The following is a 144,179-nucleotide window of genomic DNA, read 5'->3' on the forward strand; positions in this document are numbered from 1 at the left end:
TGCGGGACTCGAACTCATGAACTATGAGATCATGACCTGAGCCAAAGTCGGACGCTCAACCCACTGAGCCACCCAGGCGCCCCAACAACTCATTTTAAAGATGAAGAAACAGATGCAGGTAAAGTAACTTGCCCAGGGTTGCTCAGCTAACAAAGGGCAGGCCTTGGATTTAAACCCAACAACTTGGTTCTAGGGTACAGCTCTTTCCCTGTGCCCTACACAGTAATAATGCTCTTAGCAAATGTGTGTTAAGTCACAATGTGGGCTATTCTGAAGCATTTCTGAGGAGTGAAATGCACAATTTTCATCCTTAACAGTCCCCTCTACAACACCAGTAATTTCAATTAAGTTCTACCTTTATAACATGTATGATCTGCTGACAGTTTCAAATTAACCCCAGTGTTTATAGGTAAAAACGAGGACCGAAGGAAAAGACTCTTGGGCAATAATCCACAGCCACACATCCATCTCGTGGGGCCCGCGCGTTTCCAGAGAAACTTCTGACCTACGGCGCCGAGGCATCCACCCCCGCCAGGCAGACGGAGTTGGGCAACTGAACAGGAGACTGGTTTCGCCGTGCGCGGCCCAAGGCCCCCCAGCCCCCGGCCCCCGCCAGTCGGCCCCTGCGATGCTGGTGGTGCTCACCCCCAGGGGCGGAGAAGGGGTTGGGACTCACCTGTCCGCTCCGTTGAAGACACAGTCGGTCCCGGGTCTCTGGCTCCGTCCTTCCTCCCTCCCCCCCACCCCGCGAAGGTTTCCCTTGGTGGGCCGTCTTCCCCAGGCCTGGGAACAGGATCAAGGTCCCGAGACCAGGGTCCCAAGAAGCCGGCGAATTTCCCTCAGGAGTGCCACCCAGGCCACCAGCCCCTCTACCCACAGCCAATCACGAAGCAGGAGACCTGAGAGGCCCCCCCCCCGCCAGACGTGAGCTCGCAGACGTATGTCCCCGGAGTCCCAACGCAACCAATCAGGGCGCAGGACACAGGTTACGTGACCCTACGCAAAGCGGGGCTGCGCGGAGGAGGCCTGCCAGCGTGGGAATCAGCTTTCCAGGGAACAGAGCCAGGAGCCAGCAATTACTGCGGCTGTTTTCACACCCTTTCCTTACCAGCATTTAGGAAACGGGAGTTCCGGTCGTTTTGTCCCTTGAGGAATGTCACCAGCCCATAAGAAAAAATGTAGAATTCAGAAGCCGCTGTGTCTTTAAGCAATAGCCATTTAGAATTCCCAAAATAATTCCATAGGAAAGAACTAATTTATAAAAGAAATGTAGTCAAAACAAAACAACCCCCAAACCTCTTTGGAACATATCTAGTCTCCCTGCTACCCCCCTCCCACCCTCCCCCAGTAGTCAGCGACTGTCTGATTCGTCTTTAAAAGCCTCTCTCCTGCTGCTTTCACCTGAACACTTGTTTTTTCCGACAAACTGTCCAGTTCCATTCTAATTATTACCTGTGATGCTCACCTTATAAACTAATTTCTCCTTAAAGCCAGTCTCAGTGTCCATCCCATTTATTCTCACATTTATCTATCAATCAACAAATATTTATGGTATGCCTATTAAGTGCCAAGCATGTGAAACCGCAATGAGAAGACACCGGTGGACAAGACAAAGGGGGTTTTAAAAGTACATTCCCTGTCCTGATGGGAGTTTACATGTAGGACAGTGGAAGACAAAGACATTAACAACCGATAACATGATTAATCCCAAGTACAGTTAAATGTTTCCAAAGACAGGGTGCCCCCACCCTGCCTAGTTGTCCTATGCTCCTGTGTAGAGCTGGAGTCAGGAAAGCTGTGATTTTCCCAGGCTGGAGGTCTGTGCACACCGTGCACAGTTTTAACAGCCTGAACTCACACCACTGTAATTCTTCCAGACTGCCCTCTCGCCTCGTGAACTCCTTGTGGATACTTAAGAATTTATTTTCCTATGAACAATATTTGGCACATGATAGGAACTCAGAAAATGCTAATTTGAGTCTACCCTTAATATTCACTTTGTGCTCAACAGGCTTTTTGAGAGGGACCAACATCTGCACCTTAAATTACACAGACTAGCAACAAGAATCCTAGCTCCTTCTCTCAGGATCATCTTTGGTCTCCAGGACATTCTAGAATTAAATGAGTAGCTAATGCATATGATGAGGTCAGGGAGTGATTGTCCAGTAACCTTTCTTTCCCTGAGTTACCCTTAAATAAAATCCTATTACTCATGGCTTTATTGAACACTTTTTCCTGCGATATAAGGATTTGGGGTCCGGACCAAACAAAATGTTTCACTGCATTTAGGAAAAGGAATTGGAGTAGGTTACAGAGAAGAGAAGGAAGTCAAGGAATGTAGTAAACTCAAGCGCCTTACAACTGCATGCTGCAGTCACTGCTCAGGAGGGAGGGAGCAGATATGTACACTAGGGAGCTGGCAGCTTAGCTTGTACCAGGGTTCCACAGACTTGTGTAAGAAATGGTAATACCTATTACCCTGTGCATTGTAATCAAAACTTGAAACTGACCAAGTCAGCTCTGTCAACTGTAATAATAACTAAATGCTACCTGAAGTTTTTTCCATTCCAAATATTTAGTGAATTTCTAGGACAATACAACCAGGGGGGAAAACAACAACAACAACACTTGGATGGAGAGACGGAGGAAAGAAGCCAGTATAATGCATATTACACACATACAAAAATTACAAACATGTTTGAAGTTGTGGGGAGATCCTAAAGTTTCTAGTACTTAAGAGATGCATTAGAAATAATACTGTTACTGGTCTTTTATATCCCAAGTTACTAATTTATTTCAAGTGAATGTAAAAACAAAGACTTTATGTAGGTTCTTTCAAAAGCTTGGTTTCCTCAACTCATTTTTTCCAAGATGCTAGAACAGAACATGTTTGGTAATAAGATTTCAAGATATAATTTCTTGAATGAATAAAAGGCCTTAAATCCCTCAGCCACAAGCAGGATTTTCAGAACACTAGCTCCTCTAGTTACGGGAAACCACTGCATTCAAACATCTACTCAACTGGAACACACCGACTGCTACCTGTCTTTCCCTTTCAGTGATTCTTTTTATTTACAATTCAAACCAAACTGAAAAAGCTTTGCAAAAAACCCCCTAAAAACCAAATAGCCCTATGTTTAAAACAAAATATCAATGCCTATGCTGAAACAATGTTCTTTTACTAAAATATTTATTCTCATTAAAACGGAATCTTTTATTCCCCTGGATGGTGATGGTAAATCCTAGGTCTATGAATTGCTCGGTACAATTGCTGTACAGTACAATCCGGTCTAAAGAGTAGCTTGTTATATACAAGTATCATGAAAAACAGCGAAAATATCACTCCTTATTAACAGTGGTGAAAGAAGATAAGGCATACTTTTTTCTTTTCTCAGTAATGGACCTTATCAATTAGTATTAATCCACTATCTAGGATACTTTTTAAAATGCTCATCATATAAAAATGTTACTGTTTCTGGATTTTGGATTCAAATGACTCTTTACTTTTTGATACAATTATCTCACTGAACATCTATCACAACTGAAGACTGGGAAAATAAAAAAATAAAAGATTGGAATTCCAAAAGACAAAAACTTGCCTACAAGAGACAGGAATGGGATAATAATAGTAATGAAAATAATGACGGCTACCCAGAGCTAGAGCATACAGCTAAGCAGACTGTGCCCTACACAATCCAGGGAGCTACACAGCACGGCAGCCCTGCAGCTAACACTTAAGTGAGCTCCCTACCGCGTGCCAGGCACTGTCACGAGCATTTCATATGTAGTATGACGGAGATACTACTCTCCCCTCCATTTCAAAGACAAAAAAGAAGGCACAGAAGGTTAATAACTTGCTCAAGATCTCAAAGCTAATGAGTTGCAGAGCCTGGCCTTTGACTCCAGAGCCCACATTATTAATTGTAGTGACTAACTCATAGTTACAAGCCCCATTACCTGAAAAAAATCTCTTTGGTTTTAAATCCTTCTTGCAGATACCTATTTTTGAAAGTACAAAGTATTTGGAAGATAGTAATCTTATCTGGAATAATTTTGAAAAATACTATTTTACTACATATTGGAAGTTGTTCCTTCATTCAGAATGGCTACATGCGGTTTATAGACTCTCTAATTTGTAATCACATCTCATATAACAATGCTCTCCCACTTAACTAAAACAAAAACTTAAAGAAGAAAAAAACAACCACCACCAAGTACACAAGATTCCATATATGCATATACTTTAATAACAAAGTCACTTAGCTGTAAATGAACAAAGGGAGACAAGGAGAACTTAACACATGATACTTCCACAGATTTGCGTCAAAACAGGCATACATGAAGCTTTAAAACATATTGTCTGTGTTAACAGAGGCTGTAACTACCAATTGTGATGGCGCATATTTTCTAAAACATTATTATCAAAGAGTGTAAAGTTAGATCAAACAATGATGTCAAGAAAATTTTGTCCTAAAATTTTAACAAAGTCTTTTAAGAAAGTCTAAAAACCTCCTATCTTCCCACATTGACACTCAAAACATTAATTTTTATATCAGGATATCAGTTTGCCACTTTAACTTTTACCATACATGAAAAATTATCAAAAATATATTGATGGGTCTATACTAATTGTGACTATTTCTATTTACATTAAGCAAATTTTTTATCAAGTTCTTTATATACAAATTACCATTCATCCTACGTGAAATTCATTAAAAAGTTTAAAACTACAGAAATGTCATTAGAAACAATGCATTTCAAAATGTAACTGCTTTCCATCAATGAAGGACATTTTAAAATAATTTAACTGAAAAAAGTATTGAACTCCCCACCAATTTCAGCTGCAACAGTATTCTTCCTGAATGTTTTCTGTGATTTAAGGGGAAAAAGAAACTGGGTAAAGTTTGATTTCAAGGAATTAAATGATAAAAAAATTGATGAGTGTTTACTAATCTTCAAGAAAGTTACAATCTAAATTAGGTTGGCACTAAGAAAACAGCAATATTTAAAATGTTTTATTATTGCTGTCTATATATATATATATATATATTATTACTGAAGTATAACTGACATACAATATATTAGTTTCCAGTGCACATCAATCACATTGATTCAATAATTATATACGTTACTCAATTATATACTTACTGTAAGTATAGTTAGCAATAATTTTTAAAAAAGCACACAGTTTAAGATAACTGAAGAAAAAAAAGTCTTTAAAAACTGGCAAATGTACTGTATAGATATTTTTCATGTAAATTTAAATGATAAAATAATATGTCACATCCAATTCAACTGAATATAGCCACGGCTTTTTGGATAACTCTAAAAAAGGGCCAGTTTTTTTAAAAAATTAAACTATTCCCTGAAAGAATTTAGATTTCAGAAGTATCACAATACATAAAAGAAACTTATAACATTTAAGAGGCAAAGATGTGGGGAAAAGTTCATAAAGGGATTATATTAATACTACTACAATAAAAAGTCACTTTGGTTGTTTTAGACTCATGGTCACATAGTAAGAAAATGAAAAAAATGTCTTTTTCTGAGAAAAAAACTTGAGCACAACATCATAAGTTTTTCAAATTTAAAGATCATCAATTAAGATGATCACTTTCAAAACTGAGTGAAGCACTCTGTCCAGTACAGATGCACTTCTCTTGTCTAATAATTAAATGGTTTTGTAACAATTACTGAAAAGTTAATGCCTCAGTTTCTCTAGTTTGAAAAAAGAGATTAGTTCTATTTTGGAAACCGTCTTAATTTATGTTGATTACACACTCCACTAAAGCAAGAAATAAGGCTTTAAAATATTTACCTAATTAACACTCTGTCGCTGGACCTTAGGACCAATACTCTGTGTATCCTCTTCCTGACTAGGACGTTTCCCACCACTGAGACCAGTGCCCATGGAGCTTCTTCCTACATATTTTAAAAAAATGTATGTTTACGATAGGAAAGGTAAAAAGAACAGTATGCTCAAATGCTTCATTCTTACCTTGCTTTAGTAAGTGAGTTTGCTGACTGTCTCCATGAGTATAATGTAAAATACCACTCCCCTGAGAGCAACCTGTTAGTATTTAAAACACAGTAAAATTATTTAAATTCTAAGTTGTATGTATTAAGACTACAAATCCAATTTTTAGTAACTGTATTAGGGCATTTATGCTTTTTCAGACTAAACCCCAATCCTTCATATGAACCAAAAACCATATGCTCAAATCAGGAAAACTTAAACTTAGGGTCATAGAAATGTTGACTTTTGGCTCAAAGGCAAAATCACTAATAATCATTTTCTAAAAAACATTTATTTACTGCATGACAACAAGACACTTGATCATAGAAGGAAAATATAGGGCAACAGTGAGATATATATCCTTCTTTCACCTCTTGTGCCTCTATTCCACATTCTCCCCTCAGAGCCTGTCCAAAACATATGCCCTTGGAGATAAGTGAATAAGGGCCTGCCAGATGAGAATTTAACAATTCAAATCACACAAGAATTCAGAAACAACATGGCAGTTACCTAGCAATTGTATCAACCCTTCTAAAAAGAACCAGTGTCACAGGAGAATGGGTTGGCCCAGGAAATAGGTTCTAGAGAAACATTTTTGTCAGTGTGTCTAGATAATGGACAAATATGAACATTCTAGCCCCTACAGAGAGGTTACCTTGGTCTGAGCAAGATAATATACTTATTTTTTATTATAGTTTCATGCTCATCAACTTCCTCTGGATAAAGAATTCAGCTTTTCAAAGTACTCAAAATCGGGAAAGTGGATCAGGGATGAAGCCTTCTATCATTGGAAAGGGATACCTCCACCATAAATAATGAACTAGTGTTCCTTGATATTTTAAGTCACATGATTTTTATTTTTTCGTTTAAATTTTAGTTAATATACAGTGCAATATTGGTTTCAGGAGGAGAATTCAGTGACTCATCACTTACATACAACACCCAGTGCTCATCACAACAATCGCCCTGATTTTTAAACTTCTAGTGTGCCCTTCACAGAATGGTCACCTCTAATTAAATTAAAAACCCTCAGTTCTTGGGACTTGTAAGGCTGTTAAGGCTGAAGGTCAGACTCTGGACTATGGCAAATTTACCACTGAATGGTACCATTGGCAGGGCTTCCCCTAATAGTGATACTTGTCGCCTTCCATTATTGTACAAGATTTATTTAAAAAAAATTTTTTTTTTAATGTTTATTCTCGAGACAGAGACAGAGACAGAGTGTGAGTGGGGGAGGGGCAGAGAGAGAGGGAGACACAGAACCCAAAGCAGGCTCCAGGCTCTGAGCTGTCAGTATCAGAGCCTGATGCAGGGCTTGAACTCACAAACTGTGAGGTCATGACCTGAGCTGAAGTTGGACACTTAACTGACTGAGCTACCCAGGCGCCCCAGTACAAGATTTATTTAAAACTTCACGTAACAACATGAATGGACTTAATTCCACTGAATTATACATTTAAAGTGGTTAAGTGCTAACCATTTATATGTGTGTGTGTATATATATATATATATCATATATTTTACAATCAAGAAAACTTCACTTGATCTTAGCCAAAAGGCCGAGAAGCGATAGAATCAAGAAAGCTTCAACAAATAACTTTCAACTATCATATTTATTCATACTTTATACATTTGTTGCATGCTTGTTTATGCTAAAGGCTATAACAGGTACTAGGGATACAAATATTACTAAGACATGAGGTCTTGTCTTCAAAGCATTTACGGTCAAGTAGATGACAGATACATAAAATCACTAAGTACAAATAAGTGTTACTAGGTTCTAGGAGGGAAGTTTTTATAGCACACAGTGGGGACACTGAAGAAGGAAAAGTCAATTTTACTGGAAGATTCACAGAGGTAGGCTAAATCACAGACTAGTCACCTCATTTTCTCAAGTTAATCAAATTCATTCTTCTTCCAGTTCTAAGATAAATGAGAATAATCTCATAAACGAAATACTGAGTGAAACCAGCCAGGCCAAAAAAAAAAAAAAAAAAGATTACAAACTATAGGATTCTATAAAGTGCAAAAATGGGCAAAAATTATAGTATTAGAAATTGGGAGAGTGGCTACTTTTGAAGAGGAGGTGGTAAATTAATAAGTTCAATAAATACATTCAGAATTTTCTTAAGATGGCATTTTATTTCTTTAGAAGGCTAAATGATAAGCAGGCACTTAGACTCTTCCTGAGTCCCTAAATTGATGAATATCTCAACTGCCTATAACTTCCCCATAAAAAATGCAGTAAGTTATATTGTCACAAGAATAACAGTACAAGAGACAATGAGTAGAGCAAAGAGCTTTGCTGAATCAACTGGCTTATGACTAGCATAGCTGCTTATAAAAATCAGAAATCCCCACATTAACTGTATCTTCAGGGACATTACAGTGGTTAAATTTCGAATGCCAAGATTATATAAGATGACAAATCTTAGAATGAAAATAGCTTTAAACAAACTCCCATATTTCTTATTTCTAAAAATCCCATGTTTTCTGAGGGCAAAAAGTTTGTATGATCACAGTCCTCTTATGTTACACTATCAATAGCACCAAAAGGATTTTTCACTCATAAAATTCGAACTTAAAGACACTGCGGGGGGAAAAATCGCATAGAAAATGTATTCAAAGGAAACATACCAAAAATTTAATAATGACTGTCTCTAGTGGATGGAATTGTGGGTGATTTTTATTTGCTGTTTTCTATTTTTCTGAATTTCCCAAGTTCTCTATAGTGAATAGTTTTTTAAGCAGTTTTGAGGTATAATTTACATACCATAAAATTCACCTGTTTTAAGTATACAATAATTTTTAGTAAATTTACAGAGTTGTATAATCATCACCACAATCTAATCCAGTTTTAGAACATTTTCATGCCCATTTGCGTTCATTCTCATTCCTACCCCTAAACCTAAGATAACCATTAACTTAGTTTCTTTTAAAGGCATGCCTTTTCTGGACAGTTCATATAAGTGGAATTGGGCAGTATGTGGTCTTTTGTGTCTGGATTCTTTAACTTAACATAGTATTTTTGAGGTTTATCCATAATGTAGCATGTACCAGCATTTTATTCCTTCTTATGAATTAATATTCCATTGCATGGACGTACATTTTGACTTATTATAAATGAAGCTATCGAAAACAGTCTTATGATTCCGTAAGTCTTCGTGTAGACATGTTTTCATTTCTTTTGGACAGACACTTAGGAATGGAGTTTCTGGGTTGTAAGTTAAATTTATGTTTAGCTTTTTCCAAAGTGGCTATAACATTTTACAGCCCATCTCTCAACAACGTTTGAGGGTTCCAGTCTCTACACATCCTTTACAGCACTTGTTACTGTCACTTCTTAGGCACTCTTTTTTTTTAATGTTTATTTAAAAAAAAAATTTTTTTAAGTTTATTTATTTACTTTGAGAGAGACAGAGACAGCACAAGTCGGGGAGGAACAGAGAGAGGGAGACAGAGAATCCCAAGCAGGCTCCGCACTGTCAGCTTGGAAACCAATGTGGGGCCTGAACCCACAAAACCTCAAAGATCATGACCTGAGCTGAAACCAAGAGTTGGACGCTTACCCACTGAGACATCCAGGCGCCCCAAATGTTTATTTATTTTTGAGAGAGAGACAGACAGAGTGTGAGTGGGGGAGGGGCAAAGAGAGAGGGAGACACAGAAATCAAAGCAGGCTTTAGGCTCTGAGCTGTCAGCATAGAGCCTGATGTGGGGCTCGAACTCACAAGCTGTGAGATAATGACCTGAGCTGAAGTCAGATGCTTAACTGACTGAGTCACCCAGGTGCCCCTGAATGGGTATTCTTAGTGGAAAAAAATTAAGTTAAAAATTAATAGGGTGGCTGGGTGGTTCAGTTGGTTAAGCATCCGACTCTTGATTTCGCCTCAGGTTGTGGTCCCAGGATTGTGGAATCGAGCCCCACGTCGGGCTCTGCAATGAGCACGGAGCCTGCTTATGATTCTTTCTTTCTCCCTCTTTCTCTCTCTCTCTCTTTCTCCCCGCACCACCCCCCCACCTCCCCACCGCCTGCCTCTCTGCCCCACTTGGGCTCTCCCTCTCTCTAAATTAAAAAGAAAAGGAAAAACATTAAATTAAAAATTAAATAAAACCTAAAACATATTACTATCGGAGGCACCTGGGTGGCTCAGTTGGTTAAGCATCTGACTTTGGCTCAGGTCATGATCTCATAGTTCGTGGGTTCAAGCCCATGTCAGGCTCTGTGCTGACAGCTCAGAGCCTGAAGCCTGCTTCAGATTCTGTGTCTCCCTCTCTCTCTGCCCTTCCCCTGCTCCCACTGTGTGTGTGTGTCTCTCTCTCTCTCAAAAATAAATAAGCATTTAAAAAAATTTTTTTTAATTATTATCATAATTAGATTATGCTTTGTTTCATTTTAAGAACAAAAATACTTCAATACATCTGTATATAAGTTACATAGAATATTGACCTTTGATATGCCTTGTGAGACACTATAAGATAAAAGCCTACAAACAGGATAAGTAGAGGGAAAAAATGGATATGCTTCAGAAGTATCTAATCCTTTCAAATGGAACAAAAACTGGAGGGAAGAATGCTTTAATAGCAAGTCAAATCCTCAGGATCTTTCCATAATCACTTGCTCCCATTTCCAGGTCCATAATGCTCTCTCCTTCATCTGCCTACCCAAATTGCTATCCACCCCACAATCTTCCAAGAAAACTTCTTGACCTAAATTCTACTATGTGTAAATATGTTTTTCATCTCTAAAATGTCACTAATGAAATGAGGGTATACATGTGTGAGTGCATGTATATACACATGTATGTATGTGTACAAAGAACTTACTATACAAAGATAGATTACAAAAGATAGATTTTTAAAAAATGTAGTGAGGATTCAATAAATATGTATTTGATTATTAATCTCTCTATGTTACTAAGTGTAGAAAATTCCTTTTCACTTACTTCCACTGCTGCTACAACCTGGAATATTTTCTCCAGGAGAATATCCCATGAGGCCTCCATTCCCATTAGGATTAGAAGGCACTGATGCAAGAAGACCTAAAGGGAAAAAATTTCCTATTAAGTTATGCTCAAGATCAAATTCAAGGATAGGTACACATAAACAACTGCCAAAGAAACAAACAAAAGGTAATTGCTGACATACCTAGTCCTCTATATCGTGAAAGCTGCTGATAAATCTGTTTCATCCTCTCAATATTCAAACGGCTTGCCTCAGCATGGTTCACCATCGGTTTAGGATAATTAACTCCTATCAAACATTTGGCTACCTTTTGGATACCTTCTGGTGCATTCCAGGGATCATAGATATATTTTGCAGGGAAACCTCTTAGGACAGGCAAATAACGCCTTTTGGGAGAAGGAAGAAAAACTATTAATAAAATGAACTATAAGCAAATTATAACAAACTAATTATTAGCTATGAATGATCAAAATCAAGTTAATACCATTTAAATGATTTGTTTACCCATCTCCTCATTTCTGCTGCCCATGATAAGTGGGGAAAACCTTAAGTGTTGCTTAAACATAAAAATTTCTTCCTGGATTAGTTATTCCAAACTGAATAAAAATCACCCTTGATTTACCTGATATAGTCTCCATTGGGATCTGTTCTCCTACCAAAACCAACAGGGCAATAGCAGTGAAAAAACTGTTGGAAAAAGGAACTACAAGACAGCCACATCCAACTTCCAGCATTTATGCTCCAATCTGCATCAAGCAATAATTCTTCAAATACCTTCAGAAGTAACAGTAACCAATTAGTTTGTACACATATAATTCTCAAAGCAACCATTTTCCAGGTCTCTGTAGATCAGAAGTCAAGGAAAAGAAAATCTAGCACAGAACTATAAAATTAAACTTTCTAAAGTCAGCCTCTTTGTCAATGTTCTGTTCTGTAATGAGTTATTTCAGGGAAAAAAAAATATCAGTAATATAAGTCAATTTCTGAATAGAATTCACCTTTCTAATCTTTGCCGGTGGTATTGGGACCAGAGTAAAATACTCAAGTCAACGATTCAAATAAAAAATGAAAGAAAAAAGCAGTAAACATTTTCGAGAAAGCAAACATATTACCAAATAAATCACTAACAAAACTTTAGAAGCTTGGTACCACTGGCCTACATAGAGGGAGCACTCAAATATAAATGACCTTTATGGGAATGCAAGCTGGTGCAGCCACTCTGGAAAACAGTATGGAGGTTCCTCAAAAAATTAAAAATAGAACTATTTTACAACCCAGCAATTGCACTACTAGGTATTTGTCCAAGGGATATAGGTATGCTGTTTTGAAGGGACAAATGCATACCAATGTTTATAGCACTATAAACAGTACTATCAACAATAGCCAAAGTATGGAAAGAGCCCAAATGTCCATTGATGGATGGATGGATAAAGAAGATGTGGTATATATAGACAATGGAGTATTACTCGGCAATCAAAAAGAATGAAATCTTGCCATTTGCAACTTTGTGGATGGAATTAGAGGATTTTATGCTAAGTGAAATTAGAGAAAGACAAACATCATATGACTTCACTTGTATGAGGACTTTAAGAGAAAAAAAAGATGAACATAAGGGAAAGGAAACAAAAAATAAATACAGGGAGGGGGACAAAACAGAAGAGACTCTTAAATATGGAGAACAAACAAAGGGTTGCTGGAGGGGTTGTGGAAGGCTGGATGGGCTAAATGGGTAAGGGGCATTAAGAAATCTACTCCTGAAATCATTGTTGCACTATATGCTAACTAATTTGGATGTAAATTAAAAAAATAAAATAAAATAAATATATATATAAATGACCTTTAAAAATGCACTAGCATTATAGAGTTTAAATTTGGAATTCCTTGACCAAGTTAAAATGAATTTTTATAAATTCATTAAGTGTTTGCTGTAACATCTACCTCACGTACAACTTTGTACTAGGAAATATAGGAGATGCAAAAAAAAAAAAAAAAAACCCAAAAAAAGGATCAGATGGGGCGCCTGGGTGGCTCAGTTGGTTGAGGGTCTGACTTTGGCTCAGATCATGATCTCATGGTTCGTGAGTTTGAGCCCTGCATCGGGCTCCATGGTGACAGCTCAGAGCCTGGAGCCTGCTTCAGATTCTGTGTCTCCCTCTCTCTGCTCCTCCCTGGCTTGCACCCTGACTCTCAAAAATAAACAAACATTAAAAAAAATTTTTTTTAATGGATCAGAAATGGTCCTTGGATAGGGGAAAGTTATGTTATAAACAGGAAGGTAAATCAAGTCCTATTACATATAACCACAAGATGATGTCATAAAATGCAGTATGTTTCACTTTCATACTAGGTTACTAAAAAGCTGTGATTTTGAAGTGAAGTAAAATCATACAGGCTTAAAATTTTACAATATAAATTCAATATTTCTAAGAATTCCAGGTGAATCCTTTTTTGTAGTAGAAATAATCACCTATAAATATGTTAATCTAGTAAGTCCAGAGTGTTATTAAACCTTATAGTTCCCTTGATGGCTAGGCTGGTTCAGTCTCTGAAATGACTTTAGGTTAATCAAACCAGTTTTCACATTTTTCCTATCTGATTATACCATTCTGCTCTCCAAAAGTGTGCCTCTTTAGGGATTTAAATTCTTTACCCACTGAAAAAATTAGACTATAAACGAATCTACATAATAGACAACTTATAGGAATTGTTTAATAAAGTACAGAGTCTTTCAAAGTAAGACTGTACCATATTAGTTAGTGGAATACTTACTTTCATTCCTTCTTCCCAACTAATCCACAGGTCACCTCGGGTCAGGAAGCAAGCAACTGCATGTCTGGCTAAGTGGTGAATCCAACCCTCCTGACGAAGCTGTGTCATGATGGCATCAATCCATGGAAAGCCTGTCCGTCCTTCTGCCCATTTTGCTAAAGCCTCAGGATTCTTATCCCAAGGAATCTGAACACAGATGGGGTTTCCTTCCATTTTATCAAAGCGTGGATTATTTGTTGCTGCTGTATAGAAAAATTCACGCCATAACAGTTGCCCATAAAGGGAAAGGGGAGGGGAACTGTTCTTCTTTACCTAAGGTTAAAATGCAAATAAGTATTATAAGCAATTTTTAAAAAAGTATTCTGAAAATCAAGCTTCAGTTTTAGATAGTACCTTTTTGTAGAGATCTGTTAGTTTGAAGTAAAATAGTCGACATGACAAACAACCAAATCGAAGATAAGGACTGAGTCCAGTAGGGCTAGCAAGCAGTGAATTTGCATTCATTCGAGGTCTTTCAAAGTTTGCCACCCACGCCTGAAAATACACAGAGAGAATTATGCTAACTAATTGCCTTTTCCATTTTAAAGAGTATTTAAAACTGATATATATTTCTTTAAAGTTACATAGTTCTGGGGCGTCTGGGTGGCTCGGTTGAGTGTCCAACTCTTGATTTCTGCTCAGGTCATGATCTCATGGTCATGAGATCAAACCCCGCTTCAGGCACTGTGCTGGGCATGGAGCCTGCTTAAGATTCTCTCTCCTTCTCCCTCTGCCCCTCCCCTGCTCACACTCTCTAACCTCTCTCAAAAACAAAAACAAAAAAATGTTACATACTTCTTGGAGAATAATATCTTATTATCCCAGCCACAATCATGTTTTAATAAAAAACACAGCAGAATACAATTAAGCATTCTTTTGTTTTAGCCATCCTGGTGTAGCACATACCCATATGAAATAAATTACCTTCAAATTCCTAACACGAAGCTGAGAGCACTTTCAACCTGTCTCCTTGACACTGAGGTAAAGGTGAAATAGAAGAACTTTATCTTAGCTTCAAAGTTATGGTCATCAGATACCAGCTTACACAGAAAGAAGAGGTAGTATTGGTAGTAGCTAAAGAGGAAATAATCAGCAGAGGAGGAAAAAAAATATCTAAATGAAGAGATGGTTGTTAATTTTCAATTAGGTCTGTGCTGTTTTAACTATTTCTCTCAATTCCTCTTGTTCAACAGTCTACTTTTTGGTTTTAAAAAAGAGTGAAATTATTCTTTAGATGCCAGTTTGGAAATACAAGCATGATCTATGTTATCATACTTTTCTTTCCAAATGCCGTTCCAAACGTGTAAGTGCTTCAGTTTCTCCGCCTGGCCATACTGCAGAGGGTAAGCCATCTGTATCAAAACCTAAAAAAAAAAAACAAAAAAAAGAAAAAAGAAAAAATATTCTTCTGGAACTAAAATAATTTTTATTGAACCGCAACAGGTAGGAAAAAAATACTTTGCAGAATAATTTATGACAGTAGCATAAAAATGAATTGATGGCCCTGGATAACTCCTCATATATAAGGATACATCATGGTCTCTATTCTTTAGGATGAACATCTTAAGGTGATCACAGATAGATTTATAGAACACATAAATAATGTACAGATTTATCACTTCTTAGTTTAAGAGTTTCTTTTAGATTTTTTTCTCCTTTCCCTCTTAATGCAAAATACTTTACATGTCAAATTAGAAGTGAGATTTTCTGAGTGATTTATTAACTCTTAAGCTCTGCATTTATTACCATTTACACCTACCAAGTTCTTCCAGTGAAGGGACTCCATATTTCTCATCATGGTCATCAGACAGAGGAGTTGTGCACTTTTCTATTAGTTCTGAAGTAATTGTCTCTACGGGTATCTCTAGTGGTTCCATTTTGCTGATGAGAGTCTGGAATCTTTTATAAGTAAGAGGTGGTTGTCCACCATTGAGTTCAATGATCCTAATAACAAAGTAAAATAAAAATATAATTTGGCTGGTAAGTTCTGAAAAGGCTTAAAATCAGAAAATAAAATTAATTACTCAAGACTTCTAGGCAGATGTAAGCTCCTTATACAACCATGAAAATTACTAAAGTAGTTATTGAATCTAAAAACCATTCTCGCAATTTTTTAAACATCTGCTACTTGTCAAAAATATACAGTATGCAAATACCAAAACCTTTAAGACAAAGGGTATCATTAAACATCTATGAGTGAAAAAAACAAGCAACTAAATTAGCCTAAAGGCAATAACATAAAAATAATACATATGAAAAGGTAAAAACATTAAAACTCAGCTCAAAGAATCTCTTAATCGTCAGTAAAAACTAAACCAGACCAATACAGTATCAAGGAGCAATAAGCAAGTCTCATTAATTAGGATTCTATATTACTGTAGTGACAATCACTTGCTATTTTCTATTGTGCTTATCATGCATTTGTTTAAAATGTCAGCATATGTATCTTATGTACATTTTACATTCACTTCTGATCACTGATTGCCTCAATCAAGTTATAGAAAAAAGAAAAATTAGCTTTGACAATGGTAGTTTGGATCAGACACTATTTGGGAATAACCAATTATTTTCTTTTACAATGGCCATTTGCTTGACATTTAGCCCTAATAAAGAAATACTGTAAAATCTAATTCCTTCATTTTATGGATCAAAAACTAGAGCCTACTGAAAGAGTTAAATAAGTTAGTCAAGGTTGCATAACTAATAAATAGGAAATCAAGGTTTCCTTAATCCAAATGTAGTACATTTTTACAAAGTTTTTAACTTAAATTCCAGTTAGTTAACATACTGTATTATATTAGGTTGAAGTGTATACTTTAGTGATTCAACACTTCATACAACACCCAGTGTTCATCACAAGTGTCCTCCTTAATCTCCATCACCTATTTAACCCATCCTCCCAGCCACCTCCCCCTCTGGTAACCATCAGTTTATTCTCTATAGTTGAGAGTCTGTTTCTTGCTTTGCCTCTCTTTTTCCTTATGCTCATTTGTCTTCTTAAATTCCATTTTTCCTTAATGGTGTATAAGAATGCAAAAAGATTTCTGCACACTGATTTTATAACCTGTGACTTTACTGAATTCATTTATCAGTTCTAGTAGTGTTTTGGTGGAATCTTTAGGGATTTTTATATACAGTATCATGGCATCTACAAATAGTCAAGAGTTTTACTTCTTCTTTATCAATTTGGATGCCTTTTGTTTCTTTATGTTGCCTAATTGCTGTGGCTAGGAATTCCAGTACTATGTTGAATAAAAACGGTGAGAGTGGATATCCTTGTCTTGTTCCTGACTTTAGGGGAAAAGCTCTCAGTTTTTCACAATTAAATATAATGTTGACTATGAGTTTTTCATACAAGGCTTTATTATGTTGAGATGCATTCTCTCTAGACCTACTTTGCAGAAGGTTTTTATCATGAGTGGATGTTGTACTTTGTAAAATGCTTTTTATGCATCTATTAAAATGATAATAATGGTTTTAATCCTTTCTCTTATTGGTGTGATGTATCATGTTGATTTTTTGCGAATATTGAGCCACCCCTGCATCTCTGGAATAAATTGCACTTGATCGTGATGTATGATTTTTTTAATGTATTGCTGAAATTGATTTGCTAATATTTTCTTGAGAATTTCTGCATCTATATTCATAAGAAATATTGGCCTGTAGTTCTTTTTTTTTTTTTTTTTTGGTCTTTATCTGGCTTTGGTATCAGGCTGAACTGGCCTCATGGAATGAATTTGGAAGTGAAATTAAGAAAATAATCTCATTTATAATTGCACCAAAAACAATAAGATATATATATATAAGAGATATATGACTTTCGGCTTAATATCAAATAAGACCCCTGCCTGAATCAAACTACAGTTTTTATACATTTGGAAAAGTAGAACAAAATTAACTAGTTTTTCATGTAACTTATAGAATTAGCTTTATTAACTAGGTAAAATGAGTAAAGAACTAAAAAAGTATTTAAAAGGTACATAAATTATGAGATTTCAAGTTCAGCACTTGTAAGGATGACAGTATCCCAAAAGTTAGTACGCTAATGAATCTTATAAACCTTCAAAATTCAAAGACTATAAATACTTTCTAAATTTAAACTTACCACAGAAGTTTTTTTGGACAAAGCATCACCAAGAAATGATATTTAAAAAAAAATACAGGGGCGCCTGGGTGGCGCAGTCGGTTGAGCGTCCGACTTCAGCCAGGTCACGATCTCACGGTCCGTGAGTTCAAGCCCCGCGTCAGGCTCTGGGCTGATGGCTCGGAGCCTGGAGCCTGTTTCCGATTCTGTGTCTCCCACTCTCTGCCCCTCCCCCGTTCATGCTCTGTCTCTCTCTGTCCCAAAAATAAATAAACGTTGAAAAAAAAAAAATTAAAAAAAAAATACACTTTGAGAAATAAGGTATTATGCCACATTTTAGAGGACTACAGCTATGCAAAGTAGTATTACATACAATTTGCATCTGAAATTAAAATCCAGATGAGGTATACATACAGGAGAGGCACCTGGATGGCTCAGTTAGATAAGCATCTGACTCTTGGTTTCAGCTCTGGTCATGCATGGTTCATGGGATCAGGCCCCCCCGGGATTCCTTCTCTCTCTCTCTGCCCCTCCCCTGTTTGCACACTTGTGTAAATGTTCTTTCTAACTCTCTCACAATAAATAAATAAACATTAAAAAAAGATATACATGCATGAAATAAAATAATTTAAGACAATCATACTGAACATATCAAAGCGTAGTATAGCTTTATATCATATAAACTATGAGATTAATATTACTAAGAGCCCTGAAAGGCAAGACCACAGGTTGAGTTAGAACAGTCAAGGAAAATTATGTGATACTCATAATAGTTTTGAAAGTGAAATTCTGAGTATTTTTGTCTTATGCACTAAATGTGCCTGTAATTTTGGCATCTGTCATTGAGTAAATAAAAAATCACAGCAGTTAAAAGTCTAAGGACTTAACATACATTCATTTAATTCTCCCACAATTCTATGTGTATGTTGTTATTTTCATTTCACAAACTTAAGTCCCACAGGTTAAAACTTACTGGTCCATGTGCTTAATACCACTAAACTGTATGCTTAAAAATGGTTGAGATAACAAATTTTATGTTATGTATATTCTACCAGAATAAAAGAAAAACTTACTTGTCCAGGTCATATAATGTATGTGAAATTCGTACAATAACTTCTACTCCAGCTTCAGTAGCCAGTTTCTTAATGGCTGCATCTCGTTCCTTTCCAAAGGGCTCAGAATCATACTCAATTGAAAGTTTAGTAATGTTCCATTCCTGAAGTAAGAAAAACGGACAAAAATGTACACAAATTTTAATAATTATTTTTTCTATTACAACAACACATTCTGGAAAAAGTGATAAGCTCAAACTCTACATATGAAATTATTATACATAAATCAAACTTTGAATATGCAGGAAGAAACCACACAATTTATAAATTCAAAAATATGTTAAGAAATGTATAGTGATTAGATTTCAAGCATTGTACTAGGCATTAGACAATCTAATAATATGCTTAAAACCAGCTTCCTACACTAAATGTGTTTGTATAGCACTCTACTTTTCAAATAATTTACATTTGTTCCTCAAAATAATCCTCAGTTTACCTCTTTGGTTGGTATCTCCATTTGGCAGATAGGATTATTTTAAAAATTTAGGGACTTGCCCATGTTCACAAAGAGCCAGAATACCTGAATTTATGTCTGTTGATTCTAAGAATTGGTCTTTCATAAACCTTTGATAGTTAATATGGTATACACAATGCTTTGCTGAGGTACTCTTTTGTAATTTGTTATTTCTGATTACCAAAAAATGCTAACTGTGGAGATACAGAGATAGTAATAATAATACCAGATATTTAGTGAGTATCAGGTGCTATATTGATAAGTTATGTACACATCTCCTTATAGTGATTTTCAGTGTGGAGACTGTGACTTCAGGTAATTAACTGATTTCCCCAGCGGGTAGTAGCTTTTCTTTTTAATTCTAAAATCTACTCTGATATATCTTACAAAGAAAAAAAAAATCAACAGCAATTCTACCATTAGTTAACTAATTATATAGTAAACACACTAATTCTCTAAACCTGGACAGTTTAGACAAGGGCTGTTTCCAATGGTGTGATTAAAAAAAAAAAAATTGCTACTATAAACCATGCAGTGTCTATCCTTATCTTTATGCGTTCATCTTAAACATTCTGGGGCATTTGTTCTATTTTTCCTAGAAACAGTCCCTTGAAAAACAATGAATGGATAAGGTAAGCACATTTAAAATTTTTATAGACACACCAAATTTTCCACCAGATATAGTGTACCAATTTACACTCTCATCAGCAGTACACCAAAGTGCTTGCTCCCCATACACTTGCCAATAGCATGTGTTAAAGGTTTTTTTTAAAAAAAAACTAACACATACATACACATGGAATAAACAGAAAAATAATTTTTAAAATTTTAAAATTTTATTTTCTTGAAAACCTTGAAGAATGCATATCAAGTGATCAACAGCTTTTACCTTTGAAGAGTAGAATTTAGGAGTGCAAATAATTATTTTTTATTTTACACACAGTTGCACTGTTCACATTTGTTAGTACAATCACGTACTGTTTTTGAAATTTAAAAATAAAATTAAAATGAGTAGGAAAGCATTATATTTCTTTGTTTTATGGACAAGAAGTATAAAGTAGCATTTTAAAAAACCCAGGATCTAAGGGTGCCTGGGTGGCTCAGTCAGTTAAGCTTCTGACTTCAGCTTGGTCACAATCTCATGGTTGGTGAGTCTGAGCCCTGCATTAGGCTCTCTTCTGTCAGCACAGAGCCTGATTTTGGATCCTCTGTCCCCCTCTCTCTCTGTCCTTCCCTCACGCATGCACACACACATCCACTCTCTCAAAAATAAAATAAATGTTAAAAAAAAAAACCACACATAGGCTCTAAACTCAGACCTCCTGAGTTAAAAGACTGGCTCAACTATTTGCACAAATGGCTAAACTCCTCCTGCCTGCTTCCTCGTTTATAAAATAGGTAGATTGTAAGTAATGTGCTTAGAGTAGCTAGCATATAATAAAAACTATGTATTTGCTACAGTAAAACAAACAAAAAAAACATTGTTACTGTTTACATGACATAATGCAAGTAAATTGTTAAGGACATAGTATACAGTAAGTCCTCAATGAATGGCAGCTATTATTACTAGCCATTCGGATATTTCTTCTTTTGTGAGTTGCAGCTTATGTTTGCTTGGTTTTCTATGGCAATGAATTTTTCTCTTTGGACTTGTAAGAGCTCCTTATATTTTAATGATAGCAACCTTTCTCTGCCTTTTATGTTACAACTTTTTCTTCCTAAGTAGTAGTTAAAAATTCTATGATTTTTTAAATGTTTACTTATTGAGTGAGAGAGAGAACATGAGTAGGAGAGGGGCAGAGAGAGAGAGGGATACAGAGAAGCCCAAGCAGGCTCCATGCTGTCAGTGCTGAGCCTAACATGGGGCTCAATCCCACAAACCATGAGATCATGACCTGAGCCAAAAGCAAGAGTCGGACACTTAACCGACTGAGCTACCCAGGCACCCCTCTATGATTTTTTTATAAATAAGTTTTTAGATTTTAGATAGATGATAGAGTTTAAGATGACTCAGTAACACTCCCTTCCCTTTTTCCTTGTAAAGGAAGGGAACATAAATCACAGTTAAAGATCAAAATATAGACCCCATTACTAGTAAAGAAGAATTGGAGAAAACATACTAGGTTTATGGGCAGGTAAGCTTGAGAATATTTCATCCCTGAATAAAACAGATTTACCCACCCAATGATAAGCAACACCTTCCCTGCAATGGGGGCTCCCCTATAAAATTTATGGCTCAGGAGAAGAGAATAGGATATGTGTTCTTAGCAAGTGAAGAAAAGGTACAATCTGAGCTATGCTCACCTAGGTCCTTCTACTAAACTCACCAATGAAATCTTTAACTTCTTCTCTGGGGATAAATTAGTGATTATCTCTCCACAATAAATATGAAAAGATACAGAAGAGAAGGTTCCCCAAACATTAAATGTATTCACTCATACGTCAAATACTATAATTCTTAATACAGGCCAGATATAACACTAGGTCCCTCCTTCCTGGAGCTTACTGAGGAAGATTGATAATCTGGAGATAAATTTAAAAAGTACTATTAGAAAAAAATATAATGCTATGATAGGAAATATGGGGAAGAGGGTAATAAGCTAGTAAGCTAACTATCTACTCTCTTTCCTTCCCAATTACACTGGTTAGCTTTCAGTAAGTGGTAAAAGTACATATCCTTGCTTTACTCCTTATCTTAGGCAGAAAGTACTCAATATATCACCATTAAGAATGACATTAGTTATGTTTTCTTATAGACAACCTTTATCAAATTAACACTTACAAATTTTCTATTCCTAGTTTAAAGGTATTTTTAATCATAAATCAATGTTGAATCCTGTCAAATGCTTTTTCTTCATCTATTGAGATAATCATAATATATTTTCCTTTATTCTATTACTAGGAAGAATTATTTTAATTTTTATAATGTTGAACCAGTTTTGTATTCCTGGAATAAACCTCACTGGATCATGATGTAGTATTGTTTAAAAATATTGCTAATTTCAATTTGTTAATATATTATTAAGAATATCTGAGTCTGTTTCTGGGAGACATTTGGCTATCCCCCCCTTTTTTTCCTTAAAATCTCTTTATCAGGTTTTGATATTAGAGTATGGTATTAGAATTATGCTGTTTTCATAAAACAAATGTTTTGGGGAAGTGTTCCCAATATTTCCCCATATATTCTGAGAAGTACTGTAAAATTGGTATGATTTCTTTCTCAAATACATGATAGAATTCACAATTAAAGCCATTCTGGGCCTGGAGTTTTATTTATGGAAAGGTTTTCCATTATAAATTCAAGTTCTTTAAGAGATAAAGGACTATTCACTTTTCCTTTTTTTTCTTTTTCTGAGAATTCTGTAACTTGTACTTTCAAGAAATTTTTCATTTCATCTTGGTTGTCTAATTTATTGGCATCATGTTTACATCCTTTATAATACTTTTGAAGTTTAGAGAATCTCTAGTGATAGCCCCCTTTTTTTATTCCTGATAAAGAATGATAGAAATGCTATGATAGAAATTTTCTCCCTTTTTCACCCTGATCAATATTGCTAGAAGTTTATCAATTCAATCTTTTCAAGATCCAGTTTTTGGCTTTGTTGACTGAAATCAATCAGGATTCAGTCAAGAAACAGACAACATCAGGGGCGCCTGGGTGGCGCAGTCGGTTAAGCGTCCGACTTCAGCCAGGTCACGATCTCACGGTCCGTGAGTTCGAGCCCCGCGTCGGGCTCTGGGCTGATGGCTCGGAGCCTGGAGCCTGTTTCCGATTCTGTGTCTCCCTCTCTCTCTGCCCCTCCCCCGTTCATGCTCTGTCTCTCTCTGTCCCAAAAATAAATAAACGTTGAAAAAAAAAAATTTAAAAAAAAAGAAACAGACAACATCAGCAATTTGAACAGGGAACATTTAATATGAAGAATATTAGCAAGTAAAAGGTGGTCAACAATGACAAGGAGTAAAAGAGGAGTTAAAGCTACACTGTCCAATATGGTAGATAGTCACTACCCACAGAAGTGGCTTCTGAGCACTTGAAATGTAGCTAACTGGAACAGAGATGTGCTGTAAACATAAAATATACACTGAATTTCAAAGACTTCATATGAAAAAAAGGTTAAAATAGCTTAAAATTTTAATACTCCTTTTATATTAAAAGGATATTTTAGATATACTGGGTTAAATAAAATATATTATTAAAATTAACTCTGGGCACCTCAGTCAGTTGAGCATTTGACTCTTGGTTTTGGCTCAGGTCATGATCCCAGGATCATGGGACTGAGCCTTGCATCAGGCTCTGCACTGAGTATGGAGCCTGCTTAAAAGATTCTCTCCCCCTCTGCCCCCTCCCCTGCTCACGCTAAAAATTAAAATAATAATAATAATAATAAATAAAATTAACTTTATGTTTGTTTTTACTTTTTTTTAATGTGGCTATTAGAAAATTTAAAATTATGTATGTGGCTTCTGTTGGATAGTACTTGTCTAAGGTGTCCAAAATTAGTAATTGCACAACACAGCCACCACCACTAAATGGAGAGAAAATAAGTAAATAATTAAGAACTCAGAAGAAAAGAACCCTCCACTGAGACTCCCACCTTAATGCATGGATCTTGCTGCCACAGTAACACAAAACCTTTCCTGTAGAGAATGAACTTGCTAAAGGGCAAGGCCAGACCTGGTTAATAGTAAGCTGGGTAGTTGAGAAACTTCCTACACAGGGGTCTGGGTGAACTGCAGCTAGTCTGTGGAAGTGGCCTATCAGGGGCAGGGAAATTTACCAGAGGGTGTGGGTAAGCTGGGGCTTGCTCAGGAGGGAGGCTGAGGTAAAGACTACTGGGCCTCCCATATGCTCAACTGCTAGCTAATGTGGCAGGAAAAACACACAAGACTACCAATAAGGAAAACCCTTTCTCTCCTACTATGACTTGGCAGAGAACCACCAACAATATCTATTGAGGAATTCTAGTATCAAGCCAGCTGGCAAAGGAAAAATGTTTACAGCATCCAGCTTCACTATCACATAGCAGGACTTAGAAGGGTGAATTAGAGCTGACAGACAATAAATTAATTATCGCACATTTATTTTCTCTATTGTCTTTCTGTTTCACTGATTTTCATTCCTCTGTTATTTCCTTTCTTCTACTTACTATACTACAGGTTTAATTTTTTCTTTTTCTACTTTTTAAGGTGGAAGCTTAGTTCTTTGATTCCTTCTTTCCTAATGGAGTACTGAAAGCTACTAATATTCCTCTAAGCACTGCTGTAGCTGAATCCCATAAATGTTTGTTTTTTTAATGACAAGTTGAATTTTAATATTTTAAAGAAATTACCCTAATATTAAGACTATTTTTAACTGAAGTAAAGTGGTGAATCTCATGAATTTTTATATATTTTTCCATTATCAGTTATAAATATTTATGATTTTTTTTCTATTCATTTTAATTTAATTCTATTGAAGCCAAAGAATACATTCTATAGAATGTCAATCTTTTGAAATTTATTGATACCCATTTTGTGGCTAAGCATATGGTCTCTCTTGGTGAATATTTCATATGTGCTAAAAAAGAATATATTTTCTATAGCTTTGGGGTATAGTGTTCTGCAAATATCAGTATACCAAATCAGTTGATAGCATTATTCATATCATCTATATCTTTATTAATTTTTGTATATTCTATCAACAACTGAGAGAGTTTATCAGTTTGAGATTCATATGTTTTTATGCTGTTACCTGGTACATGTACACTTATAATAGTTATACCTTCTTGATGTAAGATTACTCTTAATTTTGCCTTGAATTCTACTTTCTTACGCTGTTTGCAAAGCACATCTTTTCCACTTGTTTTTATTTCAAACTGTTTATTCATTAAAAATTTTTGAGTATAGTTGATACACAATGGTACATTAGTTTCAGATGTACAACAACACTGTGATTCAAATTCTCTATATGCTATGCTATCCTCACCACAAATATGGCTACTATCTGTCACCATAAAACGCTATTACAATATCACGGACTGTATTCATTATGCTGTGCCTTTTATTCCTGTGACTTATTTATTCCATAACTGGAAACCTCTATCTCCTGTTTCTTCATATTTTTAAAATGTCTCATCAGCATCTAGTTGGTTCTTGCTTTTTATTCTGTGCCTTTCAAATGGAGAGTTTAAACTATTTACACTGAATACAACTGGCATAGTTGAGCTTAAATTTATCTACCTGCTTTCATGTGAATGAGCCAAATATTTTTTGTATCCCATTTTAAATTCCTCTATTGAGTTTTCTGAAGTAGCTGTTCATGTTATTTTAGATCATAATGTGCATTCTTACCACTGTCTACCTTCAAATCATGTATTACTATTGAATAATGTAAGAACTTATATATACTTATATTTATGTCCCTCCCATCTTGTGTGATCCTGTTATAAATTTTATTTCTATATATGTTATAAGCCCCTTAATATTGATTACCTCCTATAATTCACTATTAGTTGTTTTTAACCTGTCAACAGTCTTTTAAAGAAAATAGGATATATAAATATACATAACTAAAAATAACAAAAAAGTTATTTTGTATTTACCCATATATTTAGTGCTTTCTTCTTTTTTGCAGATCCTATCTTTCATTCAGAATGATTTCCTTTCACCTAGCAGAACTTCTTTTAGTATTTCTTACAGTATAGATCTTTTGGATATGAATTATTCTATTTTTGACTGAAAATGCCTTCATTTTACTTTCTTTTTAAATTTAAATCTACCTGTTTATCTTCTTTCTATCTATCTATCTATCTATCTATCTATCTATCTATCTATCTATCGCCTACAGCACCTGGTATTCCCAGGTGGTCTCCCATCCAAGTACTAACCAGGCCCAACCCTGCTTAGCTTCCGGGTTCAGATGAGATTGGGTGTATTCAGGGTGGCATGGCCATAGACTACCTTCTTTTTTTAAATGAATATTTTTGCTACGTTAACAAAGTTGTTCGTAGTTCTTTAAAGATGTCATTCGATTGCCTTCTGGACTCAACTGTTTCTAACAAAAAACCACCAACATTCTTATTGTGGTTCCCTGAATACGTCTTTTCTCTTCTGGTTGCTTATAAAATTTCTATCTTTGGCTTTTAGTTAATTTGACCATGAAGTGGCAAGATGTAGTTTTCTTTATATTTATGCTCTTTAGGGTTTTTTGAGTTCTTGACACTGTGGGTTGATATCTTTCATCAATTTTAGAAAATGGTCAACCATTATCTCTTCAAACATTTTTTTTTTCTTGTCCCAAACCTCTCTCCCCTTATTTTCTAGGTCTGCAGTTATACATATGTCAGGCCATTTACTATTGTTTCACAGACTGTTCTCTTTTTAAAGACTTCCTTCTCTTTGTGCTTCAGTTGAGATAATTTCAACTGCCCATCTTCTTTTTTTATTTTTATTTTTTTAATATTAAATATACTTTATTGTCAAATTGGTTTCCATACAATACCCAGTGTTCATCCTGACAGGTGCCCTCCTCAATGCCTATCACCCACTTTCCCCTCTCCCCCACCCCCCATCAACCCTCAGTTTGTTCTCAGTATTGAAGAGTCTCTTATGGTTTGCCTCCCTCCCTCTCTGTAACTTTTTTTTCCCCTTCCCCTCCCCCATGTTCTGTTAAGTTTCTCAGGATCCACATAAGAGTGAAAACATATAGTATCTGTCTTTCTCTGCCTGACTTACTTCACTTAGCACAATACCCTCCAGTTCCATCCATGTTGCTGCAAATGGCCAGATTTCATTCTTTCTCATTGCCAAGTAGTATTCCATTGTATATATAAACCACATCTTCTTTATTCGTTTGTCAGTTTATGGACATTTAGACTCTTTACATAATTTGGCTATTATTGAAAGTGCTGTTATAAACATTGGCTATTATTGAAAGTGCTGTTATAAACATTGGGGTACAAGGGCCCCTATGCATCAGCACTCCTGTATCCCTTGGGTAAATTTCTAGCAGTGCTATTGCTGGGTCATAGGGTAGATCTAGTTTTAATTTTTTGAGGAAACTCCACACTGTTTTCCAGAGCAGCTGCATTCCCACCAGCAGTGCAAGAGGGTTCCTGTTTCTCCACATCCTCTCCAGCATCTATAGTCTCCTGATTTGTTCATTTTAGCCACTCTGACCAGCGTGAGGTGGTATCTCAGTGTGGTTTTGATTTGAATTTCCCTGATGAGGAGTGATGCTGAGCATCTTTTCATATGTCTGTTGGCCATCTGGATGTCTTCTTTAGAGAAGTGTCTATTCATGTCTTCTGCCCATTTCTTCACTGGATTATTTGTTTTTCGGGTGTGGAATCTGGTGAGTTCTTTATAGATTTTGCATCCTAGCCCTTTGTCCGATATGTCATTTGCAAATATCTTTTCCCTTTCCGTCGGTTGCCTTTTAGTTTTGTGGATTGTTTCCTTTGCAGTGCAGAAGCTTTTTATCTTGATGAGGTCCCAACAGTTCATTTTTGCTTTTAATTCCCTTGCCTTTTGAGATGTGTCAAGTAAGAAATTGCTGTGGCTGAGGTCAAAGAGGTTTTTTTCCTGCTCTCTCCTCTAGGGTTTTAATGGTTTCCTGCCTCACATTCAGGTCCTTCATCCATTTTGCGTTTATTTTTGTGTCCATTGCCCATCTTCAAGTTCACTGATCCTTTGTTCTGCTTTGTCCAATCTGGATTAAGCCCACTGAATGAATTCTTCATTTCCTTCTTTTTAATAGTTTCCACTTGTATACTGAAATTATCACCTAACCACATTTTTCACCTTCGACTAGATTCTTCAATATCTATAGCATAATTATTGCAAAGTCCTTAATTCTAATCCCAACATTTGCATCAACTGTGGGGCTATTTCTGCTTTTTCTTTTTTTTTTCATTTTACGTGATTGCAAGTCACATTTTCCTGCTTCATCATGTGTCTCATAAGTTGATTGTATGACAATGGTATAAAGAATAGAGATGGAATAAATAATATTTATCTCTTGAAAATTGCATAGTCTTGGCTCTGACAGCTAGAAGTTGAATTACTATCATCTGTAATTGAGGTGGGTCTTGGCTTTGTTGCTACTTTAGTTAAATTCCTTCCATTCACCACTGGGTTCAAATATTTTAAGGGTAGGAGCCAAACTTCTTCAACAGAGCTTGGAATTTGAGTATGGAAAAGATTCTAGATGTCTCTCTCTGCTTGACAACCCAGTCAATAGCTTTACAAACTGTACACTTCTCTCTACCTTGTTGTCTACCCATCAGTCTTATGGTTGCTGCGGAGTTGTTTGCTTTTCAGCTTTGCTCCCTAATTTTCTATTCCTCTGGAGACATCTTTCTAGCCTGCTGTCCTGTCCCCAGCTTCAGTGGACTGCTACTTTGCACTAAGTGAATGCCCAGTAGCACTTCAAGAGGAATCTCTCTCAGCTCTTCTGCTTTGGTTTAGCCTTTGGTATACTGCCACTGGTATTCCACAAAAGCACTGTACAGAGTGAGTGTGAACTTGCTCTGTAATTTGGGTTTCTTGGGATTCTAATCTGCCATGTCAGTCCATATATGACCAGAAAAGCTAGGTAAAATTTCTACTGATTTCTTTTTACTCTCAACTACAGTGGATTCCCTTTTCTTTCTGCTGTGTCACCAGGAATATAGCCAGCCATGAGTCTCTTCTTTCCTACGAAAGGCTCATTGCTTTATGGAAGTTAGTTTATTTAGGTTTCTTTGTGTCCTCAACTCTCTAGTAGGTTAAAAAAAAAAGCCCATGATTTTGTGGCATATTCACTTTCTTCTCATTGTTAAGATGAGACAGTAGATTAAGCAACATCTTTATGGATATGTCTCCTCAAGCAAGGGAAACAAAAGCAAATTAAAGTATAAGGAGTACACCAAAATAAAAAGCTTTTGCACAGCGAAGGAAACCAACAAAACAAAAAGGCAACCTATCGAATGAAAGAAGATACTTGCAAATGATATATCAATTTGATAAGGGGTTAGTATCCAAAATATGTAAGGAATTTATACAACTCAATACCAAAAACGCCCCCTAAAATCTGATTAAATAAAAACTTCATTTTTATTCATTCAGGTTAATTTATTATAATTTAATGATAATAAATAAAATTACAATAAATTTAATTTTTACATTCATTTGTAATTACATGTAATTAAAGTTGATTTATTATAAATTATAGTAATTTAATTAAATAATTCAGGTCAGGGGACCTAAACAGACATTTTTTCAAAGAAGACATATAGATGGCCAACATACAAAACAAGATGCTCAACATCACTCATTCCAGGCAGAATAGCTAGTCTTAAAAAGCCAAGAAGGGCACCTAGGTGGCTCAGTCGGTTGAGTGTCCGATTCTAGGATTCAACTTAGGTTATGAGCTCAGAGTTGTGGGATAGAGCCCAGCATCCGGCTCTATGCTGACTCTCTCTCTCTCCCTCTCTCTCTCTGCCCCTCCCCCCAAAAATAAATAAGTAAACATTAAAAAAATAAATAAAAAATAAATTTTTATTTAGACAAGAGATAACAAGTGTTGGCAAGAGTATGGAGAAAAGGGAACTCTCATGCAATGTTGGTGAGAATGTACACTGGTGCAGCTACTGTGGAAAACAATATGGAGGGTCCTCATAAATTAAAAATAGAAATATCATATGACCCAGTAATTCCATGACTGGCTATTTACCCAAAGAAAATGAAAACACTAATTCAAAAGATATATGTACCTCTATGTTTTCTGCAGCACTATTTATTAATTTTTTTTTTCAACGTTTATTTATTTTTTTTGGGACAGAGAGGGACAGAGCATGAACGGGGGAGGGGCAGAGAGAGAGGGAGACACAGAATCGGAAACAGGCTCCAGGCTCTGAGCCGTCAGCCCAGAGCCTGACGCGGGGCTCGAACTCATGGACCGCGAGATCGTGACCTGGCTGAAGTCGGACGCTTAACCGACTGCGCCACCCAGGCGCCCCTGCAGCACTATTTATAATAGTCAAGATTTGGAAGCAACCTAAGTGTCCATTTATAGATGGAGAAAGAAGATGTAGTACATATATACACAATGGAATATTACTCAGTCACAAAAAAGAATGAAATCTTGCCATTTACAACAACATGGATGGACCTAGCAGGTATTATTCTAAGTGAAATAAATCAGAGAAAGACAAATATCATATGATTTCACTTACATGTGGAATCTGAAAAACAAAACAAATGAACAAACAAACCAAACAGACTCTTAAATACAGAGGACAAACTAATGGTTGCCAGAGGGGATGCGGGTGAGGAAATGGTCAAAATAAATGAGGGGGATTAAGAGGTACAAACTTCTAGTTACAAAATAAAAGTCATGGAGATGAAAAGTACAGCATAGGGAATACTGTCAATATTTTAATAACATTGAATGGTGACTGATGGTAACCACTTCTGATGAGTACTAATGTCTAGAATTGTTGAGTCAATATGCTGTATATCTGAAATATAACATTGTATCTCAATCATATGTTAATAATAAATAAAAAAGAAAAAAAAAAGATGTAAGTGAAATCATGTCACTCATCTACTCAAAAATTTCCATGGCATCCCATTTCACTCAGAGTAACAGCCAAACCCCTAAACATGGTCCGTAAAGAAAGCCCTGTGATCTGGCTCCTTGAAACCTCTCTGACCTTCTCTTTCCTTTTCACTCACTGTGTGTTTCTAGCTACGCTGGCCTTCTTGCTGTTCCTAAACAAGTCACAGCACGCTTCCACATCAGGGCCTTTGTAACTGCTATTCCCTCTGCCTGCATCATTATTTCCCCATGTTGCAGTTATCTTAGTAGCTCAAAATGATTGATTCTCACAAGACTGTCAGTTAACTAGATAGTGGTTCTGTTGGTCTCACCTGGGCTCACTCATGAGCTTGCAATGAGCTGACAACTTGGTGGGGGCTGGAAGATCTGAGATAATCTCTCTCATACATCTCAGACCTTGGTGCTGGCTCATGATTGGCCCTCTATTTCTACATGGTCTCCCATAATTTGATATTCTAGCCCATATTCCCAGCACGATACAAGGAGCATTCTAAAAGGGCAAAGTAGAAGCTTCAAGGTTGCTTGAGGCTTAGGGTTTGGAATTCAATGTCTCCCTTGGCAGTTGGCCAAAGTAAGTTACATAGCCAAACCAGATTTAAGGGAGTGAGAAAATAAACTCTACCTTTTGATGGAAGAAGGTGCAAAATGTTGTGGCTTGACAATGCCACACCCTATATATTTGCATGGCTTAATCCCTTCACATGGTTTGCTCATATGTCATCTTAGAAGGGAGGCCTTCCATGATTTCATATAATTACCCTTCACTCACCTTGGCACTTAATATCCCACACTTTATTTTAGCACCTATCACTGCCTGACATTGCATATTTACTTGTTTATTATCTGCCTCCTTCCCACTATCATATAAGCTCCATGAAGGTAGAAACATCTGCTGTTTGGTTCACTAGTATATCCTCAGCACCTTGAACTCTGACTTGTAATAGCAGACAAGCAATATCTATTGAATGAATTGTCCTATTCAAATGAGCATGTACCATAAAATAATAAAGAATCCAAAATAACTCAAAATGCATGAATTTTATGCAGGTGAAATGTTAGTAGCTTTAGATGTTCTTTGATTTATTCTATGATTTTGGACAAAACATTTTGTTATGCTTCAATGAGTGCACCTATAAAAGACTTTAGCCACATGTCCCTGTTTCTTGGATATAATGAGAATGTTTTAAACCAACTCTTTAAGTTCTTCATTAAAAGTTCCTGCTGGGCCTAGAATGTACAAGGTCTTGGTAACTTTTCATTCTGGCACCAAATGTGGAAGATGCAAGATTTAACTGCATAATAATAATTGATACAAGATTCATATGATTAATAGTGTTACCCTAGTTTTGCCTACATTAGTGTCTAAGTTTCTTTATCATTTCTTCAGAACATGAAAAAAAAAGTTAACAAAAAAGTCCTATATTAAGTCAGAATTTAACTGGGAAAAATCCTAAGTAGAAAACACATCAGAAAACACAATAGTTTATCACACATATATGTGTGTATAAAAATTCCCTGACCCCATCCCTAAATCTATTCAATATAAATAGAATGAATGCTATAAAGAGAAGATACACAGCAGACATCAGTACTGAGCCACTGTCACCATACCAACCAACTAAAGTACTACTACCAGGTCTAAAACAGTTTTACCTCCCATGTAGGAAATAGGATTACTTACCTACTAAAAATTCTATCTTCTGTACTAGAATAAAACCAGAGACAATAATATAAATGAGTCAGCTGGTTATGGACAAAAGAGTCTTTCCCCTCAGAGAAACAGGGTGTGAGGGTGGGGAGTGGGAAGGGGACCTGCTTTTTACTGTATAACCTTTTAGGCTTTTTTTTTTTTTTTTAAACACATGCATGTAGTGCCTCTAAAAAAAAGTAAAAATAAAAACATCAATGCAATCAAAAAGGAATTCCCTCTATGGCTCTAGACACAGTGTATAATCTGAAAGGAAGTTTCCATAAGTGGTATTTTATACAAACTACTGTATGTAGCCCAAGGAACAACCTGAATATAACAGTAAGCATCTATGCATGTGTGTGTGTTCATGTATCTGTATTTTATGGCCCATGCAGAAACCACTGTTTCTCTGCCAGTGTTCATCACAACAAGTGCACTCCTTAATCCCCATCACCGATTTCACCCATTCCCCCACCTCTGTCTCCTCTGGTAACCATCAGTTTGTTCCCTACTGTTAAGAGTCTGTTTCTTGATCTGTCTCTCTTTTTTCCCCTTGGCTTATTTGTTTTTTAAATTCCACATGAGTGACATCATATGGTATTTGCCTTTCTCGGACTTATTTTGCTTAGCATTATACTCTCTGACTCCATCCATTTGTTGGAAATGGCAAGATTTCATTTTTATGTCCATCTATCAATGGACACTTGGGTTGCTTCCATAGCTTAGCTAGTATAAATAATGTTGCTACAAATGTAGAGGTACATGTATCCCTTTGACTTAGTGTTTTTGTATTTTGGGGATAAATACCCAAGTAGTACAATTACTGGATCATAGGGTAGTTCTGAGGAACCTCCATACTGTTTTCCATAGTGGCTACACTAGCTTGCCTTCCTACCAACAGTGCAAGAGGGTCTCCTTTTCTCCATATCTTTAAACACTTGTTTAAGTTTCGTTATTTTTGCAAGTAAAATCATCTTAGGATTCAGTTTACTTATACCACATGGATTTAGAGATACACACATTTTATACTCATGAGTTGCTGATAAACTATTACCATTGTTTCTGATATTCTTTCTACCCACAACTCTTCCATGTACCTAGGTTAAATTCTGACTCCAAGTAGCCACAGTAGTAAAACATATTTTAATAAAGTAAATTTTCAGTAGCCAGAACTGCTGCATTAGCCAAATCCTAAACATTAAAGGTTTCTTTCATACCAATGAAAAAGACTAAGTAGTGTTGATTTGATTCCCAACACTGGGGACATTTTCACTCAGGGAAAGGAACTGTTCTCATCTGTATTAGAAACAGGCACATTACTATTAAAATTTTTTGATGAATCAAACAGCTGCAAAAAAAACCAAAAAGCAGATATACATTAGGAATCCTAATGGTATAAATAGGAAGGGATGGACAAAAAAAAGATAGCCAAGAAAACAACTTCTGGTCTGAGCACTACCATAAGCTAGCTGCATGACCTTAGTCAACTCATTTAATCTCTCTAGGACTAATGTTTTCATTAGGGGAAAAAAGGCAAAGTAAGACTAGGAGATTTAAGATTTTACCAAGTTAAAAAACTCTGCCATGAAACTACAGTTTTGTATTGTTAGTAGCATGTTGTTCATTATAGTCCTTTGACCCAGAAAGTCCTCTTCTAAGAATTATCCCAAAAATGTATGAGCACATGTGAGCAAAGATATATATTTGGACAAGGATGTTCACTGACAGCATTATTTGTATTAGCAAAGGCCTGTGGAAAATGACTAATGTTCAGTAGAAAGCTTGTTAAAAAAAATCACAGCATACCCACACAATGGAACACTATGAAGCCATTTAAAAGACTGAGGAAGCAACAGGAAACAATCTCCAAAACACATGGCTATGTGAATAAAGCTTGGCACAGGTGGTGTAAAATATAGTGTGTTCTTATCTTGGTTTTAAAAAGCGGGGGGGGTGGGTAACATACACACAGCTACAGATCTCTCTTTATATTATTTATACACACACACACACACACACACACACACACACACACATATAACCACCTGACATATACATTCTTATTAATATAAAAAATATTTCCAATGACTACAAAAGAAGCTGGTAGTAGTTGTTGCTTCTAGGAGGGAAACTAGCAGTTTAAGGTAGAAGAAAGATTTAAATGTTCATTGTAAACCAAATTTTTCACTGATTTTACCATTTGTAACTTTTATTAAATAAAATAATCCCCCAAATTTTTTTAAATTTACATCCAAGTTAGTTAGCATATAGTGTAATGATTTCAGAAGTAGAATCCAGTGATTCATCCCTGCATATAACACCCAGTGCACATCCCAACAAATGTCCTCCTTAATGTCCCTTGCCCATTTAGCCCATGCTCCCACCCACAACCCCTCCAGCAACCCTCAGATTGTTCTCTGTATTTAAGAGTCTCTTTATGTTTTGTCCCCTTCCCTGTTTTTATATTATTTTTGCTTTCCTTACCTTACGTTCATCTGTTTTGTATCTTAAATTCCACATATGAGTGATCATATGATATTTGTCTTTCTCTAATTTCACTTAGCATAATACATTCTAATTCCACCCACATTGTTGCAAATGGCAAGATTTCATTCTTTTTGATTGCCAATGTGTATATATACCACATCTTCTTTATCCATTCATCCATCGATGGACATTTGGGCTCTTTCCATACTTTGGCTATTGTCGATAGTGCTGCTATAAACATTGGGGTGCATGTGCCCCTTCAAAATAGCACACCTGTATACTTTGGATAAATACCTAGTAGTGCAATTGCTGGGTCATAGGGCAGTTCTATCTTTAATTTTTTGAGGAACCTCCATACTGTTTTCCAGAGTGGCTGCACCAGTTTGCATTCCCATCAGCAGTGCAAAATAAAGAACCCACAAAATTTTTATTTAAAAATACTTATATTTCCTATATTTTAAATTACCTCAAGTATCTTATTTATCAAACACGTGTCTTCTCTGACAAAAGATTATTATTCTATGCAAAAATTTTTCAGATTACCTTAAAAAGCCTGGGAAACACATCTGCTGGCTGTCCACGAATCACAAACAGACGAGAGTTTAATTTTCGCAGATTGGCATCAAGGTCTTCTAGACACTGAAGCAAAAACCTACAGAGAAAATATTATTAAAATTCTTAAACATATATATTTAGAAGATATAAAGTAGTGCAAAATCATGTTATTCTAAAACTTGACGTGCTAACCCCATAATTTTATTACTTCCTATCATCTTATTACTTCTAATTGATCTGTAAATTACTGTTTCCAGAAATCATACTTAAAAATTTTAAATTACATGAGGTTCTCAGTATTTTAATAAAATTCCTCAATTAAGTAACTTCCATTAAATAACAGTGATTGAATGTTAGCAAAGTTTAAGTTGTAAACATAAAAATTATACAAATAAAGGAATTAAATGAATTGATTTCACTGTTTCATTGATGAAAAGAATTCAAGTTCAAATAGAAAAGCCACCTTGAAAAATCTAGAACATTTCTCTATTGGAAACAAAATGGAAATATCCTATTTAATCACTCTGAGCAAGTGAGTAATTTAAGAATTTGAGTAATATTAAGGGATACTGTAATCATCTAAGAGAGAAAGAAAACATAATGCCCATTTTCAAGTTTCTTATCTAATTAAAGAAACTGATAATAAACAGATGTTAAATTATGTGGCATTAACTCTGAGTGTAAAAAAGAAAAATTCCATGAGGCAGGTGGAGCTATAGATTTTTCTCAATGAAATAAGTACCAACAAAGCTTACACATGATAGATATGCTGGGAAATTCTGGGGCGGTAGCAGAAGACTGCTTACCACGCATCTTTTAGTGTGAAGAAATGGGGCAGTCTAGCAAAGTTGAAAGAGATGTCACTCCTGGAAAATTCAACCTCATTGTTTACCTCATGTTAATTTCTCTAACATTTCACTTAGATTCTATTCCTCTCTCCTGGACACTTCTTATTTTCTCTTCACTCTGCTTCTTTTATGTATTTGATCTTAAGGTTAAATATTTGCCTGCCTTTCCACAAGCCATGTGTTCTCTGAGAATACTGATTGTATCTTACTTGTGAGGAACAGTTAATAAAAATGAAAAGGCACATTTCAGAAATGTGTTGTCCCATATGGTAGCTTCTAGGCATATACAGCCATTTATATTTAATCAAAATTAAAAATTCAGTTCCTCAGTCACACTTGCCACATTCCAAGGCCTCAACAGCCACATGTGTGCCTAGTAGCTACCATATTGGACAGCACAGGTGAAGAACATTTCCATCAATGCAGAAAGTGCTACCAGGCACTATTGTTTTAGGAGGTTGTTCAGTTCAGATCATTTTGCTCTCTTTGCCCATTCTGATCCCATCATTTCATCAAGAAAGTTTTGTTAATTTTTTACAACTATAGTTATTAGTGACATCACTATAACTAGTCAAGTTTGATACTCTTTACCATTTAGGAGTCATTTAGGATTTAGAGTCTACAGGTGTGGAGTGTCACAGTGCTAGACTTTTAAGGACTCCCACTGTATCATCTTAGGAAGTCTCACAACTGTCGTTAAACAAATAGGAAACAAACCCTTCTATCTTCACATTTATATTTCACCTCATCCCTGTTCTGTCTGGGATTGGAGTCACCTCTCTAACACCAACCCCTATCTCAACCTACCACTACCAATGTACAAATACTTTGAGGAAGAAGATTGCTATTGTTATATCAATACAAAAACACCTGAGTTTTGTAAAATTATCCATAACTATGAGTAATTTATCATGTTTGGTGATAAATGTTTATTAGAAAGCATCTAATTTTATGTATTTGCTTGTCTAAAGAGTTTTTAGACACTGTAGCAGATCAAAAATCAAGAAGTTGAATGAACTAGCAATTTTAAGTTTTGTTTTTTTTAATTTAAACAGAACAAAACTAAAATGTCCTGGAAGGATAACCCAAGGCAGAGATAATCCTGATATCTCTTTTGTACCACTAGTTTCAGTATGTAAATGTTTCCATATGGTACAAAGAGGTCAATGATAGATGGGAAAAAAAATGGGAAAATGAAAAAAACATGATTAATGCATAAAAAAAAAAGCCTGGATTAATTAATAATTAAGGAATTAAGGGTAAAATTATTTTTCCCTTTCTTGTTAACAGGCTGAATAAAGAGTTTTAATGTTTTTCAATAAATACCTTATGAACCAAACATTGTACAGAATGATATGGACTGAAGCAATGTATTATAATGGGAAAGTTTTGCAACCAAATAATTAGTTTTGACACTGCATAACATGAAGGAATAGATATATTTAAGTATGATATTTCTCTTACATATTATGATATTTTTCTTCCGTGGATATTATTTCCATCACTGTAATTTCACATAAAAATTAGAGAAGTACAGTGGACTCAAATATAGGTACTTTAAAAAAAGAATATAGTACCTTTGCACTGTGACTTTTGAAACTATATGCATAAATATATTTTGATTTTTATTTTGATAAAATAAAATTTGCTTTGCATGTATTTACTTATCTTATATGTACATAAGAAAATAATTGGAAAGATACTTACCAAGCTATTAATAATAGCTACTTTTGAGGAGTGGGAATGGAGGGGGGAGTGATGATGAGAGAAACATGTTTTTTTTAACTTCATAAAAGGTATAAAATTGATAACGAACATACACTCCTTCAAACAGAAATACTGTATTTACTATAAACATGGTTTAATAGTGAATCTTCTCAAAGCAATAGACATACTTCTATAGCATCAATTTTGATGGTTTCATAGTATCCCATTACACAGATGTCACATAATTTAACAAGTCTAGAGATAAATTACTATCCTTTAATTAATCCTGGGAGGTTCCTTATCTGTAAAGCAGGGATAGTAATAGGACCTATATCATAGCATGTTCTGAGAATTAAATTAATATATGTGAAGCTCTCAGAACAGTGCCTGATCCATAGTAAGCACAGTTATCTAAGTGTTATCTAATTTTTTTGGTCGCCTCCTTCCTACCACTTCCGTTCTTGGTATAATAATTCTATCCCTTGTTATCTCTTGCTGGCATTATTTATTTACTGTAATGCCTGAAAATACGTCTTTGTACCAACAATCTTTTCCCACTTTAATAATCCATTTTATACACCACAACAAATCTTTCTGAGGCACACTTTCCTGTACAAAGGTCTTCAAAGATTCATTCCCTAGAACACATTATTTTGCTTGGCCATTAACTTAGGGTTCAGGTTCATCTCTTACCACTCTTCCTTCATTCCCACCAAACAAAACTACTCTTTTCCCTACACATCCACTCTCCTGTAATGTGCTCCATGAATTTCCCTCAGCATAGAATACCTTTCCCAATTTTCATCTCTTCAAGTTCGTATCCTACTAATCTTCAGTCTTCCAGCTGAAAGTGATTTCTCCATCCTCTAAATTATCAAAGGACATATGGACCTCATTCTAGAGAAACTTTCACATTATACTTTACATTATAACTATCATATATACATATCACCTTCTTCTCATGGATTTCAAATTAGTATCTGTGTCTCACTCCTAGCTATGTAGGTTTCTTAACCTATGTTTTGGTTTCTACATTTGCCAAACAAATATCATCATGTGACCAATATATTCTGTTAGAAAGATTAGAAATAGGATTTAAAAAATAATACAGTTGTCTTATACAACTGTTGAAAAAATTAGAAAAACATTATTAAAATCATCTCGCAGAATTACTAGCACATGGTAGATATTCATTAAGGAGAAGGTACCACTATTTTCCCCTGGGAATAACTTATAGTTCCAAAAAACAGTAACACATATTTCTGTATGTAAATATCTGGGCATGACAACAGAAGACAATTGGTTGGATGCCTACATCTATATGTAGAATTGTTCTGGACTCATAACTTCTCCTGAATGTGACTTGGAACAAAGGTTTGATTAAAATCTTTCCCAGTGACAAGGCAAATATGAATGAATAAATATGTAACAGGAGTAAGGCAAACAAAGGCAAAAACAAACTACTCGTACGTCATCAAAATAAAAAGCTTCTGCACAGTGAAGTAAACAACAAACAAAACTAAAAGACAACTTACTGGAAGAAGGTATTTGCAAATGACATTAAAGGGTTAGTATCCAAAATATACAAAGAACTGATACAACTCAACACCCAAAAAACAAATAATCCAATTAAAAAAATGGGCAGAAGACATGAATAGACATTTCTCCAAAGAAGACAGCCAGATGGTCAACAGGCATATGAAAGGATACTCAACATCACTCATCATCAGGGAAATAGAATCAAAACCACAATGACGTATCGCCTCACACCTGTGAGAATGGCTAAAACCAAAAACACAAGAAACAAGTGTTGACGAGGATGTGGAGAAAAAGGAACCTTCATGTATTGTTAGTGGGAATGTAAATTGGTGCAGCTACCCTGGAAAACAATATGGGGGTTCCTCAAAAAGTTAAAAACAGAATTCCCTATGATCTAGTAATTGCACTACTGGGTATTTACCCAGTACAAAAACACTAATTCAAAGGGATACATGCACCCCTGTTTACTGCAGCATTATTTACATAGTCAAACCATGGAAGCAGCCCAGTTGTCTATTGATAGATAATATTTATATAAAATACCACATCATCCTTTTAATTCCACCATACATATGCATCTGTATATCAACTAACCTTTAAGTATATAATCCTTCATTGGTAATACCATAAAATAAAACCTCCAATATCCTAGGTTCAAGTATCAATTCATTGACATGTAAGATTTCTTTTTAGTGCTGAAGGGATAATGTTACTTGAAAGGGTGCTATGTAAAATCTAACCTTTCATCCTTTATGCTTAGCTGGGAAGAGTAAGTTCTGTCAGAGTTCAGATTCAGTATATTCCAGAGAACACACCAATTTCAACCCTTATATATTATAAATGCATGTGGCTTAGAACAGGCATCCAATATTCAATGGAGTAATTCAATATAATACATTGAAAATACACAGGGTACACTTTTAACAGGAACATATTTTCAGATCTTCTCTAAAATGGCATCTTACTATACTATTCAGGACTCAGTTAATAAAGTTATTAACTACATGCAACAGGTTGGTTTTTATACGCCAAACATTAGTAAAATTCATCACATCTCTTTGTATAATTGTATTACCTATATATAAGTACATTTCTCCTGTTATATAATTACCTTACTAATTGCATCACTTCAAAATAAATAGAAAAGGTGTCAAGTGAGAAAATATACTTCTTTACTTTAAACATATTAAAGATTTTTAATTTCCAGAAATCACTACTTTATTACTATTAGAAAAAAATTACATTCAGTGACTTTCCTTATACCATTTCCAACAGATGATTTCAACATGAATCAACAGAAATAGTTTCTTAAAGTAGGTCATTGCTATAGCAACCAGTGGACAGTTTGGTATACTCCCCGTCACAATGACCTACTTTCTAGCCTGTGCTAGAACAGCTTTATATAACTAGAATTGCTAGTTCTGTCTATAAAATAGTCCAAAAAAGGCAATGATGAGATACAACATAATCCCATGGTTGTTGAAAACAAAGCATACAAATTAACATGTATCATACCAGAATAAAACCATCTGGTTCTGTACTTTAGTTTGTAAAATATACTTATCATATGCTCAAAGATGAAAACTACACTTAGATCTAAATCAAAACAATTCATTGCTGACCCCAAAAAACTAATTTAAAGAATATAAATTAAGATCAATCTTCTCCTGTCCTCTGCATGAAACCATAGTCAAATTTTTAAAATTAAAGATATATTAATTATAATAAAGAAAACAAATAGAGTCTTAGTCATTAACCAAAGTCTATAGAAAAATTTTAAATTATAAAGGAGCAATTTGTCTGTCTATAAACTGAATCAAGTTTACATGTTTTTTTTTCTGGTTTGTTAACAAATTTTTAGTGCTTTCATCTAACTTAATCATTATTCAAATTGTCAGAATATTTGTGATACACATTTTCCCTAAAGAGAATAGTTTAATGTTCAATACAGATTAAATATATATTTTTAAAGTAAATTTTAATTTTTCCAGGCTCTAATGGTCATAACTCAGTGAACTTATAACATGACACAATGTTGCTTTTTTAATGCCCTCTTTTAAATTATGAAATTTAAATAAAAATTAAAAATACATTTATAGATAATATAACATATCTAAATACATAAATTTAAACCATTAATACAATGCTTACTGTAATATGTGGAAGAAATTAAAGGAAGGTCATTTATATTTTAAACAGAAATAACACACTTCAAAATGTAAATATCTAGGCATGACAAAAGAGAATGAATTAGTCGTATGCCTACACCTACATCTAGAATCACTGTAAATTCAACAACTATAAAAACAGACTGATACAGCTGTATTATTAGTGACTCAAACACCATGAGTGGTATTGCCTTTGATGACATGATTTAATGTAATGTTGAGCAAGACTTAGTAAAATTCTGGACAAAACAAAGTACAACCTTTCTTTAAATAGGTGATAAATGTATGCCAGGAAAACTCAGTATATATTAAAATTTCATAAAAATACCTAGCATTTACATACAAAACGGATTTAGGCTCTAGATTCAAAGAATTCTAAGTTTTTCATTTGCCTGAAACATCTAGTAGAATATTTGAAAGTTACTGGGATTTGAAAGTTACTGGGATGATTGAGAGACTATCATGAACACTGCAAGAAGTCTTCCATTCTTGGCCTCTTCTCACTATTCCACTAGTAACCTAATTACTTCATTGTGATGAACAAAAATGCCCCCACAAATTCCTAAAACACCCCTAAGGAGTGATATTATTCATTATCCACACAGTTTCATTGATTTGAGGGATACAACAAGATTAAGTGACAGACATGTCCAATATTGAAGGAGCTGAAAATCTAGAGAAGAAACTTGAAAATATAATAGAACCTGCCAGGCTGAATGTGACATATATTGTAGGAGACACATATGGGTAACATTACATTGCTTCAAAAAGTCAAGAGGGAGATATCACTTCTGGATTTCTCTTTTTGAGATGGGGAAAAATTTAGGCAAAAATTTCAAAGATATGGTGATGGTAGAAAGAGGCCTTGCAATATTAATATGATTATAATAGCTAGAGATAGGGAGAGAGAATTACTGGCCACTGGACTGTAACCTCCTTTAAGACTAAGACTAGGGGCGCCTGGGTGGCGCAGTTGGTTAAGCGTCCGACTTCAGCCAGGTCACGATCTCGCGGTCCGTGAGTTCGAGCCCCGCGTCGGGCTCTGGGCTGATGGCTCAGAGCCTGGAGCCTGTTTCCAATTCTGTGTCTCCCTCTCTCTCTGCCCCTCCCCCGTTCATGGTCTGCCTCTCTCTGTCCCAAAAATAAATAAAAAAACGTTGAAAAAAAAAATTTAAGACTAAGACTAGATCTTGTTCACTACTTTCCAGTGCCTAGAAAATGCATGACATATAGAAGTTCAAGAAATATTTATCTAGGGGAACCTGGGTGGCTCAATCAGTTAAGTGTCCAACTCTTGATTTTGTCTCAGGTCATGATCTCACAGTTTCACGAGTTTGAGCCCCACATTGGGTTCCTCACTGACAGTGCAAAGCCCGCTTGAGATTCTCCCTCTCCCTCTTTCTCTGCCCCATCCCCGCTCATGCTCTCTCCCTCTCTCAAAATAAATAAGTAAACTTAAAAAAAATTTTTTTTTATCTAATGACTGACCAAATGAATACATTAATGAAAGCAAGAGAAAGGATTTTTTTCAAGTTTTTATTTTAAAAAAATTTTTTTTAATATTTATTTTTGAAGGAGAGAGAAACAGAGTGTGGGGGGGGGGTGTGCAGAGAGAGAGGGAGACACAGAATCTGAAGCAGGCTCCAGGCTCTGCGCTGTCAGCACAGAGCCCGACTTGGGGCTCGAACCCACAAACCGCGAGATCATGACCTGAGCTGAAGTCGGACGCTCAACTGACTGAACCACCCAGGCGCCCCTCAAGTTTTTATTTAAATTCTAGTTATTTAACATATAATGTAACATCAGTTCCAAGCATACAATATAGTGATTCAACACTTCCATACAACACCTGGTGCTCATCACCACAAGTGCACTCCTTAATCCCCATCACCTATTTAACCCATCTCCTCACCCACCTCCCCAATGGTAACCATCGTTTGTTCTCTATAATTAAGAGTCTGTTTCTTGGTTTGCCTCTATCCCTTTATTTTCCCCTTTGCTCATTTGTTTTGTTTCTTAAATTGCACGTATGAGTGAAATCGTATGGTATTTGTCTTTCTCTGACTTATTTCACTTAGCATTATACTCTCTAGCTCCATCCATGTCATTACAAATGGCAAGATTTCATTCTTTTTATGGACAAATAATATTCCATTGTGTATCGGTGTGTGTGTGTGTGTGTGTGTGTGTGTACCATTTCTTCTTTATCCATTCATCAGCAACGGACACTTACACTGTTTGCATAATTTGGCTATTGTACAAAACGTTGCTATAAACATCAGGGTGCATGTATCCCTTCAAATTAGTATTTTTGTACTCTTCAGATAAATACCTGGTAGTGCAATTGCTGGATCATAGAGTAGTTCTATTTTTAACTTTTTAAGGAACCTCCATACTATTTTTCACAGTGGTTGCACCAGTTTGCATTCCCACCAAGAGTCCAAAAGGGTTCCCTTTTCTCCACATCCTTGCCAACACCTGTTGTTTATGTTTTTAATTTTAGACATTCTGACAGGTATGAGGTGATATCTCATTGTAGTTTTGATTTGTAGTTCCCTGATCACTGAAGTTGGGCATCTTTTCATGTCTGTTGGCCATCTGCACATCTTCTTTGGAAAAATGTCGGTTCCTGTCTTCTGCCATTTTTAAATGAGATTATTCATTTTTGGGATGTCTTTTTAAGTTCTTTATGTATTTTGGATATTAACCCTTTATCAGATATGTCATTTGCAATTATCTTCTCCCATTCCACAGGCTGCCTTCTAGTTTTGTTGATTTTTTCCTTTGCTGTGCAGAAGCTTTTTATTTTTATGCAGTCCCAATAGTTTATTTTTGTTTCTATTTCCCTTGCCTCAGGAGACCTATCTAGAAAGAAGTTGCTAAGGCCAATGTCAAAGAGGTTACTCCCTATATTCTCCTTTAGGACTGTTAAGGTTTCAGGTGTCACATTTAGGTCTTTAATCCATTTTGAATTTTTTTTTTTTGTACGGTGTAAGAAAGTGGTCCAGTTTTATTCTTTTGCATGTTGCTGTCCAGTTTTCCCAATATCATTTGTGGAAGAGACTGTCTTTTTCCCATTGGATATTCCTTCCTACTTTGTTGGAAGACTGACCATACAGTTTGCATGAATTTCTGGGTTTTCTATTCTGTTCCATCGATCTATGTGTCTCTTTTTATGCTGATACCATACTGTTTTGATTATTGCAGCTTTGTAAGATAACTTGAAGTCTGGAATTGTGATGCTGCCAGCTTTGTTTTTCTTTTTCAAGGTTGTTTTGGTTATTTGGGGTCTTTTCTGGTTACATACAGATTTTAGGATTGTTCTAGGTCTGTGAAAAATGCTGTTGGTATTTTGATAGGGATTGCATTGAATGTGTAGATTGCTTTGGGTAGTAGACATTTTAACAATATTTGTTCCTCCACTTCATGAGCATGGAATGTCTTTCCATTTCTTTGTGTCATCTTTACTTTCTTTTATTTTCAGAGTACAGGTCTTTCACTTCTTTGGTTAGGTTTATTCCTAGGTATCTTATCAACTGTATCAACTGTAATGGGATTGATTCCTTAATTAGCAGAATGGGATTTTAGGACTTGAGTCAATAGTCAGTGGAGATAGGGGCGCCTGGGTGGCTCAGTCGGTTAAGCGTCTGACTTCAGCTCAGGTCACGATCTCGTGGTCTGTGAGTTCGAGCCCCGCATCGGGCTCTGGGCTGGTGGCTCAGAGCCTGAGACTGCTTCCGATTCTGTGTCTCCCTCTCTCTGCCCCTCCCCAGTTCATGCTGTCTCTCTCTGTCTCAAAAATAAATAAACGTTAAAAAAAAAAATAAAAAAAAAAAGTCAATGGAGAAATGAAAAACATGAAAGGAAAAGAACATTCTCTGAATATTTGTACTAGGTACTTTACATATATTTCCAACAACTTTACAAGCTATCTCATTTAAAAAGTAATGAATCTGAAACTCATCAAGGACATTTTCTAAAGTAACTCAGCTACACAATAAAGTAAAAATTTTAATTTGAATATATCTGATCCCAAGCCCATGTTCTTTCCACTATATAATGCTACTGCTAAAACGTTTTAAGAAAACTAGTCTGACAGCTGTAAGGACATAAAAAAGATGGCCAGAATACAGTTTTTGCCTTTAATATGGGGGACAGGCATGCGTGTCATTTAAGAAAGAATATGTTTACACTGAGGTGACAAAGCTCAGTGTTTTAAAATAACTAACGTTCATTTTTCATTCATACTATACATCTATTGCAGATCAGCCAAGGCATTTCTGTTCACATTTAACTGGTCAAAGCAGGTCACATGGCCAAGCCAGGCTTCAAGAAGGCTGAAGGTATAAACTTCCTGCAGGAAGTAATACCAAATAACGGTAAACAGTAATAACATCTACCATAATATGTAAACCAACACTGATATATATTTACCACATGATAACTTTCTTAGTGGTGTTTTATGGCAACACAGAAGAAATCTAACTCTGTCTGTGGGGTCAGGGAAAAGGGAACATGGGAGGGCATGAGGAAGAAAACACTTGAACAGAGTTTGGAATTAACAGGTGTTGATCAGAGGATAAAATATGAAAAGACAATCAAGGCAGTTAAATCAAGGAATTTTAGGAATTGTGTACATGTGGGGGTGGGGCAGGGGGCAACTGGTAGAATGACTACAAGTACCACACTTTCTAATACTAAGATGGAGTCCCCCACCCATCTTAGTTAATACCCAGTATTAACACTTCAAAATATATTCCAAATCAATGTCAAAGAAACCTACCAACTTTTACTGCTGACACTACACTGGATTAAGATACCCTAACAGAAATAGCTAATAACAAACTAACAAACAGCAACAAAAGAAAAGTTTTAAGCATAATTCACTGGACTGCCCCAAAAGTAAGGAGTCATAAGAGGTTAAGTAGGTTACTAAGGTCAGCTTTAACCTTGAGGATTTCTATAGAGCACTGGAAACCCTGAAGCTAATACAAGTTGAGAAGGATGGAGATAAAGCCTAAGGCCCATCCAAAGTGAGGAAGCTAATAACAGACCCTCAATATAAATCTGGACTTCAAAAAGCTCCACCCATAGTTCAAATATAAATAGGACATAGGGGCACCTGGGTGGCTCAGTCGGTTGAGCATCCGACTTAGTCTCAGGTCTAGATCTCACAGTTCATGAGTTCGAGGCCCACCTCGGGCTCTGTGCTGACAGCTCAAGGCCTGGAGCCTGCTTCGGATTAGGTGTCTCCCTCTCTCTCTGCTCCTCCCCTGCTCATACTCTGTCTCTCTCCCAAAAATAAATATAGATTAAAAATAGTAATAATAAAAATAAATAAATAAATAAATAAATAAGACATATAGCTCAAGTTACAGCATAGGGCAACATGGAAACTTGACTATCTCTGCTCAGTCTGGGTTGAGAGAAAACAAAATCTCCCATTCCTGAATGGAAAGGGATAAAACTGTAACTTTACAGTGGAGAAACCTGGCAAGCACCACCTTAACCACATAATCAGAGTAAACATCACATCAGGTCGATATCCTGTACATCCTGACATGACGTGATAAGAAAAACATTTTAACACTGTGGAATTTTTTTTACAAAACCCATACCCCAGTCTAATCATGAGAAAAACATCAGACAAACCTAAACTGAAGGCCAGTTAACAAAATACATAACCAGTGCTCAAAAATCATAAAGGTCATCAAGAAAAAAACAACAACAAGAAAAACCTGAGAAACTGTCATAGAGGATAGACTAAGGAGACATATAACTGAATGTCTGTGTAGTATCGTGGAACAGATTCTGGAATAGAAAAAAAAATTAGTGGAAATTTGAATAATGTCTGGAGTTTAGTTAGCACTTATAGTGTATAAGATGTTAATATTAGGGGGAACTGGGTACAGAAACATAGGAACTCTGTACTACCTTTGTATATTTTCTATACATCTAAAATTATTTTTTAAAACTTATTTTAAAAAAACAAAACTTGTGCTCCCCTCCTCCCCAAAAGTATAATCTCAATGCCAATTCATGGAGTTTAAGTGGCCCTAAACACCTCAAGCATATCATTGCATTTAAAGGGGTCCCAGATTGGTTGTGATCTGAAATAACTGTTAAAAGACATTACAAATCCTCTCTAGATTCAAACCCATGCCTCAATTTCCACACACACAAAAAATTCCATCAAAACTTAATCAAATAATCACAAAATACTCAAAGAAACAAGAACTTAATGTGAGTTGCAGAATGAGAGGCCTGAAGATGACTGAGAATTATGTGGAATTGCTACAAGTACCAATTCAAGCAGGTCATAAATCCCAAATCGGATAAGAAAGAGAGTGACATGGGTTAGGAGATGTGGAGTAGGACAGAGATGGTGGGGGAAGTAAAGATAGAAATAAAGAACAGATAGAAATGGGCAGAGATATAGAGAGGGAGAGTTAAGAAACAGAGACAGCAGATCTACATCTAGACACATCCTACTGAAACCACACAAAACCAAAGACATAGTATATACAGCAGCCAGAATACAATTATACCTAATAAGGAAAGAATATATATTCAAGTGTACATGGCTTATTTATGAAAAAAATGGCCTTATACTAGGTTATAACACCATACTTAAATTTAAAACAATTGGTAACTTTCTTATATCTTGAAATTTAAAAAACACTTTTCTAAACAATTTATGGGACAAAGAACATCATAATGGATTTTAGAAAATACCTAGAGCTGAATGATAATGAGGAAAATATATCCAGAATGTGAAGAATGCAAAACAAAAAAAGTGGTATTAGAAGAAAATGTATAGCCTTAAATGCTTTATTAGAAGACTTGAAATTGAGTTAGCAAAACAGAATAAATCCTAAAAAAAAAAGAAATAGAAAGAAATGATAACATAATTTGTGAACAGAATACAAATGCATAATAAAACAAAGCCAAAATTTATTATTTGAAAAGATAATTAAGGGGGAAAAGGGGAGAAGGCAAAATAAGCTATATTAAGAACAAAGAAGGAGATATAATCTCAGATACTGCCAGAATTAAACAGAATATTAGATAATATGAACAAATTTATGCCAATAAATTAAACACTTAGATGAAATGGATAAATTCCTCACTAAAACTGACTCAAGAAGAAATTTAAAACTTACCAAAGCTGACTCAAAAGCAAAAACAGAACATGAATAGTTCTATAGCCACTAAAAACTGAATCAGTGGTTAAAAATCTTACAAGCAAGGCATAAGAGCCAGTCAGTTTTACAGAAAAATTTTACTAAACTTTCAAGGAATATATAACTCTAATTTTATAGAGGAGTCTAATCTCATACAAAGGATAGACAAAAAAGGAATACTCTTTGACTCATTTTATGAGGTTAAATTTACCTTAACAGCAAAACTGGACAAAGACAGTACAAAAGGAAAATTACAGGGGCGCCTGGGTGGCTCAGTCGGTTAAGCATCCAACTTTGGCTCAGGTCATGATCTCATGGTTCATGAGTTTGAGCCCTGCATTGGGCTCTGTGCTGATAGCTCAGAGCCTGGAGCCGGCTTCAGATTCTGTCTCCCTCTCTCTCTGCCACACCACACTTGCGCTCTGTCTCTCAAAAATGAATAAACATTAATAAAAATTTAAATAAAACAAAAAACAAAAGGAAAATTATAAACTAATCTCACTCACAAGCATATTAAGCACATTATATCAACAAACCAAATCCAGCAAAATATAAAAAATATACATCACAATCAAGTTGGGCTTATCTTCAGACAGGTGATTAGTTTAATATTAAAAATTGGTTAGTGCAATTCACCTCATTCACAGAATAAAAGAAAAAAATCATATTACTAATTGAACAGATGTGGAAAGAATAGTCACTAAATTCAATTTCCATTTACCCTCAGTAAACTGGGACTAGAAGGTAACACCCTTAACGTAAATGAGGGCATCCAAAAAAATACTTACAGAAAACATATTTAATAGTAAAATGTTGGAAGCACTTCTTTTAGATTGGGAAGAAGAAAAGGAGGTCTGCTATCATCGCTTCTATTCAACCTGGCTAGGAAACCTAACTAGTGAAGTAAAAGAGCAAGAGATAAAAGCTATAAGGCTGGGGGGCGGGGGGAGAAACAAAAGCATGATTATTTACAGATGATAGGAGTATCAATACTATCAATATAAAAAAAAGAAATATACAGAAACATTATTTGAAGTAATAATAGGGCTTACCTCACTTAATTCCTAGAATCAATTTACACTAATACAATCTGTGTAACTTATGCCTCTCTGAACTCAAATATCACACAAAGCTATTTATAATTTAGAACTCTTATTATTCCTTGTCTAATTTTAGAAACCACTGCATTGAGACTTTGCCAGGTTAGAACACAATTAGGATAAGATGTACTTGTGGGCTTTAAAGGATTTACATACAACTACAAAAAATCTGTCCAACATGTGGTCAAAAGCATGCTGTCCCAGATCTATGTATAATTCTTTTCTGTAGTCTTAATAGTACTATTTGAAATTTTTCTCCTTCAGAAAAAGACAAGTTTTATGTCACAGTTATATCTCAATAAAGCTGGGGAAAAGTTAATAAAATTTCAGTTTTCACTTAATAAAATTTCAATTTTCATATGTTGGGGGAAGACTAATAATGCCAAAAAAATTCCTTTTTTTTTTCTAAATCCATGACCTAGCATATGTCATACAGGTCTACACTTTGGCCAATGGTCAAGATCTTTCCCACACTGACATTACTGCAAAAAGTGATAGTCACCTAATGCAATCTATCCATCCATCTATCCATCTAAAAACTTGTTGAAAGTCTTCTAACATTGTTGTGGTCCCTAGGATACAGAAGAAAACAAAATTAAGTGCCTAGTCTCATGAGTTTTCAGGATGATGATGATGATGATGATGATAATAGCTACAAACATTCAGAAGGTGTGTCATCAGATGTTGCTCTAAGCACTTAGATCCACACATACACAACATTTTGATATAGGTTTTTACAAATAAGGAAATTGAGGCATAGAGCTGTTAAGTAATTTTCCCAAAACCCATGAAAAGAAAAGTAGCAAAACTAAGATTTAAAACCCATTCAGGGGCACCTGGGTGGTTCAGTTGATTAAGCGTCTGACTTCAGCTCAGGTCATGATCTCACGGTTCATGGGTTCGAGCCCTGTGTCGGGCTCTGTGCTGACCGCTCAGAGCCTGGAGCCTGCTTCAGATTCTGTGTCTCCCTTCCTCCCTCTCTCTCTCTCTGCCCCTCCCCCACTCATGCTCTGTCTCTCTCTCTCTCTCTCTCTCTCAAGAATAAACATTAAAAAAAAATTAAAAAAAAAAAAAACATTCAGCCTGCCTGGCTCCAGATTCTAAGCTCTTGGACCACTGTACTGTATTTCAATTGTGACAACTTCTATGGAGAAAAACTAAAATAGAGTAGAGGGATAGTGGAGGAGAGTTTGATTTCATATAGATTGGTCACAGGATTTTTCTTTTTTTATATCCTACAGCCTATTCAATATCTTCCTTTGAAAATCCCCACAAACCTGGGTGCCTGGGTGGCTCAGTTGGTTGAATGTCTACCTCCTGATCTCAAGGTGGTGGGATCGAGCCCCACGGCAGGATCCATCTGAGTGCGGAGCCTGCTTAAGATTCATTCTCTCTCCCTCTCTCTCCCCAACCCCCCAACTCTTTCCCCTGGGCTCATGCTCGCTCTCTCTGAAAGAAAGAAAGAAAGAAAGAAAGAAAGAAAGAAAGAAAGAAAGAAAGAAAGAAAGAAAGAAAAAAGGAAAAAGAAAATCCCCTCACTTCACACAGTCTCCCAATTTTAGTTAGTGATGATTCCATCCTTCAAGTTACTCAGGCCAAAGTGTCACCTGATTGGTCAGAATAGGATATGCTTATGTTGGGTAGCAAACAATCCTCAAATCAGTAGCTTTACCAAAAAAAAGTTCACTGCAACTCCAGGCAGCTATCCTCTAAATAGTGACTTTATTTACCATTCCAGTTCCTTTAATCTTGCGGGCCCTATAATTTCAACACAAGGCCTCCTTCATAGCAAGAGAAGAACCAGCGAAGCATATAGGGGCTCTACCCTGCCTCGGCCAAGCATGTCCTTATACAATTCATTGTCTGTAACTAGTTATGTGGCTCCCCAAACAGCAAAGGGAGATATAAAGTGAAATGTCTCATATGCCCAGGTAAGGTGAATTGGATATTGGTGAGCAGTACCACGTTGTCCTTGACTCCATTTTCTTTCATAGTCCACATGTAAAGCTTCAGCAAATCTTATCAGATGTACCTCCAAAATACATCCAGAATATAACTACTTTTCACTACATTTATGCTACCACTCTGGTTCAATCCTCCATCATTTCTGACCTAGATTATTACAGTGGCCTTCTATCTGATCTCACAGTTTCCATACTTGTCCCCACAGCCCCCCAGTCTTCATTCAAACACCAAGTAGTCATGAAAAAACCCTCTAACTGCAATGACTTCCCATCCCATTGAAAAAAAAAGTCCTTAAAATGACCTTCTAGGCTCCACAGGATGAACATGGGCAATCGTTTTCTAACTCCATCTCCTACTAGTCCCCCCCTTTCCTTTCCTTTGTTCTAGATACAGATGTTCTTTGGGATCCCATGGATATGACAGAAAGGCTCCTACCTCAGTGCCTTTGCATAGGCTATTCTTACCACCTAGAATACACTTCCCTCATGTATCTACATGGTTCAATTCCTCACTTTCTTCAGGTCTTTGAGTTCAAAGGTGACTTCTGAAGTGATGCCCTGACTAATCATATTTAAAATTGACCTCCCCTCACTTCTGCCCCTAGTAATCCAGAACCCCTTTCTTGCTATATTTTTCTTTTTAACATGTGCCATCTCTTACATACTAATATATATCATTTTTATATTTATTACTTGTCTCCCATTCCCATCTAGATGTAAGTTCTACAAGAGTGGAGTTTTTGCCTCCTTTGCTCACAGCATTCATTAAATTTATTTTTTTGTATGAAAGAACAAAGATGTCATGTGTGCAGAGAGAAACACTTAAGAGAGTAAATGACCTATACAGATATTTGAAAAAGGAGACTAACCATAGAGGGTAAAGGCTCAGACACATCAGGTCTCATGTTTGAGGAACAAAAAATATGCTTGGAGACTAATCATTGAGGGGAAATAATAAGAAGAAAATGGTATTAAGGATGCACTAGATGTCAAATCACATAGAGACTTTAACTTGCACTCTGAATTAGCTAGGAATCTTTTGAACAGTTTTAAGCGGAGGTTGGGACACGATGTGATTTAACTTTTAAAATAATCACCTGGACTTCTGGGTAGGAAATGGGTAATCAGGCAACGGGCAGAAACAGGAGACCACTTAGGAGGCTACTATACTTCTCTAGAAAAGAGATGATGGTGGCATAGATAAGAGTGGTAATAATGGTGAAAATGATATGAACAATTGGAATCTGAATAGAAATTTAAGAGATAATACAGCAAAGGAAATGGGATTACTAAGTCTGGAGTTCAAGGTAGAAGTAGGGGTTGAAAATATAATAATGGAAGTCATCAGCACACAAATGGTAGTCAAAAGACTACATAAAGGAAAAGAAAAACAGTGGAAAAAAGGACCTTCACTTTGAATGAACAGAAGGAATGACAGAAGGGCAGAAAGAAGGCTGGAGAGAAAAGGAAAAAGAAAAAAGATGGAATGAAGTCTGGAGAGATAGAAGCAAGGGACAGATGTATATTTTCCTAGAAGGAAGGATGGATAGATTGACTGATGGAAGGAAAGGGGGAGGAAGGACAGATAAATGGAATAATGATGCAATGACACATGGAGTAAAGAAGTAAGGACACATGATAGAAGCCAATAATATATTGGACAAAAAAGTGAAGAATGATGGCACAGAGGAGCAAGAGATAAAGAGAGATGGAGTGGGGGATAGGATGGTAAGAGGGTCAAAATAAGGGAGAGAAGGAGCTAGGAAGAAACAATCCAACCAAAATTTAAGAATCCTAAGTTTTCAGTAACAAAAAAGGGTCAGTTTCATTTAATTACTAATAAGTGGGTTATAAGCTATACACATGCTATATAAATATATACAGAACTTGTTCTATGCATAGAGAAATGTATGAAGTAAAACTAAATGAACCCAAAGTATATTACCATTTCTTATTTGGTAAAGAAACTAATTTAGATTCATATTAACTTTTACTCTTTTTAGAGATATTTGAGAGTTAATTATCACCAACCTAATAAAATGTAGAACCACATATTCTGAAGTATAGTCTTTCATTTATACAACTGACATTTGGACACCTACATATGACACAAAAAATAAATCCAGAATTCTAGTCCTCAGAGCCTCCAAGTTTAATAATAAGAAGATATGCAAATTTATTATAGTAATTAATATACTGTATTATTTAAGTCCTTATTGTTAAAGGACACATAAAAGGAAGGCAATAAGGCTGAGAAATATCCCCTAAAGTTTTACAAAGAATATGACTGATCTGGGTCTTATAGTACCTATCCTAGCACTTTGTGACAGCAGTTTAAATTGGTTTTTACCTGAAATATTTTTGACCTTCTGAGGTTGACTTACACTAGCATAAGGCTCTGTAATTTATGCATCCCTAAATCCCCAAATCACATAAAGGTATCTGAAATCTAGGACTCTTACTATTTCATGTGTATTTTTAGAAAACACTGCATTGTGACACCATGAGGATAGGCCAAAAATCACATTTAAAATCTACTTCTGGGCTTTAGAGGATTAAGATGGAACCAAATAAAATCTGTTCAACACATGTACAAAAGCAAATGACAGAGCTACATATACTACTGGCTTTCTGATATTCCTACCAGAATGTTCTCTTCTCCTAATAATACTAATTTCATTCTAGATATAATTCAAGTTTTTCAGAGGTTTTCACAGTGAGAGGACTATGGAAAAAAAAAAGTGCCAGCAGAGAAAAAAGACTATCAAAGATGAAACATGCACCCAGATCTTCGTTTCTAAACATCTTTCTTCAATAAAGAACTAGGGTTCCACAGAGCAATGGCTGCTTCCAGAGCTGAGCAAGGAAAATACAAGATGAGCTGCACCATCTCATGATGCCAGAAAGTAGGCAAATACTCAATAGAAATCAAATGGGTGCTGGGAATGCAAGCTGGTGCAGCCACTCTGGAAAACAGTATGGAGGTTCCTCAAAAAACTAAAAACAGAACTACTCTACGACCCAGCAATTGTACTACTAGGCATTTATCCACAGGATACAGGTGTGCTGTTTCAAAGGGACACATGCACCCCCATGTTTATAGCAGCACTATCAACAATAGCCAAAGTATGGAAAGAGCCCAAATGTCCATCAATGGATGAATGGATAAAGAACATCTGGTATATATATACAATGGAATATTACTCGGCAATCAAAAAGAATGAAATCTTGCCATTTGCAACCATGTGGATGGACCTGGAGGGTATTATGCTAAGTGAAATTAGTCAGAGAAAGACAAAAATATATGACTTAACTCATATGATAACTTTAAGAGAAAAACAGATGAACATAAGGGAAGGGAAACAAAAATAATATAAATACAGGGAGGGGGACAAAACAGAAGAGATTCATAAATATGGAGAACTGAGGGTTACTGGAGGGGTTGTGGGAGGGGGGATGGGCAAAATGGATAAGGGGCATTAAGGAATCTACTCCTGAAATCATTGTTTCACTATATGCTAACTAATTTGGATGTAAATTTTAAAAAATTAAAAATAAAATTAAAAAAAAAGAAATCAAATGGGTGCATGTTGAAAAAATAGGATGTGTACCAAAGTTGGACAATAAAATAAATAGTGATAGTAATAGACTTATAACCCAAAGTATATAACAAATACTCATGAATGCATTCTTTTATAAATAAATTATTGAATAATTAAATAAATGGGGAAGAAGGAACAACTCTTCATTACATAAGAATTCCAACTAGTAAGTACAGAAGGAATGAAAAGTCATGATTAGAATATCACATAACAACTGCTTCAGGCTAGATCCATTGATAAATACTAAAATTAATGCCTGAAAGTGTGAGAAAGAATATTTACATAGCTTCAAAGTTACCTCCTCCCAAATATTAATTACAGAGAAAAAAGTAATTTTACAATGGAGAAATTGGGCAGACACTGGCTTAACTACATGATCAAGATTAATATCACCAGAAATAAGACATACTGATACCATGTCTCTCCTGATATGAGAAATCCAAATTACCTCTGGTATTTTTCAAATATACATAACCTCAATCTAATCATGAGAAAACATCAGAGAATTCGAAATTAAGGGACATTCTACAAAATGATGGCCCAATTGCTTTTAAGTCTCAAGGTCATGAAAGATAAATGAAGACTGAAAAATTGTCACTGGGTAAAGGAAACTAAAGAGACAGGACAACTAAATGTAGTATGGAATTCTGGACTGGACTCTGGGACAGAAAACATTAGTGGAAAAAGTGGTGAAATCCAAATAAAGTCTATAGTTTAGTTAACAGTAATGTACCAATACTAATTTCTTAATTGTACTATGGTTATGTAAGGTGTTAAGATTAACAGATACTGGGTGAAGGTTATATAGTAAACCTTTGTATTATTTTTGCAACTCTAAGTCTAAAATTATTTCAAAATAAAAACAAAACAAAATGGATGAGCCAGATCATCATATCTTGAAATAAATACATTTGGAAAGTCCTTTCCCCCATCAATATTATTTCCACCTCTCCACTATGGTAATAACCACTTCAATAGTTCCATCCATGCACTTATTTATTTAACAATACGTGAGTGCCAGGCATACATTACAGAGAAAAATACAAAGTAGGGCGTGCCAAGTATGGGGAATGAAGATTGCTGTTTTATGGGCTGATTTACAAAGATTTCATTAATAAGGTAATACTTAGCAGAGTTCTGAAGTAAGACAGTAAGCCATGTGGATATTTGGGGAAAGGAAAGGCAAGCACAAAGGCCCAAATATTCAATGGCAAGTCTGAGGAAAACAGACATGGCCGGTGTGGTTGCAGCAAGGTAAGGGACAAGGAGAAGGCAAAAAATAAGACCAGGTAAGCTAATTATTTAGGGACTCCTTGGCCATTGTAAGGGCTTTCTTTGTCTTACATGCCTAGATAAATGGAAAGTGACTTGAAAAGTTATGAGAAGAGTGACAAAGTTTTACAAGGCCACTTTGACTACTGTGTGAGGAGCTGGGTAGAGTGGGGATGGAGGAATCAATTAAGAAATTATAGCAGTTATCCAGGTAAGAGATGATGATGGTTTAGGCCAGACTGTAATCAATGAAGATGAGAAGTGACTAAAATTCTGGATATATTTTTGAGGTAAACCCCATTTGATCACTTGACAGATTAAACTTAAATTATAGACAAAAGAGAGAAGTTGATTCCAAATTCAGAATACATGCCAGGATGAAATTCCTACTTATTGAGATGTGAATACAGGATGAAGAGGATTTGGGGATTTTGTTGTTTGTTTTCTTCTGCTCGTTTCAAGGGGTGGAAATAAAGCATTCAGTTTCAATTTTTTTGTTTATATTTATTTTCTTTCACTTTATTTCAGTTTATTTTCTCGGATTTTTTCAACTTTTTGGACATAAAAGATTTTTCAGTTTTGTTCTTATTAATCATATGCTTTTAGGGTCATAAATGCCAATCTAAGCACCACTGTAGCTGCATTCCACAAATTTTAACATGCCATTGCCATTGTCCTACGCCATTAGTTCAAAATGTTTTCAAATTTCCACTAATTTCCTGTTTGGCCCATAAATTATTTGTAAGAATATTGCTTAATTATCAGCGCTTGGGGGTTTTCTATTTTTGTTTTTGTTAATTCCTACCTTATTTCATTGTGATTAAAAACACATTCTCTGCTATTTCAATGTTTTGAAATACAAGACTTGGTTTATAACCCAGGATACAATTAATTTTGTTACATTTCAATGTGCACTTGAAAAGAATGTGCATCCTGTAGGTGTTGGAAAAAATGCTCCATGTGAATTAAGTCAAGGCTGTTAATCACACAGTTCCAATCTTTTGTTTTGTTCCAATCTTTTACAACTTCTGATTTTTGGTCTGCTTGTTCTATTAGGTACTAAAAGAACTGTATTTATATTTCCCTCTGAGATTATGAGTTTATTTCTCTTTTTAGTTTTATCAGTTTTGGCTTTTTGTATTTTGACAGTACATTTTACACATAAAATTTAGACCTGTTATATCTTCCTAGAGGACTGACCATTTTAATAACCATGAAATATCCCTATTTCTAATAAAAATGCTTCTTGCTTTAAATTCTACTTTATCTGATCTTAGTAACACCATACCAGCTTTCTATTAGTGTATGCAAGGGCTTATCTTTTACCATGCTTTTTTAACTTCAGTCCATTTTAATCTCCAAATTTAAAGTGTATTTCTTATAAGCAGTGTATTTTAGGTTGAACCACATGAAATTGCTAATATCATACTGGTTTGACTTCCAAAAACAGAAATTTCATAGCTCACTCTCATAGTTAGTTTTATTTTCTAATTCAAACAATCTTTGTTAATTGGAAAATGTGGTCCATTTACAATTAATAGAATTACTGACATACATAAGTTTAAATTTACCTTCTTAATATTTGTTCAACTTATTCTATGCTTCCTTTCTTGCCTTCTTTTAAATTATTTTTTATTATGCCATTTTCCTCCATTCTTAGATTGTTAGTCATAACTTCTTTTAGAGGTTACCTAGAAATCAAAATATGCATCCCTAATTTCTTAAAAGTCCAATATAAACTAGTATTATTATTGATTCTCTAATGATGCAAGACCTTAGAATATAGTAACTCCATTTAACATATACACATATACAAAAGATATTGCTTTGAACAGCTGGTATTCATTTATTCATTCAGTATCCACGTCCTAACAGTTTCTATCACTCTTTGTATCTTTCTATATTTCTATCTAGGATCACTTTTTCTTTTGCCTGACCAATCTCTTTTAGAATATTCTTCACATTTGATCTGCTACTCTTGGATGATTTTCTTTCCTCTTCTCCTGGAATTTCAATACAAATATGTTAGACCTCTTTGCCATTACCCATATGTCTCTCACACTCTTGTATATTTTCCAACCTAATGTGTCTGCTTCAGAGTGGTTATTTTCTTCTGAACTATCTTCCAGTTTCACTAATTCTTTTCTCAGCTATATATAATCCTCTGTTCAACCTATTCATTGAGTTATCAACTTCAGCTGTTGTATTTTTTTCATTTCTAATATTCTATTTGACTACTTGCACAGCTCTTTTCCAAGATTCTCCTTTATCCAATTTCTTAAAAATACTAATGATAATTGTTTTAAAGTACATGATTAATATCTGGATTTCTTATGCATCTGCTGCTAATTAATTTCTTCTTGATTTCAGTCATTTCTTATCTTTTAGTATGCCTTGTTATTTTTGACCACATGCCAAACATTATGCATTAAAAAAACTGCAGATATTTTCCTTTACAGAATTATTAACCTTTGCCTGTGGCAGGCTTCTAAAATACAGGCTAATACCATTAATTAATCAATGACTGAGTTGATTTCATGCTGGACTTCAGTGCTTCAACAGGCTATTTTATTCAAACTCTCCTTCTAGGATAATAAAGAAATCAGTCAGACAGTAATAGCTGAATAACACAATTAAAGAGGGAATAATGATTTTAGAAAATAAAGGAATAGAGACTGCTATTTTACATAAGACTGTAGGGGTAAATGCTCAGTGATAATGGAACACTAATGTAAAGGCCTGAAGGAAAATGAGGGAGCAAGCCATGCTGGAAGAAAAACATTCTGTGCAGAGGGGACAGCATATGTACAATCCAGTTGAAAAATATGCATAATATCTTTAAAAGAATACTCAAGAGACCAGTATGACTACAGCATAGAGAATGAAAGGTAAGTGCTAAGAAATTAAATTTAAAAGTTACCAAGTTCCAGTACACACAGTATCTTATAAAGTATTGTATGGACATCACCTTTTACCCTGAGATGTAATGAGAGGATTAACCTTACTTATGATTATGAAGAATCATAACAGGTTAAAAGGGAAGAAAGGAAGAACCAGGGAATTCTAAAAGGAAACTACTGCAACATTCTATGTGGTAGCTTTGGTCAAGATGATTAATATATAGGTATGAGATATGGTCTGAGCTTGTATACATTGTATACATTTTGAAAGCAGAGCCAATATAATTAAATTGACGTGTTTATTTTTTTCAACGTTTATTTATTTTTTGGGACAGAGAGAGACAGAGCACGAACAGGGGAGGGGCAGAGAGAGAGGGAGACACAGAATTGGAAACAGGCTCCAGGCTCTGAGCCATCAGCCCAGAGCCCGACGCGGGGCTCGAACTCACGGACCGCGAGATCGTGACATGGCTGAAGTCGGACGCTTAACCGACTGCGCCACCCAGGCGCCCCTAAATTGACGTGTTTAAAGTTAAAAAAAAAAAAAAGCAAACAAGCAAGAACCAAAAATAGTAAGTTTAGGGAGTAAAAAATGGGAGTAAAAAATCTTTTTTCAAACATGAAAAAGAAATTTTACAAAATGAAATAGAGAAACATAGACTGGGAAATATGAACAAGACATTAAGAACACAGTGAAAACATCTAACAAGTGTACAAATACAGTTCTGAAAGGAGAATGAGATAAGAGAACTATTTGAAAAGTAACAGCTGAGAAATTTTCAGAACTGATAAAAGATACTAATTCACAGGTTCACAGAGGCTTACAAATCAAGAAGAATAAATGTGAAAAAACTCACACCTAGACCCATCACTGAAAAACTGAAGAACATATCAGAGAAAGAGAAGATTTAAAATTAAACAACAAAAATAATAATAATAACCTCAATAAGATAACAGCAGGAATGGCAGACTCTACTGTATCTCTAATACACAGAAAGAAAATAACTGGTCAACCTAGAATTCTATACCTAGTGTAAATAAGGACAGAAAGTACTTTCAGACAAACAAAACTTGAGTGTGCCACTAGCAGTCCTTCACTATGTAAGATCAAAAAGATATTATTAGTGATAAAAGAAAGTGATTCTAAGTGAAAGACTGGAGATGCTAGGAGGAATAAAGAACACAGAAGGTGGTAAATATGTAGATAAACAAACACTAGCCTTATAAGACAACAAAGAATAATGTATTTTGGATATTTTTAAAAGCAAAAAGAGAGAGAATTAGTATAAGTCAGGAAACGAACTGGACTTTAAAATGGTGTTTTAAGGGCCTTGTATTATTTAAAAAGAGGCATAGTTATTAACTTTAGATATTGATTAATGTGCCTGTAGTAATTTCTCAGATAAATACTAAAAGAATAGTTAAAATTACGTATCATTTAAAGCTGTTAGAATTGGAAAAAAGTTACAACAATTCATTTTAAAGAAGGGAAGATAAAACGGGCAGAAAAAAACCCACAAAATAAGATGGTGGATATAAATCCAAATACCTTGGTAATTACAACAAATGTAAATAAGCTTTAATTAAGAAATAAAAATTGGGGGCACATGGGTGGCTCAGTCAATTAAGTGTCTGATTTTTTATTTTAGCTCAGGTCATGATCTCATGGTTCATCAGTTTGAGCCTCACATCGGGCTCTGTGCTGACAGCATGGAGCCTACTTGGGACACTCTCTCTCTCTCTCTCTCTCTCTCTCTCTCTCTCTCTCTCTCTCTCCAAAATAAATAAGCATTAAAATAAATAAGAAGTAAAAAATAAAAAAATAAAGTCTAAACAAACTTCAAGAAATTTAAACAATACAGAGCATATTCTCTTACACTAATGTATTTAAGCTAAAAATTAACCCTAAAGAGACAGACAAATTCTCTACGTTTGAAATATGTGTTATAAATATTATAAATTAAAAAATACTTCTAAATAACTCAAGAACTAATGAAACAAACCATAATAATATTTAGACAATATTTTGAACTAAATGATAATGAACATACATTAAAGAGACTTGTGGGCTACAACTATAGTAGCAATTAAAGGTATATATACAGAGCTAAATGTTTACATTAGGAGAAAAAAGTCTACAAATTAAAAGGCTAGGCATGTTTCCCAAGAAGTCAGAGTAAGAAAAAGATAAAAGAATAAAAATAATAAATATTAATGAAATTGAAAACCTACAATAGAGAAGATCAATAACCACATAAGTTAGTTCTCTGAAAAGATGGTAAAATTAATCTAACAATAGCCAAATCATAGGAGAAGCCTAAATGTCTATCAACTGATGAATGGATAAAGAAGATGTGATATATATATATATACAATGGAATCCTACTTGGCAATGAGAATTAATGAAATCCTGCCATTTGCAACAACATGGATAGAACTGGAGGCTTATTATGCTAAGTGAAATAAGTCAGTCAGAAAAAGACAAATATGTTTTCACTCATTTGTGGATCTTGAGAAACTTAACTGAAGACCATGGGGAAGGGAAGGGGAAAAAACAGTTTCAAACAGAGAGGGAGGCAAACCCATAAGAGACCCAGAGAACAAACAGGGTTGATGACAGGGTGGGGAAGAATAGAAAATGGGTGATGGGCATTCAGGAGGGCACTTGTTGGGATGAGGACTGGGTGTTGTATGTAAGTGGGAATCTACCCCCAAAACCAACAGCACACTGTATACATTGTATGTTAGCTAACTTGACAACAAATTATATTAAAAAAAATTAGTCAACCTCTGTCATGGGGATAAAAAGTGCAGCATAGGGAATATAGTCAATGGTACTGTAATAGTGTTGTATGGTAACAGATGGTGGCTACACTTGTGGTCAGCACAGCATAATATACAGACTTGTCAAATCACTGTTGTACACCTGAAACTAATATAACATCATGTGTCAGCTATTTCAATTAAGAAAAATTAATCAGGGGCACCTGGACAGCTCAGTTGGTTGAGCGTTCAACTTTGGCTCAGGTCATGATCTCACAGTTCACGAGTTCGAGCCCTGCATTGGGTTTGCTGCTGCCAGCACAAAGCCTGCTTCAGATCCTCTGTCTCTCTCTCATGTGCTCTCTCTCTCTCTCTCTCTCTCAAAAATAAAAAAAAAACATTAAAAGGAAAGGAAAAAAATTCACCTCTGATTAAATTCATCACAACAAAAAGGGAGAAGACACACGTAAGCAACATAAGGAATGAAAAGGGCAAAATAAATACAGATGCTACTTATATTTAAATCACAAAAAAAAGGTAAGTGGGTTGTAATTTCAAGAAATGCACTAGCTTATTTATATGCTTGTTCCCAATAAAAACAAATAAAAATATTGGTTAATATATTAAAAACATCTTAAGGCAGCTAAGAGTTGAGACAAGACAATAAGGAATTACCAAACCAAAAGCTAAGTAGAACACATGATCACCTTTTGCCCTGAAAGAATTTGCTAATCCCAAAGAATTTGAACAGCAGTTTTGATCACCTCATGACACAAGGGGGACAAAAGTCAAAACTCAGGATCAACGAAAGATTCTTCTAAAAGAAGACACCCAAAACATTAAGCCAAGATTTCAAAATGCTACATACTTCCTTTGGGAATGAATAAACCTGAAATAAAATCCTCCTTCCACACCATGCCTTGTGGAGAGGATACCCTGGCATTCAAGTAGAAAAGGACTGGAAAAAATAAGCAAACGAAAAAAAAAGACTCTATTAAGTTGTAAGCACTGACCAGCCCTACAGCATATTTACAGCCCAAATAAAAATCATCAGGGTGGTCCAAGAAACTTCAAACCATAAATTTAAAGTGTCCCTGAAGTTCAAACCTTAAGTTTAAGTGACTCTAATGCCACTGAGAAATACAAATTCTTTCTAGAGAAAGGCACCCTTATCCTGGGCCTCAGAAAATTCCCCAGAATAATTTTTCAAATACAATGAGAAAAATCCTCAAAGCACCTAAGGATAGGGGTAGATGACAAATTACCTTCAAAGCAACAATAATAGTCCTCAATAGCAACAATAAAACTAGAACACAGTATTCTATTTTTCAATAAGCTAGGGGAAAAAACCCAGAATCTAAAATTCTACATCCATGAAAATATCTTTCAAGTATACATAGATGTATTTTGATAAAAGATAAAAGGGTTTGACTCTAAAAGACCTCATTAAAGGAAATTCTAAATGATACCTTTCAGGCCCAAGCGAAATGATTCCAGATGACTGTCTAATATGTAAGAACAACAAAGGGAAAATAAAAGTAGCAACTATATGGGTGAATATAAATGAACTCAAACCTGACAAAACAATATTGTAATAATGCCTAGTGGAATTGTTTTTTTTTTAATGATAGAATTAAAACATAGAACAGAAGTTTAATTATAGGGTGGTTCAGCTGGTTGAGTGTCGGACTCTTGATTTCAGCTTAGGTCACCATCTCACAGGTTGGTGGATCAAGACTCGCCTAGGGGTCTGCAGCTGAAAGCATGAAGCCTGCTTGGGATTCTCTCTCTCCTCTCTCTCTGCCCCTCCCTCTCTCTCTCAAAATAAATAAACACTTTTTTAAAGTTTAATTATATAAGGGAATAATGAAATTTAAATGTTCTAGGTCCCTTATACTATGCAGGAGGAAGGCAAAAGGTATAGAGTTACATTAGATTTGAAAAAGTTCTCACCTTTTATTTTTATCACTTTAAAAGTCATGCAGGGGGTGCCTGGGTGGCTCAGTGGGTTGGGCGTCCGACTATGGCTCAGGTCATAATCTTGCAGTTCGTGGGTTCGAGCCCCATATCAGGCTTTGTGCTGACAGCCTGCAGCCTGGAGCCTGCTTCAGACTGTCCCTGTCTCTCTCTGCCCCTCCCCCGCTCTGTCCCTCCCCTGCTCACACTCTGTCTCTCTCTTTCTCTCAAATATAAACAAACATTAAAAAACATTTTTTTATGGCATGCAGTGTATTACATTTATGGCATTTGATTAAATTTAACAACATAGATGAAAATACTCTTAGGAAGTCAGAAACCATTTTTCTTAAGTTTTTTACACTTTTTTAAAAGTTTTTTTTATTTTGAGAAAACAAGAGAATGCACACACACACATACATGCACAAGTTAGGGAAGGGCAGGGAGAGAAGGAAAGAGAGAATCCTAAGCAGGCTCCGTGCTTAGGAGCACAGAGCCTGACATGGGGCTCAAACTCACAAACCGTGAGATCATCACTTAACCCGAAATCAAGAGTCAGCCGCTTAACCAACTGAGCCACCCAGGCACTGCTCACCATGACTCTTAAAAAAACAATTTCCCTTTCTTTCTAATCTTTCTTCACTGAATGGATTGTTTATCCCAATACTACTTCTTTTAAAAAGCTTTTAAAATTAAAATATAACAAGTATACAATAAACCATACCAATCATAAGTTACTTCATAAGAAATATTATAAAGCAATATTAAAAAGTGATTAGTCACTTTTATGTCATGAAACAGAACATAACCAACAATATAGATAAACTCCCCACTCCCATCCCTTCCCAAATCACAAAGAAAACCACTCTCCTCATTTCTAATTCCATAAATTAGTTCTGCCTGGTTTTGAACTTTAGTTCATGTAATCATATGATATATATATATCCTTTTGTTTCTGACTTTTCATTAAACATATTTGTAGGTTTCATCCATGTCATTTTGTATAGCTGCAGTTAGTTCCTTTTTCATGGTATTCCAACATATGTGTATACCATAATTTATCCATTTTACTGTTAATGGACATTTGGGTTGTTTCCAGTTTGGGGCTAGTACAAATAATGTTGCTATAAATGTAGTGTGCACTTGTCTACAAATGTTCATGAATTTCTATTGAGTATATACTTAGGAATGAAATGGCTGAGTTATTGGTAATGTAAACATTCAACAAAAAGCCTGATAGTTTCCCAAAGTGTTAAGTGTTCACACTTCTCATAGCAATGTATTAAAGTTCCAGCTGTTCCACATTTTCATCAATACTTTGTACTGCCAGATCTTTTAATTTTAGCTAATCAATCAAGATGGTATAGTGTTTCAACTGTGATTTTCACTTATATTTTCCAAACATATAACTTGGCTGGGCAATTTTTACCATGTCTTTAGGCTATCCAAATCATGTCTTTTGAATACACTCTTCTGTGAAATGCCAATTCAAATTCCTGCCCATTTTTCTATAGAGTTATCTGTAGTTTTCCTACTGACTTTTAGTCCTTTATATATTCTTAATACAATTCCCTTGTCAGTTATATGCTCTTCAAATATCTCCCCCTACTGGCTTCATATTGGCTTGCCTTTTTACTTTTCTATTGCCATTTTTGATTAACAGAAGTTCTTAATTTTAATGAAATTAATCAAATTTCCCCTTACAGTTAATATGTGTGTGTGCACGTGAGAGCATGCATCTTAATGTTAGAGAAATCTTCACCTCCTCTATCTCGTAGAGATTCTTTCCTACATTTTATTCTTTAAAAGCATTATTGATTTACCTTTCATATCCATCTACAGTTGACTTTTGTGTTATGGTTCAAGGTAAGGTCCCAGATTTATTTTTTTCCACACGGATACCAAGTTACTCCTATTTTAGGGAGAAGAATACATATTTGATAATCAGAAGATCTGGGTTCTACTTCCAACTCTTTAAAACACAGGAATGTGCAAACCACTGATGTCTGAGTATGAGTTTTGTGATCCAACTCAAATACATATTTAGAATCACTGGATTAGGTGCTCTCCAAGTATTTACAATATAGCAGGGGAAACAGTTATATAAACACCATAATGTATTGTAAGAATTACTGGACAATACTTAGTGATGCTTTTGTAGACAAGACTGAAAAATATGAACTGACTGGACAAGACTGAAAAATAATATAAAGACAAAAAAAATGCCAAGTAGAAAGAATTACGAAGTATCTGTCACATAGTAAGTGTAAACAATAATTGGTAAGTGCCAACTAGAAAGACTTACAAAAAGTTATGTTTACAAAGAATGTTAAAGCTAAAATTAAAAACACACACGCTCACTAACGAGGACAACACAATCCTTTCTAGAAAATCATGCTCATGGCAAGAAAATTAATGAGAGCTCAAGTCTATACTCAGGTTGAGTGAGTTTTAAATTTATGTATTTAAATTCAAGTTAGTTAAAGTGGAATACTGGTTTCAGGAGTAGAACCCAGTGATTCATCACTTACATACAGCACCCAGTGTTTATCCCAGCAAGTGCCCTCTTTAATGCCCATCACCCACTTAGTCCATCCCCCCACCTACCTCCACTCCAGCAGCAAATCTTCAGTTGTTCCATGTGTTTAAGGGTCTCTTACGGTTTGCCTCCCTCTCTGTTTTTATCTTATTTTTTCTTCCCTTCCCCTATGTTCATCTTTTGTATTTCTTTTTTTGTTTGTTTGTTTGTTTATTTATTTTTGAGAGAGAGACTGAGCATGAGAGGTGGAGGGGCAGAGAGGGAAACACAGAAACGGAAGCAGGCTTCAGGCTCTGAGCTTTCAGTGCAGAGCCCAAAGCAGGGCTCAAACTTATGAACTGTGAGATCATGACCTGAGTGGAAACCAGATGCTTAACCGACTGAGCCCCTCATCTGTTGTGTTTCTTAAATTCCACATATGAGTGAGATCATAATTTGTCTTTCTCTGACTGACTTGTTTCGCTTAGCATAATACACTCTAGTTCTAGCCACATTGTTGCAAATGGCAAGATTTCATTCTTTTTAATTACCAAGCAGTATTCCACTATATGAATGTATGTGTGTATATGTATGTGATATACATATATACACACATATATATATTCACATCTTCTATATATTTTTAAAAGATTTTATTTTCAATTAATCTCTACACCCAACATGGAGCTTGAAGCCACAACCCTGAGATCAAGAGTCGCACGCTCCATTGACTGAGCCACCCAGATGCCCCAAGCTTGATTTTTTTAAAGCTATGTATATGTAGGGAAGATTCCAAAATTACAAGATAGGAAGTTTGATTATTCGACCCTGGAAATTAACAGAAAGGGTTAGAAGCATCTAGAAAACAAAGCTTGTTCTAAAAACAAAAACACAATCATTGATAAATTCATGTCAAGATACCCTCTTCACTCTCTGGCAGGATTATTAGTCTGATAGATACATGACAAAGTTAATGATGCTTTTTTTCCACAAGACTGAAAACTCTGAATTGATAAGATTTTAAACTGTATGAATTTTTTTCTACAGAGTACTGTTGAATGAGTTAACATTAACCTGAAGTATGGACTCTAACATGAAACACCATGAGGCTTTTTTGTCTGTACTCCTTTATCTCCTGACAATTTCATCATTATTTTAAATTATACAAAAAAACTAGTAGGATTTTAAATGTAATAATCATGTTTTATGTTAGGACACTATTAGCATAGACATGTTCGGGGGGAAGTGGTTTATTCTCACTGAACCTTTTCTTCCATCTAATAAGTAGACTAAATCAGTGACTTTCAAACTTCTTAACAGTGATCCATAATAAGAAATATGATCGAGAACAACTAATCATTTATGTGTTGGTGTGTGTAACTAAAACAAAAGTTTCATAAAATAACACCCTTATAACACAATGCCCCCTGATATTTCCTATTCTATGTCATTATTTTTAATGTAGATTATAACTCAAAAAATTGATTTCATTACCAAAAATGGGGCATGAACTGTGGTTTGAAAAAATGGATTAGATGACTTCCAAAGTAACCTATAGTCCCCAAATTTTTATTTCTCTAATTTAGATACTGACATAAAATATGTGGTATCAAATAAGTAGATGATATGTCTGACAGAAACAGGAACAATGATTTCACAATGATGGAATTCATAATTATACCAAATAAATGAACACTGAATTGAAAACAAGATGAATCTACAGAGGTAAGGGCCTACATTTAGGTTCAGAAATACCCTCAGCAAGTAAACAGAGCCTGGCAGCAAGTCAGATTAAAAGACCTGGAGGCTTTATTAACTATAAGCTTATTACGAGATGTCAGAGGATCTGTCAGTTTATGCAGGCTTGGTCTAAAAATAAAACAGTATTTAATAAATACTGTGTTATAAGTATTTTGGTATCTGAAATCAAGTTTAATCAGGATCAGAGTTACTAGGTCTAGACCTCATCCTTTTTTATTACATGTAACATACAAGAACAAAGCATTACTAATATTACATACATTTATAATATTTAAATAAATAATACTTCTTTTTACTGAGTATAATTTCCCAGACGTAGTGTTATTTCCCTTTACCAATTTAATCCTCAAAGAGGATTAAATACCCTACCCAGGTCACAAAGATTGTTAACATAAATGAAGTCAGGAGGTGAACCCAGGTCTGTCTGAATATAAATCAAGATTTTTTTTTTTACTTTTTATCAGTGTTTATTAAATTATCTGCATCCATGGCTTTAATGACTATTCAGCATATATATATATGGGCCACTAATTTCAGGTAAACAAAATTTATTAGAATATTTTAAAACTCCAATTAATAATAATAGTAACAGTTTCCTACCACTATGATGGAGGCTATTGCTTATAACATTTTATCAAGATCTCTTTATCTTACTTAGTGATGTTTAACTTCTTTAAGCGTTCAGAAACTAATTCAATGATTCCCCCCCCCCCCCCCCAAAAAAGCTGAGAGCCAAATGCTTCAATCAGGGAAACAATGACACATGGGATTCCTAATCCTTTTTTTTTTTTTTTTTTTTTGCCTTTGGACTTTCTTTAAATTCTACTGCTATACAAACATATACATTTTTTGCTAATGTATGTACTACTATGTCATTAATTTCTTACTCTAAACAAGTAAACAAAATCAGCCAGTGCTGGAAAAGAGTCAAACTTTACTATAAAGCCATCTGTACTATACAGTTCAATCTTTGGAAATCCTGTTATATATCCTCAACATTAAAAATGATAATTTTGGCCCTATTCAAGAAGCTGTAACATGTCATTAAGGCACACCTCTTAATAAGTAAGCCACTAGCAGTCATGGAAATAACATTTTATTGACATCAGTATTGTAAAGAAATGCACACAACTACTGAAACTAGAAACCCATATAAATCAACTGCAGGATTGCAGGAATTCTGTAGAAAAGGGAGGAATTATCAGAGCCTGACATTTTGGTCCCTCCAGGCTAGGGAAAAGACAAAAGGAAAAACTCAGTGGTCCTAACTATAACTAGATAGAGCTGTTTACTTCCATCAACAAAGTTTTAGCAAGAAATGAAAATAAAACAGAAAATAATTAAGATCCTGAGGTACACAAAGGTACACAAAAATCCCAGGGTGAAGGTTTCTCCCTAATTCACTATTCCCATTTTTACTAACCAATAATAGGGCAAAATCCTTTTGCCTAAGGAGATACAAATAGCTGGGGAAATACAGGTGACTATTTTTTTTAAAGACTCAAACAGCCATGAGACTTTCATTTTGAAAATATAGCTCCAAGGCCCCATGCTGAAGCAGCTTCACAATTAAAAACCTGAAAATATGCCCCCATAAGAAGAGGGTAATTCTCAATCAACATGGAAAGAACCCTACCACAGAACTTTAACAAAAGTTAACACACTGCAGAGCTCAGCTCCAATCTATAGCAAAATCCATAGTTTATTGGAGCTATCCTTTAAGCAAAACACACACACACATACACACACACATGCCAATGCCCTCAAGTAAAAAGAAGCAGATTAAATGCAATGGTTTAACTCAAAGTGTAGTTTCTAGGGAAAAATTTTAAAGGTCTCAGATAGATAAGAGTTATATCAAAACAGAAGGCTTCAAAACAATTCCTAGGCTCTGCATGCCGAAACTATAAGTCAGATTTAAAAAATCTAAGACCTAAATAGATGGAGAGATAGACTATGTTCATGGATTGGAAGACTCAATATTGTTAAGATGTCAATTCTTTCAAACTGAGCTATAGATTTAGTGCAATTTCAATCAAAATCTCAGAAGGATTTTTTATAAATATTGACAAATTATAAAATTTACATGAAAAGACAAAGGAACAACAGACAATTTTTAAAAAGAACAAATTTGGAGGACTCACCCTACCTGATTTCAAGACAGAATGCCGTTGGTGAAAGGACATTTATATAAATCAATGGAACAGAAAAGAGAGACCACAAATAAATTGACATTTATGAGTACACATATACACACTGACTTTTAACAAAGATGTAAAAGCAATTCAATGGAGAAAGGATAATCTTTTCAACAAATGGTGCTGAAATCACTTGAAATCCATATGCAACAAAATGAGCCTTGATACATACCATATACCTCAAAGAAAGAATACAAAAATACTCATTCAAAAGGAGACATGCACCCCAGTGTTTATAGTGGCATTATCCACAATAGCCAAATTATGGAAACAGCTCAAGTATCCACAGACTGATGAATGACTAAGGAATAAACACACACACACACACACACACACACACACACACACAGGGATATTAGCTATAAAAAAGAATGATATCTTGCCATTTGCAACGACATGGATAGAGTTAGTATTACGCTAAGTGAAATAAGTCAATTAAGAGAAAGACAAATACCATATGATTTCATTCATATATGCAATTTAAGAAACTAAACAGGGGCACCTAGGTGTCTCAGTTGGCAAGCGTCAGACTCTTGGTTTGGGCTCAGGTTATGATCTCATGGTTCGTGAGTTCAAGCACCATGCCTGCTTGGTATTCTCTCTCTCTTCCTCTCTGCCCCGCCCCCACTTGGGTGGGCAGACACTCGCTCTCTCTCAAAATAAATAAATAAACCTTAAAAAATATTTAAAAAAAGAAACAAAATAAGCAAAGCAAAGGTGGGAGGGAGGAGGGAGAGGTAAACCAAGAAACAGACTCTTACCTATAAAGAACAAACTGATAATTACCAGCAGGGAAGTGGGTGGGAAGATGGGTTACATAGGTGATGGGGATTAAGGAGTGCACTTATTGTGATGAGCACCAGGTGTTGTATGGATGTACTGAATCACTATATTTACACCTAAAACTAATATTACACTGTGTTAACTAACTGGAGATTAAATAAAAATTTTTTAAAAATGCAAACTAAAACTACAATGAGATGCCAATACATACTAACTAGAATGGAAAAATACAAAACAAAACTTGACACTACTAAATGCTGACAAGGATGAGGAGCAACTTAGACTCTCTTATGTTGCCAGTGGACTGCAAAATGGTATAGCCACTTTGGAAAACACTTTGTCAGTTTTTAATAAAGTTAAAACATATTCTTACCTAAGACCCAATAATCTCACTCCTAGATATTTGCACAAGTAAAATGAAAAGCCATGTTCACACAAAAACCTATATGTGAACGTTTATAGTGTTTGTGTTGGAGACCCCCAAGACAACACCCAGGTTCAGTGATTCACTTGAGGAACTCACAGGACTCAGCATATCATCATACTTACAGCTAACATTTATCACAAAGAAACAATACAAAACAAAATCAGCAAAGGAAAAAGGCATATGGGGTAAAGTTGGAAGCCTGGGGTAAGCCTGATGTAAGCCTGATGTAAGCTTCCATGAGTCCTCTCCCAGCAGGATGTGTTTAATCCTTCGAGCAGCACACGCGAAGTACTATCTACCAGGAAAACTCACCTAAGCCTAGGATACATGATTTATTGGGGGCTGTTCACACACTTACCTAGGCTTATCATGTACCAAAACTCCATACTTCCAGAAGGAAAGAAGGTGCTTAGCATGAACAGTTTAGACATATAAACCATCCTTATTGTTAGAGAATGGTGGGAATACTCTTGAAATCCAAGTTCCCAGACAACAGCTACAAGCCAACCTTGCAAACAGGCCTTTCTAAGAGCAGTAATCTCAGGCATGCTATGTTAACTCTTTTTTGCACAGTGCTTTATTTGTAATTGCCAAAACCTGGAAACAAATCCAAATATTCCTTGAACTGGAAATGAATAAACAAACTGTAGTATATCCATACAATATAATATTATTCAGCAATGAAATGAACTATTGCTTCCTACAACATGGATGAATACCAACTGCATTTTGTTAAGTAAAAGACACCAAATTCAAAAGGCAACAAACTTTGACATTCAGGAAAATACAAAATAGATCAGAGATTGCCAGGGGGCTAAGGATGGGGGAGAATTTAAATACGAAGGAATAGCATGAGGAAATTTTTCTGGAATGATGGAACCATTCTGTATCTTGCTTTTGGTGGTGGTTGCAATGCTCTGTGCATTAATCAAAATTCACAAAGAGTTAATTTTACTCACCAAAAAGAGTTAATTTTACTATATGTTAATTTTTTAAGAAGTAAAATACAGTTCCCCATGAATAAGATGAAAAGAAATACCATGGTGATGTTAATGCAAATAAAAGACAAAAATTTCACAGCCAGCAAAAAAACAATCCAGTGTAGAAGAAAGCAGAACACAAGGTAGAAAAATCTGCCAAAAAGACCTGTAGCTTCAGATAAACTTAAAAAGAATATCAAATCAATTAAGTGCTTGAACACAAAAATGATAAAATAACAGAATGAGATAAAAAGATTATAGAGCTAAGAAAAATAAAAACCAAAAGGCCCTTAAAGAATAATTAGAAACTTTCAGAAAAGAGCAGAACTACCCACCTCAGTATAACCAAATGTAATCCAATCCACCTCTGTATGACCAAATGACTATGACATGTAGGGACTATAAAAAGTAGATCACAATTTAAGAGAAAAACAATGAAATGACTGAAACCATAAAAAGATAGGAAAGTCAGGGGGCGCCTGGGTGGCGCAGTCGGTTAAGCGTCCGACTTCAGCCAGGTCACGATCTCGCGGTCCGTGAGTTCGAGCCCCGCGTCGGGCTCTGGGCTGACGGCTCAGAGCCTGGAGCCTGTTTCCGATTCTGTGTCTCCCTCTCTCTCTGCCCCTCCCCCGTTCATGCTCTGTCTCTCTCTGTCCCAAAAAAATAAATAAACGTTGAAAAAAAAAAAAAAAAAAAAAAAAGATAGGAAAGTCAAAGCCAATACAATTAGTAAACTCCAAGTAGTGAATACAACAAATGCAACAGAAAAAATATTCAAAAATATGTTAGAAGAAAATGTTCCTAAAATAGGGAACTGAATCTGCCAAATGTGAGTGGATATTTTGCTAGTGAAGATTAAAAATCCAAAACAGGTTAAAAATATTCAGCTACATACTGTCTATAAGAAACATACAAAAAAATAAAAGCAAAGATATAGCAGACAAATCAAAACAAAGAAAAAGCAGGAATGGCAACATTAGCATCATACACAGGTAAAAAAAAAAAAATATTCAATGCAAGAAAGAATAGTCAGCAAACTATAGCCCAGGGGACAAATCTGGTCATGGCCTGTTTTTGTATGGCCCACAAGGTAAGAACAACTATTATATTTTTAAAAAGTTATATTAAAAAAAAAAAAGAAAGAAAGAAAAAGAAGAATTTAAGACAGAGACTATATGTGTGGCTTACAAAGCCCACAACATTTACTATCTAGCCCTTTAAATTATTGACCCTAGGGAATGCAAACTGATGCAGCCACTCTGGAAAACAGTGTGGAGGTTCTTCAAAAAATTAAAAATAGAATTACCCTATGACCCAGCAATAGCATTACTAGGAATTCATCCAAAGGATACAGGAGTGCTGGTTCATAGAGGCACATGTACCCCAATGTTTATAGCAGCACTATCAACAATAGCCAAATTATGGAAAGAGTCCAAATGTCCATCGACTGATGAATGGATAAAAAAGATGTGGTTTATATACACAATGGAATACTACTTGGCAATGAGAAGGAATTAAATCTTGCCATTTGCACAACGTGGTTGGAACTGGATGGTAGTATGCTAAGTGAAATATGTCAGAGAAAGATATCATGTTTTCACTCATATGTGGAACTTGAGAAACTTAACAGAAGATCATGGGGAAAGGGAAGGGAAAAAAATAGTTTCAAACAGGGAGGCAAACTGTAAGATTTTTTATCTTAAATAGATAACAAACTGAAGGTTGATTGGGGGAAGGTGGGAGAGGAGAAAATGGGTGATGGGCATTGAGGAGGGCTCTTGTTGGGATGAGCACTGGGTGTTGTAAGTGATGAATCATGGGAATCTATTCCTGAAACCAAGAGCACACTGTATACGCTGTATATTAGCTAACTTGACGATACATTATATTAAAAAACAAAATTATTGACCCGAAGTACAACGGACTATAATTCATAGTTCACTTAGATACAGGAGGCCTCTACATGTTAAGGAAACCAGACTCTTATCACATACAGACATTTTTCCCTTAGCATGCTGTCATCAGACTTTCTTTATGGTGATACTGGCAGGTACAACTTTTATTTGATTATCGAATTGAATTTACCAATTTTTCTTTCTGGTTTCTGGATTGCATCTTACAAAGACATACCTGCTTTAATGGTAATTTTTAAAATTTCCATGAAATCTTCTTTTATAAGTTTTAGAGTTTTGTTTTTTTATATTTTAAAGCACTGAGATGCCTGTAATTTATTGTCACTTTCCTGAAGCCTTTCTAGGAGAAAAGGAATAAAATCTATACAGCAGAATTCCAGACTGCAGACTAATATGGAGAGGGAAGTATTGGAAAAGTTTAGGGAAGAAGAGGAAGAAAATAAGCAGGATTCTATAGAAACCTTGAAACTGACTGAATGATAACTGATATACGTTTGTTGCCTCTTCTTACTGGAAAACTTCAAACTATATTCTTTGTTGAAATGTGAAAGAATGTTCTCAAGGAAGTTTCATGGGTCATGAACTGGTAACTCAGTATTTCACTCCTCCTTCATACCTCATTTGAAAATAAGAGTTTAGGCAGAAAATAAGATCCAATCACAAATCTCTCTGTATCTGAATTCAAGTTACTATTCGGTGTTGTTATCTCTTTGTTGCTATTGTAAATAGGATTTCTCTTCTTAAGGTTCAAACTGGTTGTTTACATATGGGGCATGGGTCAGCAAACTGGCTCAAGGACCAATCCAGCCCACTGCCTGCTTTGTAAATAAAGTTTTATTAGAACACAGACATGTTCATTTGTTTACTGTCTAAGGCTGCTTTCATGCTACAGTTGGGTACTGTGGCAGAGACTTGTTTAGCCCACAAAGTCCAAAATATTTATCATCTGGCCCTTTACACAAAATGTTTTCAAACTCTGATGTATATGAAAGCTATTTATAGTTTGGGGTAAAATTCACATAACATAATATTAATCATTTTAAAGTGTATAATTCAGTGGCATTTAGTTCAATTCATAATGTTGTGTAATCATTACCTCTAGTTCCAAAACATTTTCATCACCCCAAAGTGAAATCCTGTCCCTATTAAGCAATCACTCTCCATTCTTCATGCTCCCTCCCCCCGACTACTACTAATTTGCTTTCTGTTTCTATGGATTCACCTAGTTTGGTATTGTATATAAATGGAATCTTATACATATGTGATCTTTTGTGTCTGGCTTCTTTCACTTAGTATATTGTTTCAGACATGTTGTAGTGTGTCTCATTTCTAAGGCTGAACAATATCCCATTGTATAGATATATTATATTTTATCTATTCATCAGTTGGTAGACATTTGAGTTGTTATCACCTTTCAGTGATTGTGAATACAGCTGGTATTCCCTGCCATGCTCACACTCTGTCTCTCTCTCAAAAATAAATAAAACATTTAAAAAAAAAAAAAAAAAGAACACTCATTCATTGCTAATGGGAATACGGACTGATTTGGCTATTGTGGATAGCAATCTGGCATTTCATGGTCAAACCAAATATAGGGCTACCTTATAACCCAGCAATTCTATTCATTTGTATATAGGTTTCCAAAGAAATCCTTACACAGAATCATGTACAAGGATGTTCACTGCAACACAATCTGTGATGTCAGGAAATTGGAAATAAATAGGTAGCTATCACTAAGGAAACAGATAGGTAAAATGAGATAAATGTCTCACAAAGTATTTTGCAGCTATTAGAAAGAAGCAATAGAAGTACCAGCATGACTAGATCTTACAATTTTAGTGCCTATGGGGAAAAAGACAGAATGAGACATACAATGCAATAACTTTTATGTAAATTTAAAAACCAGTGCACACAAAATAACAATATTTATTTTGCAAGAACACAATCACAAAAAAATAAAACACATTAGAATATAAACAATGTAACATACACTATACAATTACTTTCTGAAAATAATATAAACATATTAAGACATTTGTTCATGGGGGAAGGGAAATTCAAATAGATAAAGAACTAAAGAAAGAAAATAAGACAGAGAAACCAAACCAATGATGATAATTTGTCTTGAACAAAGGATTAGTTTAACTTCTGCACCTAAGGTTAAGAAAAACTGTACCCACAACATCACTAAGTTCCTTTATTATTAGTAACATTTTTTCAGTTGATTCTGGGTATTTCATGTGTATAACTGTATCATCTAAAAATAGCAGTATTTTACCTTCTCTTCCATTTTTATACCTCTTAGACTGCATTATGTAGCACCTCTAGCACAAAGATAGCAACAGTGATGATAGCAAGCATTTGTACCTTGTTTTCAATTTTATAGAAATTCTTCCAAAACTTACCCATTAAGTATGGTGCTAACTTCTGAGCTTATTTTTTATACAACCATATTAAAAAGGTAGCCTTCTATTTCTGCTTAGCACTAATTTTTATTAGGAATAAAAGAGCATGTGACCCTTAATCTCAGGGTTTTGAGTTCAGGCCCCATGTGGGGAGTGAAACCTACTTAAAAAAACAAAAAGAAAAGAAAAGAAAAAGAGAAAAAGTCTTCTCAGGATCTATCAAGATGCTCTTGTGATTTTTCTTTGATCTATTAGTACAGAGATTTATGTTAACGTATTTCCAATACTGAATTATCCCTGCATTTTCAATATGCATGTAAAGTGTATTTTTAAATATGATTTTGTGTTCTATTTGATAAATGTGTACATTTTATCCTAAATAATATTGGACTGTAGTTTCCTCTCCTTTTACTATGCTCTAGAACAGTGCTTTTTATAGCACCAAAGTTACATATTCCTAAAAGTTTTGTAGAATACAGCTACGGAACTATCTGAGCCTGATGCTTTTTGTAGAAGTAACTCTTTGACAATATTCTGTATTCCTTCTGTAAAGAGCTGTGCTTTCAAAAGATTAATAAAGCAGAAAAGCATCTGGCAATCTAAGAATCAAAGAAAAGAGAAAAATACAAATACCTATTAGTAATGTGAAAAAGAGACTATAACAGCAATTCTAGTGATAATTAAAAGAATAGGGCATACAACTTTGGCAATACATATGAAAATGTAAAACTAAGATTAAATGGTAGACATTTTAGGAAAATACGAATTATCATTAAATTACCAAACTGACTTAAAAGAAAACCTAAAAAAATTAATAAACACCAATGGAATTGAAAAGTACGACAAAGGTGATCTAAGGAATTGTTACACTGCAATAAACAGAAATCTACTCAAACTAAGTCAAGCAAAAGAAACAAAAAAGAAAGAAAAAGTATTAGGAGAATACTGGAGTATCTATTTCATGGAACCTGTGCTCAAAGAGCACAGTCAAGCTAAGGGAGTCTATAATTTTAGGAACCCAGGATTCGTGCTCCTTTTTTGGAACTGAATGGTCTCGTTTGTTCCTTTCTACACACGTGCCCATTTTTTCCCTTTCTACAATCACCTTCCTGTACTAAGATTCCTAGTTTATTATGTCTGCTCAAGGTCAAGGCCCAATACCAACCAACTAAAGTCTCTGTGTACCTTTTTGAAACTTCCAAGTTCCAAACGGTCATAGCTTGGGTCAAGTATCAACTCTAGATCCAATAAACTGTCCACAGAAGAAAGAGGAAAAATAAGAGTACAGAGTCATAAGCTACTAAAATAAAAGCTAAATTCATCTTTTCAGTAAGGGTTCTGATGTGGGCAGTTTAATGTGTGAACTGGGCAGATACCCTGAGATATCTACAAAAAGAATCTGCCTCCTCCCAAAAGCCCCTACCCAAAATACTTTATGGATGAATTCTAGCAAATCTTTATGGAACATAAAATTCCTGTTATTTATTCTGTTAAAGAGCACAAAAAAGATACACAGTTATTTATTTTACAAGGCTAACATGATCACATTATCACAAACCTAACAAAATTAACTCCCAAAGCAATGTTCAATGAATTATTCACATTTTTAAAAAATATTTACTTGGGGAGAGCACAAGCAAGGGAGGGGTAGAGAGAGGGGGACAGAGGATCCAAAGTGGGCTCTGAACTGACAGCAGTAAGCCCAGTGTGGGGCTTGAACTCATGAACCAGGAGATGGTGAACTCAGCTGAAATCGGAGGCTTAACCAACTGAGCCACCCAGGTGCCCCGAATTATTCACATTTTTTAACAGAGATGCTAAAGTTTACATGTAAACATGCACACATATTCGTATGCATTCATATTTTCATATTTTTAAACTATTACCAATAGTATAATTCTTAGGAGTGATATTAGAGATACTTTCTTCACAATGTTTGAATTCTTTAGTCATTCTCCATCAGAAAAAAGTCACATTTTGAAAATTAAATAGCCTAGAAACATACTATAAAATATTAAAAATTCAGTGTATGGTGAAGTAACAGTTCAGTAGGGATATTAATCAGTAATATTGGAATGACTGACCACCATTTTGGGGAACATGACCCTTATTTGAGGTAAAAGAAGTAAAAGCTCAACCTCAGTGTCAATATAAATTCTAGACAGAAGAAAGATTTGTACGAATAAATGAAAATGTAAGTGTATTAGAAAAGCATGTATATAAATATTTGTATCACCTTTGGTCACCTTTGGATGGGAAAGGCCCTTTGAAGCTTATTATTAATGATATAAACCATAAAAGTTTGGGTACAAAAGTTTAACATGCGTATTTTCAAAAATCACTAAGACTGCCATTTCTTTTCGTCTTTTCATATGTCCCTGTTTCTGTATTCTCATAATTTTCCTATTTTTAATTATCTCACAAATGATTATTTCCAATTATACATACACATCTAGTTCCAATTTCCCTTCCTAGTTTCAGTTCCTGTTAAACAACTGTACCTGGATATCCTACCATTACCTTAAATTTAATACATCTCAAACGAAGCTTATCATTCTAACCCCCAAACTAGCTCCGTCTAAATTTGTCTCCATGTCTGTGATCTCAAGACTTGGGATTACCATTGTTGTCTCATTTTCTAAAACCTCCCATATATGTCCTTTTTAGTATTCCCCTTTCACTGATTCAATCTTTGCCTTTTACTCCTATTATATGACCCAAAGTTATGACCCTCACTACAAAAAAGAGCAACACTAAACCCTCTAATAAAAAAGACATTTTAACCCTAATGTGAGAATTGACTACCCATCACATGTTAATACCAATAAAAGGACTAGCCGGGACATTCTCCAGTACATATACACTATAGCACAGTAATTTAATATTAAGTCATTCTATTTATAGCCTTTTAATTCCTGCTGGCTTATAATACTTAAAACAGCAAAATTTAAAAATACCACAAATGTCATCAAGATATTTAGTTTGTTGTTATTGTTGCTACTGAGGCGGTAGAAATGGAATAGGATAAAAATGGTAAAAGTAATTAGAGTCAATAGAATCCCATTTTTAAAACAGCACTTTTCTTTCATCTCTAGGACACCTTAATATCCAATTAAAACTAATATGCAATCCAAACCAAACAAAAATATGTGAGAATTAATGTTAAAATGTCACAATCTTAAACACCTGATGTTACATCTATTATATTGCTAATAATTATTTTTCCCATTACCATCACAGAAATCATACAATCCCTCCTAATCCTCTGTAAAACATACAGGGCCAACACTAACTGATAGCCAAGACTAATTTTAGCTTGAGAAAAGCAGGCTATTGCTTTCCAGCACATCTAATTCCTGTTTCAATCAGTTAAAGTTGTAGACCTGATGGGCGCCTGGGTGGTTCAGTCAGTTAAGCGTCCAACTCTTGATTTTGGCTCAGGTCATGATCTAATGGTTGTGTGTTGAGTCCCACACCGGGCTCCATGCTATCAGTGAGGAGTCTGCTTGGAATTCTTTCTCCCTCTCTCTCTAACCCCTCCCCACTAGTGCTCTCTCTGTCTCTCTCTCAAAAAATAAACATTAAAAAAAATTGGGGCACCTGGATGGCTCAGTCGGTTAACTGTCCAACTTCAGCTGAGGTCATGATCTCGCCATTGATGGGTTCCAGCCCCACATCGGGCTCTGTACTAACAGCTCAGAGCCTGGACCCTGCTTCGGATACTGTGTCTCCATCTCCCTCTGCCCCTCCCCGGCTCATGCACTGTCTCTCTCTCACTCTCTCTCAAAAATAAACATTAAAAAAAATGTTTTTAAATAAAAAATAAAGTTCTAGGTATGTCAAGAGCCAAACTTGCTTATGTCAGCTGAACTTCTTGTAATCACGTAATTAAATTTTATGCATACTCATTAATTGAGTGTAAAAAGAAAGCATTTTTTTGGTCAAATCACTACGGTGTACATCTGAAACTAATGTGATACTGTGTTAATTATACTTCAGTTTTGTTTAAAAAAAAAGCTGTTTTATTGAAAATTAAATTGTACATTTCAAAATGGTTCAAAAAAAAGTGAATCACTAAAAAACTTTATTACCTGTGAATAAGATGCTTAAAATAGACCATAAGAAAAAAATGTACTAAAGAAATTTTGCACTCAAGTTTGTTTCACAAGGGTCTTTAAGGTTTTAATTAGCTTTAAAGAAAATAATAGGCAGTATCAGACTGTGGGTGCAATGCATGCATGAAGGCCAACATGAAACTCCAATGAAATCAGCAAAACAATATTCATTTATATATTCAACCCACAAGTACATGTTGAATACCTAAGTTAACTTTTTGGTCACAGTAACTTTTATATTCTTAAAAATTACTGAATAATCCCAAAGAGCTTTGTCTTATAGGTAATATCAACATTTATGTGAGAAATTAAAGATGAGAAAATTTTAAAACATAAGACTACACCAGCACACATTCCATTAGCCATCACAGCAATAATGTCATTACTTATTATGTAGCTTCTAGAAAACTGTATACATGAGAGAGTGACAGTTAAAAAGCCAAATAATGTCTTAATATTATTATGAAGGTAGTTTTGGCTGAAAAGAGTCTCGGGAATCCATAAGCATCCCTGGACCAACCCCTGAGAACTGCTATCATAGGGTTGAAGAGCCAATAACTGAATAATGAGGAAGCAACATGAATCAGCCCCTCTTTTGAGTAATTTGGTGGAACAAGACAATAAAGAAGTAAATCAATAAATATATAATTTCAGGTAGTGATAGATGCCATGAAAAATAAAACAGGGCAAGGAAACAGAAAGGGAAAAGTGAGAGATATGTAGGAGGAGCAGGGGCAATGACTTTACATAAGATGGTCAGGAAAGGTCTCTCTGAGAAGGGCTAATGAAGGAATGAGCCTTGCCAAGGTCTGAGATAATAACATTCTGGGTAGAGAAGCAGAAAATGCAAACACCTTGGATGCCATGGGAAGATTCTGAGCATAGAATGATTTGACCTGATAAAGGTTTTTAAAATATTCCTCTGGCTTCCACATGGAACAGGCTGGGAAGGTAGGTATAAAAATGGAAGTTGAGAAGTTAGGAGGCTATTGCAACGTCCTGAAAAAAATGTTCCTAGTATAACAGCAATGGAAGGGTGAGATCTGGAAGGATATGAAAGTTATTTTAGAGGAAAAGCTATAATTGCTGAAGGACAAGACATAAGGTTATGAGGGAAAAAAGAAATGAAAAAAAATGACTCCTAGGTTTTACAGAGCACCAAGGTGAATGTTGCCATTTATTGTGATTTAGGGAAACCATGAGAGGTGGGTAAGATGGGGGCAAAATCAAGCTTAAGACGCTTATTCAGAATCTGAATAAAAACACTGGATATGTAGGTGTGGAGCTCAAGATAGAGAGGCCAGGGCAGGAAATACATGATAAGAAATCATGAGGTATTCAAGTATGTGACTAGGTGAGATCACCTAAGGAACAGATGTGAATAAAGAAGTGAACTCTGGAATTTCGCCTTACAGCAAAAGATTTCAAATTAATACACACTTATGTATGTGTTCTTTTTTACGCTTGTCTTTTTCAAATAACTAACTGCAGTTCCCAGTGGTATTAGGGCACTTTTGGTACCTCCCTTTTCATATCAAGACATAGACTCAAGAATCTCCTTCATCAGAAGTATTCTGGAAACTTCTGGAACTCCTCTTCTCTCAAACCAGTATCTCACTCCCTCCTTCCTCTCATCCCCTTCTTCACACACTAACCATCTCTACTCTTTATTCTTCCCCCAGGGTTGTCTCTCTTCAGTGCTCCCAAGATTTGCATATTTCTCCAGAGGCCCTATTTTACATTCTAATTATTTGTCCTTTAATGGTGTGAAAGTTTCCTTACGGGCCCCTCACTTTCATCTTTGAGTCCCCAGTGCCTTGCAAAGTGCCTGTCAGAAAACAGGTTCTTAATGAATGCTTCCTGAATGAATAAAATGAAGGGCCAATGACCTACGCAAAGTCAGTCCCATTGCTACTTAGTAGGAAAGCAGGGATTAGAAACTAGGTTTTCAGATAGCCAGATAAACTCACTTCAGTCTGTCATTCAAAGAACATTACATTCAGGTGCCATGTTATCTATATATTTTATTTCCTATTTATCATCCTGTCGTAACTGTAAGTCTGGTGATGTGCCCAAAATTCACCTTCCTCAGCCTGTCCAGAATCTGTGCAACCAACTTATGTCTTACCTTTCCCATTAAAAACTCTCTTCATCAATCCCTCAATCACTGCCCTCCTCCCCCACACCAGCCACATATACAAACTCAGTAATACCTTATACAATCTGCTTTCTGATCTCACAACTACACTGAAGCTACTCTCTGTTTACCAAAGGCCTTTGTAACAGTTAAAGTATAATTTTCAAAATAGTAAAATCATACTCTCATAAAAATATTTTAAAAATTAAACGAATATATGGCAAAGATTTGATTTAACTCATTATAATGAATGAAGAAACCAGTAAAGATGTTAAAACTGGTTCAAATGAGAATCTGGCATATAGAGATTTACACTCCCCATGGTACAAAATTAATTTGCATGACATGAATAGGAATAATTTGCATTCATACGGACAGGAAACATTTGTTCTTTTTTTATCTCATTTTTTTTTTATTATATGAAATTTACTGTCAAATTAGTTTCCATACAACACCCAGTGCTCATCCCAAAAGATGCCCTCTTCAATGCCCATCACCTACCCTCCCCTCCCTCCCACCCCCCATCAACCCTCAGTTTGTTCTCAGTTTTTAAGAGTCTCTTATGCTTTGGCTCTCTCTCCCACTCTAACCTCTTTTTTTTCTTTTTTTTTCCCTTCCCCTCCCCCATGGATTTGTTAAGTTTCTCAGGATCCACATAAGAGTGAAAACATATGGTATCTGTATTTCTCAGGAAACATTTGTTCTATTATCAGCTTTCTTTTTTTATTTTATTTTTTAATGTTCATTATTTATTTTTGAGAGAGACAGAGTGCAAGGGGAGGGCGAGGCAGAGAGAGAGGGAGACACATAATCCAAAGCAGGCTCCAGGTTCCGAGCTGTCAGCACAGAGCCCAACGCGGGGCTCAAACTCACAAGCTGCAAGATCATGACCTGAGCCAAATGTGGATGCTTAACCAACTGAGCCACTCAGGCGCGCCCCTCTATTATCAGTTTTCTATATCTTAACTTTAAAAAAAGTGTTTTTTTCAAGTGTAATTAAACATACAGTGTTATATTAGTTTCAAGTGCACAATGATTCAACAATTCTATACATTTCTCAGTGCTCATCAAGATAAATGTACTCTTGGGGTGCCTGGGTTAAGTGTCTGACTTCCGTTCAGGTCATGATCTCAGTTCCTGGGTTCGAGCCCCACGTCAGGCTCTGTGCTGACAGCTCAGAGCCAGGAGCCTGCTTTGAATTCTCTGTTTCCCTCTCTCTCTGCCCCTCCCAAGTTCACACACACACTCGCTCGCTCTCTCTCTCTCTAGGGGCACCTGGGTGGTTCAGTCGGTTGAGCATCCAACTTTGGCTCAGGGCATGATCTCATGGTTCATGGATTCAAGCCCCACATCGGGCTCTGTGCTGACACCACGGAGCATGGAGCCTGCTTTGGATTCTGTCTCCCTCTCTCTCTGCCCTTCCCCAACCTGAGCTCTCTCTCTCAAAAAAAATAAATAAATAAATAAATAAAAATAAACAGACTTACAAAAAATTAAAAAAAAAAAAATAAGTGTACTCTTCATTCCCCTTACCTATTTCACCCACCCCCAATTCCACCTCCCTCTGACAACCACCAGTTTCTTCTCTGTATTTGAGTCTGTTTTTTTTTGTTGGCAGTGGTGGTCTCTTTTTCCTTTGTTCCTTTGTTTCTTAAATTCCACATATGAATCTAATCAGATGGTATGTTTCTTCCTCTGACTTATTTCACTTAGCAGTATACCCTCTAGGGCCAACCATGTTGTTGCACATGGCAAGATTTCACTCCTTTTTATGGCTGAGTCAAATTCCAGTGTGAGTGTGAGTGTGTGTGTGTGTGTGTGTATGTGTGTGTGTTTGCATGCGTATCACATCTTCTTTATCCTTTATCTATCAATGGACACATGGGTTGCTTCCATATCTTGGCTACTGTAAAAAAAAAAAAAATGCTGCAATAAACATAGAAGTTCATACACCTTTTTGAATTAGTGTTTTCATTTTCCCTGGGTAAATATCCAGTAGTGGAATTACTGGATCATACAGTATTTCTATTTTTAATTTTTTGAGGAATCTCTATACTGTTTTCCACAGTGGTTGCACCAATTTGCATTCCCACCAATAGGCCACAAGGCTTCCTTTTTCTCCACATCCTCACAAACACTTGTTTCTTGTGTTTTTAATTTTAGCCATTCTGACAGGTGTGAGGTGATAATCACATTGTGGTTTTGATTTGCACTTTCCTGATGATTAGTGATGTTGAGCATCTTTTTATGTGTCTGTCGACTACCTGTATGTCCTCTTTGGAAAAACGTCTATTCAGGTCCTCTGACCATTTTTTAAAGCAAATTGTTTGGCTTTTTGGTGTTGGGTTGTATAAGTTCTTCATATACTTTGGATACTAACTCTTATCAGATATACCACTTACAAATATCTTCTCCCATTCACTAGGTGGCCTTTTTGTTTTGTTTATGGTTTCCTTCACTGTACAAAAGCTTTTTATTTTGGTATAGTCACAATAGTTTAATTTTGCTTTTGTTTCTCTTACATAAAGAGACATAATCCAGAAAAACGTTTCTACAACTAATGTCAAAGAAATTACTGCCTGTGTTTTCTTCAAGGAATTTTTTGGTTTCAGGGCTCACATTTAGGTCTTTAATCTACTTTGAGTTTATTTCTGTGTATGGTATAAGAAAGTGGTCCAATTTCATTCTTTTGCATGTAGCTGTTCAGTTTTCCCAGCACCATAACTTTCATCTACACTGTGCCTTTAACCCTTTTTATAAAAAATTGTAAAACAGTCTAGGCAATCAAGGACAAAAGTACATATCCCTAAATCAGAATAATATAATTTCTGGAGGGTTCTCTAGGTCTAGGAAGGTCCACTGCTCATCATTCAAGACATGCAGTCATTTCTTCTACCCATTTCTAAGTTGTTGACAATTTTTCCTAAAAACTGTCAAAACTCATCCTAACCTGCCTTCTTCAGCACAATGAAGAAAAATACTTGCCACCTTTGGTTTCCATAATACAGTACTCACCTGGTTTCTCTTCTACCTCTGACTGATTTTCTTCAGTCCCCTTCACCAGTTTCTATTAATCTTACAGTATTCACCAAGATTTTGATGCATCTTATTCTATTCAATACTATCAGTCATGCTTTGTCTATTAATTATATAGGAATTATTCCCATATCCAGAGTTCTAACATCTATAATCCCCAAACCTGAACTTCTATTTTCTCCATTTCCCATGTTGATATCTTAGCAGTACCTCAAATTCATTGATGACCTGAACTAAACTCATTCTTTTCCTAATCTAAATATGGTCTATTCCTGTGTTCTCTGACTTAATGTCTAACTGTCAAAGAGGTATAAAGGATGAGAATCTTTCATTCTACTGGCTCTCTGAAACTGCCTTTCTCAGACAGTCACCTAAACTGTCCATTGTACCTCTATAATCACTCTCTTGCATCTTCCCCTTCGTCATACACTTTTCCCTAATTAAAGCCTACATTATCTTTCAATGGACTGTTGATAAAGCCTCCACACTCAGCTGCCAAAGTTGTATTTCTTCAACAAATTTTTCTGACTTGGTCCCACCTTCTGATCTGACTTCTTAAATAATAGGCATCTACTGTTTTAGGGCACCCACTTACTTTCTACTCATTCTACTTCAGTAACTCCAAAACTGAGTCTACCTGTGAGGCATACAACTGCAGCTCAGACAGAGGCTCACAACGACTGGTTCATAAACTGGTCCAAACAGAGCCACTGAAGTGCCACAGACTTTTGCTAAGATTTCTGGGGCTGAGCATATGCTTTTTACTACTATAGCTGCTACTGTTATTGCTATATTTTACCACCAGAGGACAGCCTGAGAAGCCAACCCAGAATAAGTGAAGTTTGGAGATACAAAGAGGGAAATTTGGTCCTGGGGACATCTTCTGAGTCCTAAAACCAACTCATGTCTAAATCCACTTTCCTTTGGATTGTTCAATTACATTTGTCAATCAATTCTCTGTTTAAGCCTATTTGAGTCAGGCAAAACTATCCAGAGCACTAAACCGAAAGAGTACTAAACAGTATCTCCTGTCTTTTCATGCACCATATGACTCAGTTATGAAATTTTCTTCCCTCAGCCTGGATGGAATTCTCTTCCTTCCATTCTGTGTTTGTTAAGATCCATCTCATACCTCAAGGCTCAGCTCAAATGCCTCAGTGAAGCAATCCTCTAAGGCTGGAAAAAGAAGCAAAAGACTAGATTACACAAGGATTTTAAACTATGCTATGGCTTTCTGAACTTTAAAGGTAAAGGAATGTCATGAAAGGATTTTAAAGAGTAAAGAACACAAACAGATTTATAATTTTAAAAGATCACTCTGATTGCTGTATAGAGAATGAATTAGAGAAGGGCAAGGGGGACAATGATTCATAAACTACTCAAATTAGGCCAAAAAAATGATAGTATGAGCTAAAGTGACAGTGGAGATAGAAGAATGTATTTCTGTGATTATTTTATTTTTGGATAAATCCCTCTCCATACTGTAAACTCTCTGAGGACAGAGAAATTATCTATTGACTTCCATTTACCCACAGAAATTAACAAAGTGATTGACACACAACAGAAATTCAAATATTTGCTGAATAAATTAATATATAATTAATAATCCCACCTGTCAATCGAGCAACTGGGCAAATAGTGTTATTATTTATGAAGATAGGAAACACAGGAAAAGTCAGTTTGTTTTTGAGACAGATATAATGGAGAAGATGATCTTTGTTTTGAACAAGTTTAAGATAATATAACACAATCAAATAGGCAGGGAATCTATATATAATGGATACATATCTGGGGATCAGAAGAGAAATATGAGCTGAAGATTTGTGAATTCTGGGCAAATGAATGGTAATTGACTTTTCAAAGAGAGATGAGATTGCCTACGAATTATGCAAAATGAAAAAAGGGTGGAGATCACAGACCTCAGGGGTATTTAAGGGTTGAACAGAAAAAGAGAAGTCAAGGAAGAACACTAATAGCTCTGGCAGAAAAAACAAACAAGAAGAGGATCCTCTAATTAAAGCAAAGGGAAGAAGAGGAAAGTGTGGTCAAATGTATGAAACAGTAAAAAGTCAAGGAACTGGGAATGCAAGCTGGTGCAGCCACTCTGGAAAACAGTATGGAGTTTCCTCAAAAAACTAAAAATAGAACTACCCTACAACCCAGAAATTGCACTACTAGGCATTTATCCACGGGATACAGGGGTGCTGTTTTGAAGGGACACATGCACCCCCATGTTTATAGCAGCACTATCAACAATAGCCAAAGTGTGGAAAGAGCCCAAATGTCCATCGATGGATGAATGGATAAAGAACATGTGGTACATATATACAATGGAATATTACTCGGCAATCAAAAAGAATGAAATCTTGCCATTTGCAACTACGTGGATGGAACTGGAGGGTATTATGCTAAGTGAAATTAGTCAGAGAAAGACAAAAATCACATGACTTCACTCATATGAGGACTTTAAGAGACAAAACAGATGAACATAAGGGAAGGGAAACAAAAATAATATAAAAACAGGGAGGGGGACAAAACAGAAGAGACTCTTAAATATGGAAAACAGAGGGTTACTGGAGGGGTTGTGGGAAGGGCGATGGGCTAAATGGGTAAGGGGCACTAAGGAATCTACTCCTGAAATCATTGTTGCACTATATGCTAATTTGGATGTAAATTTTAAAAAATAAAAAATAAAACTAAAAAAAGAAAAAAGAAAAAGAAAAGTGTCAAAGTTCAAAAAAAAAAAAGTCAAGGAATGAAAAGTTTAAAAGCATACTTTGGATGAAAAGTGTTTTGATGGAGTAGGTGCAGGTGGAACCAAGACTAGTTTGGAGTGGATTGAAGGATGAGTAGAAGATAAAGAAATGAAGTAAGCCAGTATTAGACATCTTGTTCATGAAATTTGGCTACAAAGAAACTAAGAAACACAGTTACAGGAGAGGAATGTACTCAAAGGGAGATTTTTGTTCCTCTGTTGGTTTTCCTGCTCTTACTGAGCTCTTATAGCATGTTTAAGTGCTGATTAGAAGCAAACCAAAAATAAAGAAAGGATGAAAGAGGGGCTAGGTGGCTCAGTTGGTTAAGCGTCCAACTTTGGCTCAGGTCATGATCTCAGGGTTCCTGTGATTTAGAGCCCCTTGTCAGGTTCTGTGCTGACTGACAGCTTGGAACCTGGAGCCTGCTTCAGATTTTATGTCTCCTTCTCTCTCAGCCCCTCCCCTGCTCATGTTCTGTCTCTGTCTCTCTCTCAAAAATAAACATCAAAGAAAGAAAGAAAGAAAAGGATGAAAGAGAATAATGAAAAATGAGATTCACAACATCAAAACATCTATATCTATATAGAGAGATATAGATACATAAACATCATGTTGTACACCTTAAATATATACATTTTTGTCAACTATGCCTCAATAAACCTGTAAAAAATGTGAGCAGTTTTTAAAATGGGGTATAGCTGAAGAGACTGGTGAGTTTAAAATACACATTAGCATCAAAGTTAAATGAAGTAACTGTCTCACTCCTAAACCCTAGACTTAAAGAAAATTTTAAAATTATTTATCAAATGCCTACGGTGTAAGAGAAACTATGCTAGACACTGCAGAGAATACAGCTCTTCCCCCAGATATCTGCAGAGCCTTGATACTTCTCTTTCTTTAGGTCTCTGTTCTCACATTCTGCTTTATTTCTCTCCACTTTTTACAACCTGACATATTATATTTGTTTTATTGCCTGTTTCTCCTCCTAGACTAGAAGCACCTCAAGGGCAGGGACTTTCTCTTACTGTTGTATCCCCAGTACCAAAATAATGCCTGCCATAAATATGAATGAAAAATAAATTTTTGATTGAATGAAATGGTACCTTCTCTTCAGGAAGAAGAGTTGCAATCTGTTAAATGAAAAATAAGTGAATATATGAGGACTATATAATATTTAGAAATTAAAGAAATAAATACTATGGTGATGTGGAAAGCAGTATCAAAAAATGGCAGAAGAGTTACAAGACTGTAAAGCATCCCAGACAAGGTGATATAAACAATATTAAGGAAAAGGTGGTTATGTGGACTGGACCTTAAAGGGGTAAATAGATTCTTTTATGTGTACAATTCAATGATTTTTTTAGTACATTTAAAGAGTTGTACAACCACCAACTTCTAGAACATTTTCATCACCTCAAAAAGAAACCCTGTGCCTCTTAGCTACCACCTCCCAACTCTCCCAACCCACCTAGCCCTAAGAAGCCACCAATCTACTTTGTCTCTATATATTTGCCTATTTTAGACATCTCAAATAAACATAATCAAATAATATGTGGAATTTTGTGACTGGCTTCTTCACTTAGCATAATGTTTTTAAGGCTCACCCATGCTGTAGCATGTATCAGTACTTCATTTCTTTTTATGATTGAATTATACTCCATTGTATAGATACACCATATTTTGTTTAACCATTCATCAGTAGATGGCCATCTAGGTTGTTTCCACCTTTGACTATTACAAATTATAAATTATGAACAATAATAGTCCTGTGAATATTCATATATAAGTGTTTATGTGGTATAATTTTAATAAGAGATAAGGAAGGAATTGGAATATTTTATTCTTTTTTTTTTTTAAGTAGTCTCCATGCCCAATGTGGGGCTTGAACTCACAACCCTGAAATCAAGTCACATGCTCTACCAAATGAGCCAGAATTGAAATATTTTAAATCATTCAATCCCAAATATGACAAATTCAAGATAATGTTTTCACTGATGAGGCAAAGTGAATTTTCATAAAGCTTCATTTATTAAAGTCAAAGGACTGTCCTTTATTTTGCAACAATGTCCTTCTAACTTTCTTTTTAAATATTAAAGTATCCTTTTTAAACAAAATGATGGCAATATTAAAAGGTAGTTTTGTTAACTTACTTAGGTAAAATAAACTTCATTAAATCCATAAATCTAAGAAATGCTGTTGACTGAAGGAAATGGCATAAAGGAAAGAAGGTAGAAACCCACAAGAGACCCCGAATGCCAAGCTAAGGAGATTGCACATTATTCTATGGTCAGTAAGAAAATGCATAAAGTTGTTTAAGTATAAAATTACTAACTCCTAGATGTCATTTCATTCAACAAACAGTAACTGAGCTACAACTATATGAAAAGCACTGAATTCAGTGCTATGAGAACTGACTAAATAAAACTCTGTCCTTGCCTTTTTATAACAGTCTTTAGCAGAAGACAAAAGTCTCTCTATTCATTATTTACATCTCTACCCATTTTTTAGAAAGGGCAATATGCAGTAGTTAAAAAAAAATCTTTTAAAAAGGAAAATACGGGACTATTCTACTGTGCTTACAAGTTTTATGTCACTCCCTGACAATGTGAGTTGCTGGGTGTACAAAGATAAGCAATATATAACCCCTATCCTTTTTTCAATTTTTAAAGAATGTTTATTCATTTATTTCTGAGAGAGAGTGTGAGCAGGAGGGGGGGGGGGGAGAGAGAGAGAGAGAGAGAATGAATCAGAAGCAGACTCATGGCTCTGAGCTTTAAGCACAGAGCCCAATGCAGGGCTCAAACCCTCGAACCAAAACGTGAGATCAAGAGATCATGACTTGAGCCAAAATCAGAAACTTAACCAACTGAGCCACCCAGGTGCCTCTATAATCCCTATCCTACAGAAGCTTACGGTCTAGATTTTATAAACTTATCAAATGATCTAGAAGAAACTGACAGCAAACATTTAATTAGATATTATTCACCTAGGGCTTTCAATTTAGTAGCAAATAACAAACAAGCACTTACTACTACCAGTCACATTTTAAGCATTTTACATTTGTTAACTAATTTTTTAATCCTCTTTAACAATGTTATGAAAAGGGTCTTAGACCCATATTAACATATTATTAATACATTAAAATATATTACATTTATCATCTTTTCCCAGAATCTACTAATCAATTCTGCTAATGAGCGTTTTTACATACAGTTGCTGTATCATTCCCATCAGCACACCAAAAAAATCTCTTGAGTTCACATCCCAATCCAGGCACCATGTCATTTTTTGATCCGGTTACAGCAAAACTCCCTAAAAGAGCTGTCTGTATGAGTTATCTCCCAAATTCTCACCTCTCAGCCTCTCTTGGAAAGGCTTTGCCTCTGACATTACTTAAACCACACCTAGTCAAGGCTATACATTCTAAATACAATTTTTAGTTTTCAGTCCTCATCTTACTTGACCTATCAGCAACACCTGACGTAGGTAAAACACACTCTGAAATACTTTCTTTACTTTGGCATCTAAGACACCATACTCTTCTGGGCTTTTCTTACTAGATATTCCTTCTCAATTTCCTATGTAAATTCTTCCACAACTCCACAATTTCTACACATTAGAGTACCCAAGGCTCAGTCCTTGGACCTCCTCTGTTTTCTATCTACACCCACTTTCTTTTTTTAATTTTTTTTTAATGTTTAATTAATTTTGAGAGAGAGAGAGAGAGACAGACAAAGTGTGAGCAGGGAGAGGGGCAGAGAGAGAGGGAGACACAGAATCCAAAGTAGGCTCTAACCTCTGAGTTGGCAGTTCGGATATGAGGCTCGAACTCACAGACAGTGAGATCATGACCTGAGCCAAAGTCGGACGCTTAACCAAGTGAGCCACCCAGGCGCCCCTACACTCACTATAATGTTCTCATATAGTCTCATGTTTCCACTAGAATGTGACTTCAACAGGGTAAGAATGTTTTAGCTATTTTTGTTAATGCCAAAAGCCCTGAATGTAAAGCAATGTCTGACATATAGTAGGTGCATGACAAGTATTTGTTCAATGAATGGATGGATGAGTAATGGCTTTAAATATTATCTACCAACTGATGACTCTCCAATTTATACCTCCTGCCTGTAAATCCATCCTGAACTCCAGATTATCTCCAACTGCCCATCTGCCATCTCCATTTGGATGTGTAATACACATCTCCAACTAAATCGAGTTCAAAAGAGAACTCCAATCACCCTTCCAATGGCTTCTGCAACTGACTTCACTTTCTTGGTCAAGTACAGCTTTATCCTTCTAGTTCCTCAAACCAACAATTTTGAAATTATTCCTAATTCCTTCTCTTTCTCTCATAACACATATCCAATCTGCCAAGAAATACTGCAGATTCTCTGTTCAAAATATACTCAGCATTTGACTACTTCTTACCTCATCCAACATCACTGTGGTCCAAGTCATTATCATCTCTCACCTGGATGAATGCAACAGCTTCCTGTCTCTTGTCCACCTTCTCCCCCCCAATTCAGTCTGTTCTCAGAACTATGATCACAGAAATTTTTTCAAACTTAAGTTAAACTGGGGCACCTGGGTGACTCAGTCAGTTGGGCATCCAACTTTGGCTCAGGTCACGATCTCATGGTTTGTGAGTTTGAGCCCTGCATCGGGCTCTGTCCTGACAGCTCAGAGCCTGCTTTAGATTTTGTCTCCCTCTCTCTCACAAACTAAATAAACATTAGAAAAAAAAAATTTAGGTTAAATTATGCCACTTCTCTGCTCATAATCCTGCAATCATTCCCACTTTGCTTTGAGCGAAAGCACAAATATTGACAACTCAGTCTGGCCCTATCACATCTCTGATCTCAACTACTAGCACCATTCACTATTCTGATCCATTTATATTGCTTCTTGTGTTGTTTCTTCCAAAGGTTAACCACATTTTCCCACCTCAGGGCCTTTTCCCTCACTGCTTTCCCCTTGCCTGGAATGCTTTTCCCTTAGATATCTGCAATTACCTGTTTCATCACTTTGCTCAACTGCCACCTTCTCTGAGTTCTTCCTGATCACCATACTTAAAACTACAACAATAATCCCATCTCACTGTATTCTTTATCCCCTTCCTCTGCTCTATATTTCTCCACAGCTTTAATCACCACCGAATACTATACCTGTGAATTTCTGGGACGTGTGCTCTGAAGGATAAGAATTTTTCTCTGTTTCATTCACTGCTATATCCCTGGTATTTAAAGCGGTGCCTGTTATAATGTAGGTGGTCAATAACCTATCTGTTAAACAAATGCTTTCATTTCCACGGGGGCGGGGGGGGGGCTAACAATCATCTAACCTGGTATTTCAGGGAAAGATCATAAAGCTTCTCTAAGATTTCTTTCAGTGCTCTGATCCCTAGAAGGCTTTATACTTTGCCTAGAAAGAAAAACTGTGCTTTGTCTAGTCAACCACAAGGAGGAGTTGAGAGGAAGAGCTGAGCAAAGGGAAACCAGATAATGTTTCCCTTGCTTTTCCTACGGCAACGTCAAGGTGGAAGAAAAGTGGATTTGGAGGTGCCTGTACTGAATGATTTTCTTCACACTATGAGTTACCTAGACGCACACACACGTTAAAAGCCGCAATCCTTTCGAATGCCACAAAGAGGCCAAGAAAAGCAATCCATGGGCCACTGCGAACTGGGTGTTTGTTTCCCTCCACCGCTAAGAATTCCCCGTAAAATCAGGGGAAGAGTTCCCATTAGTGCAGAGGCATGCAACTCACACAGGAGGGCCAGGGTGTTCCAGGCTGCCAGCACTCTCCGGCCAGAGAACTTAATAGTCAATTCTATTTAGTACTCAAGACGCCCTTAATTCTAAAACAGCCTAAGTACGGCCGCCCCAGGTCTAAATTCTCAGATTCTGCCCCCTGCAAGTCAAGTCCTGATTCATTAAACACCGAAACCCATTTCTCACGGGATTCCGACTCACCGCCACCTGTTGATGCCCACATTGGAGGAGCCGGCGAACCAGGGGTCGAGGATGTAGACGCAGCGGATGGTGTCGGCGCCCTGAATGCACTCCTTCAGGGCCGGGTTGTCGTGAAGCCGGAGCCCCTTTCGGAACCAGTGCACGGCGTTCACCCCCATCCCGGGGGCGCGGCGGGCGGCGGTCCTTGCCCAGTTCCCCCAGCGAGAAATTCAAGGAAGGAAGGGCCGGCTCATAACCCACACCTCCGCTTCCAGGGGAACCGCCACACCCAAGGAGTGGGGAAAGGGCGGCAGAGGGGGGAAAGGAAAAAATGAGTCCGAGGAGGGGACCGGAGAAGGAAAGGGCGCTGGAGGCGCCGCTGGAAGATGAATGGAGGCTGCCCAGTCAGAGGAGTCCGGGCGTGACGCCCTTTACGAGCCAGAGCCCGCCGCAACCGCCGGGACGAGGCGCATCGCTTCAAGGGCCTCGGACCCCGGGGCGTGAGCACGTTCCACGAGCCCGAGCCTCCACGACAGCCCCGGCCGGCACCGGCAGCCCCGGGAGGTTCGTCACGGAAACCTCGCCCCACCGAGGCGGCCCCTGAGGAGAAAACGGCCCGCCTAAGGCGAGCCACCGAGAGGGACGAGAGGGGATTCAGCCACAGTCGGCCACGCTGTCTCTCGGCCCGGGAAGGAGGAGTGAGCTCGGAGGTGGCGGTCGAGGCCCCTGGACCGTTGCCGGCCGGTGACCGGTTCCGAGGCTGCCCGGGTGACTCCGCCGCCACCGCCGCGTCAGCGGCCTCGGCCACGCCCCCGGCTCCTCATTGGAGAGGGCGCTCCCCACGTGACCCCCGGCACCTCACGTTTCTGAAGTGTGTTTACTACAGCGGCACTGACTGAGGAATCGGCTCGCGATTAAGTCGCTTCTAGGAGGCGGCAGCTGCTTGATCTCGAAGCTGTCGACCCTCTCCCAGTCGCGAGGCTCCCTGCCTCTTCCCCTTTTCTCCGCCGACCGGTCACCTACAAGCGCCCGCGGTGACCACAGGCCCCATGTGAGGGAAGGCTTAGCCCCGCCCCCGGAGGCCGTGAGCGTCCCCTATTGGCTGAAGCGACTTGAGACCCGGATGAGCACGGGGATGCGGGGAGTTCGCGAGCGCGCGCTCGCCTCGGATGGCGCGCGTGCGCTCTCGCTGCGTTCCAGAGGGAAGGAGGGCGCGGCCGGCGGTCCGGAGCGCGCTCTGGGATACCTCCCGTAGGATCCCGGGAAGGCCTGAAAACAGCTTGAGTGTCCTCCAAGAGTCGGCGGGAGAGGCTGGCGGGGAGTGAGGGCAGGATGAGTTGGAAGAAAGAGAGTAGGAAGCTCTGTTAGACTTCAAGCCCAACCTTGTGCTCCAATCCAGCTTTGGCCAAAGAACCCTACTTTGGAGTGTGTGGAGCTGGCGTACCCCCCCATTCTTCTGGCCCGCGTGGTGCGGCACCCTGGGACGTGTTCTGGGGAATAGGAGCACTGGGCAGGGCGGAATACCTGAATACTGTCTATGCATCATCAACCTGTTAGCCCTGATTTCTTACCTTTAGTGTGGATAACCAAGCTCTTCATGAAGGGGCCTTTGTCTACCTTTCTAGCGACGGTGAGCATCAGGCCATGTCATTCCTTTCCACATGTGATGCCCTTATGTTCATTAAACGTTTACTGAATGAGCCAGACACTGTTCAAAGTGCTAGAGGTACAGAAAAGAAACAGGAAAAAATCTCATCCGTGGTGGAGTTTACGATGTGTCTGTTAACCTTTACACGTGCTATTTTTTTCCTTTATAAAATACTCTTCTTTAGAATTTGCTGTTCACCACAGCAACCTTTGAGCTACCTCATATATTTCTACACATCTCTTTAGACTCAGATGAATTGCTACCTAATTTGCAAAAATATTCCTGTTATCCAGAGCAGATTTCGGATGAATACCCATCTCCCCAGTTGTGTCTCTGATACATTACTTATCATACTATTGTGAAGATTAAATGGAAAGTGCCTACTTTAATAGCTAGTAGGAAGTATATGTTCAATAATAGTATTTATTATCGTAATAATGTGTCCCCAATTTCTTCTAACCTGTGGCTTCTCAAGGACAGGGTGTCCAGTTTGTTTTTTGCATCATCAGTACCCAGTATAGAGCTTGACACATGCTTTCCAATGTTTATTGAATGAATGAGCGAATGAATGAATGCTGTCTGCCACCAATGTGTCAGACAAGGTCGAAAGGAGGAAGATATGGCAGTTGTTACAGGCTGAGTTGTATCCTTCTAAAATTCATATAACCCCTCGTACCTGTGAATGTGACTTACTTGGAAATAAGGTGTTTGCAGATGATGAAGTTAAGATGATGTCATTAGGGAGGGCCCTAATCCAATATGACTAGTGTCCTTATAAAAAGGGGGAAATTTGGACACAGAGACACCCACACACAGAAAGAATGCCACTCAAAGATTGGAGTCATGATGCCATAGGCCAAGAGCTATTCAAAACTAGGAGAGTGTCCTGGAATAGATCCTTCCCTAGCATCTTCGGAGGGAGCATGACCTTGCTAACACTTTAATTTCAGATTTCTGGCCTCCAGAACTATGTGATGATAAATTCCTGTTGTTCTAGGCCAGTCTTTTTGTGGTACTTTGTTATAGCAGCTCTAGCAAACTAATACAGCAGTAATGTAAATTCAGTCATCTAATGAACCAATGTCTGGATGGTCTTTTTTTTTTTTTTTTTTTTTTTAATTTTTTTTTTTCAACGTTTATTTATTTTTGCGACAGAGAGAGACAGAGCATGAACGGGGGAGGGGCAGAGAGAGAGGGAGACACAGAATCGGAAACAGGCTCCAGGCTCTGAGCCATCAGCCCAGAGCCCGACGCGGGGCTCGAACTCACGGACTGCGAGATCGTGACCTGGCTGAAGTCGGACGCTTAACCGACTGCGCCACCCAGGCGCCCCTGGATGGTCTTTCGTAACTCTGCTTCTATTGCCATAAAAGGGTATAGCATCCTTTCTTTGGTTTCTTCAGATCATTTAAAATTATACACATGATAACCCTTTGTTCACTATAAAGTTTTAAATATTTGTCATTTTTTAATCAGTGGAGAGGAGCCTTGGGTAATTACGACTCTGAAGGGTCCATCATCTATGCATAGGATGTAGCATATAGAGCTCTCTGCCCTCACTTGGATTGCCTCATTCTCCAGGGCCTATTGTACTTTTTAAAATACAGTGTTTTATGTTTCACTTTAGGCAGTTTTAAAGTAAGTATATTATGTCTAAAGACATAAGAATTGTTTTCAAGCATCCAAATGAAATTGTGGAATGGAGAGAGAGAATATTGATTTGTGTAGAGTTGACTTATGTTTGCCATTTGTTCATTTAATAAAAACAGATTTTTTTTCTAACAGGCAGCTGTATGTGGGTGGATGTGTAACTTTCATTTATACATAAAAGTACTGATTTATTATAAAGTGTCAGTACTGTCAACTGTACATTCCTCAAAGACAAAAGGTTTTTTATGGCACGTAGGTAGTTACTTTAATAAATCTATTATGGAGAAGAAGTAACCATTTAATAATACATATGACTTACTGAGCACCTACTATGTGACAGGCATATTAACCCTCATAATAATATTCTGAGACAGCTTATTATTATCATTATTTATTAATAATTTATGCCTGCTTTCTGCTGAAGACACTAAAAGCTCAGAAATACAAATAAGTAATAAAACTAGATGAGAAACCAAGACTGTTTCTGGGGGCACCTGGGTAGATCAGTCCATTGAGCATCCAGACTCTTGGTTTCAGTTCAGGTCATGATCTCACAGTTCGTGGGTTTGAGCCCTGCTTCAGGCTCTGCACTGGCAGAGTAGAGCCTTCTTGGGATTCTCTCTCTCTGCCTGCCCCATCCCCTGCTCCTGCTCTCTCTCTCTCTCAAAATAAATAAACATTTAAAAAAAGAAAAAACGTGTGGAAATAAAAGGTACTATAGGCAAAAATATATATATAAATAAAAGAAAAGAAAAAAGAGAAACCAAGACTTTCTGAATCTAAGGTCTTTCCTTATATACACTATCCCTCAGTGATACTACCATTCCTTTCTTTTTCAGAGTATTTATGTCTAAAGGGGGAAAGGAGGGATGGGGAGCCTTGTCAGAATCTGACGTTCTGGTTGGCTCCAACACCATGGGGTAGAAAGAGTATGGGACTAAGAAGAGACTGGGTAGTAATCTCAGCTGGCCATTAATTAGTTGATGATCTTGAACAAGTCACATAGGCTTTCTTGGCCTGATTAATGCATCTATAAATGGAGTAGATTGGACTAGATGATTTCTAAGTTTTCTCTACTATTTAAAAATTCTGGACTCTATGAACACAACTCTGACACAGGCTCAAAAATATCTACTAAGAGTCCTGTTAAACATTCCTTTAACTGCCAACAATGTTGGAACAATCAATATCTCTTCAAATTCATGAGAACACTTGATAAAAGTGTGTCAGCCTCTAAACTGAAAGCCTGTGTTCTCTCATGACCCTATCTTGCAGAGGTGATTTTTGGCATGTGTTATCAACACACAAATAATGAAGGAGTAGACTGTATGATCAGCTCATTCAGCTACAACTACACTGTCTCCAGGGAGGTCTGAATCCCGCTCTTGGAAAAGACACTGGGCATTCCCCGAAGTTTATCTTTCCTCAGGTACTCTCCCTCAGGCCTGGGGCATTTGTCATAGTTCCCTTTCCCCTTTAACATTAATTAATTGTAAATCCCTGTTATAATTAATAATTCTTTTTGTGAAACATTCCCTGTTGGATTTACTATGTGGTTTCTGTCTCCTCATTGGACACTGACTGATACAATCTGTTAACTGATAGAGTCCACACAGTTGTGTTTGTGAACAGTTTTCTCAGTGGTTCTTGTCCTTTTTGTTGACCAAATGCATTTAGAAAGTGTAAATAATTACACATGTGGCAATATGATATTGTGAAATATTAGCTAATGTTTTTACGACACAGATCCTTTTTTTGTCCTGTGACCATTCCCATTCAGGTCATTGAATGTGAGTCCTCTGTTGCCTCAGAGGGGCAGAAGTTGAGGACAAAGGTATTCCAGTGTTTTTGTTCTAAATTCAAGGGCTTAGATCCAGAGGTAAATCAGGAAGAATTTGCTGCTCCCTTCCCTTTTCCCCAGCACTATATAAAAATTCTTTAAGCTGAGATATGTGTGCAAGAAAAATAAGACAGAGATGCACCAATCTTTTCTAAAACAAGAAGACAGTATTTCACCTATGCTTGTTGTAGGATTAGCTCCAGATTCCTAGGTAAGCTTAGGGTGTTCTGAGAGTAGAAGACACTTATGCCAACTTCCCATCTGAAATCTGGTGGCTGACCTCATGGAGTCCCCGTACCACTCTATGGGGCCCAGAACAAAAGCTTATGAGGGATGCCACTGGACAGAGAAGGCCTGGAAAGCCCTGCCAAGCCTCCTGCTGGCTAAGAGAACAGCTAGATTTTTCTTCATGTCCCTTCTTCCTTAGAGGGCTGCAAAGCTTAGCTGAAAGAGAAAACAAACTAACAGGGGTTTTGCCGAAGAGGATTGAATTATGCAAAATGTCATGAAAGGTTGTGTCCAACGACTAAATGGGGACATGGACGTGACATGGCCAGAAGTCAGCAGTCCACAACCCCAAAGTGGGCCTTTACTAAAACCTGACTATGCTAGCACCTGATCTCAGACTGACAGCATCTAGAACTGTGAAGGATAAATTTCTGTTGTTTATAAGCCACCTAGACTGTGGTATTTTGTTACAGCAGCTCGAACAGACAAGACAACCCACAATATTTACAAAGCTAATGAATAGATAAATACCCAAAATACTGTAATTATCCAAAATCAACTGAGTCCTTAATGTGCCAGACACAGAACTACCATATTAGGCGCTATTCTAAGTACCTCAGATACATGATTTCATTTGCTTTTCACAGCAGCCACATGAGATAGCTATTACTCTTCCTGTTTTATACATGAGAAAACTGGGGCCCAGATAATTAAGTCCTCATAACTTACCCTCAAAAGTAGAAAAGGCAGGAAATAAACACAGGCTTTCCCAGCTCCAATGGTTATGGGTTGCTCAGCACACTCTCCTGCCTGCACTACACTGGCAAGGAAGGGCTTTAAAAATTTTTTTTTACTTATTTTGAGAGAGAGAGAGAGCAGGGGAGCAGAGAGAGAGGGAGGGAGAGAATCCTAAGCAGGTTCCGAGCTGTCAACGCGGAGCTCGACACAAGGCTCAAACTCATGAACGCTGAGATCATGACCTAAGCTGAAATCAAGAGTCAGATGCTCAACCCACTAAGCCACCCACGCTCCCCTGTAGGTGCTTTTATATAAGTGCAGAATAAGAACTGTCCAATTGTGGGGGAAGGCTGAATAATTCTGGTTAAGATGAATCCAGGTAGACTTCTTATAGAAAGTAGCATTTACACTGGGAAACTAAAAATTTTTTTTTAATTTAAAGGAATAAAGGAAAGGATTCCAAAGGAGTAGATGATTGTGCAGCATAAGGTAATATATTTATTTGAAATGTTTATGTTGCGGCGTCTGGATGGCTTAGTCAGTTGAGTGTCCAACTCTTGATTTTGGCTCAGGTCAAGATCCCAGGTTTGTGGGACTGAGCCCTATGTCAGGGCTCCGTGCTGAGCATGGAACCTGCTTAAGATTCTCTTTCTCCCTCCCTCTGCCAGTCTCCCCTGCTAACATATGCTCTTTCTCTGTCTAGATAAATAAACAAATAAAATGTTCATGTAGTGAAGTAAGTATATACAAGTTGAAACCCTAGTGATCTGTGACAGAAACTTGAGGGGTATTTGTTCTACCCGTATCATCAATGTAGCCTGTTGGTAAGAAATAAGGCTATAATGCAAAGAGCAAAGGATGGCACTGAATTGTACTGCATGTTACTCAGAGCTATTGAAGTGCTTCTAAAGGGCTCATCTCCATGGTGCTTGAGCATTCAGAGAGGAATAAACCAGCCACTCCTGCTGTTGTTGTATTGAGATGGTAGCGCTTGGAGAGGGGTCGGGGTAGAGAAGTGGATTTAGGAGTTGCTTCATAAGTTAACCAAGGTCGTAAAGGACTGCCAGGAAATCTCTGTAAAGAAAATACTCACAGGGGCGCCTGGGTGGCTTAGTTGGTTAAACATCCGACTCTTAGTTTAGGCTCAGGTCATGATGTCACAGTTCATGGGTTCAAGCTCAGCATCAGGCTCTGAGGTGACTGTGCGGAGCCTGCTTGGGATTCTCTGTTGCTCACTCTCTCTCTGCTCCTCCCCCACAAAAAGAAGTAAACTTTTAAAAAATTTTTCAAAGAAAGAAAATATTCATAAATGACCAGTATTATTAGCTCAAGGCAGAAGAAGAAAGAATAACCTAGAGGCAAGGTATATATGCTGGTGTAAGAACAGGCACTACCCAACCTGCTATTTTCCCTGGTCCCAATCTCTCAGAATTCCTGAAAACAAAGAAGTTGCCTGGGGCTGGTCATGCCACCTGGTGGCTAGTGCAAGAAGTACAAGTAGTTCCACCAGAATCTGTACATATATTCAGAAAAATCTCCATTCTGCAAAGAGGTACTGTTAAAACAGTAAGGTTTATGGAAGCCCTGCATCAGGCTCTGGGCTGTCAAGGAGGAACCTGCTTGGGATTCTCTCTCTCTCCCTCTCTCTCTGCCCCTCCCCTGCTCGCTCTCTCAAAATAAATAAATAAACTTAAAAAAAAATTTTAAATAAGGTTTATGGAAAATAATCGGTTAAGACAGACCACTTAAAATGTATTCAACTTAATAACTGCAGCACTAACAAAAAATAACCATCCTATAAATTAAAAGTACAATTAAAAACATTTAATCCCTAATAAATAAGTAGAGGGCTTTACTTTATAAAAGGTAGCTGGATGTAAAGGGTATAAGAACAGATTGAGGCTATTGATTTATGGAGACAAGAATTCCATACATAAAGATCAGGTAGAATTCTAACTCTAAGACAGAGGACATGGCTAAATCAAGACAAATGAATAATATGGGATAAATCATGGGCATTCTAAACAGTACTGTATTCCTCTGCAGCTTGCCGTCTTCAGCTGTGAGCACCCACTTTGACATTCAGCTGTTGTGGAACTGATTTAGTGGAACAAAATGATAACCTATTGGGTAAAATTGCATATGAATCAACACAACTTTTGCCTTTTTCTGACATCATTTCTCTATTAACCAATCACATACAGACTAATTTGCATATCAGAAACCCCTGTAGTAAAAGAGCTTGCAAGTCACTTTCCCTTCCCCAGCTCTCAAGGGGACCTTGACCTACTGAGCACCCTGCATGTAATCCCCACCAGCCCCCCACCCCCACTCCCATACTCACATTTGCTGCAGTCTTCAAAACATAATTCCACCTCTGGCAAGCTCTTTATAACTCTTATTTAGTTGTGTGACTCTCAGTCCACAAAGCCAGATGTAGAGAAAAATTATTTTCTGTAAATCAACTTAATTTCCTGCCAAGTTAGCAGGAAATTGATCCTAGTCATTCTTGAAGTTTTTCTCTCACTTCCTGGGAGCCATGTCAAGATTATGTGGCCCCATGCAGCGGGGCTCACATTTTGGGGGCCCTCAGTCATCTGGCCATACTGGCCTCCGTACCTCTGCAGAAATGGCTAATGTCAGGGGGACAAACCATAAAAGACTCTTAAATACAGAGAGCACACTGAGGGTTGCTGGAGGGTTTTTGGGTGGAGGCATGGGCTAAGATGAGCTGGGATGAGCACTGGGTGTATTTTGTAGAGGATGAATCACTGGATTCTACTCCTGAAATCATTATTGCACTATATGCTAACTAATTTGGATGTAAATTTTTAAAAATTAATAAATTAAAAAAAAAAAGCAATGGCTAATGTCTCTCTCACATGGTCCTTTCAGACTTGGGTTCCATCTGCTGAGTTTGTGCCTTACTTACAGAATGACAGTTTGCTTCCTGCTGCCGAGATCTCTCCTCACCCTGGCCAGGCAGCTACCTCCCTCTGTCCTCACTCCTCCTGTCTAGGGCCTTGCCAACATCTTGGGGCACTGCCGCCAAGAGGTATGCAGGACCCTGGCTCCTCTTCCGTTCCTGGTGGCATCTCTTCTTAGTCCCTGGTAATCTGAACTGCTTTTCTTGCTTCTCTGAGATACTCTATTCTGCTTCACATCTTAATCTCCTTCTTACGAGTTAAGAATCTTAGTTGTAGGGGCACCTGGGTGGCTCAGTCTGTTAAGCATCTGGCTCTTGACTTTGGCTCAGGTCATGATCTCATGGTTCATGCGTTCGAGCCTCACATCAGGCTCTGCACTGACAGTGTGGAGTCTGCTTTGGTTTCTCTCTCTCTCTTCCCCTCCCTGCTCTCTTTCCCTCTCAAAGTAATTAAATAAACTGGAAAAAAAAATCTTAGTTGTAAGCAATAGCAGATACAGCTCAAACTGACCTAAAAGAAAATATATTGGCCCAGATGACTGAAAATCTAGACATAGGCTGGCTTCAGGTTGGGATTGATTTAGTCAGCCAAAAAAATTGATTGAAATATATCTTTATTGTTACTGGGCCACTCTGTTCTTGTCCCAGATGCACCAAAGAATTGGAGGCCTGAGACCAGAATGGGGAGATAGAGTTTATAGAGTTTATTGAGTAGAAAAGTACACTTTCAAGAGTGAATTTGGGCCACTGAGTACGTGGGTGGGATTATAACAATGAAGCCCACCAATGGGAAAGAAATCACTTCATTATTTATATTAAAGCAGGACTCAAGGCCCACCATAAAGTCATCAACTATTCCAAAGTAACAGCCATTAGTCAAAGTCCAGAAGAAAACCCAAGTCTCATAGGCTGAAATAGGCTAAAAAAGCCCTTCACAAAATACACCAATCTTGACTTAGATTCCTATGAAGGCCAAGTAATTCTAAAGGACAAATTTCTATCCCAATCAGCCCCAGACATCCGTTGCAAATTATGAAAACTGATGTAAGACTCTGGGTCTACCTTAGATGAAATGCTGGCCACAGCCTCCACAGTCTTCTATAATCATGATCAGGAGACAGAGGTTAGGGTTGAGGAGAAGAAAAAAAGAAAGGAAGTCAGGCATGCCCAAATGCTACTTGACTTACAAGGCAAGGCCACCTCCAAAGGCACCCTGGAAGAAAAAGACAAAAGCGAAAGTAAATGCCATATTTGCCAACAACAGGGGCATTGGGCACAAGGCTGCCATAATAAACACACTCTTCTCTCAACTGGTTATTACAAATATGGGCAACTGGGGACTGGGCTACTCTTTGTCCCTTAACATGGGGGGCAACGGGGGCAAGGACCACCAGTAACCTACCAGATGATTGCCTAAGAGTGAGGAGGTCCCCTCCAGTCAGCCCCACCTTCAAGGATCCACATCACTGGACTGGAGCCAAGGGTGCAAATGGATGTGGCAGGTAGGCCAACTATTTCCCTACTTGATACTGGGGCCACGTATTCTGTCTTGACTTCCTTCTCCAGACCCCCACTCCCCTAAAACCTGCCTCATCATGGGAGTGTCTGGCCTACCAGCCCTCAGACATTTCACTGATTCCCTGCTCTGCATCTGGGACAGAGAAGCATTTACCTATAATTTCCTAATTATGCCTGAATGTCCTAGCCCATTATTAGCCAGGGACCTCTTACCCTTACTTTGGAGGGCCAAAGTCATCTTTGGGCCTCATACTGGAAATTGTCTAAGGAACATGCTGGGGGCTCTCTTAACATCACCTTCACCCATTCCAACATAAATACTAAAAAATTGGGATTCCCTAGTCAACCCAGATGGCTAGGATCAAGGAATCCCTGGGAGAGCAATATCAACCACACCCATTATAATTCAACTTGAGGACCCCTATTACTACCCTCATAAAAAAAACACAATACCCTATCAAATCTGAAGCTAAACAGGGGCTACAGCCCATAGTACCAAGGTTTTAAAACATGGGCTTCCTATCCCCACAACCTCACTGTGCAACATCCCCATCCCAGCAATTTAAAATAAAAGGACAACAGCTATCACCTAGTCCAAGACTTAGGAGCCATTCATGAGGCTGTTATACCCCAATAGGTACCATTTCTCCAAGCAACCTCTGGTTTATGGTCCTGGGCCTTAAAGTTGCTCTTTTCTGTATCCCATTGGCTCAACAATCCCAATTTCTGTTTGCATTCAAATGGGAACCCCCTTGTGGGCCTACCCAACAACTTACCTGGTGGGTACTCTCACAGGGATTCAGGGATAGCCCCCATCTGTTTGGCCAAGCCCTCCCTAAGGATTTACAAGACTTACAACTTGAGGTGGTGGTGGCGGGAGCTATCCTCTAACATGAATACGACTTCCTTATTTGCTTCCCTACTCAAGAGGTGGCCATCCAATATACTATCCAAACCCTAAAATTTTGGCCAAAAAAGGATATAAAGTATCCAAACCCAAAGCTCAACTGATACAGCAGCTGGTGTCCTACCTGAGAGTTATCATAACCCCTGGAAGACACAGTCTCTCCCCAGAAAGAATCCAAGGCATAATTAACCTATACATACCTACCACCCAAAAGCCGCTGAAGGCCTTCTTGGGCCTGACAGATTACTACAAAACCTGGATTCCCAACTATAGACTTATTGCCCAATCTTTTTATGAGTCCCTAAAAGCCAAATCAGACTCCACTCCCCTTAATTGGGAACCTTCACAGTAGTCGGCTAGGGACAATTTAAAGAGCTTCTTATGCAGACCACCTGCAATAGGTCTACCCAACCCAGTCAAAACTTTTTAACTTTATGTCCATTGAAAAGAAGGGCATCATCCTGGGTATTTTAACACAAAAACTTGGGACCACTCCTCAGCCCAGGCTCTGAAGGTATGGCTATTAACCCTAGTGGGTGGCTCCAACAGTATGGCCAGCATTTGCTTTATCCCCCCTCACTCCTGCCTAACGTAGTGCCTAACACTGGAGATACAAGGGTGAGCAAGGTGGGTCCTCTGTTCCCAGTGGAGCTGCCATGTAATACAGAAACATTTGTCCCTCCCAAGTTCTGTTCAACTTGCACACTTGTGAGCAAATTAATGATTACTGCAGTGTGAAGCCACTGAGTTTTGGTTTGTTGCACAATGTTAAAAAGAAAACCATAGGCCCCAGATGGCGTCATTTAGGCCAAGTCACCAAACCCAGGGCTTAATACCTAATCTAACAGCAGTTTCAACCTCCCCAGAAATGTAAATCTTAACTGATGGGTCATGAATTTTCTGTTCGGCACCAATGAGGTAATTAGTCACTTGGGCCCTCTCTACCCCACACCAAAGGAAAACTGAAGTTATTCACCTAATAAAAAGCCCTTGCCCTTCCCCCCCCCCGCCCCCCCCCCCCACGGAAAGGTCACCTTGCCTGGAACCTTTTTCTTTTCTTTTGCTAATAGCTTTCTTGCCCCACCCTCCTTCCTTTAAAAACCTTCATTTTGTGCAACTCTCAAGAGCTCCCCTCTGCTTGTTAGATAGGAGGCTGCCCAGTCCCTGAGTTGCTTAATAAAGCCAATTAGATCTTCACATTTACTAGGGTGAATTTTTGTTCTTAAACAACAGCAATGGTAACGGAACACCACTTGTGAGCCCTCCCCCAAATTCTAGTATTTATTGATAAATGTAAGATTAATGCTAATGAAGTAGTTTTATCAAGGATAAACAAAGATATGCATTTTGAAATCAGAAAATAGTAATAGTAACAATAATAATAGCATCCATACTGATCAATTGCCTTTCCTCTTAGGTCCATTTGCACTCTTAAGTGCTTTGTTCTGAATTTCAGGGAAACCACCTTTCCCAGGCTCCTTGCCCTCTGGCTTCCAGATAGGTTTGGTCAGTGGGAGGCACAGGCATTAGACAGGAAGGAAGAAGCTGGGGTTTATCTCCATCCACCCCTCCTCCCAGCCACCACTATTTCTCGTGACATCATTTCTGGCATTGGCTGCGACTCCCTGCTTCTACTACCAGCTGGACAGCGCCTCTCTTGGGGCGCCCGTTTCTGCCTGGGGTGACCCCTACTCTTCCTCACAGCCTGCCTTCTGGGCTCTGCCAAGATTCTCTCCTCCATTTGTTCCTCCAGGCCAAGGGATGGTAGCTACTTGCTGCTGTGAGTGACTTTTGGGTTTTCTCACCAGACTGGCTTCTTAGCTCTTCCATCACAGGCTCCCTTTGTTATTTGCCTTTTGTTTGAAAGGCTTAAAGTGGTTCCTATTTCCTGGCTAAACTGTGATTGATTCAATCGCTCGTATTTATTGTGTATTCTAGGAACAACTCTATTATGAAGTTACTATGATCATTTCCATTTTCCATGTGAGGGAAGGCACACAGAGATTGAGCTGCCCAAGATCACGTGTTCATACTCGGTGCCATTAATGTCTATAAGCAATGAAATACCATCAGAAATTATTTTTTAAATTTTTATTTATTTTATTTATTTTTTGGCTTATTTTTATTTATTTTGAGAGAAAGAGAGAGAGCAAGCAGGGGATGGACAGAAAGAGAAGGAGACAGAATCCCAAGCAGGCTCTGTACTGTTAGTGCAGAGCCCGACATGGGGCTTGAACTCACAAAACAGTGAGATCATGGCCTGAGCCGAAGTCAAGAGTTGGACGCTTAACCGACTGAGCCACCCAGGCGCCCCAGAAATTACTATTTTTAAATTTATGTTGAATAAAAATAAAAGTCATTGTTAGGGGTCACTAGGAGGCCTTCTGTGGTGCTGGAAATACGTTATTATAACTGAGCCAATGTGAGCTGGTTCCTTGGCGAGTCAGAAACTGCACCAGGTTGAGTTGTTGCACAAAGAAAACTTATTTGCAGCAATAAGGAGATCACAGGGAATGGCTTCCAAAGCTGTGACTCCCTGGTTCCTTTTATTTTTTTTTTTTAAGTTTTATTTTATTTATTTCGAGAGAGACAGAGACAGTGCAGGTGGGGGAGGGGCAGAGAGGGAGAGAGAGAATTCCAAGCAGGGTCCGTGCTGCCAGCGCAGAGCCAGACAAGGGGCTCGAACCCATGAAACCGTGAGATCATGACCTGAGCTGAAACCAAGAATCAGATGCTGGACAGACTGAGCCACCCAGGCTCTTCTGAATGGATTCCTTTTGTTTAGGGTTAGGATGAATATTTAGATGAGGAAGTCTTTTCATCTTAGGTAGATAGAGGTGGCCATAAGGTCAAGTAAGTGCCTTAAGAAAACATGCCTAATACATACATTGTATGTTATGTAAATGAGGCTGAGGCTCCTGCTTGGGTGGAGATTTTAGTATCATAATGAAGTAAAGGTGATTGTAGGTCCTTCCAGAGGTCACTCCATGGTCCATCTGCACAGGCACAAGTAGGGGGCTTGATGGGGTTTAGCTCAAAAGGTCTGGGTGGTCTGGGCCTGCGGGAGGTCTTGTCAGGGCAGTGGCCATCACCTGCAGGGTGGTTTTGGGTTTCATTTGCTTGAGTTAAGAGGTAAGCCAGAAGGAAGAGCTTAAGGAAAAATGTCAGATAACGGTTAGTATATACAAGCAGGTTGGCAGTAAATGTCAAGTCTTGGGGTCTAGCTGGTGACACTATTTGAGCTGGGGCTGGTTACATGAAAGTGATCACTTTGTGAACACTCAGCAAGCTGTACATTGATTTGGGCATTTTTCTGTATGTTATATTTCAGTAAAAATTTTAGTCTTTATAAATATTTCAGTTTTTGAAATCTTCAGAAATCTCTAACTCCTCATTAAATCTAAAATTCCCAAATGTTAAATTTCAAGATCCATTATTTCTTCTTTAATTTTAGAGATTAGAGTTCCACTTTCAATTCAAGTGCGCATTATAAATAGTTTTCGTGGAAAAATTATGTGCCAGACATATGCTAGGTGTTGGGAATGTAACTGGACATAAACACAGTCCTTACCCCGGTAGAGCCATGGGGAAGACCACATTGAAAAGGAATCCCAATCCAGATGTGAGTCCTACCCGAGAGGAAGTTTATTAGAATCTAGGCGCTTATGAAGAAAGGAGTTAAGCCAAATGGAACTGAAACTAAGACCTGAGGCTAAAGGTGGGGGCAGGGGAGGGGAAGGAGACCGGCAGAAACAATGCCAGGGTAAAGGTCGGGCACCGAGAACAAGCAGGAAGTGAAAGGCTACTGAGCGGCAGAACGGGAAAGGTGGGGAATGGTAGAAAGGAAGGTGTACACAGAAAGATCAAGCAGAGCAGCAAACACCACATTTTAGAAATGAATTTTCTGGCAGAAAAATGGTATCAGTGGCTACAAATGTCTCTCAAGTTGGTGTGCAAGGAAATACTAGAGATGCTTGGAATGACAGGATGTTAGAGATCCATCTTTCCTTGTAGCAGTGAGATGAGACCCTACCAATTCCCCCAACCATCACCATCTCATTGGGAGGAGAGATGGAGGTCATAGTAAACCGAGGACAGGATTTGAAAGTAGTGGGGGTGAGGAGTTACAGAGTAGAGGCTCCAAACCTTGAGCCGCTGTTATCATTATGCCTCTCGTCTCAAGGACACACTTGTTGATGTCCAGTCAGCTTTTTTGCTTTCATTACACACAGATGGCCACTATCTTTGTGTCCCAGGCAAGCTCTCCTTCCCCATTCCTGCTTTACAAAGAACACAGCGTAAAAGTGATCCTGGGCAGTATTCTCTCCTTAAAGCAAACACATAGTGAAGACTTAAAGACTGAGAGGATAGCAAAGACAAAAATAAAAATGTTAAAATAATGCCTGATTCAATCGAAAGTGAAAAGATGAGTTGAATCCAATTAAAGCACTGTGGAGGGGTGGGGATGGGTTGAGGATTCAAATAAAGGCAAAGAATTAGATAATAGTGTAACTCAAACCCAGAAGGCGGGTTTAGCAACACCAACCATTTCCATTGGAAAGTTTTGGGCTTAAAGCCCCCAGTTGGAAGAAATGACTAATTTTGTAAAAGGCGAGTGCATCTATTTTTGGTGCTGGAAAAATAACCCTGGAATTCAGATCCTGCCTTGGGCCAAAAATCTCTGGCAAGAAATCAATGCAACTTGCTTGGGATGGGAACATCAAGTCATTTTAAGATGCTGTAACTCTTCTCTTAGTCTAGTGTGTGTATGTATTTTAGTCTTGGGAAGATTTAAAATTAAATATAGAAAAATCAAGAGACCAAATCCACACTATTAACACTTTTGTATTAAATTTAGGAACATCAATCTGTGTATATTTGTATTCACAGTATTTTTAATGTTTAAAATAATTGGGTATATGATCATATCTCAGAGATTAGCCTTCTGATTCCAACTTGAAATGTGTAATGGAGTCATTGACTTTACATTTGTAATTTATTGCCAAAAGGTGTAAGAGGATTTTATGGTTTGCAAGCAATATAGTATTGGAATATTTAAGAGATTTGCTATATTTACAAATTTAGTTTAGTCTCTAAATACTTGAGAGTGTTTTGCTTGTAGGTGATTAATGTACTTAAGAAGAAAATTGAATATGTTAAATTTATTAGTGCAGTTTAAAAGATTTAAGGGAAATTTAATTAAACTAAGCTTGTAAACATAACTGGTTGAAAGGAGTTTAGTTTGTTCAACTTGAGTATATTAAAGCCCCTTTACTAAAATACACTAGACTTATTCATGGAATAATAAAATTTGTATGTTGAACTTAAAGACTTAAGGGAAACTGTATTTAAAACTTTATTGCTTAAAATCATCTTTTCTGTACATATATATCACCAACCCTCCACCTCACCTCCTCCATGGACACCAAGCTAAGAGAACAGTCTTTTAATTTTTTCCCTAAAAGCTTTTACTCTTTGTAAGATTGAGGAAAAGGAAAAAGAGGGTAAAAGTTCCTGGCTGTGATGAAATCCCAGGAGTTCAGAAGAAAAATGAGAGAGTAGAGAGGGAAAGAGAGCTTCAGAGACCATGAGGCCAATTTAGCTGGATCAGCTTTTCCTACAGGGCCATTTCTGCATAAGAAGCACACATTTATTGGAGCTTTCTATGCTGAAGGCTCTTATAAATAATGTGACAGCATTGTTTTCTACAATTTTCAGTTCAAATGCAATTTATTTAGCTACAATATGAATGAAATAGGCTTGGGGGAACTAGTCTGGAAACTAATGATGAAATTGTGTTGTTGGTTTTTTAAAAAAAGATTTTATTTTTAAGTCATCTACACCCAATGTAGGGCTTGAACTTAGAACCCCGAGATCAAGAGTTGCATGCTCCACTGCTCCACTAACTGAGCAGCCAGGCGCCCCCACAAAGTTGTTTTGATTGAACTGAAATTCAATAACATTTTAGATCTTTTAAAATATAAGACATTTATAAGTTTGAAGTCAAATGTTGACTTTCACAAATGAGACAAAAATGCAAGAATATCCGGGGAAGGGGGTACTGTAAACTAGCAGCAAATGACTTTACCTGAAGATAATGATGCATACTTTTGTATATTGCTCACTTTACAGTCTATGACATGAACAGGTGAGTGTATGCTAATGTCATTGCTCTCATTATAACTTTTATAGGACTATATCTAGTTTTAAGGATTATTCAAGAGTGTGGCAAGGTGATACTGTGGAGTTTTAGCTAGAATGTTCTCTCTCCTCAACCCCTCCAAAAATCCTTTGAATTTCTTCCTATTTATCACGTGGTTTAGCCCCTCAAAGAGACTGGACAACTTCAGTTGCCCCAAAGGGAAGGGGAGGCTCAGTAGGACCAATGGAACACAGCCTTCAAGTTCTTGGTTTTTAGGTACAAACGAAACAAGCAGATAAAAACCAAACAAATCAAAAATCTATGCAGAGTTAAAAGATGTGGATAACTTCTGCTAAGCCACTTGTGATATCTGCCCCCTCCTCCAGGTGTGCAAAGATCCTGCAGACGGGAGGGGCTGGAAGGGATCTCTGAGAGTAGCTAAAAACAAGGGGCCAACTATGATTGAATGTCTAGGTTTATTTGGGAGTTCAGGGAAAGGGAACCAGTGCCCTCTTGCCTGCCTGAACCTTGGGAGGCAGAAGCCTCTTGCAACTGTACTAACACAGTAGCCACAGTACCTGCAGAGCTCCAGCCCTGGAAGTGTGCCTAATCCACACTGAGATGTGTGTCAACATAAAACACATCAGATTTTACTTAGTATAAAAAGGAATGTAAAATATCCTGCTGATAACTTTTATATTGACAGAATGTCAAAATGACAATATTTTAGATAAATTAGATCAAATAAAATATATTGTTAGAATTAATTTCACCTTCAGGCAATCAAGGTCAACATCAGTGGTTGTAAGTCATATTGATAGTATATGCTTGATATGACATGATGAAAATGGCACTTTACCTCTGTGGTCTTCCTCACAAATACCCATAACCTCAATATAATCATGGGAAAAAAAGAAAAAACATCAGACAAATTTTAGTAGAAGGATATCCTATAATATACCTGACAAAAATCCTCAAAACTCTCAAGGTCATCAGAAACAAGAAAAATCTGAAAAACTGTCACAGTCAAGAGGAGCACAAGGAAACATGACAAATAAATGTCTTGGATTGGATTCTGGAACAGAAAAGGGATATTAGGTGAAAACTAAGGAAACTTGAATAAGTTTGGATTTTAGCTGATAATAGTATATCAGTATTGGTTCATTATTTGTAACAAATATACCCTACTAATATAACATGTTCATAATAGGGGAAATTGGAGGCATATTGGGAACTCTGTACTATCTGCTCATTTGCCACCCCCCTATAAATCCAAAGCTGTTCTAAAAATGGCGTCTTAAAAAAAAATCAGGGAACAGATAACATATAGAAACAGGATTGTGTTGAGATTGGGCCAGGCCACGTGAAAAGGCTTCTGGCATAGCCAGTAAAGCCCTATTTATTACCCTGGGTCATAGTTACATGGGTGCTTACCTTATGGTAACTCAATAAGCCATACATTTGTTGTGTGAGGTTTTCTGTATCTATGGTCCTATTTTTCTTGCATTATAAAAGATAAAAACAAATCAACCAAAAATTAATTTCACATGTTCCCTTCTACTTTTCTTTAAAAACTTTCATTTATTTATTTATTTTTAAAATTTATTTATTTATTTTGAGAGAGAACGTGTGCATGACTGGGAGTGGGGGAGGGGCAGAAAGAGAGGGAGAGAGAAAGTATCAAGCAGGCTCCACACTGTCAGTACAGAGCCGGAAGTGGGGCTCAAACTCACAAACTGTGAGATCACGACCTTAGCCGAAGACAGGAGTCAGACACTTAACTGACTGAGCTACCCAGGTGCCATCCCCCCCTTTTTTTTTTAAGCTAAAATTTTAAATTACATATGTGACTTGCATTATTTCTTATTGGAGTGCTCTGCCTTAGAAGCTTCCAGTATCAGAATATTGTCGCCTTTTGCTTTTGCATGAAACTTTCATGCAAGATGCTTGTCAGGCTCTAAAAGGGCAGAGGCTCTAAAAGGGAACTTACTACTTCACTGAAATTGTCATGACCGGTTGCGTGACTTTTCGTGCCTGCTTGCTAACGAATGTTTGTACATGTTTGCTTTCATCGTATGATACTATCCGGTAGGGAGATTGTGCCTGGAGACAAATCAGTCCCTGTAACCATGGGACACTCCTGATTCTTATCAAAAGAACCTGACAGTTATAGGACAGACTAACTCAGGTCAGTCTGCAAAGAACAGGCGAAATTTCCAAAGTCCCCACAAAAGGCTTAGAAATGAAAGAGTGGGCTTACAGAAGAATTCTCATTCCAGAGAGGGGTTGCTGTAGAAAGCAGCGTGGGTGATGCAGCCTGGGGCAAGGCTCCCTCTGAGGAGGCCAGAAGAAGAATGCCCACACCCAAAGTTCAGCTGAGATTTGCCCTTTGAACCAAAGTCAGTGTTAAGACTGGGGACAGTTGCAAATCAGACATTTCCCAGCCCTGCTTCTAAGCCACCTGGAAATTAGATCAGTCCGGGGAAAAAGGGAATTGAAGAAAAAAAGAGGGGGGAAATTCAAAATCAACTGAGTTTAAACCTAAGGTATCTCAAAACATCCCTCACCAACTGGGAAAAACGAAACTTCCAGACTTTTTTCTGCCCTCAGGCAGACTGGGAGCTCAGCTAGCAACAAAGTTTGGCTATTGAGAAATATGCTTGATATCTGTTTGTTTTTTAAACATCTGAGTTTTGTGGCTTAACAATTTATAGTTAATACATAGGCTGATGAGCCATAGTTTTCTAGCCTATCTAAAAGATACAAAACATTTGTCGTTTCTGTTGGTAGACAACAGATTTTGGCCAAATACACTTACACATTTTGGCCAAATACCCAAGACTATTATAATCAGGACAAAAAGTGAATATCACCAACACAGAATTAATTTCTGGCTTATGAAAATATGATAGAGTATTGGAAAAATGGCCTTCATTAAACTCCTCTTATATTCATGGCCCCTTGTTCGATGGTGAGGATACAATTTTTTGAGGCAATTCCACACAAATAAAAGCTCTGTGCACTATCTGAAGAAGACATGTTCTATTTTCTGAAGCAGACGTAAATTATTGTCATCACTTCCATTTTTTATTCCTAATATTTCTGCATGTACTTGCTGCCTCACACCATCACTTGAGGAAAAAAAAATGTTCTTAAATCCTGGGTCCAGAAATGTGGCAATAGGCCGATTTAATTGGCTTCCAAGGTAACACAATTCCCTGCATTTCCATCTGCAGCTCCGCTTTTGTGGTTTGCACACCAATTTTAGCATCTTCGCTGGCAGAGAATGATAGGAGAATCTTTGCAGATAAGAAATACTTGCTCTCTTAAGGAATATTGCTTTGGTTACTTCTTCAGCAGGTTCTAGCATATGAACCACTTGCTCTGCAGGCAGCATTCTGTGGTTAGGATGCCCTGCTATATTGGTATTTTAATCTGCGAAGTGCTGCATTAAAGGCTTTCTTTTGTTCAAGCAGCCTTTTAAGAATGTAATAGCTGCTATTTCATCTTGTTTGAACATCTTGGATAAGTACATGACAAGGCAATTCCAAAATCCCTTGTCTGCCTTGTGGTTTGTCTTTGCTTGAAGGAAATGATGAAAGTAGCCTGTTATCTTTCTGTTTACAGTCAGTAATTCTGCTTCATTAGGCTGCATGCTAATTACTTTCAGAAAATGCAACTGAAGATTCATAGCCTAAATGGAATTAAATAACTAAAAGCCAAATACACTTCTGGAGATTATTTTATTTAATGTTATGAATACTAGAACACCACACCGTTCTAGGAAGATTAGAATTATAGTCTAATCTCTAGTATTCCGCTTTGTGTATTTAAGTTTTTATAAAGCTTCGTTGATTCAAAAAGATATGTTCTTCCTAAAGTTTTCTAGTTAATGCTGTCTCTGTTTATGTATTAGAAATGTATTAGTGATTTTTTTCAGAACATGAAGAGCTTTCATAATCCTCATTAATTATTCTAACACTTTACTCTTGCAAACTAAAAATAAACGTTTAGACCAACTGAGTAATAGGAATTCAAAGTCCAGAGCACATAAATATTTTTTTGTTCTATTACATCTAAAACACTTGCCTATATTTGAAAATACATATTCAGATATTAATAATGACTCCAAATGATTTATCTTATTCTGTTATTGACATTGTTACACTGATTAGATTTAATGGTGACCTCAAAGTCACTTCTGTATTGATCAAAAGTAAGTTCAGGGAGGCCAGAAATGGTATTAAAGTTGCCATGCTGCTACTCAGAATGCCAGAAGGCTTTTGACCTTCAAAAAGCCAATGCCAGAAATGGATTTTGGCCAAATATTATAGCTGAAACCAAGCTGGGATACAATCTTCCTTCATAGGACACGGTGGAGGTATTTAGGCAGGAAGCAAAAGAGAAGGCACCCACAGTAGAGAGAAATGATTTTTTGCTCAACTTAACCGGGGATATAGAGTTAGGCCAGGAATAGGATTTGGTGATCTGGGCTCAAAGACATTCCTGTCAGTTAAGGGGAAGCTTAGATTAGGCCTATCCTTTATGAAAAGCCTGCTAAATATCGCACATACTAAGTATTTCCCATGTGCAGCCCGGATGTCTGCCAGATTGGTGGGCCCTGATAGTTATACCACAACCTGCCCTATCAGTGCCTCCAGTTATTTCCAGAAGTCCACCAAAGGTGGGACTCACATCTTCCTCCTGTTGGTTTGTATCACATGTCTGTGGACGCTGTCTATGCAGTTTTTTGGAAAAGACTTACTGCCCAGCCTGGGAATCCCTAGTCCTCTGCCAATGATAATGCCTCTGGGTACATTCACGTACCAACCCCTGGGTGCTTGAGCAGTGTTTGGCAAGGATTTGGGTAGCGTGGTGGGGTGGTCTCTTCCAAAGTACCTTTGCTTATGCCAGAGCCCCTCAAATCCCTCTTGAATAGACTCACCTGTCTCTAAATTCCCCTTTCCCTGGAAGCTGAAAACTAGACCCTGTTCAAATACCTTTCCCCTTTCTGGATTTTTCCTCTCCCAGTACTCAGCTGTTCCCCTCATAAAAACACTCCTCCACCTCCAGTTTAAAAAATAACAAACAAAAAAAACACATGTCCAAATGTAGACAGAGATAAATCAGTAGTAGTGTGTGTAGAGGGTAGAGGGACAGGAATATGAAAATGTGTCTAGCCATTTCCAAGTTGAGATGTTATTCCAGTTTTCTGTTGCTGCATAAAACATGACCACAAGTTCCGTGGCTTAGCACAACATCCATCTCACCCACCTCACAATTCTGTAGGTCAGAAGTACAGGCCAGCTCCCTGGGGTTCTCTCCTTTTCTGCTTAGGATTTTGCAGGTTTTCTCCTCTACTACCAGCTGGAGAAAACTCTCCGCTCTTAAAGGGCTCATGTGATTGAATGAAGCCCACCCAGATAATCTCCTTTTTGGGAAGTGACATCTCACATAACCACAGATTCCATCCATACCCAAAAGGGAGGGGATCATGCAAGAGCGAGGGTCACTGGGGTCATTCTTACAATTGTGCCTACCTACCACACGTACATCAGAATTATCACTTTGATCAGAATCAAATTTCCAGATTCTCAGGCATCTCTCTTCTTCTCTGAGATTCTGGCTGAGTAGAGCTGAGCAAAACTCAGGAAGCTGTATGTTTCATGGGCTTCTAATGTGATTCTGAGGCAGAGTCTTTTTTTTTTTTTTTTTTTAATTTTTTTTTCAACGTTCATTTATTTTTGGGACAGAGAGAGACAGAGCATGAACGGGGGAGGGGCAGAGAGAGAGGGAGACACAGAATCGGAAACAGGCTCCAGGCTCCGAGCCATCAGCCCAAAGCCCGACGCGGGGCTCGAACTCACGGACCGCGAGATCGTGACCTGGCTGAAGTCGGACGCTTAACCGACTGCGCCACCCAGGCGCCCCTGAGGCAGAGTCTTTTGGGAAGAGGATTGGGCTATTAATAAAGAGCCCAAAGAGAGGTCTGCTGTAGGTATACTCATCTTTTCTCCTCATGATAACTTTTTCAGATAAATATTATTTTCTCTCCATTTTGGAGGTGAGGAAACTGAGATAGAGAGTCTGAGTAACTTTCCCAAGGTTTTACAGTAGTGGAAGAACCAGGCTTAGAATTCCTGAAGTGTGGTTTGCAAAACCACGTGGCTCATCACTCTCTTAGAAAACGGATTGATACTAAAATGTAGAGTGTTCTGCAAGCCAGGCAGGTGGAAATACGTTTAGAATAACTTGGACTAGGATGTTGGGCAGGAATCCTAAATTAAGGGAACTAGTAAATGCACTCCATACTTGTTAAATTTAACTTCTCCTGGACAAAGTTAGACTTTGCCTACTTCATATATCTTTAATTGCTTACCCATGTTCAAATCAATGGAACATATTTATTGAATGTCTTATTCATTCATTAATTCATTTAAAAAACAAACTGATTTGCAGGAGAAAAATATTTGAACACTAGGTTGATCCACACTGGTAAAATTTGCAGGAGAAATTTCATATGGAGATATAGTTGTATAATTCTATTGCACAATGCATATGGCCGTGATGCAATAAGAATACACTATCACACGCTCATTATACTGTCAGTTCCAAGGGACAACAATCATTTACAACCTTTTCATAAAAGTAAAATTCTATTAGTCCAAGCATTGTTTGATACAACATTACACATTTGTATTTCCACTCTATAACAGAAGAGTATCTTGATAAGTATTTGTAAATAAAATGTATTACGTGTTTATTTTTTTCTGAACTTATATATTATTTTACTCTTTCTCAAGCAATTATCGTCTGCCTGTGTGTGTTAGGACTTGTGTTGGGAGCTAGCAATATAAGAAAGCATAAATCCTTTAGGAATATATAACCCGGTTAAGGAAGATGGATATGTAGACAGAAAGCACTACATATTTTTCTTGTGTTTTCAGACTTTAGTATTGTCTGTTGTGTAATCGTCATACTCTTTTTATTTTTTTTTTCTTTTTTAATTTTTTTTTTCAACGTTTATTTATTTTTGGGACAGAGAGAGACAGAGCATGAACGGGGGAGGGGCAGAGAGAGAGGGAGACACAGAATCGGAAACAGGCTCCAGGCTCTGAGCCATCAGCCCAGAGCCCGACGCGGGGCTCGAACTCACGGACCGCGAGATCGTGACCTGGCTGAAGTCGGACGCTTAACCGACTGCGCCACCCAGGCGCCCCCGTCATACTCTTTTTAGATCACACATCAAAACTTTTGCTTCAAATGTTGTGCTACTTCGCAAAAGGAGTCTGAAGATGGAAGAAACATTTATTGAGTATATTCTTTGAAAATTTAGCTCACATACTATTTAAAAATAAATGTATCCCATGTTTCCTAACTTTTCTGGCACCCTGTGAAAAGTGGAGGTGCTATGGTTGAGCAGTGATTCCTATCAGAGAAGGCACTTTCTGACCTCTGAGCTATTACTTGAAGAATCTGTAGGAAACCAGGTGTTTTAGTAAAAGTGCAGGAAGAACAAACAGTCCAGGCAGAGGCAACAGCAAGTACAAAAGCACAGGGGCATGGAATATACAGGAAATGAGAAGGATCATTTCACTGAGACTAGAAGACAGAGAGCATGAGAAAAAGAGGGAGGATGTTGCCTAAAGCCATTTTAGAAAGCATTCTGTCAGTGTGCCTGGGTGGCTCAGTCGGTTAAGCGTCCACTCGTGAGATCAAGCTTAGCCTCGGGCTCTGTGCTGACAGCACGAAGCCTGCTTGAGATTTTCTCTCTCCCTCTCTCTGTGCCCCTACCCCATCTCTCTCTCTCTCTCTCTCTCTCTCTCTCTCTCCCTCTCTCTCAAAATAAATAAACTTAAAAAAAGAAAGAAAGCATTCTGTCTACCAAAGTGTGGACTATGGACACTTCCTGGAATTTAAGGGAATTAAATAAGTCTTTTAAGCAGTGAATTGAGCTGATTCATAATTTAAGAAAAGAGACATTTCTGGCAGCAGGGAGGATTGACTGGACCAAGCAAGAAGACCACTCTTGGCAAGAAACAATGAGGTATGTGGCAGTGAAGATAGAGAAAAGGAAGCAAATTTGAGAAGTAATGGGAATGTGGGACTTTGATCTCCCACGAAATGCAGCCCTTGAGAGCTAGGGTGGGATCATGGGAATTAGGAAGTGGTGGTTAGACATAGAGCTTACTGTGTCAAGTTAATGGATGAGGGCTTTGTAATACAACCCAGTATCTTTATCATAATGAGATCAGTGTAAGCCAAGATCTGAGGGTAAGAGGGACACTGGTGGGAGGTGGGATGAATATCATACACAAACCGGACGCCAGCCACTTGAGATGATTTACAGTTGCCTTCTTGATGAGTCTGATTAATTTTAACTGGGACAAATATCGATTTCTTTTTTCCCCTGCTCCATTCTACCCTTGGTACCAGAAGCTTCTCCCAGATAGCCCCATGGCTTACTTACTCACTCCCTTCATGTCCCTGCTGAATGGGGAAGAAAAATTACTGGTGTTAAACTAGAAGACTGAAAAAACAAATCCAAGTTACTCTTTTGTATAGTGTTTTTGGGAAACAAAGACAAGGGAATTAAGTCTCTCTGGTTTAAAATGTTATTTTTATTATTTCTGCTATTGTGCATTCATCATTCACAGTATTTCATGCATTTTTAAAAGACTATTTTTTTACTGTTTTTTATTGGATAACGAATATATAAAAAATAATAACTATAAAAGATGTGTAAACTTAAAAAATAACAGTACCTTGAACATCCATATATTCAATATCTAGTTTGTTATTTTTAGTTTTAGTTTTTAATGTTTATTGATTTTTGAGAGAGAGAGAGAGCATGAGCAGGGGAAGGGCAGAGAGAGAGGGAGACATAGAATCTGAAGCAGGCTCCAGGTTCTGAGCTGTCAGCACAGAGCCCGATACAGGGCTCAAACTCACAAACTGCAGCATCATGACCTGAGCCGAAGTCGGATGCTTAACCAACTGAGCCACCCAGGTGCCCCTATTATTTTTATTTTTTATTTTTTGGCATTGTGGGGTGATAGAGTTGGGAATGAATATTGTTCAATATCTAGTTTTAAAATGGACAATTACCAGTGTCTTTTCCTTATTTTTTTTCATGATTTTGTCATGTATCAATCTTCAATCAATGTATCATTTAGTTTTCTTTGTTGCTGAACTTTTTGTAAGTTGAATCGTACTGAATCTAGTCTACTGTGACTTGTTTTTGTTACTCATCTTATGTTTTTGAAATGCAGCCAACGTCACTCATTTTTACTGCTGCATGGTATTCAATTTAAAGAACAAGCCATTATCTTATCCATTCTCTTACCACTGGATTTATGTATATTTTATTTTTTCATTATTATAAACATTGCCTTGGTAAATACTTTGTTTTCTGATATTTATGTATAAGAGTTTCTTTAGAAAGCATGCCTGGAAGTAGAATTGCTGGATCATAGGGTATGTGTACCCTTGAAATTATTAATTAATGTCAAATTGTTTTCCAAACAGGTAGTATCTACTTCTACTTCTACTGGAAGAGTATACGAGTATCTCTTGCTCCTCACATCCAATCAAATTTGATATTGTGAGGATTTAAATCTTTTCCAATTGGGTGGATGTAAAATATCTCATTTTATTTTATTAGATTTTAAGTAGGCTCCATGCTCAATGTGGGGCTCAAGCTCATGACCCTGAGATCAGGAGTCCCATGCTCTACCAACTGAGCCAGACAGGTACCCCTAAAATATCTCATTTTAGTTTTGATTTGCAGTTCCCTAAATAATAATAAAGGTGACAATCATTTCACGTTTATTTCCCATTGGTTTTGTGGGGTTTTTTTTTCCCCCTCTGAAGCTCCCATTCAAGTTTTTTGCCCATTTAAAATTGTGTTGTCTTTTTCTTTTTGAAAGTTTGGAATCCTTCATAAATTTTGGGTGATAGTCCTCTGTTGGTTGTATGTGTTGCTAATATATTTTTTCCCAGTATGTGGTCTGTCTTTTCATTTTTCACACAGTCCTCTGTTGAACAGAAATTCTGCATTTTAATGTGGTTGAGTTTAACCAATCTTTTTGTTTAGGATTTATGCCTGTTTGTGTCTTGCTTCAGAAATCTTCTCTTCCAAGGTTTTAAATATATTCTCTTGTTTGTTTTCTATAAGTTTTATGGTTTTACTTTCCACATTTAAGCCTTTAACTCATCTGGATTTATATATATATAAATAAGGTATGGGTCAATTACATTTTATTTAATATGCTTAACCCATTGTATAGACCCTCCATTTCTCACTAGCCTAGAATTCCAGTTGTGTTCAATAATCTCCAAAGATGGCCATGATCAGTTCCTTCCTTCCTTATAACTATGCCACTGTATCAAGAGCTAGGGCCTATTTCTTTTCCCCATGAATCTGGTCTGGCCTAGCTACTAGCTTTAACAAATAGAGAGAGGTCATCTAGAAGAAAACAGAACCCCAGGCAGCAGTCAGCACCAAGGCCCCAGCTGTGGAAGAGCAGTCTTTTTGGACTTTCCAGCTGGTTCCAGCAACTACCTGAATGCAATTGGAATGACTGAGTCAAGTTGAGAACAGCACTAGGATTGGCCAGTCAATTCACAGGATTGTAAGAAATTATAAAATGGTTGCTGTAATTTTAAGACATGAAGTTTTGGGGGTAGTTTGTGACAGAGAATTCATAATTGCTCTGTAACAAATCTGGTTACCATACATGTTGGTCTATTTCAGGGCTTTTTATTCTGTTTCACTGGTTAGTTTATCTTAATTACTCTCTGATGGGACAAGTATTTCTACCTTGCTCTTCTTTTTTCCATTTTCATATAATGTTGGAACTCGCTTACTTGATTACATCCCTGTCCCCACACACACATACCCCCACATCTGTTATATATGTTTCTCCACTTACTTGTGGAAAACAAAAGATAAATTGAGGCATATTACAATTTTTAAGGTTTATTGGAGCAAAATTCCACTGAAGTTGGGCAATGCCAAACTGGAAACGGATAGGAAGTTTTCAACAACAGGAGCTAGGGAGAAGACTTACAGAGAAGAGGCAGAAGCAAAGCAAGGACATTATTTCACTGTCTATAGTTAAGGGGTTGCCTTATCTGGGAGAGCCTAGTGGCTGTTTGTGATTGGTTGTCCTGGGTTTCTGTTTCTTAACCTTGAGGCATTATGGGCTTAGGTTTGGTTTGCTTAGTCATGAAAGCTAACTCAGTCTAACAGCCTCCTTGCTTAATTAACTTAATAGTCTTCTTTAATGTCTTTCAATGTTAGAATTATAATTTTCTCCATAGAGGTCTTACATGTCTTTTATTGGATTTATTTGTAAGTAACTTTTTACTATCATTGTAAATCCTCTTTGTTTCCAACATATACAATTGCAATTTACTATTGTATACTGATTTCATAACCAAAAACGTTTCTCTTATTAATTTTTAAACTTTATCTTTGGATTCTTCAGAGTTTTGTATGTAGACAATCCTATTATCAGCAAACAAAGACAGTTTCGTTTCTTCTTTTTCAACCTCACCTATTTTATTTCTTGTTTGTTTGTTTGTTTGTTTCAAGAGAGACAGAGAGAGCACAAGTGGGGCAGGGGCAGAGGGAGAGAGGGAGACAGAGAATCCCACGCAGGCTCTGTGCTAATAGCACAGAGCCTGACCTGGGGCTTAAAGTAATGAACCATGAGAGCATGACCTGAGCCAACACCAAGAGTCAGACGCTTAATCGACTGAGCCATACAGGTGCCCCTATTTCTTGTTCTTATCTTACTTCACAGGTTAGAACCTCTAGTACAATGATAAACAGAAGTCTTGTTCTTGATCTTGAATATTTTTATTTTTAGATCCACTATTTTTTTTAAAGATTTTATTTTTAAGTAATATTTACACCCAATGTGGGATTCAAACTTACAACCCTGAGATCAAGAGTCACTTGCTTTACCAACTGAGCCAGCCAGGTGCCCCTTTATATCTCACTACTAAGCATGATTTTTTGCTATAGCTTTTTTCCCTCGATAAACTTTATAAGGTTAAAAAAGTTTTCTTCTATTCCTTTAATTTTGTTGCATAGAGCTTTTTTCGCAAATCGTAATTTTTCATTACATTAAATTATTTTCCTGCATCTGTTGAGATGGTCATATGGTTTCTTCACTCTAATTTGTTGTCTTGGTATAGTAAAATATTTTCAAAACGTAAACCAGTTTGAATTCCTGGACTGAAGCCAACTTTGTAATAATCAATTATGTTTTTCATCCATAGTTAGAGTCAGTTTGCTAAATTTTGTTTAGGATTTTTGCATTTGTAATCATTATTGAAATTGATCTATAATTTTCAATATTTAAAAAAAATTTTAATGTTTATTTATTTTTGAGAGAGAGAGAGAGGGAGAGAGACAGAGACAGAGCATGAGCAGAGGAGGGGTGGAGAGAGAGGGAGACATATATTCTGAAGCAGGCTCCAGGCCCTGAGCTGTCAGCACGGAGCCTGACGTGGGGCTTGAACTCACAAACCATGAGATCATGACCTGAGCTGAAGTCAGATGCTTAACTGACTGAGCCATCCAGGTGCCCCAATTTATCACTCTTTTATTGCTCTTGTCTGTCTTTGGCGTATGTTATGCTTTGTTGATATTATACATTGACTTAGAAAATGTTTCCTCTTTTTCTATATCCTAAAAGAATGTAAAATTGGATTTACTTGTTCTTTAAATATTTGATGAAACCTCCCCCTATGAAACACTATGAAAGCATAGTGTTTTACATGGAAATATTTTTGATTAGTCATTTAACATTTTAAAAGCTTGTTGGTTGAGGTTTTTTATTTCATGTAGAGTCAGTTTTGGTAAGTTACATTTTTCTAGCTATTTGTCTTTTTTAAAAAATTTAAAAAATTTTATATTTTGAAAGAGAGAGAGAGAGAGACAGTGTGCAAGCAGGGGAGGGGCAGAGAGATGGAGACACAGAATCCGAAGCAGGCTCCAGGCTCTGAGCAGTCAGCACAGAGCCCGACGAGGGACTCAAGCTCATGAGCAGTGAGATCATGACCTGAGCTAAAGCTGGATGATTAACCGACTGAATCACCAGGGCACCTCTAGCTATTTGTCTTTTTAAAGTTGTTCTTAATACCCTCTTATCTCTTCAACAGTTAATTACATCCCTTTTATGACCCTAATAGTATTTATCTGTGTTCTCTCTTTTTTCTTAATTCCCCCCCCCCCAGATTTGTCAGTTTTATTAGTCTTTAAAAAAAACAAAAAACAAAAAAAACCTCTTAGTTTTGTTGAGCCTCTCTGCTCAATAGAGTGTGTGTTTGTTCTTTATGAATTTCTGCATATATATATTTAACTTCTATTTTTTTTTTTTAACATTTATTTATTTTTGGGACAGAGAGAGACAGAGCATGAACGGGGGAGGGGCAGAGAGAGAGGGAGACACAGAATCGGAAGCAGGCTCCAGGCTCTGAGCCATCAGCCCAGAGCCTGACGCGGGGCTCGAACTCACGGACCGCGAGATCGTGACCTGGCTGAAGTCGGACGCTTAACCGACTGTGCCACCCAGGCGCCCCTATATATTTAACTTCTAATGTAGATGTTTAGCTAATTACTTTTTAGGCTTTATTCTTTTACAGTATATGCATTTGGGGTACTATCCATGTCCCTGTAAACACTCCCTTAGCCATATCTCATTCGTTTTGACAGGTAGTGTGATTGTTCAGTTCTAAATATTTTCTAGTTTTCATTATGATTGTGCTATTTAAAAGTATATTTTCAACTTCCAAGTGTGTTATTTTTTTGGTTTATTTTTAAAAATTGATTTCTAGGGTGCTTGGGTGGCTTAGCCAGTTAAGCATCTGACTTGAGAGCAGGTTATGATCTCATGGTTGTGAGTTCGAGTCCTGCATGGGGTGAGCTTAAGCCCCGCTTCAGGTGAGCTTGAGCCCTGCTTCGGATGAGCCCCACTTCTCTCTCTCTGTCTCTCTCTCAGCCCCTCGTGTTCCCTCTCTCTCTTCGCCTTCGCTCGCTTGCACCCTCTCTCTCTCTTTCTCAAAAAAACAAATTTGATTTCTAAATTAATTGCGTTGTACTCAGAGATTGTGGATACTAATTTTTTTGAAATTTGTCGAGACTATTGTATGATTAGTCCACAAGTCATTTTTCATAAACTATTCTGCAAGGCCTGTAGAAAATGAATATTTTCCTGTTCTTGGGTTCAACATACTACGTATATGTAGATATTACATCAAGCCTGCTCATGGTCATTCAATCATCTTTATCTTCATTGACTTTTCTGTTGGTTTGAGTATCAACTTCTTTATATATTTATTTTATGTTTAATTTCTTGTCTTGCTGCAGGCAGTTGTGCCTGTTGTATGTACTGCACCTCCTTTCAAGCCTCTGTTTGAATCCCACTGGATGACCCTGAAAATTGATGATCTAGTCTACTATTTAAAAACAAATTTTTTTTGACTTTTATTTATTGTTGAGAGACAGAGAGAGACAGAGCATGAGCATGGGAGGGGCAGAGAGAGAGGGAACACAGAATCCGAAGCAGGCTACGGGCTCTGAGCTGTCAGCACAGAGCCTGAGGCAGGGTGTTATAAATGATGAATCACTAATTTCTACACCTGAAAGAAACAACCCCAAAATCTCGATGGATTCAACCACAAATGTTTACTTTTTATTCATCTTATGTGTTATTCACTGGTCTGCTCTTCTCCATGTCTTCTTTCCAGGACGTAGGTTGGGGGAGAAATCCATACCTAAGATGGGCTGCTTTGTGTCAGAAGGAAAAGAACAATGTAGAACTACTGGAAAGCTCTTAAAACTTCTGCTTGGATGATGCATACAACACTTCCATGCACATTACATTAGGCAAAACAAGCCATGTGGCCAAGCCTGATGTCAGGGAGGGGTGGGGTAGTATAATTATATCACAGGGAGGGAGGAGAGAATGGCCATGAACAACAATACAATCTACAACACCTGCCTTTTTGTTCTTTGAGTAGTCACTACATAGAATTTCTAAATGAGTTCTTTTGGTAACTAATTCAGAGCTGACCCTGCCTGGCCTCAATTACAGGGTACATCCAGTTCAAAGTAGCTGAGCTGGATGGTTTGTTTATGCCTTGGTTATGTATGTTCTTGTATGTTTTGCATGTAGTATTGTCTCCCCTCAACCATGAGACTAAAGATGAATAAGAATATGAAAACAATGAAAAATGCACATAAACAAATATATCCAGTTGTGCTTCCCACTTAAAGGATATTTAAAAACTTCCTGAATCTCACACACAAGCAGTAGGTCCCTGTTATTTTTGCAACTGTCTTATCAACACATCTGCATTCTCCGGCAGACCACACTGTGAGGTCTGGTTGCATCTGTTTTGTTCACTCTTATGTGCTGTGACCAGCACAGCATTTGGCATATGATAAGCCTTCTATAAAAACGTGTGCAATGAATAAGTAAACTAAACGGGAGATGGAATACAAGGCCCAAGGGTCCCACATCAAATGAACAGGGTCAAGTTAGTAAAGATAAGCTCTAGTCATTAGAAGCCCATGATAAAATGCAGAATGTATTTATACTAAATCAACATAATCTTTGGGGATTGTCTGCTTCTTTTGTATAAAGTTCAATGAACGACAAAAAGCCTGGACAAACTGAGCTAGCTTCCAGGTGGGTGTAAGTGACTATTTCTTTCTTTCTTTCATTCGTTCTTTCTTTCTTTCTGCCCTTTTTCCTTCAAGCGTTCACAGCCAGAACTTGTCAGACTGGTAATGATTATTTCCATTTTATGTCATACCCCTCTGAGAACAGCACTATATGAGAGCCCCAGAAATGTAGGCAGCCTGGTGAGTGAGTAGGGCCACGTAAGGAGTTTTCGGTTTGAGAACCAGCCTCTCCTACATGCCCAGAGCCACCAGCAGATGTCATGCCTGATCTCTGTGGCGATCCTGCTGTCTGCTTTTGGTTAACTGTTTTCATTACACAATGTTTTCCTATATGTGGTATGCTTTGTGCATGCAGGGCATATTTTTTCTCTCATCTCCCATGATCAAGGACGGCTATGATATGCTTATTTATTTATTCATGCAGTAAAGATTTATCATGTGCCTACTCCAGGCCCTGTACTGAGACCACTGTGGTGAGCAAGACAGACACAGCTCTGCCCTCCTGAAGCATTCTACCAGGGAGCACAATTAGTTCAAAGACTAACTTTTAGGGGCTCCCGGGTGGCTTAGTTGGTTGAGTGTCTGACTCTTGATCTCAGCTCAGGTCTTGATCTCAGGGTCGTGAATTTAAGTTCTATGATGGGCTTTGCACTGGGCATGAAGCCTACTTAAAAAAAAAAAGTAATTTTTAAAATGATTTGGGTTAGGGGCGCCTGGGTGGCACAGTCGGTTAAGCGTCCGACTTCAGCCAGGTCACGATCTCGCGGTCCGTGAGTTCGAGCCCCGCGTCAGGCTCTGGGCTGATGGCTCAGAGCCTGGAGCCTGCTTCCGATTCTGTGTCTCCCTCTCTCTCTGCCCCTCCTCCGTTCATGCTCTGTCTCTCTCTGTCTTAAAAATAAATAAACGTTGGAAAAAAAAAATTTAAAAAAAAATGATTTGGGTTAAACTGGTTGAAGTAGATGGTACAGGGAAGGCAAGTAAAACAGAATGGACTAAATGTAGCTTAAGGAACCAGGGACATTATTCCAGGAAAGCAAGGGTTTCTAGGGAGTTCCAAAAGATGACAAGGTTAAGTGAACTAAGAATCAGGGGGAGAGCCTGTGATTCACCTTTAGTGAATCTTTGTTCTTTTAATGAGGAGAAAAGATAGTGTCTTGTTAAACACATAGGCTCTGGGCTATGCTTCCTGGCATCAAATCTTCACTCTGCCCTTTACTAGCTATGCTTCAATATTTTCAAAAAATTTTATTTAAATACAAGTTAGTTAACATGTAGTGTAATAATGATTTCAGGAGTAGAATTTAGTGATTCATCATTTCCATATGACACCCAGTGCTCATCCTAGCAGGTGCCCTCCTTAATGCCCATCCCACTTCTAGTCCATCCCCCGCCCCCACCTCCCATCCAGCAACCAACCCTCAGTTTGTTCTCTGTATTTAAGTCTCTTATGGTTTGCCTCCTCCCTCTCTGTTTTTGTCTTATTTTTCCTTCCCTTCCCCTATGTTCATCTGTTGTGTTTCTTAAATTACACATATGAGTAAAATCATATGATATTTGTCTTTATCTGCCTAACTTATTTCACTTAGCATAATACACACTAGTTCCATCTACGTTGTTGCAAATGACAAGATTTCATTCTTTTTGATCACCATTGTATATATATATATATATATATATATATATATATATACACCACATCTTCTTTATCTGTTTGTCAGTAGATGGACATTTAGGCTCTTTCCATACTTTGGCTATTGTTGATAGTGCTGCTATAAACACGGGGGTGCATGTGTCCCTTCGAATCATATGCTTCAGTTTTCTTATCTGTACAATCAGGGAAGTAACAGAACTTCCTTCCCAGGGTTACTGTTGGGGTTAAATGAATTAATTCAGCTAAGTGTCTGGCATAAAGTAAGCACTCAGTGCACATTAGCCCCTATTGTTATTTATTGGAATATTCAGCAATATCCATTGCCCCTCAATTATTTTTCAGATTCAGAAATTCTCTGTGAATTAGAATGGTGCTAACCCGCTGGACTCCAACCTGCTAAATCTTGGTTTTCGGCTTTGGTTGTTGTATATGTGACTTGCGTAGATGACATATCAGAATCTGGCCAAGTTTCAGGTGACTGCGTGAGGTGTATACCTTCAAGCCACATAACACAGCAATGAGTCATATAATGTAATCTTTTTCCCCCTAATTCCCTAGATAACATGACCACGTTCATAGAGAGTCCTTGAATCTTTTTTTTTTAATTTTTTTTTAACGTTTATTTATTTTTGAGACAGAGAGAGACAGAGTATGAATGGGGGAGGGTCAGAGAGAGGGAGACACAGAATCTGAAACAGGCTCCAGGCTCTGAGCGGTCAGCACAGAGCCTGATGCAGGACCTGAACTCACGGACCGCGAGATCATGACCTGAGCCGAAGTCGGCTGCTTAAACGACTGAGCCACCCAGGCGCCCCGAGAGAGTCCTTGAATCCTAAGGTAGCAAATCACAGACTCATTTCAAAGTTATTGATACACAGATCTTTGCAGTGTTTTATATTCAATTAGTTTTATTTTATTTTATTTTACTTTATTTGTTATTAAAATTTTTTAATGTTTATTTGTTTTTGAGAGAGAGAGAGAGAGAGAGAGAGAGAGAGAGAGAGAGAAAGCACGAGTGGGGGAGGGGTAGAGAGAGAGGGAGACTCAGAATCTGAAGCAGGCTCCAGGCTCTGAGCTGTCAGCACAGAGCCTGACTTGGGGCTCAAATTCACGAACTGGGAGGTCATGACCTGAGCCGAAGTTGGACACTTAACTGACTAAAACTAACAATTAGTTTTAATTGTAAATTTTCCTCTCACCTGACAATACTATTCAGTCTCAGGGCCGCATAACATCTTAAGTCATATAACTTTCCTTAACTATTTAATGAGGCTCTTTGTGGTTAGATTTTGGGGAAGTGCTTTGACGTCTGTTTTCAATAACAGGGACACTAAAAAAGATATACAGGGCATAATTAAATGGTCTTAGGTTGTTGCAGAGATTAGAAGCAAAAACGGCAAAAGATACAAATAGACCTAGCCAGAAAAAAAAGCCTCCGCAAAGAAGAGAACACCTTTTAAATTATATAGTTTTGTTTTTTAAAAATTATACTGTATTCCAGAATATCTGTCAAATGCCCTCCTGAGCTTTTTTATGTTTATTTTTAGTCAAGGTATAGTTAACATACAATATTGTATTTATTTTAGGTACATAACATAGTGAGTCAACAATTATATACATCATGAAATATTCAACATAAGTGTGATTACTATCTGTTGCTATACAGCATTATTGCAATACTATTAACTGTATTTCCCATGCTGCACTTTTCATCCAGGTGATTTATTTACTTATAATTGGAAGCTTGCACCTCTTAATCCCCTTCACCTATTTTTCCTGTCTCTTCATACCTTCTGTTCTGGCAACCACCAGTTTGTTTTTGTTCGTTTGTTTTTTGTTTTGTTTTTTAGGTCCTCCCAGGTTTTGAATATTGTAAGTTTTTGTTTTTTAACTTGCCCATTATTCATTCCTTGTCAATCTTTTTGATTTTCAAAGCATGCCAGAACTTTCTTTATAGTTATTTTTAAGTTATAGATTCTATACCAATTTTACTCACATCTACATAGAAAAAATACTTACAGTATTTTTATATACTTACTGCGATACAATACTGTAAGACATTACTCATGGTTCTCTTTGAGATTAAGGGAAATGTTTGTTTTTATTTTCATTGTTCTATTTATAATGTTAATTTCATAATAAAAATGTGTGGTGTTGGTTTTCTAAGTGGACTTAGAAAATAGTTCTCAATCCTAAGCAATTCTATTTGAATATAATTCACTTATTTTAAAACAATACAAAACCGGGGCACCTGGGTGGCGCAGTCGGTTAAGCGTCCGACTTCAGCCAGGTCACGATCTCGCGGTCCGGGAGTTCGAGCCCCGCGTCAGGCTCTGGGCTGATGGCTCAGAGCCTGGAGCCTGTTTCCCATTCTGTGTCTCCCTCTCTCTCTGCCTCTCCCCCGTTCATGCTCTGTCTCTCTCTGTCGCAAAAATAAATAAACGTTGGAAAAAAAAAAAAAACCAATACAAAACCAATCAAAATAGTTGGTAAAACAAATACTTGAGTTTATTAGAAAATGCCCCAGTTCCGGAATGCTTTGCCTGTCAAAGGTTAAATGTATGATAGCTACAACTTGCCTTTATGTGGTTCTTAGGGGTCTTACCTTTGGACTGATTCATTACTGAGAAGAAGTTAAATTTTCTGGAAAAGAGAATTCCACTTCTCAGCAGGCTAGTTGCCTTCAGACTGGCTATGTTAACTCTACCTATCCCCAACCTACCCAAAGAATCAATAAAAGCTGGTGGAATAAGACAAGTCATAAATTTGACTTCTATATCCAAAATCATTTCCATTCCAGGCTGATCTCTCAATGGCGGTCTGGTCTGATTACAGGGTCATTTTCCCACATGTTGTCCCCAGCAGTTTGAAAGGTACAATGTGTTGGTTAAAATCAGATTCCTGGGGAATATTTGCTCATTTACAAGCAGCTCCTCAATTTGACATAATTCACTCCAATGGGCAGTTGCTCCTTAGGGATCCCAACACGCTAAAGAGTTATTCCAGCCCTGTCTCAAGGTGACCTGACAAAGCCAGCCGGGAGCTTGGTTTGGCCAAGTCATTGGGGTTCATGCTCGGCTTCCCTCCCCCTCCCCCTCCCTGCCCCCCTCCCCCGCCCCAACCTCATTCCAACTCAAAACTTTAATAACAATCTACAAGGAAGTCTTTGTGCTCCAAAAATGTTCTCATATTTATGATAGCTCTAATTTGGGGGGAAATACTCAACCTAAAGATTTGATTGGAAAGTACTTTCTTAGCCTCAGAATAGTCATTTTTATAATAATAACATTGTTTCCATTACTCTGAATTTTAAAACCACTATAAATGCAACGGAGCTTGTTGATGTTAATTTCAGAGATGAAAAGGACCAAGTACACTAGAGATTTTATCTGGTAAATGAAGAAACAGACTCAAGGAGAACCAACTGAACTAGCCTCAAGTTAGATGGGTAGTTCTTAATTTAGCTGCAATAAAAACCTTAGGTCTTCTAATTTCCAGCCCAATGCCCTTTCCAACTGTCTCATTCTGCCCCTGTAGTCCCCTTACCAATGCTGGCTAATTATTAATAATGATCACTACCATTTATTGAGCCCTTTTCAGGTGCCTAATGCTGTATGTCACACTCAATCTTGACAACACCCTATTGAGGTAGGTCCTCTTATTATTCCATTTTATAGCTGAGAAAATTGAGTCCTAGAAAGGATAAGTAACTTACCCAGCATTTTAAATGACAGTGAGTAAGAGGCAGGACTGAGATTCAAATCCAATTCTTCCTGATCTTAGCACCAAAGCTTTCAACTATTTATTTAGTACCATGGCTGGATTTCTCAGAACCTTCTTTCCTTGGCAAAAGATATAAAACTATCTTTTGAAGCGTCTTGGCCTCCAAGGCTTTAGGTTATCCTACCTGATACGAATAGCATCCTTATCAGGACCTCATATCCCATTATAATGCTCTCTCTCCTTCTAGCAGACAAATTAGAGGATAATTCTTTCAAAATAGGCTCCTTTTATCATATACTTCTAACCCCTTTAAGTCTGTCTTACACTAAATTCTGCTCTTTGGGGGATGTTAGTCACACACCCCAATAGAATGCACACAATGATTTCAAGTGCCCTAGTGTGGGAGTTGCTAAAGACAACCGTTTCAAAAGTCAGGAATGACTGGGCAGAGGTTTCTTGTCTGGAAAAGACAAGAGTTTGGGGCCCATCTGGGCCTCCCACTGGATCAGGCAAGCTTAGCACATCATAAATAATCTGCTACACCGGCCTCACTGCCAGCTCAAAATGGGTTTTGAGTGTGTTTGGTTTGTTTTTAAAGAGAGTGTGAGCTAAAGGCTGTCATTTAAAATTGCCCAGAGCCCACGTCACAAGAACAGGTGGGCCCAAATTGAAAAGAAACTAAAGGAGAGGCTGAATTTACCAAAGCAAACATTATGGAGTGATTGTTTTCCTTTAGAACAGGGTTACCCTTGGGACCCTTTAAAACAGCCATCTCCCTTACTGCAATTAACATGTAAATTTCTCTATTCAAATTTGGTTAACCTTTAAGACCTGTCAGGAAAATGTTTGTTTTATTAAGCCAGGGATCTCTTCTATAGAAGAGCAAATTAAAGGTTAGTTCTTTGTTATAAATACCGAGGAAGGCCTACAAAGCTCTTCTTCTTTTGCTTTCTAAATGTTAAAGCTGTAATAGAAGCTGCTTTGCGGGAGAATTTTTGTTTTTAAATACTACCTGAAACTCTTTCCTGAAACATACTTACTAATGCCCAAGATTATTAGGAAGATTTAACCCTTTGAGAGCCCGTTTTATCTGCTGCCAACCCCCCCCCCCGCCCCCGCAAAACCCTTTATCAGTAGGTGGCGCTCTAAGAATGAGATTGCTATACTGTGGCTGCAATAGATTCAGTTTAGAAAGTAAAACTGCACTCTTTTTTGGCATCTCTCTGAAGGAAATGGCTTTGCCCTGTCCCCTTAGAAGACCCCCCCTTCCCAAGCTGTCCAGCTCTGCATCTGCTATATGAGTGTAAGGAGGCCCATACTGAACCCATCTGAAGGCTGGAGAACACCTCTTATGTAATGGCTTAGCTTGCAGCCTTTGGTCCTGGAATCACAGCATCTGTAAAGCTTGGAGGAATCTTAGAAATCATCTTCAACACTCTTATTATTTTTTATTATTATTATTATTTTTAATGTTCTGAGAGAGAGAGAGAGAGAGCAAGCTGGGAAGAGGCAGAGAGAGAGGGAGACACAGAATCCAAAGCAGGCTCCAGGTTCTGAGCTGTCAGCACAGAGCCTGACACGGGGCTCGAACCCATGAAATGCAAGATCATGACCTGAGCTGAAGTCGAGCACCTAACCAACTGAGCCACCCAGGTGCCCCAACATTGTTATTTTTTTGATGAGGAAGTTGAGACCTGAAATGACGTGATCACCCAAGGTCACCTAACTAGTTCTTATCTCTGCCAGGACAGGAGCCTTAGTGGGCTTGCTCTACATCCAGTGCTTCCCAGCAAATTGGTAAACATTGTGGGGGCATGTTGGAGAGTGAATAGGTACCAGTTGTATGCTGAGAGACAATGGCCTGCTTGGGGAGACGGGGATCATGGGTAGCAGAAGTTAAATATCTAGTATTTTCTTCCTCTACTCTTTACACTCATGATTGACCCTCTAGCAGGACTTAGTATAAATGTCAGGTGCTGAATCTCTCCAAGCTAACTTTCTTAGGTATCTTCTTTCTTTTTTTTCTTTTTTAATGTTTATTATTCATTTTTGAGAGAGACAGAGCATGAACAGGGGAGGGGCAGAGAGAGAGAGGGAGACACAGAATCCAAAGCACGCTTGAGGCCCCCAGCTATCAGCGCGAAGCTGACTCTAGGCTCTAACTCACAAGCCAAGCCGTAAGATCATGACCTGAGCTGAAGCTGGATACTTAACCGACTGAGCCACCCAGGCGCCCCTCAGGTATCTTATTTCTGCCAATCAAACCACCATTTCCCCATCACCCAGATTGCAAACTCTGGAGTCCCTATGGGCTGATTCCTGTAGCATGGATTCAACATGTGCTTGGAAATGTCTTAGGCTCTAAGATATAGAAGTGAACATAACAGACAAAAATCTCTGCTCTCATGAGGGGAAACAGAAAATAAGTACAATAAATAAGTCAATTACATAGCATGTTAGATGAGTGCTAAGAGAGAAATTTTTTTAAAAAAGCAGGAAAGAGGGATATCAAGTGTTAGGGAGCAAATGAAAAGTAGGTCAGGGAAAGCCTCATTGAGAAAGTCACTTCTGAGCTAAGATTGAAGGAAAGAAGAAAATCTATGAGGAGGAAGAACATTCTATGGCAAAGGCCATAGGTGTGAAGACACTGAGTCAGGAGCAGACTTGGAATTTTAAGAATATTAAGGAGACCAATAGATAGATTATTTCTAAATTCTTACCAAATGCAATTTTTTCCTTTATCAGTATGTCTTCCCATTCATTTCTGTTTTCATCTACTTAGGCTAAGTCCCTAAACCTGGATTTGTTTTGTTTTTTTATTTTAGAGAGAGACAGAAAGAGCATGAGCAGGGGAGAGGGGCAGAGGGAGAGAGAGAGGGAGTGCAGCCTCTGTGTTTGTGGGGCTCAATCCGCCTACCCTGGGATCATGACCTGAGCCGAAATCAAGAATGAGACAGTCAACTGACTGAGCACCCAGGGACCCCTAAGCCTGGGTTCTTAAAATTCCCATCAGGCTGGTCTCTTCATTCTGACTCTCTTTTCCAGGCTACCAGATTTTTGACCAGATGCTGAGTTTGAGACATGGCAACTAAATGCAATGTGGCACCTTGCATTGGATCCTGGAAAAGATATAGGACATTAATGACAAAACTGTTGAATTCCAAATAACATCTGGAGTTTAGTTAATAGTAATGTTAACCATTAACTATTTGTTGTTGTTTCTTAGTTGTGATAAATATGATGTTGGTTTCTTTAGTTGTGATAAATGTGATGTTAAAAACAGCGAAAACCAGGTGAGGGGTATATGGGGACTCTACGTACTATCTTTGCAACTTTTCTATGAATTTAAAGTTATTCCAAAATAAGTTTATTTTTAAAAATTCTAGTTTTGATATGTCACTCATCTGCTCTAGAATTTTGAATGACTCCCTGGAGCTTTGGGGATGAAATAAAAACTCCTTACCCTAGCATGTAAAGAGGCCTATAGATAGTCACATACTCATTTAACAAATAGTTTTTGGATCCCCTATAGCATTCCAGACACTGTTAGACACTGAGTGGTGAACAATATGAGTATAGTCTTGCTCAGGAAGCTTAGTGACTGGTAGCCGTGGGGGTGCTCTGGCAAGTAAACAATGAATTATAAAGTGGTAGGTACTAAAATCGAGAGGCACAGTACAAACTGTAGTGGGGGTCAATGAGAGCAGTCAGGGAAGGCATCCTGGCAGAAATGTCTAAGCTGAAACTGAACAGACGAGTAAGAGTATGTCAGGTGTAAGCAGTTGGGAGGGATGGAGAAAGAGGGATAAAGAGAAAGTTCTAGCATGCAATAAATAGGACTTTGTTCCCAAAGACTCATTTTGAGCCAGGCTAGAGGACTTACTGTCTTTGGAATCCACATTGTTCATTCTTCTTTTGTGGCCTGGCTGAGTATTTCCCCATTTCACCTCTTGGGGTCCCATCTCACTCTTTCCAGGCTTAGTCTTCCCATCTTGGATAATATTTTTAGGGCCCAGAAAAAACACCATTTCTTTTGTTCTTTTTTTTTTTCCCCCTGTCATTTCTTTCTTGAAGTCTTGGACAGTAACCTCATCTTCATGGGATCATTCCCTACTTGGAGTCCTATAATGGTATAGGCTACGTCTGTCATTTGCTTCTTAATCATATTCTACTTTGATTTGTTACTTACCTTTGACTTGGCTGTGGGTTGCCACACTGTTGGGAGCCACAGAAAGCAGGAGCTATATCTACTCCCCCACCCCTCATACACACACACACACACACACACACACACACAGTGCTTTGCAGATCACTGCACCAGGAACTTGCAATGAGAAAGGCAGTTGCCTCATCTGCAAAATACAAGTAGGAAGATATGCCTCGTTGTAAGGATTATATGAGCTACTGTAACTGAAATCCTTATTTAGGGTCTGGCTGCATTATAACCAGTCCATAAAAGATTGGTGCGCCTGGGTGGCGCAATCGGTTAAGCGTCCGACTTCAGCCAGGTCACGATCTCGCGGTCCGTGGGTTCGAGCCCCGCGTCAGGCTCTGGGCTGATGGTTCAGAGCCTGGAGCCTGTTTCCGATTCTGTGTCTCCCTCTCTCTCTGCCCCTCCCCCGTTCATGCTCTGTCTCTCTCTGTCCCAAAAATAAATAAACGTTGAAAAAAAAAAGATAATAGTGATTTTGTGATTAGTAGAAAGACCACTGGACTTCTAGTTCAGCTTTTGGTCCTGCTATGTATCAGCTTTGTGACCTTGGACAAGGCACCTATCTAACAAGGCTCGTGGGGCTCTTTTCTCTCATCTGTGAAGTGGGATAATAATAATTCATCTCACAGCTTGATTCAAAGACCCAAATTGATAATCGTGTGTGTAACAAGTTTGTTGAGGGTCTCATGGTACAAAAACCATGCAGAAATTTTATTTTTCCTAGTCTTGCTTGCAACTGTGGTATGTTGTATTCTTTTCCCCTGGGGTAGGGCTCCCTTACCAATGCTCTTTATTGGAGTGGCCGTGTCCTTGCAGGTGATGTGTGTGTGTTTTCTTGGGATGGTGTTCAACCTTATCCTCTGTCACTGATGACTGCTTCTCCTGGTTGGCAGCCCATCGTTTGGCCCAGTGGTCACCAGGGCCATTCAGAGACTTCTACTCTTTTGCTTACCTTGGTATTTCCCAAGCCAGGAGAGCCACAGAAATTTCCACAGTCCTCTTCTTCATCCTCTGAAGGCCACAGAGAACTGGGATGAAGTGGAGTTTCTTCCCAGCCATACCTTACTGCACCATAGATGCTTCCAGCCCTGTGGCTATGACCCATCCCACCAAGATGCTTATCTTTAGAAATTGTTCAGTGAGTGCCAGTCTGTTTCCAAAGGCTCCCAGATCAAAGGCTACACATATATCAGGCACCCATTTTTCTTTACCATAGTGAGGAGAAGGATAAAAAGATTGATGGGTTGTTTCTGGACTTTTAGAACACTCGCCAAGAGCTCTTTCACCACCACATGCTTGGGGATAGTTTGATAGTGGGTCAGTGGAAACAAGGATTCTCCACTGGGGGATGGGGAAGGGGTCCCTTCTTGCAAGTACCCCTAACCTTGTAAAAGGTTTGCCTGACTTAGGAGAGGAAATATCCTCCCTCCACAAATGCTGGATTTCCTTTAAAGCCAGTGATCTTCTTTCCCCAGTTCTCTTATGGACATTGAGTCCTATGTGAGGAGTGACCAGTCAGTGATAGATGGAGGTATTTTATCAATCTGGAACTTCTTCAGCATGTCCTCTAAGGAGGTACCTAGAAAAAGCAAAGAAACAGGGCGCCTGGGTGGCTCAGTTGGTTAGGCAGCTGACTTCAGCTCAGGTCATGATCTTGCAGTTTGTGGGTTCCAGCCCCGTGTCAGGCTCTGTGCTGACAGCTTGGAGCCTGGAGCCTGCTTCAGATTCTGTGTCTCCTCTTTCTTTGCCCTTTGCTTGGTCACGCTCTGTCTCTCTCTCTCTCTCTCTCTCTCAAAAATAAATAAACATTAAAAAAAAATTTTTTTAAAGAAAAAGCAAGAAAGGATTCTATATTAGGGTTCTTCAGAGAAATAGAACCAATAGTATATGGTGTGTGTGTGTGTGTGTGTGTGTGTGTGTGTGTGATATTCATATCATAAGGAATTGGCTCACAGGATTATGGGAGCTGACAAGTCCCGATAACTGCAGTCAGCCAGCTGGAGACCCAGAAGAGCTGATGTTAAAGATTCTGTCCAAGTCCAAAAGCCTGTGAACTAGGAGAGCTGATGCTGTAGTTTCAGTCTGAAGGCTAGAAAGCTTGAGACAAGGATGAGCCACTATTTCAGCTTGAATCTAAAGGCAGGAAAAAACAAAACAAAACCAATGTCTCAGTTTGAAGGCAGGCAGGCAGGCAGGAGGAATTCCCTTTTATTTAGAAGAGAGTCAGCCTTTTTTGTTCTATTTAGGTATTCAACTGATTGGATGAGGCTCACCCTCATTGGGGAGGGTGATCTGCTTTATTCAGTCTATCAGTTTAAATGTTATACTCATTGCAAAACACCATCACAGAAACCCAGGATAATGTTTGACCAAATATCTGGACACCTCTGTGGCACAGTCAGATTGGCTCATAAAATTAACTACCACCACTAGTCAATTTCTCAACTTGTCAACTTGCCAATTTGTCAACTTGGCACCCACATGCCTCTCCTTAAAGCATACTTAATCTATAAGCCAAGACAATTACAAAGTTATAATTTGGTAAGACATGGCATAACTATCCTGAATACAACCAAAAATACACTGACTCCTTCCCCAGCAGGGGAGGTAAATGAGTGATGTTTACTCATCAGTGATGTTTGCTATTCCCCTTGATATCCCGTAATTTAAATACTATGATGTAAAATTAACAAAACTTAAATACACTATCATATAAGTCACTTCATCTTAAGTTACATGATAAGGGAATAAGTGGGAAGGAAATGAAGATATTTGATACACACACACAAACACACAAACATATTCATAACAAAAGAAGGAGGAAATACTCATGACAATCAGTCCTTTTTTCTGTAACTGTTCATGTGGTCATAGCCAGTATTTATAATACCTTCTTCTACTATCCATTCTGTATTTCCTTTGCCTTCAGCAAGTACCTCAGCCCATTATGGTGAGGTGAGCCAAACCTTCATTCTTGAAGGATCTGAACCATTAGTAGTCCTGCCTGAATTAGGTTATTATAGTTTTCCATTGGCTTTAACCATAGGGCGTGGTAATACTAACAGATGCCTTAAGGGATCTCCTGTATTCTCTTAGTGACTTCACTGTGGAATAGTAATCCAATTTCCCCTTTGGAGTCAAGATCGACCACCAAGTCAGCACAGCGACTACCTTCTTTGTTAATTTAGAGGCATAAGGAGTCCAAAGTGGCTGGTCCGCTATCTTAACTTGCAGTTCAAAGGAATCATTGTGTCTCCTGGTAGAAGCTTTCCTCGCTTTGGAACTAAGACCTCTGCAGCAGCAGAGCCTGTGGGACCAGGAAGCAGAAATGTTGCTGGTGGGTCACTAGGGTATAATAGTGACTGGTGCTGCTCTCATTTGCATCCCTTGATGCCTGGACCCATAAATCCTGGCTATTGGAAAAACAGCACCATTTTTGGACACTGATTCAGAACACACACAGGTTTCTGGAGAACCTCGCCTCAGCCCTTCAAGGTATTGACATCTCGCTGTGGGTGGCTCAGTTGGTTGAGCATCTGACTCTTGATTTTGGCTAAGGTCACGATCTCACGGTTAGTAAGCTTGAGGCCCACATTGGGCTCTGTGCTGTAGCTTGGGATTCTTTTTCTCTCCTTTTCTCTCTGCCCCTCTCCCCACTCCCTTGCCATAGGTGCAGGCTGGGAGAGAGAGGCAGTGTAGCCCAAGCAGGGACCATGGGCATTTGGGCCACTTCTTCATGTAACTTAATTGTGTCTTCAGGGCCTACTTGCATCTGATGATGGAGTGCTGCTGTGCACACCCAACTCTATGACTTCGTGTGTCAGATAACACCCAGTTCATGATGAGCAGTTCAGGGCTCCTGGAAACTTGATGACCCATGGCTAAGTGTTTAGTCTCTACTAAGGTAGCAGAGAAGGAATCTCTGCTGGATCAGACGGTCCAAGTGGCTGAGCAGCTTGCACGGCAGCCTGGGCCCGTTGCAGAGGCTTCTTGTTCTGGGCCCATAACAGTTTTTGCTCTGTGGTGCCTTACCAAGGCATTTCTTTCTTCTTAAAATGTTTTTCCTTCCTCCCTCTCCCTTTCCATGTTGGCTTTAGAGGCTTACAGAAGTTAGGTAAAGTGGCCCCCAATAAACAAATACATAAATGGTGAATTGCAAAGAAGGAACTTGGAACTAGTATAACTCCAAAGTCTACGTACTGCATAGTATATGCACATTTGTAAACTGCCCCCCTTAATAATATATGATGAGCATTTTCTCATAACATGTATCTCATAATATTACAAATATAAACATAAAAACATTAAAAATGTGTTTCTCATAACATGAAAAATTCCTCAAAAACATAATTTTTGTGACTGCTTAATAGTCGCATGAATGACCTTTTTGGCTACTGAAAACAGCGTATAGTCAATGTCTTTTTGCATGTAATTTTTGTCTGACTTCCCAACTGTTTATTTAGAATAATCTTGGAATGAAATTGCTAGGTTGAAGAGATGAGCATCTCTTCTTTTTTTAATGTTCATTTATTTTTGAGAGAGAGACAGACAGAAACAGAGCGTGAGTGGGGAAGGGGCAGAGTGAGAGAGAGACACAGAATCCGAAGCAGGCTTCAGGCTCTGAGCTGTCATCACAGAGCCTGAAACAGGGCTCGAACTCATGAACTGGGAGATCATGACCTGAGCCGAAATCAGGTGCTTAACCAACTGAGCCACCCGGGCGCCCAAGGTGAACATTTCTTAATGCCAGATTTCTTTCCATAGTGTTCTTGAATTCTGTTATTTTGGGCACTTTTTGGGAAAGAGGTGATATGATCTGTGAAGGTAGGCATCACTTGTAAATTTTCAGGCCCTCTTGCAGCTCAGGACATAGTTCTGCATACATAGTAGGCATGTAGTAAATGGTTGAGTTGGTTGAAATGGTTGGAATTGAAATAACTTGGGGTGCCTTATTTTGTGTGGAGGGAATGAGACCCAGGTGGATAATACTGAATAAGAAGCAGTGACTATTTAGTTTGATCAGCTTGATCCAAGTAATTAGGGGGGAAAGTGCACATAAAAAGAGACATATGTCAAATGCTAACAAAGGTTGTCTCTGGATGGAAGCCATGGAAGACACTGTTAGTTGGCTGATCCTATGCCCATATTCCAATTCTCAGCCCCCATGCATGATCTCCTGAACCCATCTATAACCTTGTTCTCCACCTCCTTCCAGCCAGATGTGAACACATGACACAGTTCTGTCCAATGAGATGAAAGCAAAGTCTGCTGGGAAGGCCTGCAGAGAAGCTATTGTATTCTTGATTCTAGAAAGGCCAGATTTAGGTGGTATGCCATTTTGATTTCTTTCCCCTTTCTCCTGTCCAGAACGCTATATGATGCCTGAGGATGTGGCAGCCTTCTTGAGACCATTAGGAGCCAAACATGAGGACAAAACCTAACTTGTTAAGGCTGGCAGGATGCTAATATTAACATTGTGTAACAACACATTTTGCCTACTGCACTATTCTAGTGGTTTGCATATTTAAATTATTAATTCTTTCGATAGGTCTGAGGG

At 37.6% G+C, this 144,179-nt stretch overlaps 1 protein-coding gene, 1 non-coding gene and 1 pseudogene across 2 annotated transcripts; all 3 read right to left on the minus strand.

The window, feature by feature from the left end:
• Positions 1-4,224: 4,224 nt before the first annotated feature.
• CRY1 (cryptochrome circadian regulator 1) lies at positions 4,225-96,509 on the minus strand. The gene is made up of 13 exons (XM_047066539.1): positions 95,757-96,509; positions 35,741-35,849; positions 18,947-19,089; positions 15,549-15,733; positions 15,065-15,153; positions 14,144-14,284; positions 13,751-14,062; positions 11,604-11,755; positions 11,165-11,367; positions 10,963-11,058; positions 5,999-6,070; positions 5,819-5,922; positions 4,225-4,869 (listed from the first exon to the last, which is right to left on the minus strand). Exons 1-12 carry the CDS (start codon positions 95,912-95,914, stop codon positions 5,819-5,821), a joined length of 1,764 nt encoding a protein of 587 aa, XP_046922495.1. The 5' UTR covers positions 95,915-96,509; the 3' UTR covers positions 4,225-4,869.
• On the minus strand, positions 7,462-7,587 carry LOC124502843 (uncharacterized; annotated as a pseudogene).
• Positions 26,257-26,375, minus strand: LOC124502714 (5S ribosomal RNA). Its single transcript, XR_006959985.1, has one exon. It is a non-coding gene; the product is annotated as a 5S ribosomal RNA (ribosomal RNA).
• Positions 96,510-144,179: the final 47,670 nt, after the last annotated feature.

The sequence above is a fragment of the Lynx rufus genome, unplaced genomic scaffold (genome assembly GCF_022079265.1).
Source record: "Lynx rufus isolate CCGP_SWC_20201006 ecotype Redwood Valley unplaced genomic scaffold, mLynRuf1.p SCAF_7, whole genome shotgun sequence".
NCBI classification, from domain to species: domain Eukaryota; kingdom Metazoa; phylum Chordata; class Mammalia; order Carnivora; family Felidae; genus Lynx; species Lynx rufus.

Bases quoted from the DNA above. Each gene is read 5' to 3' on its own strand.
- CRY1 (XM_047066539.1), bottom strand. From the start codon at position 95,914: ATGGGGGTGAACGCCGTGCACTGGTTCCGAAAGGGGCTCCGGCTTCAC. The intron at 15,734-18,946 runs GTAAGTTTTTCT...CTTTGTTATTAG, and splicing joins ACATTATATGACCTGGACAA to GATCATTGAACTCAATGGTG. The intron at 14,063-14,143 runs GTACTATCTAAA...TTTTAACCTTAG, and splicing joins TAACAGATCTCTACAAAAAG to GTAAAGAAGAACAGTTCCCC.